This window comes from Barbatula barbatula (assembly GCF_947034865.1).
Source record: "Barbatula barbatula genome assembly, chromosome: 2".
NCBI classification, from domain to species: Eukaryota; Metazoa; Chordata; class Actinopteri; order Cypriniformes; family Nemacheilidae; genus Barbatula; species Barbatula barbatula.
The window spans coordinates 31070748-31214023 of NC_136767.1; the positions used below are offsets into that span (position 1 = coordinate 31070748).

The 143276-nt window shown below is 38.7% G+C and overlaps 10 protein-coding genes and 1 long non-coding RNA gene across 15 annotated transcripts; 9 read left to right on the forward strand and 2 right to left on the reverse strand.

Moving 5' to 3' along the window:
• Positions 1–4083: 4083 nt before the first annotated feature.
• LOC306891101 (carbonic anhydrase 4-like) lies at positions 4084–10358 on the forward strand. Its single transcript, XM_079451121.1, has 9 exons — positions 4084–4234; positions 6994–7026; positions 7126–7290; positions 7366–7511; positions 7691–7783; positions 7864–7930; positions 8303–8466; positions 9056–9786; positions 10340–10358. The coding sequence occupies exons 1-8, from the start codon at positions 4174–4176 to the stop codon at positions 9233–9235; spliced, it is 909 nt and encodes a 302-aa protein (XP_079307247.1). The 5' UTR covers positions 4084–4173; the 3' UTR covers positions 9236–9786; positions 10340–10358.
• An 11402-nt stretch (positions 10359–21760) lies between these two features.
• On the forward strand, positions 21761–23716 carry LOC306909338 (zona pellucida sperm-binding protein 4-like). 2 transcript variants are annotated; one of them, XM_079482921.1, is made up of 9 exons: positions 21764–21857; positions 21941–22157; positions 22230–22417; positions 22485–22582; positions 22655–22812; positions 22908–23100; positions 23167–23314; positions 23394–23466; positions 23537–23643. In XM_079482921.1, exons 2-9 carry the CDS (start codon positions 22151–22153, stop codon positions 23605–23607), a joined length of 936 nt encoding a protein of 311 aa, XP_079339047.1. In that variant the 5' UTR covers positions 21764–21857; positions 21941–22150; the 3' UTR covers positions 23608–23643. The 2 variants fall into 2 exon arrangements, with proteins under 2 accessions (XP_079339046.1, XP_079339047.1); XM_079482920.1 differs by having other exon boundaries at positions 21761–22157; positions 23537–23716.
• A 5725-nt stretch (positions 23717–29441) lies between these two features.
• On the forward strand, positions 29442–31343 carry LOC306909354 (zona pellucida sperm-binding protein 4-like). Of its 2 annotated transcripts, none has more exons than XM_079482956.1 (8): positions 29442–29835; positions 29908–30095; positions 30163–30260; positions 30333–30490; positions 30586–30778; positions 30845–30992; positions 31072–31144; positions 31217–31343. In XM_079482956.1, the coding sequence occupies exons 1-8, from the start codon at positions 29541–29543 to the stop codon at positions 31285–31287; spliced, it is 1224 nt and encodes a 407-aa protein (XP_079339082.1). In that variant the 5' UTR covers positions 29442–29540; the 3' UTR covers positions 31288–31343. The 2 variants fall into 2 exon arrangements, 1 of the variants encoding a protein (XP_079339082.1); XR_013788080.1 differs by having other exon boundaries at positions 29527–29835; positions 30845–30952; positions 31053–31144; positions 31217–31318.
• Positions 31344–36682: 5339 nt separating this feature from the next.
• On the forward strand, positions 36683–38566 carry LOC306909348 (zona pellucida sperm-binding protein 4-like). Its single transcript, XM_079482943.1, has 8 exons — positions 36683–37079; positions 37152–37339; positions 37407–37504; positions 37577–37734; positions 37830–38022; positions 38089–38236; positions 38316–38388; positions 38459–38566. The coding sequence occupies exons 1-8, from the start codon at positions 36785–36787 to the stop codon at positions 38527–38529; spliced, it is 1224 nt and encodes a 407-aa protein (XP_079339069.1). The 5' UTR covers positions 36683–36784; the 3' UTR covers positions 38530–38566.
• A 3798-nt stretch (positions 38567–42364) lies between these two features.
• On the forward strand, positions 42365–44288 carry LOC306891123 (zona pellucida sperm-binding protein 4-like). Of its 2 annotated transcripts, XM_079451153.1 has the most exons (9): positions 42366–42459; positions 42543–42759; positions 42832–43019; positions 43087–43184; positions 43257–43414; positions 43510–43702; positions 43769–43916; positions 43996–44068; positions 44139–44245. In XM_079451153.1, the coding sequence occupies exons 2-9, from the start codon at positions 42753–42755 to the stop codon at positions 44207–44209; spliced, it is 936 nt and encodes a 311-aa protein (XP_079307279.1). In that variant the 5' UTR covers positions 42366–42459; positions 42543–42752; the 3' UTR covers positions 44210–44245. The 2 variants fall into 2 exon arrangements, with proteins under 2 accessions (XP_079307278.1, XP_079307279.1); XM_079451152.1 differs by having other exon boundaries at positions 42365–42759; positions 44139–44288.
• Positions 44289–46558: 2270 nt separating this feature from the next.
• LOC306905572 (zona pellucida sperm-binding protein 4-like) lies at positions 46559–48518 on the forward strand. The gene is made up of 8 exons (XM_079476264.1): positions 46559–46961; positions 47034–47221; positions 47289–47386; positions 47459–47616; positions 47712–47904; positions 47971–48118; positions 48196–48268; positions 48341–48518. Exons 1-8 carry the CDS (start codon positions 46658–46660, stop codon positions 48409–48411), a joined length of 1233 nt encoding a protein of 410 aa, XP_079332390.1. The 5' UTR covers positions 46559–46657; the 3' UTR covers positions 48412–48518.
• A 21834-nt stretch (positions 48519–70352) lies between these two features.
• gusb (glucuronidase, beta) lies at positions 70353–81789 on the forward strand. 2 transcript variants are annotated; one of them, XM_079478152.1, is made up of 13 exons: positions 70594–70864; positions 71319–71504; positions 71916–72097; positions 72190–72332; positions 72418–72605; positions 74017–74160; positions 74396–74574; positions 74879–75025; positions 75308–75392; positions 75791–75967; positions 76169–76304; positions 77275–77419; positions 80267–81789. In XM_079478152.1, the coding sequence occupies exons 1-13, from the start codon at positions 70664–70666 to the stop codon at positions 80370–80372; spliced, it is 2019 nt and encodes a 672-aa protein (XP_079334278.1). In that variant the 5' UTR covers positions 70594–70663; the 3' UTR covers positions 80373–81789. The 2 variants fall into 2 exon arrangements, with proteins under 2 accessions (XP_079334279.1, XP_079334278.1); XM_079478153.1 differs by lacking the exon at positions 80267–81789 and having other exon boundaries at positions 70353–70864; positions 77275–78021.
• vkorc1l1 (vitamin K epoxide reductase complex, subunit 1-like 1) lies at positions 80197–87881 on the reverse strand. Its single transcript, XM_079478176.1, has 3 exons — positions 87573–87881; positions 84151–84260; positions 80197–80989 (listed from the first exon to the last, which is right to left on the reverse strand). Exons 1-3 carry the CDS (start codon positions 87872–87874, stop codon positions 80763–80765), a joined length of 639 nt encoding a protein of 212 aa, XP_079334302.1. The 5' UTR covers positions 87875–87881; the 3' UTR covers positions 80197–80762.
• A 3328-nt stretch (positions 87882–91209) lies between these two features.
• dhx33 (DEAH (Asp-Glu-Ala-His) box polypeptide 33) lies at positions 91210–97602 on the reverse strand. The gene is made up of 12 exons (XM_079475171.1): positions 97206–97602; positions 96715–96875; positions 96406–96633; positions 95852–96022; positions 95510–95695; positions 95305–95416; positions 95069–95228; positions 94898–94986; positions 93818–93945; positions 93343–93546; positions 93109–93195; positions 91210–93016 (listed from the first exon to the last, which is right to left on the reverse strand). The coding sequence occupies exons 1-12, from the start codon at positions 97411–97413 to the stop codon at positions 92708–92710; spliced, it is 2043 nt and encodes a 680-aa protein (XP_079331297.1). The 5' UTR covers positions 97414–97602; the 3' UTR covers positions 91210–92707.
• An 809-nt stretch (positions 97603–98411) lies between these two features.
• On the forward strand, positions 98412–101661 carry rplp0 (ribosomal protein, large, P0). Its single transcript, XM_079483451.1, has 8 exons — positions 98412–98450; positions 99049–99159; positions 99381–99556; positions 99956–100043; positions 100123–100269; positions 100649–100834; positions 101033–101173; positions 101447–101661. Exons 2-8 carry the CDS (start codon positions 99106–99108, stop codon positions 101603–101605), a joined length of 951 nt encoding a protein of 316 aa, XP_079339577.1. The 5' UTR covers positions 98412–98450; positions 99049–99105; the 3' UTR covers positions 101606–101661.
• Positions 101662–108751: 7090 nt separating this feature from the next.
• On the forward strand, positions 108752–111213 carry LOC306908957. The gene is made up of 3 exons (XR_013788048.1): positions 108752–109742; positions 110362–110431; positions 110694–111213. It is a non-coding gene; the product is annotated as an uncharacterized lncRNA (long non-coding RNA).
• Positions 111214–143276: the final 32063 nt, after the last annotated feature.

Here is a 143276-nt window from a genome sequence, read left to right on the forward strand (position 1 = left end):
ACAACCACTTTATACGGACCCCTCTATTAAACTGACTATCTATTTAAATGGTACTATAGGAACATTTCGAGCTATTGTATGGCAAATTATGCCTACAAGCAACATTTCTCAGTAACTCACTAAAACAAAAAAACGTACGCAAGTGATGAAATAAATGATTCCCTCATCTAAATGAACTTTTCCACACCATCTCAAAGACTTTTTTACATTCACAGCTGTTTAAAATTATGTATTTAAAATACTCTTCAGGCCACTAACATCTAAATCAACTCAAAACTGTTTCTCTGCATAATGGATTGTGCATCAGTGACTATCTGCATGCATGCTCATGCCCCATCATGGGATGGAGTTCTCAGTTGTGTTTCATTTAAGACCTGTAATATAAAGAATAAGTTCGATCATTTGTTTAAAAAGTGGTTTGGCAGTAGTGTTTGTCCACCATGTTAAGGGAACCTTACTAGTTAAACACAAACCTGGTAGGGACTTACACTAAAGTTGAACATTTGGCTGAAATCATCTTATGTAGTATCAGTGAAGCTGCAGTTGCACCTGACAACCGCCAAGAGCGCTGCAGCTCTGATGATGATGGCAATGTTGACTTGTGAAATATCAACACGAAATTGATAGATTCAAATAATTTCTTCCTTTAATTTCTTCTTCCTCTTTTGTATACGTGCGTGTATAGTTTTAAACAAAGTCAAATCATTTGTGTTTGTTATGATAAATGAAAGTTTGTCATGATTTGATAGAATGAGGAGAAACATGGTGTCTGTCTCCCACTGGCGGTGAAACTTTCTCTCTTGCTTCCGTGCTTACTAACTTAAAACAGTATGTATCTTAATACTTTTAGTTCTTTACTTACCTTTCAAACTGATAACTTTCGTTTAAATCCTGTTCTTTTTTAAATTATTGACAGAATTATAGTATCAAAACATATACATAAACAAACACTGGGGGACGTTTACAAAAATATATTAAAGAAATGACAAAGTTTTAAAGTTTCGAGTGCCATTTGTTTCAAAGAAAAGAAATAATTCTGTGTATATGACACTTACAAAAGGATCAAATGAACCGTATACATAGAATTGCTGGCACGGAAAATTCTTTGATGATTCTCAAACACCATGATATGTTTCCAAAATTAAACAAAATCTCTATCAACATTCTTTTATTAAAATCATAAAAGATCTCACAAATGATGGGCAGTGCCAGTATAAATGAACCACAGCTTCTAAGCAATTATTACAAAAAGTGCAATTCGTATCTATATCTTTTTTTTAAACAAGGAAATGTTTTTCTATGTATACATTTAAATTATACTTCCTTAATTTTGTTTGTGATTAAATATTGATTGGGAAGAAATGCTCAAACATCCGGTGGCCACTTGAAACATAAAGTGCTGAGCTATATGAGCTAAATAATACAAATAAATGAGCATGGCAACGCTTTAATGCAGCATCCCGAGCATACAGAAAACACAGCAGTAGTTTACTTAAAATGGAAAGACAAACGAGTATTTAGCCCAAAAATAGCAGGTTTATATTCTTATGTACAGCTGCGAGACGCAAGAACAGTTCTAACTGTGTCAATCATTAATGCGGTTCCCTACACACATGGACGATCGTGTAGTGAAGATTCATCCTGAACACCCATGAGCACTTATTTTAATATTTTTTTGGCATTTCGTATTTGGATATGCGTGTGCATATAATTGTAATCTGCTGGCGCCCCGATTAATCCTTTATCCTAAATTTCTTCTATACTATTGTAAAAACCGCACGAAGTATAAGAGAGGTAGAGATCAGCACACTCGGATGGCAGTTAACACAATTCAACTATAAATAGCATTACTCATTTAAAACACGTTACCCCCCCCCCCCCTTCTCTGGCACAGGCGAGATTAGGCAGCTGATTTGATTTGTTATTAAATAATAAATAATTGTTCTCTGTTTAAAAAAAAAGAAACATGTCCAATAATATAATTCTACTTGCTGCGATGCTATAATTATTGACATGCGCAATGCTATCCTAAAATATACTACCACAAAATATTACAACATATGTCACCAACATAAACAAACAACAACATTACATTTTCTTGTGTGTATAGGCTACTTGTTTTCCATTGCACACAATCACTTACACGTAAAAACAGCTGTGGATCCTCTGCTGTCAAAACCTCGCAACACAACCCGTTTTCCATTGCCAACAACAATGATAAAATGTCTTCGGAGCGCGCTAAGAGATAACGTTATCTGGAGACGCAGCCCTGAACATGACCCGAGCACGCGTTAACTAGATCTCACCTGACAAAAGAGATTCAATCACAAAACGGTTTCCGACAATTTTTGCATTTCCATGCATTATCACCACTATCATCGATTGTTTCACGGTCTGCAGGCCTACTTGTTTCTGTCATGGCGTGACCGAACATGCAATGTGTTATTACTTAAACTACTTAAAACACACCTCTTCTGAGAATACATGACAGACAAATGAATAAAAAAAGTAGCTACACCAACCCTCTTCTTTCAACAGTCTTGTTCTGGCTTTTGTTTAACATATTAGCACCTAATGTACTATGCTCCTGTATGTCGAATCACTCCCTGAACTCTTTGTAAGTCGCTTTGGATAAAACCGTCTGCTAAATGACTAAATGTCAATAATCAATCTTTTTAGCCTAATAAAAAAACACAGGCTGTCAATAAATAAATTATTACATTTGAATGAAAAGCGACTTTTACTGTCTGATGTCTTTGATCCAACGCAATAACACACATTTCTTTCACGTTGCTTTTCTGTACATCGGGTTTGGGTTCAAATCAGACATCTATCTTTCAAAATACTGGACTATAAAAAAACTGTTACTAGAATATATAGCTACACTTTAAAGACCCAAGAAATATACTATACTACCATCAAAAGAAGACTAAAAACACTAACTCACCTATACTTGTTCATATTTATTTCCACATAAATTGTTAACTCTTTAAAACTGTAATGAGACAAAGGGAACAATTATTCCCCTTCACTTCGTAAATCTACATCAAAAAATGTAACTTATATTTGACATCTTAATTTTTTTCCTAAAATGTGCAGAAATGTTCGTTTGACATTATCAAGCATCTTCTTGAGGTTTCAACCCGAGATGCTTTTCAAACGATATCAAAGGAGATGATGCTGCTCGTTTAATATCATTCAGTCAAAGTCATCTTATACATTTTTGCACAACTTTAGTTTGTTATGAAACTTGTCTTTGAAACTAATTTGATACATTGAAGCATAATTCTTATTTTTACTCAAAACGTGTGTGCGTTCAATAAAAGAGACGACAGACAGACATAAGGAAATAAATCTCACGATCAAATATCCCTCATGCAATAGCATATGGGTTCAATGAAACCGTATATATTATAAACCTTAGCATGTGTCACAAAACAATTCACGATTTCCACCATTTCCAGATTCTTTGAATTTCTTTGCATTATCACCACCGTCATCAACAATCTTTTGCCTCGTGATGTGAGACATGATCTTTGTTTCCATTTCTTTGTCACGAGGGCAAAACATTTCGATTGACTTAACATCTTGTAATGAATTAAATCTGAATTAAATAATAAATCTCTTTAGGTAATAAAAACACAGGCGATCAACACGCGACTGCTGATGTTTATCATGCTGTCTTTGCGTCATCCACCGCTAGATGTCACTGAAACGTCTCTCTTTTTTAAATGGACTATTAGCCTACTTTACATATTAAGGGTTATGGTTCAAGACAAATACATCTATCTTTCCATAAAATATTGGACTAGAATGAAGCCCCACATTAAAAAACATTAAAATAATATTTAGTTAAGAAAGACTTTGTCTGAACTGGTATATTATAGACACAACAAATGTAAGTACCTCAGAATGGGCTGGACGTCTTTTATGAATATGTTTAATAAAAGAGATGACAGACAGACAGCTGTTAGTAATGCCTTCATAATTATCTTACATGGATTTATATTTGCGTCATCGATACTGTGACTTAACAGGTGTGGTGATGCTTTCAATATTAGTGAGGGAGGAGCCGTCCTGTCTATAGACACATAGCCTATATATTAGAACACAAGAGGTGATCAGACTATCAAAGGGTCACATTGGGTTTGAGTCAAGGGACAGTCAGTCACAATGAAGAGTCTGATTTCACTTTGTCTTCTGTCATTCATTCTGCATTTGTCCAGCTGTGCAGGTGAGTCCAACGCCGATGCAAACGTGTTTGCATTGAATTCTATTCATTCTGAATGCACTCAAAATGCATTATATTTCATTTATATTAACATTTTTGATACTTTGTTTGCCACATTTTAATTGTTCACGTGGCATTGCAAAAAATGGCAAATGCATATATTTTTGATGTAGTAAGTAATAACAATACATTTAATAGCAAAAGTGCATTTAAAGGCCAGCAGTCAAAGCTATTGATCACTTATTGTAATTTAAAGAAAACTCACCCTCTTCAAATTCATATAATAATAATCATAATAATAATCATAATAATTAAACCTTTGAATTCCATGTTTGTGATTGTTTTAGCCATTTCATTGCAAACATTTTCAGTTCTGATTGATCCAGTGTCAATATCTGATAATACACACACTAAACAAACAAGTTCCTTCAATTCCATTCTTATACTTATTTCATCATGTTAATTGACTTACGTGATTCATTCGAAAGGAATACGCGAAAGACTTGTGTTGCGTTACTGCGGAAACTGGGCTGAGGATTTCCAGTTCCCAGTTACGTAATGAGAGTAAATGTAGAAATCAAGTTTTCTTTTATGCCTTTTCAATCAACGTGAGAACAGAAGGAAACTCTTTTGTCTCTGTTGTTGACAGTCTATTGTATTTCTCCATGACAACATTAAGCTTTTTTAACTGAGCCTTATCAAATTGCAGTTGTAAGTAATACCAACAAAAAAAGGAAGTTTTGTTCGTTTAGAAAGTTTAAACCGAACCAGGTGAACTGATACAATTGGAATGAAATGTGTGTGTGTGTGGGGGGCTGAAATCGTTTTTTAGTTAGATTTTGTTTAGTGAAAGCAGAAATTTTGGCGTGGTGTCTGGTTATGCAGGGTGTGCAGGTGCATGCGGGCGGGGACCCGCATCAACACAAATAACGGTGCTTGTTGAAAGGTTCTTCACAGCGATGTCATAGAAGAACCGCTTTGGGCTCCACAAAGAACCATTTAGTCAAAGGTTCTTCAAGAACCATCTCTTTATCTTACTTTATCATAATCTGAAGAATTTATTTTTGCCACAAAGAACCTTTTGTGAAACAGAAACCACCTTCTTTTACATCACGCACCGATGGCGTCTTGACTGCTCAGAGCGCCTAGTTTACCAAGCAGGCTCATCCACTTCTTTTTCAGTGTCGAATCTTGACTCACAAATTCAAATGTAAACATATTTATTGACTATAAGTGTGCAGTGTTGTTTCCTATGTAGGCTATTTCGTGTTTTTGCACCGCGTGTCTGCCATAGATATTTTCCACCTTGTTTTATTGACATGCGACGGCGTGGCCCGAATGAAAGAATAAGCATTGCGTGTAAGAGGTCAAATGAAAAAGAAAATAAAGAATGGACAGCAAAACTAAATTGACACTTTTCCAACTAAATAAGTAGGCCTAATGAGTCGCTTTTGGTTGTTTTTCTCCACCTAATGAAAAAGGAGGTGAAGGGCGCCGCGCTGATTCCCTCGACTGAAAGACTATAGAATTTTTCACATAGACTTTTGGAAGATGGCAAAAAAATAAGATTTGTGATTAACAAATGTTCATGATGTTTACACGTTTTGTCTATCAAGATAATCTTTACAGATTAACAAAAAAATGTGCTATTTTTAGAGCCTAAATACAATCGTCAGAAGTAAAAGCTAACACGAGGCTATACAGACTTTAAGGTCGTTCGATATAAACATCACCACCACAAAACTTTCTCACGTTTTATTAAAAATGTGTTCGTAAGTATTTACTCTGTGAATGAATCCCCAACAATGATTTTAGAGATTTCTGCCCATGTTGCATAATTTGTGAGATTTATATGCACGTTGACGTCTAACATCCCCACCAAAGGATCATACGCTTATAGCAACCGTCGTTTTTAAGAAACAAAAAAGGTTTAAACAATCACGAGCGGGTTATAACTAGTGTGTTTAATGTCAAAGATTAAAACGTGAAAATATTTATATAGTTTTGTTAACTTCAGACGATTTACCAAAAACCCATTTAAAACCAGAAGACTTTGGGGCGATGGAACGGGAAGTCCTAAAATGATAACTCGCTTCTGGTGTTTGCATACAAAAAACACGTCATCTCTGAGGCTCTCTATAAAGCGGAACGTTGCAGGTCATTGAAAGTAAAATACTTATAATTCCTTTCAAAAGAGAACCTTTAACATCACTTGTAACAGATGTGATGAAAAGAAGCTCTTGCTTGTGTAACAGTTAAAAATGCAGTGATATGAGATGGGTGCGTTCACACCATGTCGTAATTACAGCAGTTAAGCGATATCAAGATGTCAATTCCCGTTCACACCCTGACAAAGCTTTAAAATGACACCGTGTAGGCTGGGAACTAAACTTTACGTTGCATTTGTTGTTTGGGGCCATTATTTGTGTAGTGTTGTTTTTTTGCATAAGAGCCAAGAGCTGAATTGCAACGCCACTGTTAAAAATAAAAACCCTATCCTAACTGGATGTTTTTTCAAGCTAAACAAATGTTAAACATCCACTGATGGCATTAATTCGTACATATATTGAAATAGACTACGTTTGTTGGAGGAGAACACTATTTTCAAGCTAATGAAAAGTGAGAATGAGGATACATTTTTTTATATGTGAAAAAGGATTTGACGTGTGTGATGGATATTGTGGGAGCAGGAAGGACTGGCCTATAAATGAATTAAAAAGCATTTCTATTTTGGGATAATTTCTATTTCTGTTTCTGTTCAGATTGGTGCTACCAGACAAAAGGGGACTGCAAAGGTAAGTCAAACATATCAACATCTCAACACCTCCTGCAGCACATTAAACAAACAGTTTCCATCTTACTATTTAAATCTAACATCTCCATGTTGCCTTAAGGTGCAGAGAACTGGAAGGATATAAATGCAGAATGTGGAGGAAAAAGACAATCGCCCATTAACATAGTAACAAAGACAACTGAACTGGACAAGCGTCTGACGCCTTTCACTTTAAATGGCTACCAGACCGTATTCGACAGCACCGTCAAGAAAAACAATTACACTGGTAACGCAGACTGAATGCAGGCAGATGCTAAATAACAACTTTGCAAAAACTGACATGTCTTCTTTTCCATCCCAGTTGAGGTCGCTATAAATACCACAGCTACAATATCCGGCGGAAACCTGGAAGACACGTATAAGCCCCTTCAGTTTCACCTCCACTGGGGCACAAATGGAGTTCAAGGCTCTGAACACACCATTGATGGTGAACAGTATCCTATGGAGGTACGACCAACCCAATAACACATGAATTAGATGACAAATCTGTGTTCAAGAGGAACTTCTGTCTTCTTTAACAAATGCACGATATCAAATGCATCAAACAGAGTCTACAGATTGTTATGAATAGATGTCATTATTTGTGTATAGGTCTAATTATTTGAATATATGAACTCTCTCGTCAGCTTCACATTGTACATATTAAACAAAAATACAATACTCTACAAGAGGCTTTCACAGATCCATCTGGCCTTGCAGCGTTTGGATTCTTCTTGGAGGTTTGATATTAGCGCTCTTTTTCAAGAAGAAACATGAAATTCATAAACACGGATGATAATGCGTCATTTCTTTCTGACAGGAGTCAAACAGCAATAACACAAATTTCGACAGTCTCATAGATGCCCTGGGAAGCATGCAGAACAAGAGTCAGTCCATAACATTATGATTATTATTATTACAAATGACACCGTTCACATTCATGCTTCATAAACACCATTCTATTCAAATGAATGTTTTTTATTTGAGCTGTTAGGTGGTCAAATTATCTTTTGAGATTTCCATGTGAACTCATCTGTTATGTGTAACAGTAATTCCTCATAGCGTTGCTGTCTGTCTGAAGCCTTGTACGTCCAAAATTGTTGTTTTTATGCAAAAAATCTCTTGGAGGTTTTGGATGGACACCAACGATAGGCTATGTAAATATACTGTATCATATGGAACTAATGTTTTGAACAATTTCTGTCCTAGCTCACTTGTGAAGATAGATCTGACGATTCAATTGATTTTTCTTTCTGCAGGTGGAAGTGTGTCCATTCGTAACATCTCAGCCAGCCAATTCGTTCTGCCGGAGGTGAACCTGAGCAGCTATTACCGTTACAACGGCTCTCTGACCATACCCAACTGCGGTGAATCTGTAATCTGGACTGTCTTTGAAAAGCCTGTTCCTCTTAGCAAAACACAGGTAAATCCAAACCGTCCGGGAAGAAGCTTTGAGCTTTAGAACATATACATGTTTTATTATAATGTGCATTTCTAGATGTATTGTGTTCACTCCAGTCCAGTGTTTGTTGTATTTTAATAAAATCAAACCTCAGGAGTGACAAAGTCATCCAAAACAATGTGAAAGACTGACAAACACTGTGACACTGTGATAAAAATCAAGGTTATTACACATTTACTTTCTTTCCAAAATACATGAAGAAATATTACTGTTGTATTGCTTAAAATTGAATATGAACTTGTTTTCTTTGCAATATTTGAGGTCTGAAAGAAAAAAACGGAGCCTCCGTTCTGTTATTTTCATTTTCAGCAAATTAATCCAAATAGACATTTTATTAGAAATTTGGGAGAAATGTTGTGAGTAGTTTAGCGAATTAAACAAAAACGATTATTTACCTAAACACAAACCTAATACATTCAGAAAAACTGAGAACATTTTTTAAATGGTCTCTTAATTTTTTCCACAGGTTTCTAACAATCTGACTGTTGTGCTGCTTTATAACAACTGTTCATTCACACATGGCTCATTCTTTGTAATTTCTTTGTTTCAGCTTCAGTTTTTTTCTTCACTGAAACTAGACGACGGGACACCAATGGTTGGAACATTTCGACCCGTACAGCTTCGTTACGGACGTACAGTTTATCGGTCGAGCAGTCCGGCAGTCCTTGCCAGCGTGGTGCTTCTCTTTGTCTCCATCACTACAACATGGAGTCTGTCCCATCTATACTAAAGCAACCCAACGCAGACTGAACATGATGAGTTCTCAGCCAAACAACAGACCATCATGATATCAAACAGAATATATGTTCACATTTATGCTACATTAGTGTTATTTTAAATTCACGAGTCTTTCTAATACAATGTGGAAAATATCAATAATAAGTTATAAGTGACTGTAAACTTTAAAATGGTAGTGAATATAATGAACCTATAAAGGAAAATTCGCAGAAAAAAAACACTTACTCACCATCATGTCTTTTCGAAAGAAAGGGGAATCTTACAGTATTTTTCCAATTTAATTTTACTGATGTAAATGATAAACTGATGATAAATAAAATTTCTACTTACATATGATTTCTTTGTACACTTCATCTTAGTCAAACAAACAATGTTGCAAGTCTTTTTACATGATTTGTGTTTTTGAATGTCCCATGTGCATTAAACAAAAATCACACTGTAGCAGCATAGGAATATGTGATTGTAAGATGTATTTAATTTAATCAAATTAATACTATGCAAGTTTTCTTCACCATTTGGTTCTATTGTGAAAATAAAAAATAAGTTAAATTCAATTAAATTTTTATTTATATAGCGCCTTTCACAATTTGCATTGTTCCAAAGCAGCTTTACAGGGGAAAAACGAAAAACCCAAGAAAGGGTAAAACACACTACATGGTGTTTTATATAATAAATACAATTATTCTAGTAAATAATATCTAATGTCAGCATGTCCTGGCATTAAGTGAATGCTTGGCTGAAAAGATGCGTTTTTAATCTAGATTTAAATTGAGCGAGTGTGTCTGATCCTCGAATAATATCAGGAAGGTTGTTCCAGAGTTTAGGTGCTACGTATGAGAAAGCTCGACCCCCTTTGGTGGATTTAGATATTCTAGGTATTATCAAAAGTCCTGCGTTTTGAGATCTTAGAGAGCATGATGGGTTGTAGTGTGATAGAAGCTCTGTTAGGTAGGTAGGGGCTAAACCCTTTAAGGCTTTATAAGTGATTAAAAGAACTTTAAAGTCAATACGATACTTAATGTGTAGCCAGTGAAGGGTTGATAAAATTGGGGTTATTTTCTGGACCTGGTTAGAACTCTGGCAGTTCAACAAAAAGTTGAACCTTTTTATACTGGAATTGACCCTCCGCCCTTGTATTTCTTGTATGGCTTCCGTATTGCTTTTTTTAATAGTCATACAGTTTTGCAGGATTCACAAATTCATAAAGTTTGTCACAAATTCTTGTGAGATCAGGTTGAGACACACATCAACACTCCTTGCACGAACATCATTTTGATGTTCTACGGATTTGGTAGGCTAAAACTTCCAAGTAATTCAATTGAATGGCTCTATTCGTTGCTGCCTATGAAGCCTAGTGTTTAAAAATAGTCTAAATACATTTTCAGCATTAAGAGAACATTTACATTTAGTCATTTAGCAGACGATTTTATCCAAAGCGACTTACAAAAAGTTCAGGGAGAAATAAGTGATATGTCATAAAAGAGCAATAGTACATTAGGTGCTAATACAAAGTTACTAGTTTCAACAAAAGCCAGACCCCTACCTGTTGAGAGAAGAGAGAGGGTTAGTGTACTTTATGTTCATTTGTCTGTCAAGTATTTACAGAAGACTTGGGGTTTTAAGTCGTTTTTTGAAGGTTGTGAGAGTTGTGGTTCACCGGACCGCGTTAGGAAGAATGTTCCACCAGGAAGCAGTTGTCAAGGAGAATGAGCGGGAAAGTGATTTAATGCCCTTACGAGAATAAATACTCGGGTACATCGTCGTCGACAGAAAAAAAAAACATTTCAAAGCTTAAATTCAGCAAGACTGAGACTGAGCCGTATTCTATGAAATGCATAACTAGTTGTGCAAGAAGTCAAGTTGCTTTTTGGTTGCTGTTGTTGTTTTTGTCACCTGCCAAAGCTTCTTTGGCCTAATATTTTCTATTCATGAGATCAAACTCCAGAGCTTGCCTGACAGGCACCGTGAAAAGAGAAAATACTACTGTGACAGCACCTACTCCCAGTACATCACAAAACCTGCGTGTGTTCTATTACGGTTGTAAGAACAATTAAAACATACTGTACCACATGAGATCACTTATAGAAATGGGAGCTTGCATATTCCCGGTAGACCAATATAACCTGTTTAATGGCATTAGCATATGTAAAAGTCTGCACACCCAAATAATTTGGCAGGTTTATGTAATGTAAATAAAATGAAACTAAGATGAATCATGTCGAAACCTGTTCCACCTTAATGCATTGCAAAATTAAAATGGGATAACGTGACAATAATAAGTTTGCGTAATCATGCACATCCTTTATAATTTGGAATGTTTATGCTCAGAATCAACCAACCACTGTCACGCTTTTGGTCCAGACAGAAGAGCAGACTCAGAGTACCAGTGAAATAAGGGATTTAATCCACAATCATAAAACTCCACAAAAACACAAATCCCCAAAAAGGTGATCCAAACAGGAATCGGGTATCGAGAGCGAAACAATAACATTATCCGGAGAAACAGGTTAAGACTAACAACATCAATACTTGACGGAGAACTAAGGCAAAAGGCAGGGTATATATGGAGCCCGGTACCGAGGTTCAGGTGCGCGTGATCAATAATCCGGGGAGTGCGAATGCAATAGACCGTGAGTGAGTGACGATGCAGGGGGCGTGGTTGATGAGGGGAAATCCGGAATCGTTACAGTATCCCTCCTCCACGGTCCGCTCCAGTGGACCATACAGGGCAGCGAGGACGACCTCTGGACCGAGCAGCTGGGCATTCGGGATGGTTCTTGTGGAAGTCCAAAAGATCCAAAATATCCTCACAGGAGAACCATTACTGTTCCTCAGGACCGTAACCCTCCCAATCCACCAGATACTCCAGCCGGCCACCTCATCTTCGAGAGTTGAGAATTGGTCCCACCCTGTAGATCAGCTGGGCTTCGTCTAACGGAGGAGGTATGTCTATCGCTAAACCGGAATCTGTGGAGGAAGCAGAGATCGGGACATAGGGCTTCAAAAGGGAAACATGGAAGGACGGGGAGATCCAGTAGTGAGGGGGAAGCTGGAGACGGTAGGTGACTTGGTTTAACTGACGCGTGATAGTGAACGGTCCAACAAATCTGGGACTCAGCTTGCGGTAGGGCTTTCGCAGAGGCAAATCCCGGGTGGATAGCCATACCCCTTGTCCTGTGAGGCCGTCAGTACAGGCTTCTCAGAATGACCAACACTATGTGACAGAAAGATTACATCGCGCGGTAGCACTCTTGTGACTCGCTAGCCTAGTCAGGGTCGCTCCGCTAGAGGTCGTGATATCGGTGCAATCGCTGTGGCGTTTAAGATAGATCCCCAGTCAGTCTCTCACAACGTCGAGAGACCGACTGAAGGGGAACGTCTCGGTTACGTCTGTAACCTCCGTTCCCTGATGGAGGGAACGAGACATTGTGACTTCATGCCACAACTGCAGTGTACAGAGACATCGGGTATCGGCATAGGGTTTCTGTCTGTTGACAGCCTGCTGGAGGTGTTGATGGGCTCAGTCCCAAACCCTCTTGCTCTCCCGGAACCAATGGTCGACAGCTGGCACTGATGAGAGATCTCCCGACCAGGGGAACAGGGGAGGTTGATAGCCAGGTACGCACTGAAATGGCGTGAGTCCGGCAGACGCTTGGTGAAGGGAATTCTGTGCGTACTCGGTACTTGGTGCCAGCTGTGTTGATGGGCATGACAGTAGGATCTCAGGTATCTCCCCACATCTTGGATCTTCCGCTCAGCCTGGCCCCCGATCTGACACGATATCCTGTGAGGATCCAAAGTTCCGGGAACATGTGGCTGAACAGGGCTTCGGCGGTTTCCATCGCCGTGGGCAGACGAGGTAGGGGTATGAGTTTACAGGTGGTAATCCCACCTGGATTTGTCCCCCTAATCGGGCTGACACCTTTTTTGCGCATGTTGTTCTCCCCGCCGGTGAGACCATGTTAGTGTCTCCACATGTAACCTCCCCTCCGGGTAGGATGTGGCCTCCGTAACACACTCTTCTAAGAGGAGAGCAGTGTTTCCCCAGTGTTCGGCTCCGGACAGCTCCTCGCTACTAGAGGCGTACGCCACTGTCCGTGAGGCCGTCAGTACAGGCTTCTCAGAATGACCAACACTATGTGACAGAAAGATTACATCGCGCGGTAGCACTCTTGTGACTCGCTAGCCTAGTCAGGGTCGCTCCGCTAGAGGTCGTGATATCGGTGCAATCGCTGTGGCGTTTAAGATAGATCGCCAGTCAGTCTATCACAACGTCGAGAGACCGACTGAAGGGGAACATTTCGGTTACGTCTGTAACCTCCGTTCCCTGATGGAGGGAACGAGACGTTGTTACTTCATGCCACAACGCTGCACCGAATCACTGCAGTGACCGGGAGTGCCCTCTCAGGTTCCTCAGTACAAAGGGTGAGTGAATGACCGCCGCCATCTTCCTTTATACCCGTATGTACGGGGCGGAGACTGGCGTGCGCGTGCCATTCGCCAAGCCCATTGGCGTTTTATAATTAATTATCTCGGAGAAGGTAGGTTCTCAATATCAAACCCCAGTCGGTCTCTCACAACGTCTTAGGTTACAGACGTAACCGAGACGTTTTCTGGATTTCATCCATCAACTCTTATCAAGTCAATAAAGACATTACATTTTTTTAGTCATTTAGACATTACATTGCATTATCCTATACATACATTATCCTTAATGCCACGCTCTTATCATTGAGCTTCTTTAAAGAACCATCTTTCTCTTACATTATATAATCTAAAAAAATAACTTTTTCTTTAGGGAACCAAAAGATTCTTCTTTGGCATCAGAGAACTTTTTGAAGCACCTTTTTTTAAGAGTGTAAAGAGAGACAGCAGCTTCTGAAGATTCAAAAACTATAATTTTAAAACTATTCCCTATATGACATTTGAGTCCACAATATGGAAAAGATTGGAATGATGAAGAGTGAGCGATTTCGGACAACTGTAAAAATCCAACTTGCAAATTGTTCTCCCTACAAAGGTAAATAAGTAACTTGATTATAGAATTTTTGAAGGAGTCAAATTATTGTTTTGCATATACAGAACAAAATTAGCCTAACCATGTTTCTAACAAAGAATATTTTGTTGACTGGAGTTAGATTCTCAAGTTTTTTGCCAAAATGCGTCAGCAAGTTTGCACAACTTACACAACGACGGAGTATTCTGAACAAACAATATTGTGAGAGTTTGAAAGTTCATAAGATGCATTGCAGCATGTGAAAATTCTGTGTTTCTTGTTTGTTTTTCTTTTAAAGATTAGTGTTTTATTTTTTGCTGGCTTAATTTATGCAAAATATTATTGTTACTGTAAGTAATCTTTTGTGTTTAGAGTTTTTTCAATGAATGACGGTTCTTGATTGTTACGAGGATTGAGGTTTGTTTGTTTGACAACTTGTTTTATAAACAAAATATTTGGAGGTTTTTTTTACAGCGCATCAAAAACGTACTGTTGTGGACATTTGTCATGACCACAACGATGAGTTTCTACACCTGTGTGTGCCCTAAAGGATTACTTTGTAAAATGGGTTTATTTTTCCTGGCCCCAGGACATACCTCAAAGAATTTCAGCAATTTGGTACAAGTTGTGCTGGCTGCTCCCTAATCTCTGAATTATTCACATGTCTGGGCTATGGGAGAGGCTGGCAAGACGTAAGCCTAGAGCTTGCCAAAAAAACCCCAAATAAATAAATATGTCCAACTGTCCAATCTTCGAAAACCAGGTGGAATAATGTGTTATAGTTGATACCAAAAGAAATGTTCGGTGCAAAAAATAGAACATTACCAAAAGGAAACCTTCCCACAGTGTGGCATGGAGGTGTCAGCATCATGCTTAGGCCTTCTTATTTTCAGCTGATATTATGAAAAACAATTTTTTTTGGCCAAACCTTGAGGCCAGAACACTTCAGCTGAAAAAGCTAACACCTTTCAGATAAACAGATGACCTCTAAGGCAGCTAAGGAATGGCTTCACCAAAATAAGATAAAGAATTTGGAATGGCCCCGTCACGTTGCATTAACCTGTTTGAGATTTTCTTTGAGACTGGTATTTACTTTTTTATCTTTATCTTTTTAATCAAACCTCGGGTCACCCAAAACGCAGTCACGCCACGTGTCGGGAGGACTCTCCACACGGCCACAGGCGCCGACTGGTATTTAGTTTTTGAGTCAGTTGCATAACAGCATTTTTTTCTATCGCAAAATCTTTCCACTAAAGCCAAGAGAGCATCGAGACTTAACAAAAAAAGGCTTCAGCTGCAATGCACGCTGGAAGTCAATAAAATAATAAATACATTATGCAGCTAAACAGTCTAACTTTTTGTTTTTGTGGTTGTTTTGGTGGTGATACTTATATATTTTTGTTTTCTAATGTGCATAGTTGATCTGTTTGTCTAAATAGTTTGTTGTTGTTTGATAAGTGATTTTATATAGCACGCTTTATATGTATACTGTACACTCAAAGCACTTTACAGATATAACGTCTTGTTCAAAGCAGATTTTTCCTCAATGTATAACAATTTCCAGGTTTGCAAAGTGTTTGTGAACTTATGATTGTAACTGTTATATGTATACTGTACACATCCACAAAAGAAATGAAGAGGACACTCCAGTTTTGCATTTAATCATCCTTTGTGTCCAGTGTCTGTTCATTTGCAACAAAATCAAATGTCAGGAGTGACATACAGTATGTGAATCATACCCAGGGTGTCCAAAACCAGAGATAACTTTCAGTGTATGTAAGTAACCATAGCTGCGCACTCTCTGAAGAAAACCTGCTCTGGTTCACATTTACATTGTCATTTAGCAGACGCTTTTATCCAAAGCGACTTACAGATGAGGATTGTAAGCAATTATAACAACATAGGCAACAAAATGCATAATTGCATCAAAACTAGTACATTTACAAAATGTAAATGTAATTACATTTCCAATCTCACCCATTGCAATTCAGCATTCACAACTAATTGTATTATTTAACCTTAAAATGAAATAATCCTTAAATAAAATAATGTAAGTTATTGTTAAACTTTTTGTATTTACAGTATCTCACAGAAGTGAGTACACATTTTAAACATTTTTTTATATCGTTTCATGTGACAACACTGAAGAAATGGCACTTTGCTACAATGTAAAGTAGTGAGTGTACAGCTTGTATACAGTGTCAATTTGCCGTCCCCTGCAAATAAATCAACACACAGCCATTAATGTCTAAACCGCTGGCAACAAAAGTAAGTACACCCCTAAGTGAAAATGTCCAAATTTGGCCCAAAGTGTCATAATATTTTGTGTGGCCACCATTATTTTCCAGCACTGCCTTAACCCTCTTGGGCATGGAGTTCACCAGAGCTTCACTGGATGCCACTGGAGTCCTCTTCCTCCTCCAGCACGACATCACAGAGCTGGTGGATATTAGAAACATTGCGCTCCACCACCTTCTGTTTGTGGATACCCCACAGATGCTCAAATAGGGTTTAGGTCTGGAGACATGCTTGGCCAGTCCATCACCGTTACCCTCAGCTTGGTGTGTTTTGGGGTCGTTATCATTTTGGAATACTGCCCTGCGGCCCAGTCTTCGAAGGGAGGGGATCATGCTCTGCTTCAGTATCTCACAGTACATGTTGGCATTCACGGTTCCCTCAATTAACTGTAGCTCCCCAGTGCCGCCCCAGACCCACAAAGGAAAGACAAATTAGTTGATTTGGTTCGTTGTTCAAGGACAAAAGTACAGTCAAACCAACTTAAATTCCACTTTACAATACTGCATTAAACTTTTAATCATAAAGTAAATTTGCGAGTAAATCATAATCTGCAGTATTACAACACCATAGTTAATGCAAGCAGTAACATTACAAATAATCATGATCCAACAACTGTGGACACTTGAGCGCACAGTCTGTCCCTTGTGTGTGCTCCAATCCTTTCTTGCAGGCCTTCTCTGTCATCTGGAAGAGTTTGTTCACCATGACCAGCATCACAGGTATCTTCCTATGGCTGTATGATTGAACGGGCCTTATGTCAATGATAGTTGAATCTTCGCTGCACTCTCCCTTGTGTCATCTTGTATGGTGTGATTATTGCAACAGGTATTTCCAGACAGGTGTCAGGAACCTAAAAGAAAATACCCTTGAAGTGGATATTCTGCTTTTGGAAATCCTTGTGTAATGCACCGATCCAAGATAAGCAATGAAAACATTTATGAAACGCCCTTTATAATAACATAGGGCCTGCATTTGAATAAAAAAACAGTTTGTAACTTGGTGGTTTTATGTGAATGTGGCACCCATCAGTAGCACCAACTGCTTTGCAGAAGGCATCATGCTGTGCCAAACGGGTAAAGCCTTGACCATTTCATTCAAGGTGATCTCTCCGTGGGTGACTTAGGACTTTTGACTTTGTGTTTGAGCAGTGATCTTGTGGACTTGAAGAGAAACCGTTGCCATGGTCATGCAAATCAACATGTTCATCTCAAAACCGGGGGGTGTGACAGAGGGATGAAGAACCCAATTGCAGGCAGCGGAAGGTGGTGGGAAAACAGACTTTAATAACAAAACACAAAACAAACACTTCCCACAAGGGAGAGAAAACAAGAGCAGACTCAAGATGTAGCTAGAACCAAAATGGCAAACATGACACAACATCTTGGACACTACAGACAAGGTAGCATGCACAACGAACGAGCACAGGACAATAGACATGAGGGCATTAAATAGGGAGACTAACAAAGGAGATAACAATGGGCAGGTATGGGTATGTAATATAATGAGACACCCCAGATGGCATTTTAACATCGAGTCACTGTTGAATCAACGTCAGGTGCCAGAGTTGGATAACCATTGAATTTTGTTTAGATTTTGCAAATCTAATCAACATTGAAATAGCAACGTCATTCCAACGTCACGTTTCTCAACATAAGTGAATTCGCCAACATTGAATCAATATTGATTTGTGTTTAGATTTTGCAAATCCAATCAACGTTTAAATTTCAACGTCACTATAAAGTCCTGCTTTTCAACATAATTTTGTTAAACTGTTTTCACTAAAGTATTGATGTGTTCAACAGTAACACCGAACACCTTGAAATGGATACATAAACACACACACCGTCAGCTAGGAAGAAGCGAATTGGTCAAAGCAAGACCAGAAGGAAGATTAATAAAGACATTTCACTTACGTAAGAAACATGATTTATTGTGCATTTAACATTTCACACAAGTCAAACTTCAACCTATAGAAAAACGGCCCAAACATTGGGCAACATTGAACACAGCTGGTTAAATATTTTCGTTACTTGTTTCTGCCACTGCCACCCATCCTCTCTGGTGCATATTTCAAATATTTGGCCATGTATTCGTCTACTTTTGTTGTAGTGGTCTCAAACAAGCTCAAGACAGCATCTGATGAGGGAAAAAAACATCAGTATTAGCAAAGGCTAACCTCTCAATTTAAAGCAATTTTTAAATTAAAAAAGCAAAGCAAAATTAACAACCAAGTATATAAATTAGTATTTATCAACGTGCAAGATCATTGATAATCATGTGCTTGGGCAAGCAACAAAAGGTAGATGGTAGTAACCAGTGCTGCTGCTAAATATACTAAATATTTAAGCCTAAATGTTTTATAAAGAAAATCATTCAATCAAAATAGGTAAGCTGTACTCATCGGTTTTTTTTCCACATTAACCTGTATTTAAATTCAACAAAGGTAAATGATTTAAAGAAAATTAAGTTTTAATTACTATATCAGATTCAAATAGATGGTTGGGTTAGGTATGTGGACAACTCACCGTTGAAGGAGACTTTCAGGTCGTGTTCTTCCAAATCTCTGGAAAAGAGAAGGAAGAAGAATGAAATCTCAACTTTTTTTTAAAGTTTGTGAATGAAAAGTGTGTCATTGTGCCACATTCGACCAACAGAGACATCCCTAGGCCTAGCGCGCGCGCACACACACTCCCTAGCACACGCGGTTAAACTAGTCTGCCAATACACACAATATTGATTATCACAATACGTAATATGTGGGCCAGAGTCAGGCACACTAAAAACTTATTTAGGAATTTTCTAGTTACAAAATGTGTTCAAAAACGTTGCTTACCGTTTGAGCTGTAGATTCAGGCTGCACCGGTCCAGTCAGATTCTGATCAATGACAATGTTATGTAATAGCTGTTCATGAGTTTCTTGTATGTCCCGAGACTTTAAAATGTGCACTGCACATTTGACGCCTGTCCAGCTGTGGCTGTATGATGTCGATATTCAACTTTTCACACTGAACGCTCACCCTGATGCTCAAGAAAGCAACACCCGACATCTGAAAATGTGTAAATTGTTATTATTTGGTCTTCTGAGGAAACATGTATATATTTTATAGCTTTAAAAATAAAACATTTAAATACAAATATAACAATGTGCATCAATTCCCCTGTACCAATTATAGTGTTGACTTCTTGAGCATCAGTGAATATTTGTATATCAGTGTTATGTTTGTACGTGTGACTTGTTTTGACGTATGTCAATTACCTTATAGCTTGAATTGAAACTTTGGCCACAAGACGATGGCAGAGCAACCACAAAGTAGTTATTTTGATTCTTGCTGCCCCGGGTTGCCCTCAGACAAGCCCTGGAGTTTTATCTCCTGAATACAAGGCGTGCATTTCGCTTTGACAAATGGCATTATGAGGAAACTATTTGTCATACAATCATTTAAGCGCTGTAATAATTGCAAGACAAAAGGTGACGATTGAGCATCGCTGATGACACCTGCTGATACGAGCAGAAACTAAAACAAAGCAAAACACACCTGGAATTTAAATTGGCACTATTTTTAGAGTAATTCAAGTATGCGCTGGTGAGAGATTTAGAGGTTTATTGTGTCGTTTTTTGTTGTGCTGTCTGCTTGAAATAACACACGCTTCTGTTGCGGTTTGTCTTCAACAATATGTTGATTATCTTTGTAAAAGCATGAGTTTGTTTAGAAACTAAAATTGATAAAGGCATGCAAGGACAGCCTGAGAATCTTCCTGTCAGTTTGTCAAATATCAAAATGATGTTAATAGTACATTTACATTAACATTTAGGCATTTGGCAGACGCTTTTATCCATAGCGATTTGCTTTGCGTTATCCTATACATTTTACATAGGTATCTGCAATCCCCTGGGATCCAACCCATAACCTTGAGTTGTAAACGCAATGCTCTTACCACTGAGATACAGGAAAGCCAAAAGTTCTAAAGTAATATTTTCTCTCTCACCCGTTGCCAGCATGCCTGCGTCCATGCAGCCTGTGCTATACAGTGAACAGGAAAACAAATGCAACATATGTAAATAGATTATCAAAGAAGTTATTATAATAATTAAAGAAATCAATCAGTGTTTGTTTCTGAGTGACATACACTAATAAGCTACATACACTAGTGCAGCACACACCCTGCACAATACACCCAACACACACACACACACACACACACACACACACACACACACACACACACACATTATTGTAATAGTTGAAATAAAGTAAAGTGACATTTAGACATCTATGGTATTCCATACTCTGAAATTTTTTCATTTAAGTGCACGCACACTGTGAACACACCCCTGAAGCAGTTAACAACACTCTCACAAGTCTAATGTAACTATAAATGTCAAGTGTTAACAATAAAATAGTATACGCTTTGTAAATTCAATCCTATTCATTAATATTACTTACATATTATACATAAAACTCTTCAGCGCATCCTGGCACATGTGTAAAACAAGGCCAATGTATATTTACAGAAAGTATTTCTTTTGCACAAGCCCATTATCACTTTTTATATGTATTACACCTTGTCTTGCTGTTATAAGTGTATACTGGAAATGCTACTCTACTGAGAAATGATGGGTTAAAAAACCTCTCAAAACTATGAAAAAACCATAATACTTTACTTGTTATTTAATGTTTTAAATCCAGCTCTGAAAAACAGCTCCCCCCTGTTAAAAAGCAGAAGTACACGGTGTACAAGCATCAACGATTAAATTCCTTCCATCCTTGTGATTGTCACGGGACCATTTTAAACCTGTTTGACTTGCTTTTCTTCGAGAAACACAAACAGAAAAATCCAGAATTATTACAAAACACAGCAAAATGTTGATAGTAATATCAGTACATTGAGTATCCTACAGTAATTTCATGCAAAAATCAGTTCCAGCAATCCTACATTTTACTTTCTCAACAATCTGGAATGAGTTCCTCTCATTAAACATTCTATACATAAACAAATCCTCTTACTCCTTAAGTGCTTTTTATGACGTGCATTCTCATCCTCAGTATTCTAATCTAAAGGACTGTATTGAAAAAAGTATTTGTAAAATATATACTATAGTATATGAACAGCAAACAGATGCTGACAGCTTTTCATTTTTGAAAGTATGCTTTACTTTCATTGGCTTTGTAGAGATTGGTTAAAGCATGATCGTATAAAATCTTCAAGCAGGTCTGGAGAACAATCGGTGTTAATTGATCAATGAGGCGCTGAGACTTCTGACTGATGATTTACAGAATATATAAGACTAAACACACAACTCTTAGAGCATCTGCTTGTGGTAGGATGGCAGGAACTACAGGGATGTTTTGTCTTGTGGCCATTGGTGTGTGGTTTTGTGCTTTCTGTAATGCTGTTCCACAGTTTAGTCAGGAGCCTCAATCTCCAGTCATCCAGCAAACTGAACAGTTTTCTCAGAAGTCTCCTCTTCAGAAGCCAGTGGTGCAGTCTGAACCTCTTGACAAGTGTGCTGTAGCTGATTATGAGCAGATCCAGTGTGGACAACCTGGTATCAGTGGTGCCGAGTGTGAAGCTATAAACTGCTGCTTTAATGCACAGCAGTGTTATTATGGGATGTCAGGTAAGGGTGTTTGGCCAGTGACATGTTTCTTGCAAAGCTGATTCCCTGATAACTGCCTCTGTCTCATTATAGTGACTGTCCAGTGTATAAGAGATGGTCAGTTTGTGCTGGCGGTGGCTAGAGATGTTACTCTGCCTCGTCTGAGTCTGGACACGGTCCGTCTGCTGGGTGGAAATGAAGCATCTTGTGGTCCTGTTGGTTCCACGCCATCTTTTGCCATATACCAGTTTCCAGTCACTGCCTGTGGCACCAGCATGATGGTGAGTATGCTGTTCATGATTTGAATGTCTGGAACAGATTTGATGTCAATCGTGTTTTTGCTTACAGGAGGAAAACGGTTATGTTGTGTATGAGAACCGAATGATTTCATCCTATGAAGTGGGGATTGGACCTCTTGGCTCCATCACAAGGGACAGTCATTTTGAGTAGGTAATCTGTTTTCTCTCAGGACTGTGAATCCTTGAACCCATGTAAGGCGCTCACTGTTTGTTGTCTAGACTTCTCTTCCAGTGTAGATATTCTGCCACTGCTGTGGAAGCTCTGGTTGTGGAGGTCAACACCGTTGCACCACCTCCTCCTGTAGCTGCTTCTGGACCCCTCAGGGTGGAGCTTAGACTGGCAAATGGCCAGTGTTTCACTAAAGGCTGTGCAGAAGGTAATGTACTTTTCTTCAAATAAAATGCTTCCCACGAGGAGTGGTACTTGTAGCACTGGTCTCAAACTCTAGATGTAACGGTAAGTGTTCCTCAGGAGATGAGGCGTACACTTCCTACTACGGTGAGGATGAGTATCCAGTCACAAAAGTCCTGCGAGATCCTGTGTATGTTGAGGTCCGCATTATGGAGAGGACTGACCCCAATCTCTTCCTGATGTTGGGACACTGTTGGGCGACATCAACCCCTAGTCCTCTCAGTCTGCCCCAGTGGGATCTTCTAGTTGATGGGTGAGCAGAATCCCAAGCATTTGTCCAGATGCTTTGAACGAGTCCTGACTGTCACTTCTGTTTTAGATGTCCTTACCAGGATGACCGTTACCTGACCGCACTGGTTCCTGCAGTTGGCTCGTCTGGTCTTCAGTTCCCAACCCACTACAAGCGCTTTGTCGTGAAGATGTTCACGTTTGTTGATCCATCATCACTGGCCCCTCTGCAGGAGACCGTATGATTTTCCTTACAGCCTTTCGTATCATCTAAATTGCCTTTGTATTTGTTTCTTAAGCTGATCTCTTTTTGGTCAGATCTATATTCACTGTAGTACTGCAGTGTGCAACCCTGCTTCTGGTTCCTGTGAGCAGAGCTGTGCCAGGAAAAGTAGGTGTTTCACTTTGGTTTGTTAAACATCAAAAGACATCAGTTTTATCTTCTGACTCTTGTGTCCCAGGGAGAGCTGTTCCTGGAAAAAGGAGTGAAGAAACTGTGGTTTCCAGTGGAGCTGTTTTCCTTACGATTTAAATTGAATTGCTGATTTTAATAAACGTATTAGACTCTACCTGTTGTCAGCATTTGTTTACACTGTGGCATTTTCAGGAGTTTTCCCCAATGACAGTTGCAGTTTGAGAGCTGGTTTTAAAGAGAACTGCAGAAGGTTGACAGTTCAGAGATGTGCTCTTAAAACGCTTTATATCTGGTTGTTTTTAGCTACACGGACCAACGTAGTGTGACGGGAGCATGTGCAACATTCATTATCCGTCTTGATTCCCTGTGACTCTAAAACTCTGATGGCTTTGTGCCATTCATTTTGGTTTCTACCTTCGTACTCCATGTAGATTTGATAAGTGGAGTTTAGGGTATGTGGGATGTCTAAAGATGTAGCCGTTGAAGTTGTTCTGGGTCACAACCAATGCAAATGAATGGGTGCCAGTTAAAAACACTTCAAAATATCTTGTTCTGCAGAAGAGTCATACAGGTTTGAAATGGCGAGGGTGAGTAAATGATGACCGTTTTTGGGTGACTATCACAGTCTAAACTGACATCTAAATATGTTTGTAGCCACAAGTTCTAATATGGTCATGCCAATGGCCTACATTTTCTGTATTGAGAAACTTCATTTCACTGCATTGTCATCGTATTAAACACATTCACATACAATGTCAGCCTGGCAGCACCTCGGTTCAACAACCACTTAAATGTTGTCATTTTCTATTGGGTAAAAAACCTCCATTGGCAGTTTGTACAACTTTAATGTAAATCAGAAATATTTACTTTTGTAATTTCGTCAACTTTACCAAATTGATTATACTGCACTTGTGCATGGCTGTTAAAAATGACCTTATGTAGTTTTAATGTATAGCTTTTGTGTGATGAAATAGAATAATTTGTATTAGTTGCATAAAGAAAATACTGCGGGCTACTGCAGCTTTTAATATATTGTATTTTTAGCAGATTCGTTTTGAGAACTTTGTTTTGGGATATGCACACAAAAAGTTTACAAAGTCCTCTAGTCTAATTGTCATTGAATCTGATAACACGGTGTTTGTTTCCTACTGGTGGTGAAAATTTATCCTGCGCTTCTGCGCTCGTGTCTTGAGTAAAACAGCACATAGCCAACATCTTAAGAGTTTGATTTCTATTAAATGTATAAATTACTCGCCTTACCTGTTTATTTTGTTGTTTTTATCTTGTTTTAGTGTTGTGGCAAGCCAACTTGGCTTAAATTGTCCCCAGCGTTACTCGTTGTAATTGCATATTTACTAGTAACAATTACGATTAGAGGGTTCCATAATTCAATTTTTACAAGTAACAATTACGATTAGAGAGTTCTATAATTCAGTTTTTACTAGTAACAATTACGATTCGAGAGTTCTATAATAAAATTTTTACTAGTAACAATTACGATTAGAGAGTTCTATAATAAAATTTTTACTAGTAACAATTACGATTAGAGCGTTCTGTAATAAAATTTTTACTAGTAACAATTACGATTAGAGCGTTCTGTAATTCAGTTTTTACTAGTAACAATTACGATTAGAGGGTTCCATAATTCAGTTTTTACTAGTAACAATTACGATTAGAGGGTTCTGTAATTCAGTTTTTACTAGTAACAATTACGATTAGAGAGTACTATAATTCAGTTTTTACTAGAAACAATTACGATTAGAGGGTTCCATAATTCAGTTTTTACTAGTAACAATTATGATTAGAGAGTTCTATAATTCAGTTTTTACTAGTAACAATTATGATTAGAGAGTTCTATAATTCAGTTTTTACTAGTAACAATTACGATTAGAGAGTTCTATAATTCAGTTTTTACTAGAAACAATTACGATTAGGGGGTTCTATAATTCAGTTTTTACTAGTAACAATTACGATTAGAGAGTTCTATAATTCAGTTTTTACTAGTAACAATTACGATTCGAGAGTTCTATAATTCAGTTATTACTAGTAACAATTATATTAGAGAGTTCTATAATTCAGTTTTTACTAGTAACAATTACGATTCGAGAGTTCTATAATTCAATTTTTACTAGTAACAATTACGATTAGAGAGTTCTATAATAAAATTTTTACTAGTAACAATTACGATTAGAGAGTTCTATAATAAAAATTTTACTAGTAACAATTACGATTAGAGAGTTCTATAATTCAGTTTTTACTAGTAACAATTACGATTTGAGAGTTCTGTAATTCAGTTTTTACTAGTAACAATTACGATTCGAGAGTTCTGTAATTCAGTTTTTACTAGTAACAATTACGATTAGAGAGTTCTATAATTCAGTTTTTACTAGTAACAATTACGATTAGAGAGTTCTATAATTCAGTTTTTACTAGTAACAATTACGATTAGAGAGTTCTATAATTCAGTTTTTACTAGTAACAATTACGATCCGAGAGTTCTATAATTCAGTTTTTACTAGTAACAATTACGTTTCGAGAGTTCTATAATTCAGTTTTTACTAGAAACAATTACGATTAGAGAGTTCTGTAATTCAGTTTTTACTAGTAACAATTACGATTAGAGAGTTCTGTAATTCAGTTTTTACTAGTAACAATTACGATTCGAGAGTTCTATAATTCAGTTTTTACTAGTAACAATTACGATTAGAGAGTTCTATAATTCAGTTTTTACTAGTAACAATTACGATTAGAGAGTTCTATAATTCAGTTTTAACTAGTAACAATTACGATTCGAGAGTTCTATAATTCAGTTTTTACTAGTAACAATTACGATTAGAGAGTTCTATAATAATTCTTTTACTAGTAACAATTACGATTAGAGAGTTCTATAATAAAAATTTTACTAGTAACAATTACGATTAGAGAGTTCTATAATAAAAATTTTACTAGTAACAATTACGATTAGAGAGTTCTGTAATTCAGTTTTTACTAGTAACAATTACGATTAGAGGGTTCCATAATTCAATTTTTACTAGTAACAATTACGATTAGAGGGTTCCATAATTCAGTTTTTACTAGTAACAATTACGATTCGAGAGTTCTATAATTCAGTTTTTACTAGTAACTATTACGATTAGAGAGTTCTGTAATTCAGTTTTTACTAGTAACAATTACGATTCGAGAGTTCTATAATTCAGTTTTTACTAGTAACAATTACGATTCGAGAGTTCTGTAATTCAGTTTTTACTAGTAACAATTACGATTAGAGAGTTCTGTAATTCAGTTTTTACTAGTAACAATTGCGATTCGAGAGTTCTATAATTCAATTTTTACTAGTAACAATTACGATTCGAGAGTTCTATAATTCAGTTTTTACTAGTAACAATTACGATTAGAGAGTTCTGTAATTCAGTTTTTACTAGTAACAATTACGATTCGAGAGTTCTGTAATTCAGTTTTTACTAGTAACAATTACGATTAGAGAGTTCTGTAATTCAGTTTTTACTAGTAACAATTACGATTAGAGAGTTCTATAATTCAATTTTTACTAGTAACAATTACGATTAGAGAGTTCTATAATTCAATTTTTACTAGTAACAATTACGATTAGAGAGTTCTATAATTCAATTTTTACTAGTAACATACGATTAGAGAGTTCTATAATAAAATTTTTACGATTCGAGAGTTCTGTAATTCAGTTTTTACTAGTAACAATTACGATTCGAGAGTTCTGTAATTCAGTTTTTACTAGTAACAATTACGATTCGAGAGTTCTGTAATAACATTTTACTAGTAACAATTACGATTAGAGAGTTCTATAATAAAAATTTTACTAGTAACAATTATGATTAGAGAGTTCTATAATAAAATTTTTACTAGTAACAATTACGATTAGAGAGTTCTGTAATTCAGTTTTTACTAGTAACAATTACGATTAGAGAGTTCTATAATTCAGTTTTTACTAGTAACAATTACGATTAGACAGTTCTATAATTCAGTTTTTACTAGTAACAATTACGATTAGAGAGTTCTATAATTCAGTTTTTACTAGTAACAATTATGATTAGAGATCAGTAAGCAGTATAGCCTTATGTGACAGTCACGGGACCATTTTAAAGCTGTTTGACTTGATTTTCTTCGAGAAACACAAACAGAAACATTCAGAATTATTACAAAACGCAGCAAAATGTTGATATTATTGTAAAAGTTAAAAAAACCTCTTGAACTTGATGTAATAATATCAGCAGTGGCGGCCGGCCAATAGAGGGCGCTAGGGCGCCGCCCCCCTTAAGCCACAAAAAAAAAATTAAAACAATTAAAACAAAAATAGTAATAATAATGAGAAAAACATCAGTATGTCAATATTTGTGTGTTTTAAATATGGAATGCACCCAGTAATACATGTAAAATATGATACAAAATCATATTTGCAACCTTTCCTCTGCCTGTCTGACCGCTTCATCAGCTCTGGGGCGATAGAGAAAGCGCCCCAAGGAGGCGGGTCTATGTAGCAGTTAAGCCAATTGCTAATTTAAGATATGAATGTATGACATAAAATTTAGCCAATCAGCGTTCTTAAATAGAATCCAAGAAGGGCGATCATTTTATCGCCCCAAGCCCTGATAAAATAAGGACTGGGCTCTAGGGGCGCCATTTTTACTAAACGACAATGGCGAGCGCGGACGTTACTCCTCCAAGACCCAACCCTAACTCGGTGAAATCTCTCCTCCAAGATCCGTTTGAGAGGAGGACTTTGTCGGAGAAAGTTCGGGTGAAAGAGCTGGGCCCAGATCAACCTGACCTCTCAATCAAACAGCAGGCTAGCGAAAAAGGGAAGCAGTATATGCGCGGCTTCTCCCGTAGCTTCACACACACACACACACACACACGTTTCTTTGTATATAGTTGACCTTAGCATAAAAATCATTCAGTTATATATGGTACTCTAAAAAATGTTAATAGTGTGTTTGCTAATATTACTGTATATATGTTTTGTATCAATTAATTGTTGCAGTTCTGGAGCACATTAACAATTAGTTACATTTAGTTTGATCATAAAATACTTTATGCTATTCTTCCAGTCAAAGGTTTGAGTTCAGCCACTTGATATCCATTTCTATATTATACATCCTTTATACAGTGTAAGAATTCCTATAAACTTTATAATAATTTAATGTTATTGTCCACTTTCCACTCTGTTCTGACAGCATGCATATTGTGTTGCCTATTTACTACCAATGGCACCAACAGCCTTTCCAAAAGATGTTACTTATATGTAGAAATAGTCAATTGTTTACAAGTTCAGTTTAAATGCAAATAAAAGGCTTGTGTTTGTGCATCATGATGTTTATGTTTTTGTGTACGAATGCCTCAACTTTTTAATATTGGCATTAAATAATTACTGACTATTTCACTGAGCACTGCTGTCCTGCAGTTTGTGTTAAATTTTATTGCGATGGTTACGGAAACAAAAAAGTATGGCACAGCCCCACCGAGAATATTTTTCACCAGCCGCCACTGAATATCAGTACATTGAGTATCCTATAATTTCATGCAACAACCAGTTCTAGCATTATACGAGGGTGAATGGAGTTTTCCGCACTATTTTGCAAAAATGTACATCTAGACTACATTTTACTTGTACAGCTTAAAATTGTGGATACAAAAGGGCCAGGCTACTAACTTTTGAATCAATCTGGAATGAGTTCCTCTCATTAAACATTCTATACATAAACAAATCCTCTTACTCCTCAAGTGCTTTTTATGTCGTGCATTCTCATCCTCAGTATTCTAGTCTAAAGGACTGTATTGAAAAAAGTATTTAGTATATGAACAGCAAACAGATGCTGACAGCTTTTCATTTTTGAAAGTATGCTTTACTTTCATTGGCTTTGTAGAGATTGGTTAAAGCATGATCGTATAAAATCTTCAAGCAGGTCTGGAGAACAATCGGTGTTAATTGATCAATGAGGCGCTGAGACTTCTGACTGACGATTAACAGAATATATAAGACTAAACACACGACTCTTAGAGCATCTGCTTGTGGTAGGATGGCAGGAAGTACAGGGATGTTTTGTCTTGTGGCCATTGGTGTGTGGTTTTGTGCTTTCTGTAATGCTGTTCCACAGTTTAGTCAGGAGCCTCAATCTCCAGTCATCCAGCAAACTGAACAGTTTTCTCAGAAGTCTCCTTTTCAGAAGCCAGTGGTGCAGTCTGAACCTCTTGACAAGTGTGCTGTAGCTGATTATGAGCAGATCCAGTGTGGACAACCTGGTATCAGTGGTGCCGAGTGTGAAGCTATAAATTGCTGCTTTAATGCACAGCAGTGTTATTATGGGATGTCAGGTAAGGGTGTTCGGCCAGTGAAATATTTCTTGCAAAGCTGATTCCCTGATAACTGCCTCTGTCTCATTACAGTGACTGTCCAGTGTATAAGAGATGGTCAGTTTGTGCTGGTGGTGGCTAGAGATGTTACTCTGCCTCGTCTGAGTCTGGACACGGTCCGTCTGCTGGGTGGAAATGAAGCATCTTGTGGTCCTGTTGGTTCCACGCCATCTTTTGCCATATACCAGTTTCCAGTCACTGCCTGTGGCACCAGCATGATGGTGAGTATGCTGTTCATGATTTGAATGTCTGGAACAGATTTGATGTCAATCGTGTTTTTGCTTACAGGAGGAAAACGGTTATGTGGTGTATGAGAACCGAATGACTTCATCCTTTGAAGTGGGGATTGGACCTCTTGGCTCCATCACAAGGGACAGTCATTTTGAGTAGGTAATCTGTTTTCTCTCAGGACTGTGAATCCTTGAACCCATGTAAGGCGCTCACTGTTTGTTGTCTAGACTTCTCTTCCAGTGTAGATATTCTGCCACTGCTGTGGAAGCTCTGGTTGTGGAGGTCAACACCGTTCCACCACCTCCCCCTGTATCTGCTTCTGGACCCCTCAGGGTGGAGCTTAGACTGGCAAATGGCCAGTGTTTCACTAAAGGCTGTGCAGAAGGTAATGTGCTTTTCTTCAAATAAAATACTTCCCAAGAGGAGTGGTACTTGTAGCACTGGTCTCAAACTCTAGATGTAACGGTAAGTGTTCCTCAGGAGATGAGGCGTACACTTCCTACTACGGTGAGGATGAGTATCCAGTCACAAAAGTCCTGCGAGATCCTGTGTATGTTGAGGTGCGCATTTTGGAGAGGACTGACCCCGATCTTTTCCTGATGTTGGGACACTGTTGGGCGACATCAACCCCTAGTCCTCTCAGTCTGCCCCAGTGGGATCTTCTAGTTGATGGGTGAGCAGAATCCCAAGCATTTGTCCAGATGCTTTGAACGAGTCCTGACTGTCACTTCTGATTTAGATGTCCTTACCAGGATGACCGTTACCTGACCGCACTGGTTCCTGCAGTTGGCTCGTCTGGTCTTCAGTTCCCAACCCACTACAAGCGCTTTGTCGTGAAGATGTTCACGTTTGTTGATCCATCATCACTGGCCCCTCTGCAGGAGACCGTATGATTTTCCTTACAGCCGTTCGTATCATCTAAATTGCCTTTGTATTTGTTTCTTAAGCTGATCTCTTTTTGGTCAGATCTATATTCACTGTAGTACTGCAGTGTGCCACCCTGCTTCTGGTTCCTGTGAGCAGAGCTGTGCCAGGAAAAGTAGGTGTTTCACTTTGGTTTGTGTAGAACCTCAAAAGACATCAGTTTTATCTTCTGATTCTTGTGTGCCAGGGAGAGCTGTTGCTGGAAAAAGGAGTGAAGAAACTGTGGTTTCAAGTGGAGGTGTTTTCTTCACGATTTGAATTGCTGATTTTAATAAAGTTATTATACTCTACCTGTTGTCAGCATTTGTTTACACCGTGGCGTTTTCAGGAGTTTTCCCCAATGACAGTTGAAGTTTGAGAGCTGGTTTTAAAGAGAACTGCAGAAGGTTGATAGTTCATAGATGTGCTCTTAAAAACGCTTTATATCCGGTTGTTTTTAGCTACACGGACCAACGTAGTGTGACGGAAGCATGTTCAACATTCATTATCCGTCTTGATTCCCTGTGACGCTAAAACTCTGATGGCTTTGTGCCATTCATTTTGGTTTCTACCTTCGTACTCAATGTAGATTTGATAAGTGGAGTTTAGGGTAGTGGGATGTCTAAAGACGTAGCCGTTGAACTTGTTCTGGGTCACAACCAATGCAAATGAATGGGTGCCAGTTAAAAACACTTAAAAATATCTTGTTCTGCAGAAGAGTCATACAGGTTTGAAATGACGAGGGTGGGTAAATGATGACCGTTTTTGGGTGACTATCAGTCTACACTGACATCTAAATATGTTTGTAGCCACGTTCTAATATGGTCATGCTAATGGCCTACATTTTCTGTATTGAGAAACTTCTCTTCTCTTCGCTCTCTCAACGGAGGCAGTCGCATTTTTCTTGCTCCCGTCCTCCCCTTTTATTCCTGCTTGTCTTGTATCATCTATTGAGAGATTCTCTCTGCACTCCTCTACAACTGAAATTATGGATCTGATCAACTGGTCTCTCAACGCTATTGACACAATCTTCTCGACGAGAAGCTTGGGTTAGGGGGAACCTGTCTGCCCTGACAGAACGTTCGCAGCTGGCTACACGATGGATGCCTGGGAGAGATGGCGGATCGTGTGTCTGGCTACTCTTTCCGTGGAGGACATTGAAGATATCTACCTATTCGGAACCATGATAACGGGTATTATGCTGATTGGATTTGGCTGTGCCCTTAGTTATCGAGAAATTAAGAAAACTGTAACGGCTCTCAAAAGTCTCACAAGGCTGCCCGTTGTGATGGAAGTCGTGGGAAGAGCGGTCGGCTCTGGCAATGGGACTAATAACCCAATATGGATTCTATCACGGAGAAGCTCACGACTTTGCAAAGGAAAATTGATGTTGTTGGAGGCCAAAATGGACAAAGAGAGTAGCCGTGGAAATGGAATGCGGTTGCTCGCCCCAAGACTAAACAATCAATCTTATCTTTTTCGAGACCCTCGTATCAGCCTTGGCCAAGACTGCTGCTGGAATTCAACCCCTTTTGTTTATTTTTTACTTTTTAGGTTGGTTGGGGGCCCCCCGCTGGTAGGGGGCCCCAAGCAGCCGCCTTCCTATGCCTCTATGTTAAGACCGCCTCTGTGCAGACTCAAAAAACACGCATTTTTTGTAGGAGTCAATGCCAAAGAACTGCACTCAACAAACCAGTATTTTCTGCCACACTTTACAGTAAGGTTGTATTTGTTGACATTAGTTGATTTATCAGCTAACATTCACTAACAGTGAACATTATTTCTTCAGTATTTACTAATAGAATTATTTTAAATACAAATTGTAACCTAAAAGGTTTTAATGCGTATTAAACTACCATGAACAATTGTCTTTTAACAAATTAATAAATAATAAATGCTGAAAAACAATATTGCTTATTGATATTTCATGTTAGCTAATGCATTAACTAATGTTAACAAATACAAACTTGTTGTAAATTGTATATTTTCTTTTTTTTTGTCAGAAGGAGAGTGTAATGCAATCACCCTTCAGATGATAATGGAGTTCGCCACTGGAGCTTCATCAGTTCCGCCGCTGGGTTTTCCTAATTCTCCACAAATAGAGTTCCTTCATGATCATGAAAAAATCTTTCCAGAGGACAATACTTGCCTTGTTGTACTTCGGCTGCCAATACAGGCAGAATATGAAATGTTTAAAAGGTACATGACAGATGGAATTGTGCAAAGCCCAACTTTTGGTGTTGTCTAAAGTTAATTTTAGGTTTATTACTGACGGATCAAATCAGTTTTGGATCAGTGTTTTAAGACTCATCCAAAATGGTGTTATTGCTGTTGCAACATGCTGTATTTGTTAAAACAGTTAATTAAAAAATACATTTGTCATGATTTACTCATGTAATGTTTCACTGATGTATTTAAAGTTATATTGTTAGATTTTAAATATATAAAGAGGTTTTAGATCCAGTCTTACACTTGCTGCATTTACAGGTGACATGTGCATCTCAAAATAAAACTCATTGTTCCCCATTATGTGTATTCATGCTCATTGTTTGAACAATTTACAATTCTATAGATTGTCAGGACAAGTTCTTGAATGTTTCTACTTTTACATACAGGTGGTCCTGATTCACTGTCATTCTCCAACACCTTTATAGTTAGTATCACTGAGTGCTTTAAGTTTGTTACATCTGACATTTTTCAAAAAGGTGCATATAGACTTATAAATGCAAAGAAAGGTTTGGGAGCACAGCAAAGTTGTAGTAAAAAATACATCTTACAGTACAAAAGAATACCATCGACTCCACTACATCACATTAATTTGATAAAATATTAGCAATTTCTGCACAGCATGCCTGAAACTTCATCTGCATATCTGTTATGTGATCAATTGCATGTAAAACAGTCTCTAGTTGTTGCTGAGTGAGGTTTATTTGAGGTTGGTTTACTATTACAGCTGGGATCTCTTCATTTTCAGCTGTGGGCAATGATTCAATGCCATGCTGAGCAAGGAGTGCATTAAAATGTCCAGGTCTGTAGGGATTTTCTCCAAACACATTATTGATGGCTGTATTGTCAGTTTCCATCCTTGAACGCATTCCTTCTGTCCAGATTTGAGTTGGGGTTTTATTGTTTTCTGTGCGCAGAGAATGGTTATTCCATGCCTCTTTAAAATGCTGTAGTTAAGCTTGAATTTGTGGTAGAAAAACTATTCTGAGTGAAACTTTGTGAATGTCATTTCCTGGTTCTAGAAGTTCAGAATCCTCAAGAGTGTAGAAAGTGTTGTAGAATGGTTGTAACACATGTAAAAACACATCCCTCCACAAACGCTCTATTCTTTGATTGTGGACTGATTCCCCAGTGATGTGACTCCGGCGTTGCAGTACTAGGACAAGATTCATGAAAAGGGCGACTTGTAAATTCTCACCACCATGATCTGACCTGACCCTGGAGGGAATACCATAATGGCACGTTGCTTGAATAAACTGAGACAAGACAGTGCTGGAACAGTTGTCAGTTTTGCAGTTTAGATATGTGATGACCCTTGAATTTCCATCAATGGCGCCGTGAATAACAAATCCCCATCTAATAGGTGAACAAAAAGAAGTATAAGTTAATTGTTAAAAATAAAGTATTCTTGAGCACTACTTCATATTTCAAAATGAGCAATTGATGAATATAGGCATGCTCTAATCAAGAAATTATGAAGTGCTTGTGTAACAACCACAATATCCTGTACAGAGTATTATAGAAAGAACAGCCAACTTAAATTTAAATATCACTTGGTATTTAAAAATATACATTTCAATGTATTAGTAGTTAACTTGGGTTTGCACTTAGTTTATAACAACTAACCAGTCTGTGTGCTTATTTTTAATTGGTTAATTTATTAATTCACAAAACAAATAAACATTTGTACAGTCACAATAATGTTACATGTAAACCGTAAACTAACCTAACCTTCCAAATGATCATATGCAGGTGATAATGCAGGTTCCAGCTAAACGCCTTATCATACCATATTATGGTGCATTAGCAGAACTAAAGGCTACCACAACTATTCTTAAACTAACCTTATGAGGCGCATATTGCCATCAATGTGCCAAAGACTGTTGGGGTAGGGCACATGATACACTCTTCTGGCCACTGTGCTACTCCATCTCCTCGCAGCAACTGCTGGGTTGACACGGACCAACATCTCACGCACCCTTTGCCGTGAAGCCCTCAAACCTTCTGCAATAAGTAAGGCTCGCATAATCTTAAAGGGGTTTAATAAAAAGGTAATTCAGTCTCAAAAAACTAAAATAACAGATTTTATAGTGAGACCACCAAGGCTTACCTCGTTCCCAGAATTTGGAAACTCTACATGGAGTCGTCTAACTACATTTTCAAGCTCCTCCTCATCCACTACTGCCATTCTTCTCCTGATGGGAACACCAAGCAGCTTCGATCTCTTGTACAGAAATGAAGCAGACCACCCCAACATTCTGGCCATTCGTCTGACAGTGTGACCTTGCTTCATTAAAAATTCAATTTGGTCACGCATTATATGAATGGCTGGTCTACCTCGTCTACCTGAAATTGAAAAACTTAAGAACTTATTTGTCTTGCTGAATTTTAGCTCCTAATAATCACCAACAAATCATAAGAAAAACACAATTTATCATATGTATAATTAGACAATGTACTGCTGAAAATAATATCAACAACAGAGAATTTTGGGCTCTTGGAGTCACTCTTTGTGTTATTTTTAAAGGTGAAGTGTGATACAAAATATAGACCGTAAGGCTTCGAATTAATTTCTATTTAAAGTTACTGATGAACTTGATGTGTGTAATACATTTGGCTTTTTCTTATCTCAAATAAATTGTAGATCTCTTCAGGCTTTGTTCTATTGTGATAAAATAACATTATATAGACCCACAGCTACTCATAACATTAAAAGGCGCATTTAATTTTGATGTTTTATGTAAATATACAGTAAGCTACTGCAATTGAATCAAAACCATTTCAAAAGCCTAAAACTCACCTGAGCTATTTCGAGAGACAGAGAAAGCACCAGCTTGCCATAGCAGTATAGCCTTATGTGACAGTCACGGGACCATTTTAAACCTGTTTGACTTGCTTTTCTTCGAGAAACACAAACAGAAAAATTCAGAATTATTACAAAACGCAGCAAAATGTTGATATTATTGTAAAAGTTAAAAAAACCTCTTGAACTTGATATAATAATATCAGTACATTGAGTATCCTACTGTAATTTCATGCAACAACCAGTTCTAGCATTATACGAGGGTGAATGGAGTTTTCCGCACTATTTTGCAAAAATGTACATCTAGACTACATTTGACTTGTACAGCTTAAAATTGTGGATACAAAAGGGCCAGGCTACTAACTTTTGAATCAATCTGGAATGAGTTCCTCTCATTAAACATTCTATACATAAACAAATCCTCTTACTCCTCAAGTGCTTTTTATGACGTGCATTCTCATCCTCAGTATTCTAATCTAAAGGACTGTATTGAAAAAAGTATTTGTAAAATATATACTATAGTATATGAACAGCAAACAGATGCTGACAGCTTTTCATTTTTGAAAGTATGCTTTACTTTCATTGGCTTTGTAGAGATTGGTTAAAGCATGATCGTATAAAATCTTCAAGCAGGTCTGGAGAACAATCGGTGTTAATTGATCAATGAGGCGCTGAGACTTCTGACTGACGATTAACAGAATATATAAGACTAAACACACGACTCTTAGAGCATCTGCTTGTGGTAGGATGGCAGGAAGTACAGGGATGTTTTGTCTTGTGGCCATTGGTGTGTGGTTTTGTGCGCGCTGTAATGCTGTTCCACAGTTTAGTCAGGAGCCTCAATCTCCAGTCATCCAGCAAAATGAACAGTTTTCTCAGAAGTCTCCTCTTCAGAAGCCAGTGGTGCAGTCAGAACATCTTGACAAGTGTGCTGTAGCTGATTATGAGCAGATCCAGTGTGGACAACCTGGTATCAGTGGTGCCGAGTGTGAAGCTATAAACTGCTGCTTTAATGCACAGCAGTGTTATTATGGGATGTCAGGTAAGGGTATTCTGCCAGTGAAATGTTTCTTGCAAAGCTGATTCCCTGATAACTGCCTCGGTCTCATTACAGTGACTGTCCAGTGTATAAGAGATGGTCAGTTTGTGCTGGCGGTGGCTAGAGATGTTACTCTGCCTCGTCTGAGTCTGGACACGGTCCGTCTGCTGGGTGGAAATGAAGCATCTTGTGGTCCTGTTGGTTCCACGCCATCTTTTGCTATATACCAGTTTCCAGTCACCGCCTGTGGCACCAGCATGATGGTGAGTATGCTGTTCATGATTTGAATGTCTGGAACAGATTTGATGTCAATCGTGTTTTTGCTTACAGGAGGAAAACGGTTATGTGGTGTATGAGAACCGAATGACTTCATCCTATGAAGTGGGGATTGGACCTCTTGGCTCCATCACAAGGGACAGTCATTTCGAGTAGGTAGTCTGTTTTCTCTCAGGACTGTGAATCCTTGAACCCATGTAAGGCGCTCACTGTTTGTTGTCTAGACTTCTCTTCCAGTGTAGATATTCTGCCACTGCTGTGGAAGCTCTGGTTGTGGAGGTCAACACCGTTCCACCACCTCCTCCTGTAGCTGCTTCTGGACCCCTCAGGTTGGAGCTTAGACTGGCAAATGGCCAGTGTTTCACTAAAGGCTGTGCAGAAGGTAATGTACTTTTCTTCAAATAAAATGCTTCCCAAGAGGAGTGGTACTTGTAGCACTGGTCTCAAACTCTAGATGTAACGGTAAGTGTTCCTCAGGAGATGAGGCGTACACTTCCTACTACGGTGAGGATGAGTATCCAGTCACAAAAGTCCTGCGAGATCCTGTGTATGTTGAGGTCCGCATTATGGAGAGGACTGACCCCAATCTCTTCCTGATGTTGGGACACTGTTGGGCGACATCAACCCCTAGTCCTCTCAGTCTGCCCCAGTGGGATCTTCTAGTTGATGGGTGAGCAGAATCCCAAGCATTTGTCCAGATGCTTTGAACGAGTCCTGACTGTCACTTCTGTTTTAGATGTCCTTACCAGGATGACCGTTACCTGACCGCACTGGTTCCTGCAGTTGGCTCGTCTGGTCTTCAGTTCCCAACCCACTACAAGCGCTTTGTCGTGAAGATGTTCACGTTTGTTGATCCATCATCACTGGCCCCTCTGCAGGAGACCGTATGATTTTCCTTACAGCCTTTCGTATCATCTAAATTGCCTTTGTATTTGTTTCTTAAGCTGATCTCTTTTTGGTCAGATCTATATTCACTGTAGTACTGCAGTGTGTCACCCTGCTTCTGGTTCCTGTGAGCAGAGCTGTGCCAGGAAAAGTAGGTAATTCACTTTGGTTTGTTAAACATCAAAAGACATCAGTTTTATCTTCTGACTCTTGTGTCCCAGGGAGAGCTGTTCCTGGAAAAAGGAGTGAAGAAACTGTGGTTTCCAGTGGAGCTGTTTTCTTTACGATTTAAATTGAATTGCTGATTTTAATAAACGTATTAGACTCTACCTGTTGTCAGCATTTGTTTACATTGTTTTGCATCTTGATTCCCTGTGACGCTAAAACTCTGATGGCTTTGTGCCATTCATTTTGGTTTCTACCTTCGTACTCCATGTAGATTTGATAAGTGGAGTTTAGGGTATGTGGGATGTCTAAAGATGTAGTCGTTGAACTTGTTCTGGGTCACAACCAATGCAAATGAATGGGTGCCAGTTAAAACACTTCAAAATATCTTGTTCTGCAGAAGAGTCATACAGGTTTGAAATGACGAGGGTGAGTAAATGATGACCGTTTTTGGGTGACTATCACAGTCTAAACTGACATCTAAATATGTTTGTAGCCACAAGTTCTAATATGGTCATGCCAATGGCCTACATTTTCTGTATTGAGAAACTTAATTTCACTGCATTGTCATCGTATTAAACACATTCACATACAATGTCAGCCTGGCAGCACCTCAGATCAACAACCACTTAAATGTTGTCATTTTCTATGGGGAAAAAACCTCCATTGGCAGTTTGTACAACTTTAATGTAAATCAGAAATATTTACTTTTGTAATTTCGTCAACTTTACCAAATTGATTATACTGCACTTGTGCATGGCTGTTAAAAATGACCTTATGTAATTTTAATGTATAGCTTTTGTGTGATGAAATAGAATAATTTGTATTAGTTGCATAAAGAAAATACTGCGGGCTACTGCAGCTTTTAATATATTGTATTTTTAACAGATTCGTTTTGAGAACTTTGTTTTGGGATATGCACACAAAAAGTTTACAAAGTCCTCTAGTCTAATTGTCATTGAATCTGATAACACGGTGTTTGTTTCCTACTGGTGGTGAAAATTTATCCTGCGCCTCTGCGCTCGTGTCTTGAGTAAAACAGCACATAGCCAACATCTTAAGAGTTTGATTTCTATTAAATGTATAAATTACTCGCCTTACCTGTTTATTTTGTTGTTTTTATCTTGTTTTAGTGTTGTGGCAAGCCAACTTGGCTTAAATTGTCCCCAGCGTTACTCGTTGTAATTGCATATTTACTAGTAACAATTACGATTAGAGGGTTCCATAATTCAATTTTTACTAGTAACAATTACGATTAGAGAGTTCTATAATTCAGTTTTTACTAGTAACAATTACGATTAGAGAGTTCTATGATTCAGTTTGTACTAGTAACAATTACGATTAGAGAGTTCTATGATTCAGTTTGTACTAGTAACAATTACGATTAGAGAGTTCTGTAATTCAGTTTTTACTAGTAACAATTACGATTAGAGAGTTCTATAATTCAGTTTTTACTAGTAACAATTACGATTAGAGAGTTCTATAATAAAATTTTTACTAGTAACAATTACGATTAGAGAGTTCTATGATTCAGTTTGTACTAGTAACAATTACGATTAGAGAGTTCTATGATTCAGTTTGTACTAGTAACAATTACGATTAGAGAGTTCTGTAATTCAGTTTTTACTAGTAACAATTACGATTAGAGAGTTCTATAATTCAGTTTTTACTAGTAACAATTACGATTAGAGAGTTCTATAATTCAGTTTTTACTAGTAACAATTACGATTAGAGAGTTCTATAATTCAGTTTTTACTAGTAACAATTACGATTAGAGAGTTCTATAATAAAATTTTTACTAGTAACAATTACGATTAGAGCGTTCTGTAATAAAATTTTTACTAGTAACAATTACGATTAGAGAGTTCTATAATAAAATTTTTACTAGTAACAATTACGATTAGAGATTTCTATAATAAAATTTTTACTAGTAACAATTACGATTAGAGAGCTCTATAATAAAATTTTTACTAGTAACAATTGCGATTAGAGAGTTCTATAATAAGAATTTTACTAGTAACAACTACGATTAGAGCGTTCTGTAATAAAAATTTTACTAGTAACAATTACGATTAGAGAGTTCTGTAATTCATTTTTTACTAGTAACAATTACGATTAGAGGGTTCCATAATTCAGTTTTTACTAGTAACAATTACGATTAGAGGGTTCCATAATTCAGTTTTTACTAGTAACAATTACGATTTGAGAATTCCATAATTCAGTTTTTACTAGTAACAATTACGATTAGGGAGTTCTATAATTCAGTTTTTACTAGTAACAATTACGATTCGAGAGTTCTGTAATTCAGTTTTTACTAGTAACAATTACGATTAGAGAGTTCTGTAATTCAGTTTTTACTAGTAACAATTACGATTAGAGAGTTCTGTAATTCAGTTTTTACTAGTAACAATTACGATTAGAGAGTTCTGTAATTCAGTTTTTACTAGTAACAATTACGATTAGAGAGTTCTATAATTCAGTTTTTACTAGTAACAATTTCTAAAGTAATATTTTCTCTCTCACCCGTTGCCAGCATGCCTGCGTCCATGCAGCCTGTGCTATACAGTGAACAGGAAAACAAATGCAACATATGTAAATAGATTATCAAAGAAGTTATTATAATAATTAAATAAATCAATCAGTGTTTGTATCTGAGTGACATACACTAATAAGCTACATACACTAGTGCAGCACACACCCTGCACAATACACCCAACACACACACACACACACACACACACATTATTGTAATAGTTGAAATAAAGTAAAGTGACATTTAGACATCTATGGTATTACATACTCTGAAATTTTTTCATTTAAGTGCACGCACACTGTGAACACACCCCTGAAGCAGTGAACAACACTCTCACAAGTCTAATGTAACCATAAATGTCAAGTGTTAACAATAAAATAGTATACGCTTTGTAAATTCAATCCTATTCATTAATATTACTTATACATATTATACATAAAACTCTTCAGCGCATCCTGGCACATGTGTAAAACAAGGCCAATGTATATTTACAGAAAGTATTTCTTTTGCACAAGCCCATTATCACTTTTTATATGTATTACACCTTGTCTTGCTGTTATAAGTGTATACTGGAAATGCTACTCTACTGAGAAATGATGGGTTAAAAAACCTCTCAAAACTATGAAAAAACCATAATACTTTACTTGTTATTTAATGTTTTAAATCCAGCTCTGAAAAACAGCTCCCCCCTGTTAAAAAGCAGAAGTACACGGTGTACAAGCATCAACGATTAAATTCCTTCCATCCTTGTGATTGTCACGGGACCATTTTAAACCTGTTTGACTTGCTTTTCTTCGAGAAACACAAACAGAAAAATCCAGAATTATTTACATTTACATTTATTCATTTGGCAGACACTTTTATCCAAAGCGACTTACAAGTAGTTTTATACAGTGGCACATTACTGCAGAGCAATCAGGGGTAAGGTGTCTTGCTCAAGGGCCCTTCAGTCATGACCTGCTGGCACTGAGATTAGAACCGGCAACCTTCTCATCACAAGCCCAATGCTCTAACCATTAGGCCACAGCTGACCTCAGCTGTTCCAATTATTACAAAACACAGCAAAATGTTGATAGTAATATCAGTACATTGAGTATCCTACAGTAATTTCATGCAAAAATCAGTTCCAGCAATCCTACATTTTACTTTCTCAAAAATCTGGAATGAGTTCCTCTCATTAAACATTCTATACATAAACAAATCCTCTTACTCCTTAAGTGCTTTTTATGACGTGCATTCTCATCCTCAGTATTCTAATCTAAAGGACTGTATTGAAAAAAGTATTTGTAAAATATATACTATAGTATATGAACAGCAAACAGATGCTGACAGCTTTTCATTTTTGAAAGTATGCTTTACTTTCATTGGCTTTGTAGAGATTGGTTAAAGCATGATCGTATAAAATCTTCAAGCAGGTCTGGAGAACAATCAGTGTTAATTGATCAATGAGGCGCTGAGACTTCTGACTGACGATTAACAGAATATATAAGACTAAACACACGACTCTTAGAGCATCTGCTTGTGGTAGGATGGCAGGAACTACAGGGATGTTTTGTCTTGTGGCCATTGGTGTATGGTTTTGTGCTTTCTGTAATGCTGTTCCACAGTTTAGTCAGGAGCCTCAATCTCCAGTCATCCAGCAAACTGAACAGTTTATTCAGAAGTCTCCTCTTCAGAAGCCAGTGGTGCAGTCAGAACCTCTTGACAAGTGTGCTGTAGCTGATTATGAGCAGATCCAGTGTGGACAACCTGGTATCAGTGGTGCCGAGTGTGAAGCTATAAACTGCTGCTTTAATGCACAGCAGTGTTATTATGGGATGTCAGGTAAGGGTGTTTGGCCAGTGACATGTTTCTTGCAAAGCTGATTCCCTGATAACTGCCTCTGTCTCATTATAGTGACTGTCCAGTGTATAAGAGATGGTCAGTTTGTGCTGGTGGTGGCTAGAGATGTTACTCTGCCTCGTCTGAGTCTGGACACGGTCCGTCTGCTGGGTGGAAATGAAGCATCTTGTGGTCCTGTTGGTTCCACGCCATCTTTTGCCATATACCAGTTTCCAGTCACCGCCTGTGGCACCAGCATGATGGTGAGTATGCTGTTCATGATTTGAATGTCTGGAACAGATTTGATGTCAATCGTGTTTTTGCTTACAGGAGGAAAACGGTTATGTTGTGTATGAGAACCGAATGACTTCATCCTATGAAGTGGGGATTGGACCTCTTGGCTCCATCACAAGAGACAGTCATTTCGAGTAGGTAGTCTGTTTTCTCTCAGGACTGTGAATCCTTGAACCCATGTAAGGCGCTCACTGTTTGTTGTCTAGACTTCTCTTCCAGTGTAGATATTCTGCCACTGCTGTGGAAGCTCTGGTTGTGGAGGTCAACACCGTTCCACCACCTCCTCCTGTAGCTGCTTCTGGACCCCTCAGGGTGGAGCTTAGACTGGCAAATGGCCAGTGTTTCACTAAAGGCTGTGCAGAAGGTAATGTACTTTTCTTCAAATAAAATGCTTCCCACGAGGAGTGGTACTTGTAGCACTGGTGTCAAACTCTAGATGTAACGGTAAGTGTTCCTCAGGAGATGAGGCGTACACTTCCTACTACGGTGAGGATGAGTATCCAGTCACAAAAGTCCTGCGAGATCCTGTGTATGTTGAGGTCCGCATTATGGAGAGGACTGACCCCAATCTCTTCCTGATGTTGGGGCACTGTTGGGCGACATCAACCCCTAGTCCTCTCAGTCTGCCCCAGTGGGATCTTCTAGTTGATGGGTGAGCAGAATCCCAAGCATTTGTCCAGATGCTTTGAACGAGTCCTGACTGTCACTTCTGTTTTAGATGTCCTTACCAGGATGACCGTTACCTGACCGCACTGGTTCCTGCAGTTGGCTCGTCTGGTCTTCAGTTCCCAACCCACTACAAGCGCTTTGTCGTGAAGATGTTCACGTTTGTTGATCCATCATCACTGGCCCCTCTGCAGGAGACCGTATGATTTTCCTTACAGCCTTTCGTATCATCTAAATTGCCTTTGTATTTGTTTCTTAAGCTGATCTCTTTTTGGTCAGATCTATATTCACTGTAGTACTGCAGTGTGTCACCCTGCTTCTGGTTCCTGTGAGCAGAGCTGTGCCAGGAAAAGTAGGTGTTTCACTTTGGTTTGTTAAACATCAAAAGACATCAGTTTTATCTTCTGACTCTTGTGTCCCAGGGAGAGCTGTTCCTGGAAAAAGGAGTGAAGAAACTGTGGTTTCCAGTGGAGCTGTTTTCCTTACGATTTAAATTGAATTGCTGATTTTAATAAACGTATTAGACTCTACCTGTTGTCAGCATTTGTTTACACTGTGGCATTTTCAGGAGTTTTCCCCAATGACAGTTGCAGTTTGAGGGCTGGTTTTAAAGAGAACCGCAGAAGGTCGACAGTTCAGAGATGTGCTCTTAAAACGCTTCATATCTGGTTGTTTTTAGCTACACGGACCAACGTAGTGTGACGGGAGCATGTGCAACATTCATTATCCGTCTTGATTCCCTGTGACTCTAAAACTCTGATGGCTTTGTGCCATTCATTTTGGTTTCTACCTTCGTACTCCATGTAGATTTGATAAGTGGAGTTTAGGGTATGTGGGATGTCTAAAGATGTAGTCGTTGAACTTGTTCTAGGTCATAACCAATGCAAATGAATGGGTGCCAGTTAAAAACACGTCAAAATATCTTGTTCTGCAGAAGAGTCATACAGGTTTGAAATGACGAGGGTGAGTAAATGATGACCGTTTTTGGGTGACTATCACAGTCTAAACTGACATCTAAATATGTTTGTAGCCACAAGTTCTAATATGGTCATGCCAATGGCCTACATTTTCTGTATTGAGAAACTTCATTTCACTGCATTGTCATCGTATTAAACACATTCACATACAATGTCAGCCTGGCAGCACCTCAGATCAACAACCACTTAAATGTTGTCATTTTCTATGGGGAAAAAACCTCCATTGGCAGTTTGTACAACTTTAATGTAAATCAGAAATATTTACTTTTGTAATTTTGTCAACTTTACCAAACTGATTATACTGCACTTGTGCATGGCTGTTAAAAATGACCTTATGTAGTTTTAATGTATAGCTTTTGTGTGATGAAATAGAATAATTTGTATTAATTGCATAAAGAAAATACTGCGGGCTACTGCAGCTTTTAAGATATTGTATTTTTAGCAGATTCGTTTGGAGAACTTTGTTTTGGGATATGCACACAAAAAGTTTACAAAGTCCTCTAGTCTAATTGTCATTGAATCTGATAACACGGTGTTTGTTTCCTACTGGTGGTGAAAATTTATCCTGCGCTTCTGCGCTCGTGTCTTGAGTAAAACAGCACATAGCCAACATCTTAAGAGTTTGATTTCTATTAAATGTATAAATTACTCGCCTTATCTGTTTATTTTGTTGTTTTTATCTTGTTTTAGTGTTGTGGCAAGCCAACTTAGCTTAAATTGTCCCCAGCGTTACTCGTTGTAATTGCATATTTACTAGTAACAATTACGATTAGAGAGTTCTATAATTCAGTTTTTACTAGTAACAATTACGATTAGAGAGTTCTATAATTCAGTTTGGACTAGTAACAATTACGATTAGAGAGTTCTATAATTCAGTTTTTACTAGTAACAATTACGATTAGAGAGTTCTATAATTCAGTTTGGACTAGTAACAATTACGATTAGAGAGTTCTATAATACAATTTCTACTAGTAGCAATCACGATTAGAGAGTTCTATGATTCAGTTCTTACTAGTAACAATTACGATTAGAGAGTTCTATGATTCAATTTTTACTAGTAACAATTACGATTAGAGAGTTCTATGATTCAGTTTTTACTAGTAACAATCACGATTAGAGAGTTCTATGATTCAGTTTTTACTAGTACAATTACGATTAGAGAGTTCTATGATTCAGTTTTTACTAGTAACAATTACGATTAGAGAGTCATATGATTCAGTTTTTACTTGTAACAATTACGATTACAGAGTTCTATGATTCAGTTTTTACTAGTAGCAATTACGATTAGAGAGTACTATAATTACATTTTTACTAGTAACAATTACAATTAGAGAGTTCTATGATTAAATTTTTACTAGTAACAATTACGATTAGAGAGTTCTATGATTAAATTTTTACTAGTAACAATTACTATTAGAGAGTTCTATAATTACATTTTTACTAGTAACAATTACGATTCGAGAGCTCTATAATTACATTTTTACTAGTAACAATTACGATTAGAGAGCTCTATAATTACATTTTTACTAGTGACAATTACGATTCGAGAGTTCTATAATTCAGTTTTTACTAGTAACAATAATGATTAGAGATCAGTACGCAGTATAGCCTTATGTGACAGTCACGGGACCATTTTAAACCTGTTTGACTTGCTTTTCTTCGAGATTTTCTTCCTCATCCTCAGTATTCTAGTCTAAAGGACTGTATTGAAAAAAGTATTTGTAAAATATATACTATAGTATATGAACAGCAAACAGATGCTGACAGCTTTTCATTTTTGAAAGTATGCTTTACTTTCATTGCCTTTGTAGAGATTGGTTAAAGCATGATCGTATAAAATCTTCAAGCAGGTCTGGAGAACAATCAGAGTTAATTGATCAAGGAGGAGCTGAGACTTCTGACTGACGATTAACAGAATATATAAGACTAAACACACGACTCTTAGAGCATCTGCTTGTAGTAATATGGCAGGAACTACAGGGATGTTTTGTCTTGTGGCTATTGGTGTGTGGTTTTGTGCTTTCTGTAATGCTGTTCAACAGTTTAGTCAGTTTCCCCAGGAGCCTCAATCTCCAGTCTTCCAGCAAACTGCACAGTTTTCTCAGAAGTCTCCTCTTCAGAAGCCAGTGGTGCAGTCAGAACCTCTTGACAAGTGTGCTGTAGCTGATTATGAGCAGATCCAGTGTGGACAACCTGGTATCAGTGGTGCCGAGTGTGAAGCTATAAACTGCTGCTTTAATGCACAGCAGTGTTATTATGGGATGTCAGGTAAGGGTGTTCGGCCAGTGAAATATTTCTTGCAAAGCTGATTCCCTGATAACTGCCTCTGTCTCATTATAGTGACTGTCCAGTGTATAAGAGATGGTCAGTTTGTGCTGGTGGTGGCTAGAGATGTTACTCTGCCTCGTCTGAGTCTGGACACGGTCCGTCTACTGGGTGGAAATGAAGCACCTTGTGGTCCTGTTGGTTCCACGCCATCTTTTGCCATATACCAGTTTCCAGTCACCGCCTGTGGCACCAGCATGATGGTGAGTATGCTGTTCATGATTTGAATGTCTGGAACAGATTTGATGTCAATCGTGTTTTTGCTTACAGGAGGAAAACGGTTATGTTGTGTATGAGAACCGAATGATTTCATCCTATGAAGTGGGGATTGGACCTCTTGGCTCCATCACAAGGGACAGTCATTTTGAGTAGGTAGTCTGTTTTCTCTCAGGACTGTGAATCCTTGAACCCATGTAAGGCGCTCACTGTTTGTTGTCTAGACTTCTCTTCCAGTGTAGATATTCTGCCACTGCTGTGGAAGCTCTGGTTGTGGAGGTCAACACCGTTCCACCACCTCCTCCTGTAGCTGCTTCTGGACCCCTCAGGGTGGAGCTTAGACTGGCAAATGGCCAGTGTTTCACTAAAGGCTGTGCAGAAGGTAATGAGCTTTTCTTCAAATAAAATGCTTCCCAAGAGGAGTGGTACTCGTAGCACTGGTGTCAAACTCTAGATGTAACGGTAAGTGTTCCTCAGGAGATGAGGCGTACACTTCCTACTACGGTGAGGATGAGTATCCAGTCACAAAAATCCTGCGAGATCCCGTGTATGTTGAGGTCCGCATTTTGGAGAGGACTGACCCTGATCTTTTCCTGATGTTGGGACACTGTTGGGCGACATCAACCCCTAGTCCTCTCAGTCTGCCCCAGTGGGATCTTCTAGTTGATGGGTGAGCAGAATCCCAAGCATTTGTCCAGATGCTTTGAACGAGTCCTGACTGTCACTTCTGTTTTAGATGTCCTTACCAGGATGACCGTTACCTGACCGCACTGGTTCCTGCAGTTGGCTCGTCTGGTCTTCAGTTCCCAACCCACTACAAGCGCTTTGTCGTGAAGATGTTCACGTTTGTTGATCCATCATCACTGGCCCCTCTGCATGAGACCGTATGATTTTCCTTACAGCCTTTCATATCATCTAAATTGCCTTTGTATTTGTTTCTTAAGCTGATCTCTTTTGTCAGATCTATATTCACTGTAGTACTGCAGTGTGCCACCCTGCTTCTGGTTCCTGTGAGCAGAGCTGTGCCAGGAAAAGTAGGTGTTTCACTTTGGTTTGTGTAGAACCTCAAAAGACATCAGTTTTATCTTCTGATTCTTGTGTGCCAGGGAGAGCTGTTGCTGGAAAAAGGAGTGAAGAAACTGTGGTTTCCAGTGGAGGTGTTTTCTTTACGATTTAAATTGCATTGCTGATTTTAATAAAGTTATTAGACTCTACCTGTTGTCAGCATTTGTTTACACCGTGGCATTGTCAGGAGTTTTCCCCAATGACAGTTGACGTTTAGCTGGTTTTAAAGGGAACTGCAGAAGGTTGACAGTTCAGAGATTTGCTCTTAAAACGCTTTCTCTGGTTGAATTTAGCTACACGGACCAACGTAGTGTGAAGCATGTGCAACATTTCCTACAGCTCACCTGAAAACACTGCATTGGTTTAAAAGCGAACTGGCTATAATATGACGAGTCATTGTTTGTATCCATAAGTTCTAATATGGTCATGCTAATGGCCTACATTTTCTGTATTGATGCTTTTCATTTCACTGCATTATGGTATTAAACACATTCACATACAATGTCAGCTCGGATCAACACAACCACTGTGGGAATTAAGATCAATATAGATCGACATAGAAATGGATGAGTAATTTTGTTTTAATCAAATGTATTTTGCCACGGAACATGATTAAAGTTTAATAGTTTAAGGTTAATAAAGTTTAAGGTTTTAATCATAACCTTTGTTTTAACCATATTGTGTGCTATATAACCATTGAAATTGTCTAATTACATTGACGCAGAAGGCAATTATACTTGCAAACAAAGGCTGGTTTCAGAGATTTCCTGCCAGATTGTGGTCCGCAAGAGTTCAACAGGACCTGATTGGTTAAGGGAAGATGCAACCCGGAGACTGAGGGGGTAGCAGGAAGACATGAAACGACATCACATTTTCTGTATATATGTGTGTGTGTGAAACTTCCTGAGTTGTTGTTGACTTGACTCGTTTGGAGAAAGCAACAAACCAGCGCTGTGAAGACCTTTTCAATCTGATGAAGAAACTTACTTTTACAACAGTTTGTTCCCCTCATCCTTCCAAATGTTGAACACGCAGGACTAGTAAATATCGTAGTCCTACACCACTTTAATTTTTTGTGATTTTCTTTAGGGAAAAAAACATCCATTGGCAGTTTGTACAACTTAATGTAAATCAATAATATTTACTTTTGTAATTTCGTCAACTTTACCAAATTGATTATACTGCACTTGTGCATGGCTGTTAAAAATGACATTATGTAGTTTTAATGTATAGCTTTTGTGTGATTAAATAGAATAATTTGTAGAGAGTTCTATAATTCAGTTTTTTCTAGTAACAATTACGATTAGAGAGCTCTCTAAATGAAAAGGAGTGCTCTGCAATTGCATCTTTACTAGTAATAATTGAATTACATTTCAAACTAGTAATAATTCAGTTTACAGAGCTCTCCATTTCAATTCTTACTAGTAAAAATACAATTGCAGATTTGTCTAATTCCAACAGAGAGCTCTCTATTTCAAGTGTAGTTTTTAAAATACACAAACAGCTATGTGAGACCATTTAAAATGTTTATTTAACAAAATGTGTACATGTTAACTAATGTAAATGTAATGAATGAATGGAAGTAGTTTGTATTGTCTTATTAACATGAACAAACTCTTGTGAAATACTGCTTTTGTGTCAATGAAGAGTAAACATTGTTAAACATTGATTTAAACAAAGACATTTAAACATTATCAAATGACTTGTCGTATTTTATTACCAGTTCGCTTTTAAACGAATTCAGTGTTTTCAGGTGAGCTGTAGGAAATGTAATTGTGCGAGTACATGTGCTTACAGTTGGAAAGCACATAGTATGATGTGTGTCACAGTCGTGTTTGAACTTTACAGTGATGTTGAAGTCCTTCTGGTTGCTGGGAAGAATAGACTTATTTCGCTGGGCCGTCATCCATTGCACAACTTTACCAGCAGTCATTTGTTCACCTTCTTAAAAACTTTGTGGAATGAAAACAAGACTAACGGAACTAAGTACATTGTGCTATTATAATATAAATACCACAATCTTCAATTTCCTGTAGGAAGTCCTGGAGAAAGATCATTACATTGATGTCTTTGCTTTATTTCACAGAACTGTTCTTACTAAAGACACCCATCCGGGAATTCTCCAGAATGAAGGCTGCATCCACCTTTAAGAGATTGTGTTAGCTTATGCATGTCACACTTAACATGCCCCATTATGGAAACACCAGAACAAAAATGGCATACCCGGTCATCTTTTGTCACCTGTCACAAACAAAGGTAGACATAGGTCTGGATGCAGCATGACCTTGTGGAGATCATAGAGCTGTTGGACTTTTCGAAGCTGCTCTAGCATTGGAACAACTCTTATAGTGGAGTGTAGAACAATGACCCTAGAAGGAATATTTCTGGTTGTCATTTAAAAATTAACTCACATTTATTTTAATTAGTTTTCTTCTAAATTAATGATGATTGAACACCGTTTTTGTACTTTTCAGATAATTTGAAGTATAGTGCACCTGAGGATGTTGCTTTTCATGTCAACAGAAACTATTCCAGTGTATCCACAGCCTACAATCTCATCAGTAAGATCACTCATGTCATCTGATGAGTGACACGAGTTAACCTGAATACAGAAATGGAATATTTATTGGCATCCCTTATTTACTTTTAAGATCTAAACATTACTATATATAACTTGAATATTTCTGGTAATAATTCACCTTCTCAATAAGCAGTGGAAATTCCAAATCTGTGACATCACTTGTAGACCCGTGTATACTGTCTTAATACCCAAAAGCAAAGATATTGGAATCACCACTCGCGCAAAAACACAGGCGGTGGTCCACCTTGTGCTCGACTGACTCCCATGATATCTCCTGCACTCCTAATACCACAGTGGATGAACAAAACCTTAAAGGGTTAGTTCACCCAAAAATGAATATTCTGTCATCATTTGCTTACCCTCAGATCGTTACAAACCTGTTTATATTTCTTTGTTCAGCGAAACACAAAGGAAGATATTAAGAATGTTGGCAATCAAACAGATCTCAGCCCCATTGACCCACATAGTATTTATGTTGGCAGCAAATGGGGGACGATATCTATTTGGATACTGACATTCTTCCAAAATGTCTGTGTTCAGCAGAAAAAAAGAAATGTATACAGGTTTGGTACAACCTGAGGTTAAGTAAATGATGATGGAATTTAAATTTGGAGGTGAACTATCCATTTAAATCAACCTTAAATGTTTATTAATGTGTAAACTCATCAAGGCTTGCATTACTTTCCAAGCTGTTGAGACAATAGACAGCATTTTCCCATCTTTTATCTACACCACTTAGTTAAATTATATACATAATATAATTCCTAGCTCCTAAACAATGGTATAAAAGTGAAAATTCATATTATTTAAGATATATATTCTTCTAACCTTCTCTGTCCAGATTTCATTTATATATGAATCACAACTTTTTAATTCCTGCGACCACACAAACCCCAGCAAAATTGTGTTTTCATGGCTTATGAAATATAAACAAAAGATCAGTATGTGTCAAATATTTGGAGCAAAAAGATTATAAACACCCCTTTCAAAGTGTCAACAGAACTTGAATTGTCATCTTGCGGGGACTTCTTCATTGACTGAAATGAAATAGAATCTCATCAACCTTATGTTTTCAGAGCTCAGTTGTGACTAAAATAAACAGTTGGGGTACATAGATCCACCTGTTCCATCTCACAGCGCTTTATATGTATTGGAAGGCACTGAAGAGGAACCATGTGGCTGCACATTGTACACTGGGCTTTGGGCCTTTTTTCGAATTCTTTTGCATCAGGTGGTAATGGAGTTGGGCCAATTTGCTCTTGCAGGGGAACTATATACATTGCGCACTTCCCATTGCTGCTCACTGCTTTTAAATGCTGTCCATAATATCCATCTGGGTCAGGAGGGATGACGATCAATTTCCGCTGCCCACCTACAATTAAAAATATATAACGGAATCTACAAATTAACAATCCACCAAAAACTTCAACCGATAAAATCCATCCAATATCTATAAATACCTATGACTTCAATTCACATGAGTATTATTAAAGGGATACTTCACCCAAAAATTCTGTCATTAGATTATTCCAAACCTGTATACATTTGGAAATATTGTCCTGTGTGTTCAGTAAAACAGAGAAATGTATACAGGTTTGGAACAATCTATGGCCGTTGAGCAAATTTCATCCGACTGCAATAGGCCCTTTCACATGATGTCACGCATTTTCAGTTCTGCCGCAAAGCAGTGTATCGTTACTTCCACTATCGCCGTCTGCAAAACGGAAGTTGTGATACACTGCTTTGCGAAAAGGCGAAAGTTGAATGACGTAATTGTGAAAAGGGCCTATATCGGAGGGTGCACACGCACTTCTGGGGACGCACATCTAGGACCCTAATTGGTATTTAAAGTGCCACCTACCGAATCGGAGTTTGGAGAGAACCGTAATACAAAGGACCCTAGTTTTAAAGGACCGAAAAAGTGCAACTAAGACAGTATATCCACCCAATTCTACTGACTTCCTTAAATACCTAAATACTATAATTCATGCTATTAAACCTTATTGCTAACAGCTGAATGCTATTATTATTGTGACTCACTAGAAATTAAATAAAAATGATAAATAAACAAGAAGTCACGGTATAGCCTTTTCAGTCGCTAGATCGACCACATTTCAAGTACAGAGGGAAGACACAGTGATGACTCTGCGCGCAGATTTAACATTATGTTTATTTAAAATCACAACTGAACACACAAACGCGCACAAAAACAAAATGTTTAAACGAACCACATTCATGAATGTCTTCATTGAATCCTAAGAGAGATAAAGGCGTAGAGAGAAAGAGAAGTGAATTAAATAATGAACATTCAGTTGAACATTTTTAACTTTCTAATTTTAAATGTAATATTTAAATGTTTTTAGTAACCGCCGAGGCGGAGCACACACAATCTCTTTTTACTTTTCCTGACCTTTAAATATTTAAAGCTCAGATTCCAAGAACGCAGCAGTACCTACCAATTTGTTGTTCTCCCCTCTTTTCTCAATTTTTTTAGTATCCCTCTATTAAATTCTTCCACTTCACCGGAATAGAAAATGGAGAACATAACCACTGCTGGGTTAGCAGGAATACTGTTAACGCTTACAAAACATTGGACAATGCCTAAAAAAATTATACTCTTACCTGTGATGATTTTCTGGACCAGAGATGAATGCCTGCTCCCCATCCTGCAGTGACCAGGAAAGAGGCAGAAATGAACATTGTAAAGTCAACCTTTGTATATCGCTGATACGTGTATGTGAATAATAGTATCTCACACATAGTCACATACAGATACATTACCTGACACAGCCCAAATCTTTTGAAAGACCTTGTAATACGTCTGTCTTGACTTCATTTCATTGGACAATCTCAGGAGGAGGTCAGCTCGCGATCCTAAGGAATCCAATCCCTTCATAATTTCCAATACTGTGGTAGGAGGCAGTGGGACGGTTAAACTCACTCTGTCGATAGTTTCCATGTTTTTTGTGCGACCAACTTGTATTTCGTACGTCTGATTTCTATGTTCTTCACTCGTCTTCATCTCCAGTCTCTAGATGTCCAAAGCCTGAAGTTTGATGATGTTCGGCACACTGATGTCATCTACAAGAACATCATTGAAATATGTAACATAAATAATGCTTTACATCGCTAGTCCTGGTGCTTTACATATTTAGTGTGAATGTAAACATTAATACAAACAATGTTTGAAGAAAAGCAGCTCGACAAAATAACTAAAATGAGTCTTTTTTGAGCAGAATGGACATAAGAAAAACAAATGATATAAAACAGCAATAGATTCATCTGACCTGAAGAATCACATCTCTTAACATGTTGAAAGATGATGGTGAACATAAGTATGTTTGTCCAAGAGTAAATCATCTCGGTGGATGTACAAGACCTCATGTTGGATTCATCTCTGCTCTTCTGTTCCATGTGTCACTTTCTCCGCCTCCTGCTGTCTGCTCTTTACATTAAAGCCATAATGCCTGTGGAATCACATTGATATCACTTTGTATGAGTCAGAAAGTGTTTCAATGATGTTTATTGTTTGGTGTTGAATGTTATTATATTCTGGTGTCGATCATTGATATGCTTTTAAACTCAACGCTATTATATGGATCCTTTATATAAACGAAGAGCTCCATCCACCGGTCATTAATGGAAATGCGTTTGAAGAATATTAATACATCATCCATTAAACTCATGAAAATACCAACAAACAACCCACAGATCTCACGAATGAACAAAGTTAAAGGTTTACATTTTACCTTAATTATTAAATCAATTATTTGATCATTCATAATGTATCTAAATGTTTAAGTATACGTTTAAAATTGAAATGCGTAATTAAATATGTTTTAATAAAAAACATAGTTTATAAAACTAAATACATAAAACATGTATATAACTTATTAGGTCAGTAATAAAATCGCAAAGGCTAATAAATATGCTTATCCCATTCTTCTGTTATGTACTCGATACTGGTAACACAAACATTATAAATTGTTATTATTATTTTTGTTTGTCTGTATTGAATTTTTTAACTTAACTTTAAACGCTTTATTTTCTTTAACCTTTATTTTGATTTCGGAAGAAACGTCAATGGCGTCGGTCACGTGGTTTTCGGCGCCATGTTTGAATATGCGCATGCGCGACCAATTTGAGCTTCATCGCTTAACGTCAAAAGTAACATGACGTGAACTACTTTTACGATTCTTCAATGACAAATGGATGTTGATCTTTAAGACGTTGTAAAAGCGCAGACTTTGGGGTTTGGACGACATGACGGTGAGTAAATAATGACTTCGAGGGGAACAAGGACGATCAGTGGAACCAAAACACTCGTGTGATTCCGTGAAAACTCACTAGATGTCAGCAAATGAACCGAATCACGAGGCTTGTTTTGGAGGAGAGAGGTTTGTGAAGCCTTCGGTTGTTTGGACAGATCATCGATGCGGTCTTTGCTTTGTACCGGCCGATGATCACGTGATAAATAGGTCAGAATAACCAAAGTGGTGTGAATGGAGCAAGGTGGGCTTTACGAGCCTTTGCGCATGCCCAGTAGCTACAGCGAGCTGAAAGTGTGTTTAGTGTCTGGTTAAACTGAAAGTGGCCATTATAAGAGACATTACAGATACTTAGCCGATTGCAGAGACCTTCCCTAAGGGACTTTGGTATGACCCGGGTCAGATAACATCCTCCCAGAACACCTTAGCAACGCCTTAGCAACACTCTGACTGTGACTTCTGCAGTTATTGTAGGGGTTGCTATGAATAACACAATACCTGTTAATGATGATCATATTTATCATTAAACTTATTTTGTACCAAACCAGCGATTCTCTCCAGTTAACTAAAGCCTCACATCTTCCACCTGTTTTCTTTTATTCCGCTCTTTGAACTTCTTAGTGATGGACGGCTGGAGGAATTCAATGAAGTTCAGTAATAATGAAGACGAAGAGCCTGAAGTTGATGTTGTCATTTTTACGGTGATTTAGATAAAGAGAGAGGAAGAACAACAGTGACGTATTGATCAAGCCTATCGGCCTCTTGTTCTGGGAATTGATCGTTCTGAATGATAACAGTAACTTTATCAAATGTTTACAGAACAAGCGGGAATCCAGTGTGCCTGTATCTTTTTCTATTGCTGTGCTATCACACGACAGAAAGTCTAAGGCCTTCAATAGTCGTAGATCAAACCAGACTAATCTGGTGCCCACTGCACGTCAAACCAAGATTGCTATGGGGGCAAAAAGCAAGACTGTTAAGTTAGCACTTTTAAAAATCTGCTCACTTAAAAACAAATCACTTCTAGTCAACGACTTAATAACCACATACAACCTGGATTTTATGTTTCTAAATGAAACCTGGCTAGAAGACAGCTGCAATGCAACAGTCCTCAATGAAGCATCACCTCCTAACTTTACTATTATGAGTGTCTGCAGATCAGTTAGGAGAGGTGGGGGAGTAGCTGCTCTTTTTAAAGATGTCTATCAATGTAAGCAAATATCATTTGGAAATGACCCGTCTTTTGAATATCTGGGTATTGTGTTAAAAGGTGCTCCTCGCGTTTTACTAATCACTATTTGCAGGCCTCCAAAATACTCTTCGTCCTTTGCTGAGGATTTTATAGAACTGTTATCAACAATTTCCTCAGAGTTTGACTGTTTCTCTATTGCCGGAGATTTTAACATTCAATGCAGAAAACAACATGGCAAAAGAAATCAAAACATTTTAAAAACATTTGACCTGACTCAGCATGTACATGGACCCACACACAATCGTGGACACACTCTAGATTTACTTATCAGTAAGGGTCTAAACATTTCATCTATTGTTATTAAGGATGTAGCACTATCTGATCATTTCTGTATTTTCTTTGATATATTGATCTCCCCTCCCAAAGCTAGGCAGACTTTCTTCTCAAATATTATAAACAGCAACTTAATCAACACCCGGACTCTTTTCGCTACAGTAGACAGACTGACTAACCCCCCAAGCCAGATTCCCAGTGAAATGCTCTCAGACAGCAAGTGCAGTGAGTTTGCATCTTTCTTCTCTGATAAAATCAATAATATTAGAAAGGTGATCAGCACATCCTTGAGTAGCGCTGGGGTCAGGCAGATCACACCACAACCTGAGAAAGTAGTTACAATGTCTGATTTTGAAGAAATTGATGGCAAAAATTGATGGTGGATTATTGTAATGGACTCCTAACTGGCCTCCCCAAAAAGACCACAAGACAGATGCAGATCATACAGAACGCTGCGGCAGAACCAGAAAATATGATCATATCACACCAGTCCTCAGGTCCTTACACTGGCTACCAGTTACATATAGGATAGATTTTAAAGTTTTATTACTGGTATATAAATCGTTCAATGGCCTAGGACCTCAATACATTGCAGATATGCTCATTGAATACAGACCCAAAAGAACACTCAGGTCATTAGGATCACATCAGCTAGAAATACCAAGGGTTCTCTCCAAGCAAGGAGAGTCTGCATTTAGCTATTATGCGAGCCGCAGCTGGAAACAGCTTCCAGAAGAGATCAGATGTGCTCCTACAGTAGCCACATTCAAATCCAGACTCAAAACACATCTGTTTAACTTTACATTTGATTAATGTACACTGTGCCTCTGACTGTTTGTACTTTATTTTATTTATTATCTATTCTAAACTATATTTTATTTTATTTGAATTCTTAACTGGTTCATTTTTATTTTTCTTATTTCTTCTAAACTATGTTATTTAATTTTTTATTCTTAACTGGTTACTTTTATTTTTCTTATTTCTTAACTGTTTTATCAAATGGATATTTTTAATTTCTTCTATGTAAAGCACTTTGAATTGCCATTGTGTATGAAATATATACAATAATATATTTGCTATACAAATAAACTTGCCTTGCCTTGAATGAGAAGCTCTGGGAGATGACGGATGAGGACTGGAAGCTCTTGGCATGAGATGCTCCTGCCATCAAATTCAATAACTTCATAAGAGCACCAAACACAACAGACCTGTTGCTCTGGATAGAAGAGATACTAAAGCAATAAGCCTTAAGAAGCAGTGGGTTACAGTGTATTTTATAGCATTGGGGCGTTGGGAGGGCCTAAAACACTCTTAGCTGTTATAAATACACTTGTAACCCACTGCTTCTTAGGGCTTATTGCAAAGAAGCGGTTATTCCATATGCGCAGCAAGGTTTCATGAAATAAAGTAAATTTTAGTTAGGTCAGATTTTAAATTTTAAAATAAAGTGATATTTAGGCTATGTAATGCAGCCAGCACTTATTAATCTGGATATTTTATAACAGCTCATAACACTCTGCTCAGCCAATCAGAATAAAGGACCAGAACTGACCGTTTTATAATTTTTTTTAGAAGCCCCTAATGGACAAAACACTGGACACAGTTCCCCCCAAAATTTATCTCATATTGGGAATAGCCTTCGTTCAATCTAGACTGTTTTACAAAAACTTTTCAAGTGTGCATCTTGTAACAAATCAATGGCTCTGGTATATTTTAAGATATATTATTTTAAGGTAAGGTTTGTCATGTGTATCTATATGTGTGTTAGACTTTGGTTCTCTTGTTCTTTGTGTCAGAACACATTACATGTTTCCTAACCATGTGTTCACATCTATAACCATCAGCAGGGGTGTGAAGTCAACACACACACACACACACACACACACATACGACACACCTGACAATTCTGAAAATAGACTTAATGTCATGAAACCTGAGGAAAAACACCCCAAAAGAAATTATGTAAATATGTTTTTGTTTTACAGAAAACTGAATCAAATTGTATACGGTATACGACTTAATGATCTGTATGTGAAATAAAACAACTAAACAACGGAAACAGGAAGTGCTTTGGTACTAGTGTTGTTTACGTCTTGTGAAATGCTCTATAGGAATGAAGAAGCTGTTTTTTGCATCCTGGTCTGGTTGGAGGGGGCTTTGCGTTTTTAATGTTAAAGTATATTTCAAAACGGGAAAGAAAAAGTTGTTCTTTTAAAAGCAACTTCATCTCTTTAAGTGGAATGACCTTCGATCTTTAGTGGTAACACGTCATCTAAATGATTGTGGATTGAAGGAGAAATGCAGCTCATGTTTGTGTTCAGTCATTCTGTTTGTTCATCCATCATATTTAGAGAACAGATGTGACCCATTGATCCAAACACACACACGGCTCTGAGAGGATATTGATTTGTTGACCTCTTTTAGTGGATTTAGTTGCATTTTGGATTCTTTTCTCCCGCAGAAGTATTGTGGATGATGTACGATTGTAAATTAAACGTGTTTCTTTGACTGTAAACAACACTATTATCATGACCATCAGAGAGCATTTCAGGATTTATTGCTGTGAGACTGTCAGATTGTAAGTCAGCGTAGTATGACGTATCCAACACGAGGAAAGTGAATATGCCTTTATGGGAAAAGGACTCAAGTAACAGTTTTAAAGTTGCTGATGTACTTCATGTACAGTGTTATTTGAAGCACGGTGAAGTGAACAGTATAAATGATTATAGTGATGGTAATGGCAGGGTGCAGGTCTTTTAGCGTGGCGATATGACTACAGGTAGGAATTCTGGTCCATAGCCTTTGACTTCAATAATCAAATGTAATCTTTTAGCCTTTATCTTGTTCAGATGTCCTGTGTGGGATGGGTTCTCCTCCGCAGTAGATATTTCTCATTTGATAGGAAACATCTACTGGTTTAAACTTTTACTTTACCTTTTCAGGAGTGACATGCCAAGTCTGTTCGCCGTTGAACATGGTGAACCTCAGGACTTCTCGCCCGAGGCTTTATAATATCTGCTGTGAGAGTTTGAGACAGGAATGAGTTTGTCTAGTGTTGAATGAGATAAGAGACGGACAGAGATAACACTTTCATCAGGAGACAAGATGACTTTGAAGAAAAGAGTCTAATGTGGGCCAATCTGAATCTAGGAGTTGCTCTCAGTTCATGCACATCTCAGCTTCCATCGGAGTTATTTCTTTGTGATTTGATGACAGAACAGTGATATTGAGTATAGATTGTGAAAATCAGTGATGAATCAGATTCTGTGTGTTTTGATTGTCATGTCATGAGTGTTTGTAGGTAAAGCTGGTACAGAACACGCACTTGTGTCTCTTTTGCACTCTTCTGTGAAATAACCTCAAAAACTAGCGAGACGCTCGTAATGTTTCTAAACTCACACGCTATGTCTGGTCTCGTCTGCACCGGAAACAACAACTTTTTCTGCCACGATATGGCACGACACGGATATTTCACAACACTGCAACAATGAGAACACTGCTTTTCTGTCTGATGTAATCCACAGATATCTGTGTAATGATGTTTTATTGGAACAGCATTAAATGGTCAGAATGAATAAGTGTCATCATTTTTATGTCTATGTTTTCATTCAGACCTGCTTCCATAAAATGAGTCTAAGTCCTAAAAAAGTGAGCTATCATTTTCCTTTTTTACAGAATACACGGTTTCACTTTTTTGTAACTACGTCACATGTTCGATGGTACAATAGCTTGATCCTGAACATTGAGAAAGGGATTTGTTGAGATACAACATGGCTTTTGAAACCCGCTTTGCATTGCCTGATGGGTAATTTTTGTCATTTCCATGGTGTTGATGGAGAACTTTTATTAAAAGCCCATAAATGTGATCTATAGTTATTTGTTCTGTAACATAGCGGCTAAATTTAGCCATTTAGTGAATAACTGTTGTAAAGAAATCACACTGTATAAGTTCAATTAAATGAGTTAAATTAAAACAAATATGTGTTTGTCAGCCATCTGTGTCCGGGAGTGATAACATACATCCAAACTGTGTTTAAAGACATTTTCAATTTGATATATTCGTTTATTATATTGTTGCGAAGCAGATTTACAGGAAACATATTTGAGAGAACCGTATGCATATACGAAAATGTAACTAAATATGTTTAATATATGAAGAGTTTCATTAATAACTTTCATTCATAAATTTAAAAAAAAAAAAATTATTATTGTGCATTCCAATGAATATCAATCAAACTACAGTTGGTTTTTTAAGCCATAATAACTAAAGAACTTCAGCCAACTACACAATAAAACACAATAAAAACACAACAATAATGAAAAACATGATTTATAACTAATTTAAAAAACGGAGTTTTGTCATTATGAAACCAAACTCATCGTAGATACATATATTGCACATAAAACACATTTTTGCTCTCTAAGGATTTACCATAAACTAGTATATTATTAGCCGACCAACGTTACCATAGTTACCAACTGTTACCCGTTTGGCGCGTGATAAGCCTTCATGCGGGTAAAGTAATTCCACATCATAATAGCAAACGTGAACTAAAACATAACTTGAAAACCATAAACATAAACACTTAGTTTTACAGCGTCTATGAAAAAAACAACTCCTGTTACTTTAAGAGCTCGTTTGACGCGCTTGTAACATTTCGTTATGACGTCATCAGAGGCATTTATATAGACGCGCTGAGCTTCGACTCTTCTTCAGTTCTTAGCAGCGCTCGAGACGAGATCTCTACTGGTGACAAATGGCGAACATGCTTTATAAAAATGTCAAGTGTAACGTTAACTGCCGCGCATTTCACATTAGCGTTGTATGCTAACTTTATGTCGGTTACATTGAGAGTAAAACTGACATTTTAACGTGTGAAAGCAAAACTGCTTAAATCTGTCGTGTTGAGATATTTTGTTAAGAAATGCAGTTATCGCCATCGCCACAGTTTTATCCCAAACAAATGTAATGGGCGTGGCCTGTTTGTTACAACTCTTAAGTCCGTTTTAACTTGTTTATTGTTTGTAAAGCAAAAACACAAACATGCAGAAGCTTTATTTGCTTTGAATCCCTTCATGTGTGAATCAGCCGCATTAAGTTTTTCCATGTGTTGTTTATGCTCTTAAAACAAGAGTTTTGAACATGTTTTTCCAAATATATATGTTCATTTGAGTCAAGCTCATCTGTAATCAAATAATGACTCAATGCATTATAATCAACTGTTTACTTGTCAACATTAAGCTTGTTTGTTGAATTCAACGTTGTAAACTAAAGCTGTAAATGATTGTCATCCTTTATTTTGATGTTTAGTCATAAGGTGTTTTTCTCTCTCTTTCAGATGAGTATCCATCGATCAGAGAACTATTTTTCTGCTTCAGAAATCAGTGGTTTGCCTTTAAAGAAGCTGTGGGCATGGGAGAGAAGCCTCGGGTGTATGACCCACTGCCTGTCATGCCCGAGTTCGATTTGACTGGGCCAACTAAAGGTGAGTCCACTTTTAATGATACATTGTCATCATATGTATGGGATTCATTTTGGACAACTAGCATTGTGTATATTAACGTTTTTATTTTGTGTTTTTCAGTTCCATTCGATTCCATGTATGATTTATATGGGAAGCTGACAAATGGAGTTTTTGTGGCTCATCGGAGGTCAGATGGCCAAGAAGTAAGTGTCATTTCCATAAATAATATATTGGAATAAAACATTTGAAAAAACATTAGAGTTTTGATTAATATTGAAATACGACTTAAAACATATTTTCGCAGTTTTATTAAGAATTTCTTACATTTGTTGTAGTTGCTAATGCAGAGCACTGCTATGAATGTTTATATAGATGTCATGTGTGCGGTGTGAGCGCAAATTTGATCATTTTACAAATGCTTGATACCTTTTCTCTTTGCAGGTCTTCGTCGATGTTTTGTTCAGCTATGACGATTACGACGTTAGATGTGTAAGTTGAAAAGATTGTACAAGATTCAAAGTAATGTAATTTACAGTCCAAATGTCATAAAAAATCGGAGGAAAACCTGAACATGAAAGTGAAGCTTTTTGTTTGTGTAAATACATAGTAATGCTTTTCTTAATTATAAAGTACGAGTGTTTATTAGTAACACATTCAGATCAAAATATCTTGTAAATTAAAAATATTTGTATTCGTTTTGTCAGACTTTTGGACCCCACTGTATCTTAATACAAACACTACATAGAAATGAAAGATTGTCCTTAGACAGCTAACCATTTGTTTGTTTAACATTTTCTCTAGCCTGGCTTCTACAGGTTATTAGATGAAGAAGTGGTTATTAATGTGATGGTGTCAGGACGAGAGAGAAGCCCGCACGTTCAACCGTTGCATCGCTGGTTCGAGGAGAAAAGGAAAATCATCCTGGTGTATGAAAATCCATCCACAAGCTTGAAGAAACACATGAAGAACAGCGGGGGATTTCTGCCTGAAGCGGAAGCACGCGTCTTATTAAAGCAGGCAGTTGAAGGTGTAAAACACACCCTGGACCACGGCGTTTCTCACCAGCAAGTCGGGCCCAGGCATTTCTATATAGACAAGAGGACAAAGCTGCTCAAATTAAACCTCTTTGGCCGTAAGGAATTCCTCCCCTCCCTCGAAGAAATCCGCACATTCAAGGGTAAGTGTGAGCACTTGTGTGCTGTGATCCGTTCACAAAGTTTTGAACATTATGTACATCACATCCAAGCTTAGTGCTGCAACAATAACACTGTTGGAATTGACTGTGGGTTGGGTGCCATGACATATCCAATAGATATTCTCTAATCCAACAAGAGACTGATATCTCACTGTTGGCTGTCGGGCTAAACTGTGAAAATCTCTTAACTATGTTAACAGGTCGAGACATCGAGCTCGGCCACATGGAGGCTGAGAGACTCGATGCAGAAACATTATCAGTTTGGAGTCTTGGCAAACTGGCATATGAAATGATGCATGGGCACGAGCCCTATAAAACCAAGAAGGGGAAAAAGACCAAGACACTAGACCTGGACTCCAGTTTATCCAGAGGTGAGAAACATACATGACAACATTAATGTGCCACACGAAGAGAACATGAGACTCATAACTAATGATCTTTTGTTAATTCTTTCACAGAGTGCCGTCATTTCCTCACCAAGTGCCTGGAGAAAAATCCAATGCGCAGAATAGATCTGCAGGAGATGATGGCACACAAGTGGATGAATGAAGTACAGGAAGGTAAAGAAATATTGGCAGTGTAATATACAGTTTAACATTCAACATCTGGAACTATTAACATGAAACGGGACTGTCATTGGAATTCATTAAGGATCATTCGCATTGTGTATGTTGTGTAACGTTTCCTTTTGTATGTTTTGAAGCACCACTTGATTCCATGAACCATGAAGTCCATGAAGATTTGATTGATCAAGTAAAGGAAAAGCAGCGGTTCGAAGGAGCTTTTATGACTCGAAAAGCTGCTGGCAGAAAAGTAAGTGTTATTTTTGGATGCTAACATGGAGACTGATTAAAACAAGAAAGAAAATTGCGTTTTGATTAATATATTGAAAAGTGGCTTAAATGCAATGAGAGATGAAATAGTTGTTGTTTGTTTTGCTATATTTTCTATTTCTTGTATTTGTTGAGGTGCTGATTCAGAGCACTTTTATTAATGTTTATATATGGCGTATGTGGATTGAGTTGATGTACTAGAAGAGGTCCTGTTAAACACATTTTGTCATTCAGCTCAAATTTATACAAAAAACACAAGTGTAAGTTCAAGTTTTATCAATTTACAAATGCTTACGGACCTTTTCTCTTTGCAGGTCATTATAAAAGTTCTTATCCCGGATGGCAAAGGAGCGACGCATTCGTTGTGTAAGTTGAAAAGATTTGACTGATTTAAATAATGTATCTACAGTTGTCCAAATATCACACTGAACATCTAAAAAAACCTTGCCATGAAAATGAAGCTTTTTATTTGTAAAAAAAACGGATTTTGAAAATGTGTGTAATGTCGTAATTACAAAGGACAAGTGTTTATTAGTAACATAAATATTTCTGGAATAACACATTTAAAATAAGAAACATTTAGTAACCAATGCATTTTAACTCACACTTCTCAGCCTTCCCGGGAAAGTCTATGCCAGGGTACTGGAGAGGAGAATACGGCCGATAGTAGAACCTCGGATTCAGGAGGAACAGTGTGGTTTTCGTCCAGGCCGTGGAACGCTGGACCAGCTCTACACCCTCTACAGGGTGCTGGAGGGTTCATGGGAGTTTGCTCAACCAATCCACATGTGTTTTGTGGATTTGGAGAAGGCATTCGACTGTGTCCCTCGTGGCATCCTGTGGAGGGTGCTTGGGGAGTATGGGGTCTGTGGTCCTTTGCTAAGGGCTGTCAGGTCACTGTACGGCCGAAGCAGGAGCTTGGTTCGCATTGCCGGCAGTAAGTCGGACTTGTTCCCAGTGCATGTCGGACTCCGGCAGGGCTGCCCTTTGTCACCGGTTCTGTTCGTAATTTTTATGGACAGAATTTCTAGGCGCAGCCAGGGGCCGGAGGGTGTCAGGTTTGGGGACGACACGATCTCGTCTCTGCTATTTGCGGATGATGTTGTCGTGTTGGCCCCTTCAAACCAGGACCTTCAGCATGCACTGGGACGGTTTACAGCAGAGTGTGAAGCGGCTGGAATGAAAATCAGTACCTCCAAATCCGAGGCCATGGTCCTCAGTCGGAAAAGGGTGGCTTGCCCACTTCAGGTTGGTGGAGAGTTCCTTCCTCAAGTGGAGGAGTTTAAGTATCTCGGGGTCTTGTTCACGAGTGAGGGAAGGATGGAACGGGAGATTGACAGACGGATCGGTGCAGCTTCTGCAGTAATGCGGTCGATGTACCGGTCCGTCGTGGTGAAGAAAGAGCTGAACCACAAGGCGAAGCTCTCAATTTACCGGTCAATCTACGTTCCTACTCTCACCTATGGTCATGAGCTTTGGGTCATGACCGAAAGGACAAGATCCCGGATACAGGCGGCTGAAATGAGCTTCCTCCGCAGGGTGGCTGGGCGATCCCTTAGAGATAGGGTGAGAAGCTCGGTCACCCGGGAGGAGCTCGGAGTAGAGCCGCTGCTCCTCCACATCGAGAGGGGTCAGCTGAGGTGGGTTGGGCATCTGTTACGGATGCCTACTGGACGCCTTCCCCGGAAGGTGCTCCGGGCCCGTCCGACCGGGAGGAGACCCCGGGGAAGACCTAGGACACGCTGGTGGGACTATGTCTCCCGGCTGGCCTGGGAACGCCTCGGTGTCCCCCCGGAAGAGCTGGAGGAAGTGTCTAGGGTGAGGGATGTCTGGGCATCTCTGCTTAGACTGCTGCCCCCGCGACCCGGCCCCGGATAAGCGGTGGAAAATGAATGAATGAATGCATTTTAAGCTCAAAAATATATATAATAAATACAATTGATAATTTTTTTAGTATTTTTATTGCTTGTTTCAAGCTTTTGGACCCCACTGTATCTTAATACAAATGCTTCATAGATAAGGTTTTGTAGTCAGCTAAACATTTGTTGAATATTTCTCTAGCCTGGGTTCAGGACGACTGTCAGGACATTCAACAGATGGATCTGATTTGCCAGAAAGAGGCATCCTGAGAGAGTTTACCAACCCAGCAACCCAGTAAGATAAGGCACTCGTGCTGCCCAAGTCACGTTGCCGTCTTTTGATCATTTTCTTCTAAGATAAGAAACCTTAGAAATAGTATTTATGTAGCATGTGATATTTAGTATGTGATATATAGCATGTGATATTTAGTATGTGATATTTAGCATGTGATATTTAGTATGTGATATATAGCATGTGATATTTAGTATGTGATATATAGCATGTTATATGTAGAGAAGCAAACTGAATTTTGTAGTAGTAGTGCATAGCTGGTTTATTTATATGCATATCAAAGAAACCTGTTTTCACACATTTACAAGTTAAATTTAAATTTGTATCCAATTATTTTGTGCAGTAAATGCACTCATTGCGCTCTTCGGGCAAATTTCCTAATCAAGTTTAAATTTTCAACTTGCATGGATTGCCCAATTGAGACTAATATAAATCATTTGCGGCAATCGCACCACCCAATTTGCATAATTTCCGTCGCTGAAACAGTGGATATCAATGAGCTCTCCTTTGCTTGTGTGGAAGGCACTGTTAAAGCAAATATTGTATGTTCGGAACAATCGTACTACCAGATTTGCGCCATTGCTGTTGCCTGGCATGAGTTTGTGTCTTTGCATTGACTAGTTCCGTTCACTCTTGGTGTAAACAGCATTACGCTGTAGATTCACTCCTTAATTTAAATGCTGTTGTCTTACTGTGTGTTCACATAGAGCGCGAATGAGGCGTCAAAAACGCGCTATTCGCGAGTAGTTGGACGCTTGAACATTTTGTGTTTACTCGCTTCATTCGCGCATGATATTCGCGTCATTCGCGCGTGAAATTCGCTTCATGGAAATTCGTCATTCGCGCTATTCGCTTCAAATTCGCTTCATTTTCTTCCAAGCAAGATCCTTTTTTATTCCTGTTTTTATAAAAATATGAACACGTATCATATAACTGTGGTTAATAATAATGCACTTTCCATGTGAAATCATCAGCAAATCATCTCAAAAAAATAACATACGTGTGGATAAGCACCCTGTTAACGTACGCGTGGATAAGCGCCTGGTTAACGTACACGTGGAGAAGCGCCTCAAAATTATGACTATAGATAGTATTAGCCAGGGGCCTTGCTAGACCTAAAGCTCTGCTGGGGCAAAGGTCCCCATAACTTTTTTTATCACTTGCGCCACAATGCACCATACAAACTTCCCTAGTATTCTTAATCTTTACGAATAGTGGTTTAACCAAGGGTAGTTTGTATAGTGCATTGTGGCGCAAATGATAGAAACTGTAATAGGGGCCTGTGCCCCAGCAGAGCTTTGGGTCTAGCAAGGCCCCTGGCTAATAGTATCCATAGTAATAATTTCTAGGCGCTTATCCACGCGAACGTTGGCCGGGCGCTTATCCACACATACGTTAGTCTGGCGCTTATCCACACATACGTTATTCAGGCGCTTATCCACGTGTACGTTAGCCGGGTGCTTTTATCTCTTTCTTTCATTTAAGGGTCATTATAAACTAACACTGTAAACCGTGAAATACCCCGAGACGGTTATAATACAGTGAAGATCTCATTTCATTTACTTGCCGTCTGCTCTTGGCTAAATGCATTTGAATGCAGCTTTCATTGACAGGAACATGCTAATGCAGTACTATTTAAAAATTTAAATAATAACTTAACCCTTCCTTGTCTCTTAACCACTCGTTTAGTTCTTTTTTACTTTTTAGCATAATTTAGTTTTTTTGGCTGTTTAGAGGGGGGACACTTAGTTTTGGTTTAAGACTTAGTTTTAGACACTTAGTTTTGGTTTAAGACTTAGTTTTAGACACTTAGTTTTGGTTTAACACTTAGTTTTAGACACTTAGTTTTGGTTTAAGACTTAGTTTTAGACACTTAGTTTTAGACACTTAGTTTTGGTTTAAGACTTAGTTTTAGACAGACACTTAGTTTTAGACAGACACTTAGTTTTAGACAGACACTTAGTTTAGGTTTTAGACAGACACTTAGTTTTAGACAGACACTTAGTTTTAGACAGACACTTAGTTTTGGTTTAAGACTTAGTTTTAGACAGACACTTAGTTTTAGACAGACACTTAGTTTTAGACAGACACTTAGTTTTAGACAGAAACTTAGTTTTAGACAGACACTTAGTTTTAGACAGACACTTAGTTTTGGTTTTAGACACTTAGTTTTCGACACTTAGTTTTCGACACTTAGTTTTAGACACTTAGTTTTTTTGGACACTTATTTTTTTTTGGACACTTAGTTTTCGACACTTAGTTTTAGACAGACACTTAGTTTTAGACACTTAGTTTTAGACACTTAGTTTTAGACACTTAGTTTTGGTTTAAGACTTAGTTTTAGACACTTAGTTTTGGTTTAAGACTTAGTTTAGACACTTAGTTTTGGTTTAAGACTTAGTTTTAGACACTTAGTTTTAGACACTTAGTTTCTTTTGGACACTTAGTTTTGGTTGGACACTTAGTTTTAGACACTTGGTTGGTTTTAGACACTTGGTTGGTTTTAGACACTTGGTTGGTTTTTAGACACTTGGTTGGTTTTAGACACTTGGTTGGTTTTAGACACTTGGTTGGTTTTAGACACTTGGTTGGTTTTAGACACTTAGTTTTAGACACTTAGTTTTAGACACTTAGTTTTAGACACTTAGTTTTAGACACTTAGTTTTAGACACTTAGTTTTAGACACTTAGTTTTAGACACTTAGTTTTGGTTTAAGACTTGGTTTTAGACACATGGTTGGTTTTAGACACTTGGTTGGTTTTAGACACTTGGTTGGTTTTAGACACTTGGTTGGTTTTAGACACTTGGTTTTGGTTTAAGACCTAGTTTAGACACTTAGTTTTGGTTTTAGACACTTGGTTTTAGACCATTTGTTTTAGAAACTTGGTTTTGGTTTTAGACACTTGGTTTTGGTTTTAGACACTTAGTTTTAGACACTTGGTTGGTTTTAGACACTTGGTTGGTTTTAGACACTTAGTTTTGGTTTAAGACCTAGTTTAGACACTTAGTTTTGGTTTTAGACACTTGGTTTTGGTTTTAGACACTTAGTTAGTTTTAGACACTTGGTTTTAGACACTTGGTTGGTTTTAGACACTTGGTTGGTTTTAGACACTTGGTTGGTTTTAGACACTTGGTTGATTTTAGACACTTAGTTTTGGTTTAAGACCTAGTTTAGACACTTAGTTTTGGTTTTAGACACTTGGTTTTGGTTTTAGACACTTAGTTAGTTTTAGACACTTAGTTTTAGACACTTAGTTAGTTGAAAGTGTCCAAACCAACCAAACTCAAAAAGAAAGCGACTGTCTACAGTAGAGAGTGACATCTCCAGCGTTGCAGGTAAACCAAATCCTATAACTACGTTGGATTGGTGGAGAAGGTTGAGGGTGGAGACATGAGCAAAAAAAGGCAAAGTTGTAAGAAGTCTGTGGATGGAAACCCCATCTTTACATTTAAAAAGAATTATGAAGAAGTCATCCCTAGAGGTGATGTGCTCAAGGAACTACCCACACCCCATAAACCGGTACAGCCAGAAGGGAGCAGAAGTTTATATTCCCCTGCAGCATTGAGAAGTGGGATGTTAAGGAATAGACAAGATAGCTAGGCCTATTGTGTATGAAATTGTTTGTGTTTTCCCAAAAACTACAAAAGATGACTTATTCCAACAGTTTCATAAGGTGACAATATCTAAATAAACCTTAAATGATCAATTTTGTATTTCATTTGTCTTGCTTTCATATAGCACTACAGTTCACAACATTAGAATGTTCTGTTTTACTTCAGAAATCACTGGCACAATTTACCCCAGCGTATTCTCCCCAAAGGCACAACTCACCCCGCGTCAGGGTCAAGTTGTGCCACAAGACCACTTTTTTCCCAAAAGCTATATTTCTGAAACCATTGATTTCAGATCCAAAGTTATTGTTCTCAGGGATGCACATCCTGAAATATATGAACATTCTCAAGTTGAAGGCATTACAGTCATGGCCTTACTTTAAAGTCACTTTGAGTAAAAACTGGCACAACTCACCCCACTTTCCTCTAGATGTCACTGAGATCAAATGGAGAACAAACGTCTTTGAAGTGTCTCGGATATTTCTCTTGAAAAAAAGTGTCTCTGTCATTGGAGTTTGAGAAGAGATGTCAAACGTGTCGTATTTGCGGGTGAACTATCACTTCGAGAGTGTTTCTCTCGCCTCTTTAAGTGTTAAACATCTCTTTGAATGAATCGTTTTTACATTTGAACGCTTTACTACAGTGCGCGGTCGAGTGCGTCATCACGCTCGGTGACGTCGCGCACAAGGCGGAAGCGCTGATCGTGAGCGCCCCGGTACAGTCGGTGCAGCGTTATGAGCGCATCGGGATCAACGCGCGGCGCGATCATCGCGCTTCTGACCGCGGCGTGCGCCGTTTGCCAAGCGCTGTTTCCCCGGGAATCTCCCAGCAGAGAAGTGAAAGATGTGAGCGGCCTCTGGAGCTTCAGAGCGGATCTCTCTCCGGACCGGAACCGCGGCTTTGAGCACGAGTGGTTCAAGAGTCCACTGGCCGAGGTGACGACAAACTTTCACCGCTGGACTTATGACTTTAACATGCTGTCATTTATTGCTTTTGCGATTCTAAAATAAAAATGTCTGGTAGCAGTAAACAAGCATCTGTTTTTCATCTGTGTTTGTATTTATCTGTTGATTCTGCTGATGATGGCAACGTGCTTGAATATCGAAAAACGAAGTCATTTGTTCATTGAAGTGTATGGAAACAAACACGGGAGTGTTGGATTAAATGGAGAACTTGGTTCTTGCATAATCCACGGTTGTGTCACTCCATGTGTGAAGGAACTACCAAGCTTGCTTTGGTTTATTAAGCAGATCCGTTAATGATTTGGTCAAAACAAAAGGTTACTGGATAGCACTGCATTATAAGTCTTTGATAAATGTATTTATGTAAGTGAATGAATGCGCTAGAAAGGTTTATATTCATGATTTGTGTGTTTGTTTACACTTGCAGACAGGTCCTGTGATTGACATGCCTGTGCCCTCCAGCTACAATGACATCACACAAGATGCCAGAATCCGGGATTTTATTGGCTGGGTGTGGTACGAGAGGGAAGTGTGGGTGCCCGGCCGCTGGATCAAGGATCAGGGAACGCGGGTCGTGCTTCAAGTGGGAAGCGCACACTATTACTCCGTGCTTGTGCGTAAGCTATGACCGCGTTTCGTGCAGGTTCAAACATAACCCCCTTTCCCCCGTGAACCTGAAAAAATGAAACTTGGTCATTACTTTTGTTGTTCTGTTGTAAGTAGATTGTGTTTATGTCGCTGATCTCTAAAAAGCACAGTAAAGGTGTCATGAAAGTCCAAATGACTCGTGCACAAGTCACCCGAAGCCTTTTTATAGCGTTTTGGGTGGAATCAAATTTGACTCTTGAGCTTTTCAAAACGTTCACAATGAGTTTCGCGACTTGATTTCCATTATATATAAAATGTTGTTTCAGAAATACGTTTGTGATACTTGCAACTCGTTTTCATGCGGTTTTAAATGATATGTGAAACATTATTCATGTGACTTCTGACACTTTGATCTGTGATGTTTTCATCTGACAAGTGGATAAACGGGGTCAAGATGACAGAACACGAGGGCGGTCACCTTCCCTTCGAGGCCGACATCAGCAGTGTGCTCCGGCAGTCTTCCTCGAACCCGTGCCGAATCACCATCGCCGTGAACAACACTTTGACTTTACAGACTCTTCCACCAGGAACCATCCAATACATGACCGACCGCACCAGGTGATGTAGAAAGATGGAACTTGTCTGTCGTCATACAGTTTTGCAGTGCTTTCGGACATGCATTTCATTTCTTTAACATCTTTCTCTAACAGCTATCCTGCTGGCTACTTTGTTCAAAACACTAACTTTGATTTCTTCAACTACGCTGGAATACACCGATCCGTCCTGCTTTACACCACACCGCGGGTTTATATCGATGACATCACCGTGGAGACGTCATTCTCTGATAACATCGGTAAGTGAATCTAAAACCGACAACTTGAAGTACGAGATCATGTACGTTCTAACCATCCAGTGTGTGTGTTGTTTGTGTGTTGTAGGGCTGGTCAGCTATAATGTCTCTGTTCTGGGAAGTTCTAAGTCTACTGTGAAAGTTACACTGTCTGCGAAAGATGGACGATGTGTGGCCTCAGCCAGCGGGAGCAGAGGAGTTCTTAAAGTCACGGATGTCAATCTCTGGTGGCCGTATCTGATGCATGAAAACGCAGCTTATCTGTATTCAATGGAGGTTAGTGAAGAGGTTCATGATTGACTTCATCTACACACATGATAGAGAGCCTCAGAGAGGACACGTTGTTGTATGCAAACCCCGGAAGCGAGTTATCATTTTCAGACTTCTGGTTCCACCGCTCCAAAGTCCATTTTAATGGGTTTTTTAATGGGAAAATCACCTGAAATAATGTCTGTGGCTAATAAAACCTCTAAATATTTTCAAGTTTTAATCTATGACATAAAACACACTAGTTACAACCTGCTGGTGATTGTTTAAACCTTTACTGTGTCTTCAAAACAGCGGTGGCTAACAAGTTGCTAAAATCGTCTGATCCTTTGGTGGGGACGTTATCGCACATATAAATCTCACAAGCACAGACGGAGACGTCTGGGCGTCTGTAATACGTCTGCTGAACATCTGCTGCGTAAAAACATCTGCTAAACATCTTAGAAAGAGCTGTTGTTCATCCATTCGAAATTATAAACATCGTACAGACATCTTCTAAAGGTCTATATGACGTATAACAGCAGACGTCTCCGAGACGTATTGCAGATGAGCAAACTATGTATTGCAGATGTAAATGCAGACGTCAAATAGACGCAAGCCAGATGTTTGTGTGCTATCAGGGTTCTGACGATTGTATTTAGGCTTCAAAAGTAAGAAATGTTGTGGTAACCATCGAGGCGGTAACTTCAGGGATGGCCTACAAAAACACGTCATCTTTGAGGCACTCCATAAGGAGGATTAGGAGGACAGAAATGTTTCATATTATACAATTTCCACCAATGTCTTTATACACGAAACCTAAATCAGAATATGTCTGTTTTAAATCAGTTTCATTTAGCTTCCTAGACTAGACTGGACTAGACTAGAGTTGTTTCTAAAAATAAGTCGACAATTTGTTTCCATTAAATCGCTTCAAATATCCAAGATCATCTTACTTTGTTGCTTTAAGGTCAAGTGGCTTAAAACTCACTTGGTTGTACTTCACTTGACCAAACTAAGATCAGTTATGATTAGAGTATAAAGACAAGAGGACAGGACATGACACGGTTCATTTGTACATCATCCACATGTTCAATATTTGGTATTAAGCACTTTGTTTGTATGACATATTGCTTATTGCTCCCTGATCTCTTTGCAATTCGCTTTGGATAAAAGCATCTGCTAAATGTAAATGTAAACACTTAAGGCACCTTTTTCCAAGTCTTCATTTGTCTTTTTATTTTGCGCAATAAATATTGTACCACAGGCATTATCGTACCGTGAGATTTTGATATCGTCAGATCCCTAATGAATAATAATCATAATAAAAGTACATGAATATTGACGTTTTGGTTCAAATCTCATCAAAAGGGTGAGAAATGATCATTTTATCCCTGTCTGTCTGTCCGCCTGTGGTATCATTTGTTTTTGTTTTCTGTAGGTTCAGGTGACGGCTGAAGACGGACAGACAGATTTATACACTCTTTCAGTGGGGATTCGCACTGTAAAAGTCACCAGCACACAGTTTCTTATCAACAACAAGCCGTTTTACTTTCACGGAGTCAATAAGCACGAAGACGCAGATGTGAGTACCAGCAGAGGGCAGAATAAACAAAGAAAAACTCTCAAAACTCAAATGATTCTCTACGCGACACAAGTTGTTAATAAATAACAACACCATGGTTTACTTTTATAAAGTCTGTTCTAGAAAGTGTGAAGAGTTTCCCTGCAGAATCTCTTCAGAAGATTTCCTCGAACACTGAATCTCAAATGTTTTCGACGAAACTAAAGCCGTTGTTTGACTAATGCTGACGTCACAGATTCGGGGGAAAGGGTTCGACTGGCCGCTGCTGGTGAAGGACTTTAATCTGATGAAGTGGATGGGAGCAAACTCGTTCCGCACCAGTCACTACCCGTACGCTGAAGAGGTCCTGCAGATGGCCGACCGTCACGGTATCGTGGTTATAGATGAATGTCCTGGAGTCGGTATCAAAGATATGTGAGACATTCAACGCACACGCTCTCCTAACAAATACATCTTGTCAGAGCAGCATTACACAGAAGCACCCCATCCCATCACCACCTTTCTGTTTTTACTTTTGGATTCATCTTTTTACCATATTTACCGGTGTAAATATATGCCGCATTCATTTTCAGGATAATTTGAATACAACTTTGAAATATCTTCATACGTGAAGTGAGAATAGGTTTAAAAATGAAAACAAAGGCAGGTCAGAATGTCTCAAGACTGAATTGTTAATAATTATTATGAAAGATCAGAGTTTGTGGGTTTGTTTCTTCAGACGCAGTTTCGGGAACGTTTCTCTGGCTCATCACCTGACGGTCATGAAGGAGTTGGTCAGACGTGATAAGAATCATCCCTCTGTGGTCATGTGGTCCGTGGCCAATGAGCCGGCGGCTGAAATGCCACCCGCTGGATTTTATTTCAAGTGAGACACTGCACACGAATCATCCGTTCAAAGAAATGCTTATCCCAAAATAAATATGATGTCATCAAAACCTCAAGCTAAAATCTGTATACGAGTCGTTCTTCAGAAGAACACACAAGAAGATATTTTGAGAAATGTCTCGATGTGGTTTTGTGTTCACACAATGGAAGTCAGTGTGGTGCGGTGTTGCCAACATTCTTCAAAATATCTTCTTTTGTGTTCTGCAGAAGCAAGAGAGTCATGCGTGCTTTGAAGTCTTTTAACCTCAGTTGTTTTCTTTAGGGAGCTTGTGTCTTACACTAAATCTTTGGACTCAACCCGACCCGTAACCTACATCACCGACAGCAACTACGCCAGAGATAAAGGGGTGAAGACCGTTAATTCTACATCATTTTCTCTGCATCGTCGTCTATTTTCAACAATCATTTTGAGCACCGTTTCACAACCTTGTGCCGTTTGTCTGTTCATTTCAGCTGCGCAAACGTTATGTAGCTTTATAAATCTCACAAAGATACATAACAGCATGTTATGTTGAACGAGTGAAGGTTTGATATTGAGCCGCCATGCAAATCATATTAATCTAAAACACTGCCTTTATACTGTCTACAGTTTATCCCGACACAACTGTCACCTTTTCCAAGTTCGATAAAACAGCAGCATGTCAGTGGTCTGACAGACTCGGTTTCAATCGTTTTATACAGAGAAGCTCAGTGGCCATTAGATTAATGGGAAACATGTGAATAAATGCTGTATTTTCTGCCGCAGGCCCCGTACGTGGACGTTATCTGTGTGAACAGCTACTTCTCGTGGTATCATGACCCCGGTCACACAGAGGTCATCAGCATACAGCTTAACACTCAGTTTGATAACTGGTATGGAAAATACCAGAAACCCATAATACAGAGCGAGTACGGAGCAGACGCCGTGTCTGGCCTGCACAGCGTAAGTCGACATGTATTCTTTTGTACTGCAAGATACATTTTCATGACCAATTGTTGTTCTTTAGCTTGAATGGTGCAGCACAGAGGTCACGGGTTTGATTCTCAGAAAACACATACAGATAAATCTACTTTTGGATTGGAGGCCCTGGAACATGAATACATGTGACTGTATCGACGTCTGTGGCAATTTGTTGTTGTGCAGGATCCGCCCATGATGTTTACAGAGGAATATCAGAAATCAGTCCTGCAGAACTACCACGACGTGTTCGACCAGAAGAGGAAAGAGTTTGTGATTGGAGAACTCATCTGGAACTTCGCTGACTTCATGACGTCTCAGAGTAAGAAATACAACTTTTTAAAATACACAACCGGGCTCTTCAGGACACAGAATCTGCAGCGTAGAGATGTTATTACTTTGAATCAGGGCTGAGAAGCGATTACATTTTTATCTCATTAACTTCATGATTTTGAGATTAATAAATCGAATTAATCACACCATCACATTTGGGGCCATAATATCATTTGAAGTCAGAAAAAACAATCCTCAAAAGTATCTTCGGATGTTCAGAAACTAATTATAATAATTTCGCTTCTGAAAAAACTAACTACCAACACAGTTTGGTTACTAACATTCATAAGAAATATCTAGTCATTCAAGTTAAATGGTTAGTATATGTAAATAAGCAGATATTTTTGGGGGGTCATACTATCACCAACTTATTAGTATTGTTATAATTCAACTTTTTTATAGTAAAGGGGTCACGTGACACTGCTAAAATGAATATTAGCGTTTGTTTAAGATGTAATGCGACGTGTATACATGATTTAAGGCTAAAAAACGCTGTATTTTCCACATACCGTGCATGTTTTTATCTCTTTGCTCCGCCTCTCTGAAACGCACAGATTTTATACAAAGCGCATCGCTCTGATTATCGCTCTATAACATCAACATGACATGCACTCATAGTCTTCAGGAGGAAAATAGTACTTCGCTTGTGTGAAAAAAGCTCATACATGGTCATCACATAAATCTTTTAGCATTTTGTTGTGTTTGTTTATTTCCATTTTAGTTTGTTTGTCCAGTTTTTGTGCCTTCACGTTGTTTATTGCGAATGCAATACTTGGTTTGATTTCAATGACATTAATGCTATTTTAGTTTTTATTAACAATGAACCTGCTCCAGCATAAACTTTCAGTTTTCCTGTACTTGTTTTATATTCTGCACTGAATGTCTGTGTTTCTGTACAGTTAAGTGTACTACACTTGATAGTAAAGATGACTCCTGATGATCATTGCGTTTCTCTCCAGACATTATGCGGGTGGTTGGGAATAAGAAGGGAGTCTTGACCCGTCAGCGGCAGCCCAAAGCCGCAGCTTTTCTCCTGAGAGAGCGTTACTGGAGCATCGCCAATGAGACGGGTGTGTTGCCCACCTGGACCAGATACCCCTGCCAGTGAGTTCTTCTTGTACCATGAGAAAGATAAATGGTGAAGTGACTGAATCTGAAGTGAGAGATGTGCCTTGTTTTTCCTGCGAGTTGTGTTCTAAAGTATTAAAATGTTCTGTATTTGTGCGATTGTATAATGAATCCATATGCTGCTCATCTCGTGTTAAGACTCCCTGAAAGGCACAACCACTACCAGAACAGGAAAATCTTTCCATTAGGAGACATTTCCAGATTACCATTGCTTGTTTTCCTTTTCCATTGGATTAAAATGGGTGAAATGCAGAGGTCACAAAATGAAGAGAAAAACATTTGCTCAGGCTATTACAACGCTTTTCATTTCCACTGATTTAAATGAATTAATTGTAAAACATTACCGTCCGTCTCTCTGTATGATTGACTTTCACGTTATAAATGTTCATGACAAAGTACCAGTAACAAAATATGTGAAATGGGACCCAGAGGAGTTTTCTGTTATTCAGGCCTTGATACTGTTTATCTGTGATCAATGCTTTGTCCATTAAGAGAGAGAGGTCCTTGTTTTGTTGTTTAAAGTTGAATCCTTAATACTTCAAACATTCTCAGTCATGACTTTTCCACAACAAAATAAATTCTGTTACACAAAAGCACAATAAGTGTTCTTGTCTCGTTCACTTTAATACAAACTAAATGTTTATCATCTTCGACACAAAGTTATGTATAATTATGTGTTGTGTTCCTGAAGAGCAGAAAGGGGTCAGAGACTCGACGTGTGGAGGAATGTTTTAATGACAGCGCAGATCACACAACAATGACACGCTTTCAAAGCCGATTCCCGTGTTTTTCTGTTCCTAACACGTACGAAAAATACAGCAGTTTTTACGTCAACTCAGATCTGGCACATACAGAAGTGAACCTAAACACGTTTTTCCAACAAAAATACCACGAAAAGGTGCATTTCCAAATGAAAAACCCCATGGCAACACATGGAATCTCCAATCCTGTACATCGTTTTCTTTATCTACTAAAATAAGATATCACATTAACAGTCTGTACATCTGAAGGGGCTTGTGCCATCGCCGACCGCCCAGCACTTGCATCAGAAAAGAAAACGCCATCACATTCTCTGATGTGGATAATGTGACGCTAAGCTAAATAAACATAAATGAATACAAACACGAGTCGGAAGAATGATCATAATAAGAATGACTTCAGTTGGGTTTACTGAGTTTTTCCTTTCACACATGAGACGACACACTGCAAATATTTAAAGATCTCCAATCGATTTGAATCAAAGCTGCAGTTGCTCCAAACTCCAGGACTCGGTGGACATACAGAAGGCACTTTACTTGACATCTGAACATGTGAAGGCAACTCATTTTTGGGGACGTCTGTGGGGTTCAGAGTTGTTCGGTTATCAATGATGTTCAAAATATATTTCGTGTTCTGCAGAAGAAAGTCACACAGGTTTGGAATGACACGAGGGTGAGTAAATGATGAAAGAACTCTGTTGTGTGAACTCTCACTAACAATAATAAAGCAACTTGCACAATCTCACATTTCCTCACCAACACCGAGTGTCTTGGTCTTGTGTAATACTGGGTCGTATAGATAAAAACTCAATGCATTGAGTTGTATGAACTCAAAATCTCACAAATGACAAAGTAATGATCATTTTATAATCAAGGGCCAATCCGCAGCACATGGTGGGATTGTGAGTCCACACAAACAAGATACACAAGTACTTTTACAGCAATTACAACAGGCGTAATTTACACATGAGAAGAACACGAAAGGAATTGATCATGCTGGCATTGTTAGTGACCGACCATTCCAACAAATCTGGCACAATACTGAGAATTGTGGGTAACTGAAGCTTCATGTGAGGGTGAAGAAAACTGTAGTAGAGTAAAATTCTTCAGAGTGGCCCAGTACATGAAATATGTGATGTGACCGGCGCACAAGACGAGAAATAAACCGGTAAGCCTTTGTAGCTTTAAATGTTATTAACTGATAAAATTCATAAACTCTGGAGAAGATGAAAATGTGTCTGTATGGGATATTACAGTACAGAAAGGAATGCATTAAATTAAATGAAAACATAAAAAGCTGAAATTCGCCTTCAATAAGACCATACACCAGGAACTCGTCTTAAAACTGATTTGCAGCATTGATGTGATATTAATAGAATCATTTACACTGACAATTAAACAAAGTATAAACTGAAAATTGCATTTTATGGAATCCGACATTTTCTTTCACAGTTATTTGGCTCATCACATTTCTAAATCGTACGTCATATTATAGACAATGTTCGCTTTTCGAGATTTTCACTCAATTATTTAACCGTTATCAATAGCAAAGCTGCACAAGGATCAATTTGGCATTAGAAGCATTGCCAGAGTTGCGAGTTGCTCTGTGCAAAATGTCACTTTTAGAAAACATCTCTGACGTTTAGTGAATGCAGAATTTGGTTCAAGACTAGACTTAGTTTTAATGGCAGAAAGTAAATGCTGTTATACTTACACAAAGTTTTGCAATAACATATTCCCACAGTTGTTTTTTGAAAACACTCGCTGGAAGTGACTGACATGCTGTGGCTCGGGACATCTGTCGTTCTTTTCCACTGTAATGTTTAAACAGTAAAACACAATCTAGTTGGGAATGTCGCTTTGCGGCGGCTATTTACCGAACTGCGAAGAAAAATAAAAAAAGTGGTCACAGACAAATCTGATCTACACACATACAGCTCGCATTCTTCCATGTTTTACGAGTGGTCCTTTTCTGAAACGATAAAAAAATCTGTAAACATAAAAAATTACACTTTTATTGTTTTCAATAATATTAATAATAATAATAATAATCCTTTCTTTTCAGGGAATCAACATCAGGATCATTCATGTTTACCCTTTATAAACCCTTAAAGTCTTGCTGGAATCTGCTGGGCTCAAGGAGCAAAGACTCGAACGGTGGATTCAAGTAAACAGAATCTCCAAGTCTCACATTTATCCATGCTTTCTCCATTATTTTATTCCTCATAGAAAGGACGCCCTCTTCCACGTGTACTGACTGGTAATTTTGTAAGCGCCTACTGTTTTCTCGTCATCGAACCTCATTCTCAGGGAAACAAACAAAACCGACAAGAACTAAAACTAGAAAGAGATTTCTGTTTCTGTTGTCAAATCCGTCCTCGCAATGCAAGAAACCTGTGATCTGTGGCCCCTTAAAATGACATTTTTCTTTCCTTGTTTAATTTTTTCGTTTGTTACACACACACAAAAGATTGAACATTTGTTTGGAAGCAAGGTCTTCTGGTGGCAAGTCACAATTTTCAGAGGTTAAAGGATCTTCCCTCCGCCTCCTGTTTTTTTGTCTAGTCCATCTTGGCTTGAAGCTGTTGTTTCCAGGCTTCGTTCAAGTAAACCAGTCGCTTGTAGTTCAGCACAAACAGGATGAAGTTCAGTGCGTATGTGGTCACACAGATGATGCAGAAGTCCTTCAGGACGAAGTAAAGAATGTAGCCCAGGTAGACAGAGCCCATTACTGATGCGATGGATGTGGTCATCAAAATCAAAGCGGCCATAGCGCTCGCCGTCAAACCTGCGCATACACACACATCGGTTAGTGATGGTCAACAACAACACTACATGATGATAGCAAACCACCACAATACACACATCACTTAAAGTTTAGACATGGGTTTAAAAAGGCACACATAACAATAAAACATCAATGTACAGATTACATTTAATAATTCATAAATGACAACTATTCAACTATAATTATATCTACAGAAATGTTTTGCATTTCTTAAACAAAACTGAATACTAGAACTTCCTAGTTGAAGAATAACAAAATGACAGATTTTAAGATGCATCAGATTATTGGTTAAAGTTTGTAACCGTAATCAATCAGAGTTACAATAATGTTGAGACATTGAGTTTTTTCAAAATATCGCATTTAAGATATATTGCCCAGCCCTAGGTTTAACCAAAGATCAATGAAGATAAATATCCATGGAATGAATGGTCCAGATTGCTACGTCGCAAATATTTGACTATTTTGTGAAAAGTCAAAATAAGACTAATGCAAAAATGATCACTTATTCACAAGTTTTATTCCCGTTTACATTCGAAAAACCTTACAAACAAACTGCAGTCAACCTGTTTGTATTTTTATTTCCTGTAAACCACACATCAACACAATGAATATCATAGAATAACTGTTATATGAAATGACCCACTCAAATGATCAAATCAATCTTGACTTTTTCTATGTGTTTGGGTGTCATGGCATTTTTAATTTGATCTTTAATAGATTTTTATGTATAACTTATTTGAGTCTTTAAAGAACATTTTATCCAATTAAGTTATTATAACATATTATAATCCTTTAATGCCAAAATAAAGAAACAGACAAAATAAAGTAAAATTATAACATTAACAAGACTATAAGTAATCAAAAAAGAGAATACTGATAAGTAAAATGGTAATGGTAGTATAATAATAATAAATAATAAGCATTGTTAAATCTTTACGATGTTATACACATTTACAAATACAATATCATATAGGAAATCTGTTACATATTCATAATTGTCATTACATTGTAGAACCAAACGGCAATGGTGAATGGTGTTTAAACAAGTTTCCACGAATATATAAATAATTTCCTTCAAGGGGGAGTCTTCATGTTCTCAAAATATGTGTTCATAGGTTGATTCATTTAGTCTACTCAGAGCCTCCTCCCATTATTCGTCAGGTCTTTTGTCAACTCCCCTCTGATTCGCTCGATTAAACATCATTTGGGTACATAATGATCAGTTACTGTATACAGCAGCGATTTGAACTTTAAAGTGTTAACACCTTAAAATAATGTCTTTACATTTTTTTGAGGTAGGACAACTTTTAACTGGACGAATTTTACTGGCGTTGCGGTTAGGGCTCCTATCGGCTGAAGTTGCACTTGTACCGTCCTGAACACCAAAGTTACCAGTCCCGACTATCCCCTCCTTAACAGCATATGTCACGTTTTACTCGTAGCCTGGGAGAAGTTAGCCAACAGCAAGACGAAACGAACCAAAACATCAGAGCCAGTGAAAAACAAGCAAAGAAAGCGAGAGAGTAATCGACACACGACCAGTCACGAATCAATACCGGACGGGCTGCAAGAGGCCACGGGTTGGAAAACCGATGGAGACCTAGCGGTTCTGCTCCTGGATTTTTAAGTGTTATTTGTAAATTGCTTGTAACTGTCCTGTACTTAAGAACGTATTTGTTATTAGTCTGTGTCATTTAATTCAATTGACAGAATTTTAAACAAGTTACACCGTTTCTTGACATCAAAGCTGCCAAGTTGTTCTTATATACTATGATCTTTTCACATATTAAGTATTGTTTTATAAATTGGTCATTAACTAGTATGAATCTCTATTTAAGAAAGCCATAAACCCTTTTGATAAAAAGGCATTGTCATTCCACCATTGCGATATCTTAAGGGAGATCATTGATCATTTCAAACGTCTCAAGAATGCTTGTTTGGTATATAAAGTGTTACATAATTTATGTTACCTGCCTAGGGACTGCAGATGAAAAGTAGTTATTGTTACTAATTCTGGCATGCTAACATGGTGTATTTTTATACAACAATGTTCATGAATATGCATGGTCCCTATTAAATAAACCAATAAATAAATTAAAATGTGTATTGTACCAAGAAAAACTATTTTGGATGTTAGTGGCCCAGTAGAAGTAGCCCGTAAAATTAGCAAGAGCTAGACCTCCCTGGGACCTTGGTCTTTAGAGAAACTCCTCACGAATTCTAGGATTTCCCCCTCCACGACAACGATAAAATAGGTTTATTTATTGTAAGGAAAAAAAGATTTTGGGAGAAAAACTGGGAGGGACTGAAATAAGTTTAAGAATCAAGGTAAACATTCATTTTTACACAATTCACTTTGCCTGCTAAAGATAAGTGTAGCTCGTTGCATCTCTGAAGCTCAAGTTTATTTTGAATATAGACCTGAAAAACTTAGTATGAACTCCCAAGTATTTAAATCCAGAAAGAGACATCCGAAATGGAAGGGATGTTACATTCATTTGTAAAGCAAGAGAGTTCATCTGAAAACATTCACTATTTTATATCCTGAAACATTTTCTAAATCTTCTTAACTATCTCTGGGACAATGTCAACTGGATTTGAAATGTATACAGGTTATCCGCATTTAAAGACACCCTGTGTTCAATCCCCATTGAATAGATTTTACTGAGCTTTCTGGGAGGCGACACATGCGATTCTGTCTTAAAGCCCGGCCAGAACAAGTCATTTTAGAAAACACCATAAAAATCCTGCATACTTTCTTAACAACTTCTACATTGAGAGCGTGTTTACAATATCTTAAACCCATGCCTACGTGGACGCTCAATTTTGAAACAAAACCCATCAGTTCTTTCAAACAAGAGAGCAGTAAGTTCATCCATTCACTGACAGGGAAATATAGAAAGAAGCTGTGCAGGAAAATGTAAAACAGGTTGCAGGAAGTGCAAAGCGTCCGCGTCTATAACCGTTAATCCCTGGAGAGAGAGAACGGCACACGAGCTTCATTTTAGCGATATTTAACTTATTTTAAACAAATAGTTGGTTCTTGCTTGTCTTAGAGCTTTATTGTTTGTGTGACTGAAGTATGTGTACTGTTGTATGAAGTATGTGTACTCCTACATGTGTCATTATATTAAACACGACGAGGCCGGTCATGATCTTACCTAGTAACAGTTGAACGACATAGAATAATATTCCATAGAGACTGTTTGGCTGGTTTACTGCGCTGTCGTTCCCAAAGATGCTTCCCAACAGTCCAAATCCCCGACCCCATCTGAGGAGAAAGACAGAAATCAAAACAAGGCCATGAAGAATGAGACGTACAAATCAATTTAAAGATTACATTTACATTTAGTCGTTTAGCAGACGCTTTTATCCAAAGCGACTTACAGATGAGGAAACATAGGAAGCAATTATAACAACATAGGCAACAAAATACATAAGTGCATCAAACTAGTCCATTAAAGCCCAGCACAGTATACAAAGCTAAGAATAGTGAGGTTAGTAAGGTTTTTTTTTTAAAGAAGGAAAGGGAAGAGAATTAGGATAAATCAATCAGCGACGTGTTGACGGAAGAGATGCGTTTTATAGATTAGATCTATAAATATATATTAATAATGCTCCGAGCGACATGGGCATCCCGGGAAATATGAGCACATTCAAGCATCATTTTTGGCCTCGATCAAAATGATCCAACCATCAAAACATGAGCATATAAAGAACAACGTTCGCCTTTAGCCATTTCTGTCCCAATATCTTTAGCCCTTTTCATACAGAGAATAATACACAGAAAATGTGTCCAGGAATTCGTTTGATTTTTGACTTTCACAATGTCAGTGATTTCCTTTAATCTGTGCGTGCGTTGACACACATCCCGTGAAGATCCTGTTAAGACACGTGATGTTATATACTGCAATGTCGTATTATGGGCATTTTTTGTGAAAATAGGGTTGATCACGGTGAAAGATATTTCTTTGCGGTGTTTTAGGTGGCTAAATAGCGCAAAGACGTCAGTTTTAAAACAAACTTTATTTTTATTGTTCAATGTAGAACAATGAAGAGCATTGAGGCACAAAAACGCAAGATAGGCTAAAGCCCGAGGAGATCCCAGCCAACAATTTTTGGTTCCCAGACTGCTCTGGGAACGTTAGCCTTTGGTTAGGAAAACATTTTCCAAGTGCGAACATAAGGAGAATGTTCTGTGTTTGCTGGGATTACGCTAAATATAAGATAGGCCTACATCTAAAATGTCATATGAAAATAAAGCAAATTGTTTGGGCTTGTTCGTTGCAAATTTACACACCCTTAATGAAAAAATACAATGCAATGCTGCGAAATAAAAGTTAGCCAGTGTTTTTGCAACATTGCATTATTCAATACAAAAGGGACGGTATATTATTTTTCCAGTATTCTGATGTACAAAAAAGTGAATTTAAAATAAGTTTATCTATTTAGATTTTGTAACCATTTCGGAATAGATCGAATGAAAAACCCCATTAATACAGCATATTGCACATACATCATGCTAAAAAATCCATAAATAAACACTTAGCTCGGTATATTATCATCACGTTTATATGTTTTTGTTGAGAAAAACAATCTTGTTCGGGTGAAAGTCGAGCCGGTGTCTACACGGAAACATGGAGGCTTCTCCGCAGTGCAGCACGAGCACGGCAGGTGCACACAGCCCGGTGTGAAAGGTTGGTAAGAGATCAAGTTTAGTGAAACGCGGTGTATTTGCGTTTTAACAGTTTTGCTTAAAGTAATTAAACATTTAAAGTCATTAAATGTATGACATATCGCTTATTGCTCCCTGAACTCTTTGTAAGTCGCTTTGGATAAGCGCGTCTGCTAAATGAATAAATGTTAAAAGTGTAAACTGCTGTATTTGTGCTCTCTAAATGAACCTCGCTGCACAATTTACTTAAAATAATAGTGAAGCGTCTCAAATTGACAACCTTGTGGGGCATTTGGGGTCAGCTGTGGCCTGGTGGTTAGAGCGTTGGGCTTGTGAGGTTGCTGGTTCTAATCTCAGTGCCAGCAGGTCATGACTGAAGGGCCCTTGAGCAAGGCACCTTACCCCTGATTGCTCTGCAGTAATGTGCCACTGTATAAAACTACATGTAAGTCACTTTGGATAAAAGTGTCTGCCAAATGAATAAATGTAAATGTATACTTTCCATCAACTCTTCCTCCGCAAGTAATGCTAACACACATAAAACGCTGGTTCACATTCAGAGAGAGAGAGAGAGATAGAGAGAGATAGAGATAGCCCTAAAGCCGGATTGTGTAACATTCCTGTAAACCTTCACCCAGCTGAAGTTTGTTTAGTTGTTTTCCCCACAGACTTCCCGCAAAGCACCATGAACTGCAAAGTCCCACTGCGAGCAAATACAGCGCAATCGCCTGCATGTCTGAACTAGCGATGCATAACTATTGCTATCTATCTATAATGCAATATACACAACACACTGCCCCACTTCTCATTGTGATAAGTTTGCATATCTGAGCAGATAACGTGAGAGACACTGTGTCGGTGTATCGCCTTGCTTGAACCGTTAATAAAATCCTACATAACTGTTTAATACGTTTTCTTATCTGTGTTACTTCTCCTGAAAAAAGATAAGTATGAATGACTGTCCTTGCCAGCATATCCACATGTTTGTTTCCCAAAGCAACTGATTGTGGTCGTCTTGTTACTAAATGACACAAAACTTTGTTTTGAAACTATTATAGTATAGATCACATGATATGAAACTATACACATGTATATTTTTGTATCTATAAAGCACAATGTCTTAATTCCCATTGCTGGAGAAACACTTGATTTTAAGTAAATGATTAATTCTTGTGTAACATAAATGCTGTATAATCCAATGGCAGGGCTGGTCGTCCTCTCAAAACATCTGCCAGACCATCACTCCATCGGCCACACGAATAACACGTACAGTAAACACGATTGAAGTACACTATGAAGTGATCGATCATGTCTGAGGGTGTATCCTCCAGCTGTGCATTGATGGCGTGTCATGATTCAATCAGATCGATTTCAAAGGTTACAAAAGCCAAAGTTGAATCCCGACTAATGTAACTCGCTGAATTCTCACCCTAAACATACAAACCCTAACAAGAGATCGCTATTATATCTAACATGACTGCATATATGCGTTAAACGACGTTTAGTACCGTTCATGTTATTATAAATAAGAGATTCAGGCTAGTGATGCGTTACTCATTCACTCACTAGCGCTGTTAGCATTAGCCGCCATTGCTCTATTTCTGCCCATTCAACAAAAAACACGTACAAATATAACTATTAAAATAACAACGTCCAGTTTCTATACATTTATCTTTGCGTTTAAAGTACACTGCGCCAAAGAAGACCGTAAATAATACAAGCCCGTAATTTTATAAGATTTAGAGTCAGTCAGTCAGCGGCCCGGCGCGTCTCAAAACCTAACGAGCTCCCTACATAGACAGCACCGCGGGTCCATTTCAACGCCCCAGAGCGTCCAAATCGAACCCGTCTACGACGCCCTCTAGATAGGGAACCCACTAGGTTTTGAAACGCGACTCTCTTTCTCACCTGGACGTGAAGACTTTGGAGCAGCTAACCCAGCTGGCCACGTCACACGCCGCGCGGTAACCGTCGTCTCGGGATTTTTCTCTCTCCACGTGGAACGCGTACATGGACAGCAGAATTCCTAAAAGACACACGAGCAGCCGGACTGTCCTCTCCCAGCGAGGGGTGGACACTCGCAAGACGGGCTCCGCCATTTTTTCCCCGGCCTTTGCTCGAGCGCGCGCAGCCTCCACAGGCTCGACCGTTGGGCGCGCGGCAGGAACAGGGCTGGGCGGGCGACGTGGATAAGCGTCGGGACGTGTCATACCGACAATGGGCGTGACCGGGGAGCCGAGGCCCGTTTTGTTTTCCGGGGGGCGTGGTCTATGCGCCGGGGGCGTGGTCTGCGGACGTCTCGCCATTCTTGGGTCAGCGGGGGCCGTTCGGGGTTCGTTGTGGGGCATTTGAGATTATTCGTGTGGGATGTTTCGTTATCTGTCTTCCCTTCTCATAAGGCCAGTGAATTAATGAACCTCAAGTACAAAGGCTGAATGCACTTTTAAACATCTTGATGCGAGATGTTTTATGGAGGCCTTGATGTTGAATTATGACCCTTTAATTACCTGTGGATTAATAATTATACTAACAGATAATACAGTGGCTTTTATTAACGCTTAGATCAAATGTACAATGCACAGCGTAGGTTATCCTGCTGTCCATGCACACGTTGATTCTCTTTCAAGAACGTCGATCGAACTGATAGTTCACCCAAACATTTATATTCTGTCACCATTTAATCACCCTTTAAACCTGTACGGCTTTCTATCTTACGCAGAACACAAAAGAGGATATTTCGAAGAATGTTGGTAGCTGGCCACCATTTGTTTGCATTGGTTTTGTGTCCGTAGCCTACTATAGAAGGGAGTGGGGCCTGTGCTGTTCGGTTACCAACTTTCTTCTAAATATCTTCTTTTGTGTTCTACGGAAGACGTCATAAAGGTATGAAATGACAAGAGGGGGGATGAATTATGACAGAATTTGCATATTTGGGTGAATTATCACTTTAAAAACAACTCCTTCCTGGTGGAACATTCTTACTAATGTGATGTCAACCACTCTCACAAACTTCAAACACATCGTCAACACTTCTCTTCTGTGAATACTTGACAGACAAGTAAAAAGAAAAAAAGTACACAATTCCTCTTCTCTCAACGGGTAGTGGTCTAGCTTGAAACTAGTAACTTTGTATTAGCACCTATCGTACTGTTGCTCTTTTGTGACATATCGCTTATTGCTCCCTGAACTCTTTGTAAGTCGCTTTGGATAAAAGCGTCTGCTAAATGACTAAATGTAAATGTTAAAAGGTTATTGAATTAACCTTCATGTAAGGGAATGGCGTTGGGAAAGCTTATTGAAGATTTCTTATTCACACAGCAAACCAAATCAGATTCGTTTTTGCAAAATAAACAAACTGCAAAATAAAAATATAAATGTGATTGTGTATATAACAATTGCGAATATTTCATATTCCTGTAACGCACAAAATTAAAGTCCACGTGTCGCGAAATTAACCAATCACAGGAATCAAACTTGATCCACGACCAATCACAAACAACCACAACAAAGCAGTCACACGGTAGACGGCGCATCGCAAGACCAATCGGGATTTGATACCAATTTACCGCGAGACCCGCGATAGTGATGTCATAAACCAATCAATCTGCGCAGCGCCACTCGAGGTCCAAGAAAAACGCTTGGCCTGGCAACAACAACCCTCCACCAATCACACGAAGATCTCGATTAACCACGTGACCAAGAGGTACCAAAACCACGCGTGTTTCACTCCGTGTTGTTTACTCACAGAGAAGCTCGTGCTGGAAACATTATACACAGTTGTAGTCTGATCAACATGGCCACTGACATCGACCGATTCGTGTCATTTGAAGAGGCGCATTACGATCAATATGATTATTATAATCTAGAGGAATATCCCTGTCATGCTGGAGGAAAAGGCAGAAGTAAGAGGGAAATAGGGATGAACACTAATCGCCATATCCCTGCTGGACACGAACGAAAGATCACGGTCAAATTGCACAACAGTGAAATAAAACGCAGGAGAACAAAGAGCTCGTCCTCTTGAGAAAAAAGTAAACATTGCGGTACGTGTAATATTTGTGTGTTTTCATTATATTTGCATTTATTGCACTGCGTTGGCTTTGTAACATGCCAGTCCTTCACCCTCTTGGTGAAAGCAATTCTATTTTGAACTAGATTACATCATATCATATATTAAATCTAATAGCGATTCATTTCTAATCTGCTTTTCACAATTTTGCATTGTTGCAAAGAAGCTTAAACCAATTTTAGACGTACAATAAGGAAAAGGGATTATTAGTTATAAAAAAACAGGTTGTTTACATGTTGTATTTTAAGCAGTTGCATCGTTTTCTGTCCCTGAGATGTGTATTAGCACTAATTGTTAAAATATTTGTCTTCGGGTTTGTGTACATTACGTAAAACAACGAAAAAAAAGCATATTTATTGGCGTAAGAACATTTCTACGTGCGTTTTTGTGCATTACAGGATCGGACTGCTCGGATTGGTGATGGATGGGAGATTTTGCCATTTCTTGACCCTTTAAACGAAAGACGATGCTGAACATAGATAGATATAGATATATGCCGCATTCAAGCTCTCCAGGCACGTAGACGAGTCCGCCATCTTGGAACGGTCCACTGACGTCACTCACAGTTCGCTAGAATGCCACAACACCGCAGAGGCTTTTCTTTTAAACAAAAGGCACTGAAAGCTTTTAAACTTTGTTATTTATTTCATATATTTCTGTAAACTCACCCTAGTGTGTGTTTATGTCTATGTTTTGTTACTATATTACTGTCAATAAATAAATATAAATCAATTAGCAAGGCACCTTACACCTGATTGCTCTGCAGTAATGTGCCACTGTAAAAAATGGATAAAAGCGTCTGCCAAATGAATAAATGTAAATTAAAGAATACTGCGCAGCATGGCTGTGTAATTCAATTCCCGAAAAATTGGATGCCCTTTCGTTGTTGTCGTGTGTAAGTGTAGGAAATATAATGTTTGAGGATACAAAACAACAAATATGTTTTCCTAATCGTACACACAGTCAGCTCGCTCTTGGGGGTCAATGGACCAGCTTGGCAGGGTTGCAAGACCTGTGAAACAAAATCCTTCATCACGAGTCTAACGTCCCTAGTCCAAATAACTGATCTGCCTGTTGATGTGAAAAGCTTGTGTGTTTGTTATGGTGTTTGACTCTCGAGATGTGCTGTCACTTCTAAAACGCGTTGAACTGAAGAAAAGATGCGTCATTATTATAAGTATCCAAAGACATACATTCATATATAAGTAGAAGAAATCAAAATTGTTGACATTATTATCTTTCGCCTTCATTTTAGTAGTTCACATTCAAAATGTAAATTCTGTCATCATTAACAAGGCCTCTTGTCATTTCGAACCTTTGACTTTCTTCTGCAAAACACAAAAGAAGATATTTTGAAAAATGTTGCAGCACAGCCCTTCATTCACCTCTATGGACGCAAAGTCCGCAGGTGCACATCCAATAATATAATATCCCTAGACCACACATGCCAATTTACAGACCGAGACAAATAACCTTAATTTATAAGAATGTTTATTTCACTGTACTTCTTTGATATCTACAAAATTTTAATGTGTAGGTTTGGTCAATTACGTTTTTAAAAGCACTATGATGTCATTTCTTTGGCTTTTTTATTAAGCTAGAGGAAACACACAAGAATATAATTGCAATACATAAAAATAAAATAATTATTTATTGCAAAAAGCACAAACATTCACACTTCAGTTCACCTTCAGATGATTTGATAACAATGAGATCAAGCAAACAATTCCTTTTGAATTCTGACTATTGTGTTATTTCTGGGAATTTGTTACATTCACAAACACATGATGCCTTCTTGCTCATGCTGTAATGGAAAAGAATCGTACTAATATTAAACATCTGTACTACTGGTACGTTCTGTGTACCATAAAAACCTGAGCGCACAGATTCCGTCCGATTTCATGCACAGCGTATATAAATGATAAATGATCTGATCCATAGATCTATAAATACATGTGGTATCAGATATAATTTGCAAAGGGAATCAAACAAGGCAGTTTTTGATCAAACTTGTATGCATATGACATGTTTTAACCTCGTAATTAAAAAAGTGGCATGCATTATATTAATGTAATCTATGGTTTATCTAACTATGGTATTTTCAATATTATATTGGATGATAAGTCCATCCTATCTAGACCAGAAGGCAATAATATGACTAAACTCGGTACAGATATTTAGAACAGGGCATAAAACAAGACTCAAGATGAGTGTTTACAATAGAATAGTTTCAACGTTGTTTCCACATGCTGTGTTTATAATATAATAACTTCTATAACACTTCTAAGAGATGTTTTTTATTCAGGATCTTACAGCTATATTAAACTATTAAGTGACTTAAAATATCCTGCATTTCATAACAGAAACACAAAACCTCATTGTGTACACTCATGGACTTGACATCGGTCAATTTAGCTGAATCATGCATTGAAATATCCACTCTCTATGTCATATCATATGGAACAAATCTTGTTATGAACGTGGCCCAAATTCACAAAACTTTGCTATAGTCTCCATCAAACCAAATTAAACCGCATCCTGATGTTTTTCTAATGTATTATTCTTATACTAACGTGGTTATAAAAAAACATGCAAACACTCTTTAACTGTCATCAATAAAAGCTTCTCAACGGTTTATAAAAGTACTGCCGAAACTGTCATGACATCTTCAGATGTAAAGCAAGTAGAAAGAACTCATTCACTTGTAGAAAAGTTTTGGTTAATAAAGCTCTCGATTACCCAAACTAGCGAAACTCTTTAGCAAAACTGCCAGACATGTTGCATATTTGCACAAAACAGTGCCGTCTTTAAAGATCCAACACCAAATGCATTCAATCCATATCATCTGTGTAGGAATAAACGTGTTAACAAAATACACACATGTGAAAAAACTCCTCAAATGGCTAGAATGATCTTTTATCATGCAGTCCGTTATAAATATCTAGGAATAATAAATGGCATATTTAACGGAGGGTTAACTCTTGGTGGCGCGAAGCTTCCGGCGGAAATACTCCGGCGCGGCTTCCTGCAGCCAATCAGCATCCACCAGGCACAGATCCCTCATGTAACAGCGTGACGTGTGCAGAAGCTCATTAAACACCACGTATGCTGGTTTGGCCTGGAACAGTACGGAGGAAGGATGGATCGCCACGGCCTGCTGTGTGTCCAGAGCGACGTAACCGCCGTCCAGCTGCAGCTGCGCTGCGTTCATGAACATGCCGTGAGCCAGACAGCGACGGATATTCGCAATGTCTGACTGAGACGATTCCAGCTTCATGTTCATCTGAAGAAAGAGAGACTAAAGTTTATGATCTGAAATAAATCCAAATTTTTATTTTGTACATTCTCTCGACATCAGATTGAGTTTGTGTGTACCTTGATGCAGATATCTCTGAGCTGGCCACGGACTTCAGACACGAGCCCCATGTTCCTACTGTTGACAAAGTTCTCTCGACACCACTCCTGTCACAAAGTAAGAAAATCAACACATGATAAGACAACACGCTTCCATTTTATTACAAGGCAAATGTACATTAAATAAATGCAAGAATAAAAGACAATTTTCCGTTCAGACCACATATTATAAATAGGTCACAACATGGCTCGTACCTTGTTGCCGTTGACTTTCTTGAAAGCCCTGTAGATGCTGAGAAGGGTTATGTGATCACCCTCGCTGGAGATGAATTTCTTGCGCACGGCGAGGACGTCGTCCCTGCGAGCGGGTGGATTGTAAAGAACCGAGTCCACAGAGAGCAGAGAGATGATGGTCAGAATCTCTTCAGTGCAGCTGAAGTCAGGAGAGATCAGGAGCGTCTACAGATACACACAAGAGCACAAATCAATAACCTTTATTATCGTTGTCTGAGTCCGAAAGTATGCATACAGAAGAAACACATTTCTGCTCAATGTATGTTAATAAGATGTATGCTTGTACAATTGTGACTGTGTATAAACACATTTTGCAAGCTAAGCTAGTGTACGAGACACACTTTTGATCTTTTCTGAACTGATCGGACTATTCCACACACCTGCACGCATCCCTTCCAGGTGTTATCAGTTTTTTAAATTAAGAAATGTTTCTTACTTTAGAGAAGCGGGGCTCTAGAGGGAAGGAGGCCATTTTTTTGCCCAGAGGGGTTAATAACACCTTCTCATCTTTTCTGTCGACGGCCCCCAGGATGTTGAGCTGCTCCACTGCCGTCCGCATCGATTCTGCCCGAATGCAAAAACACGTCTGTGTTATGTAAGACTTATTACACAGCTCGTTGGAATGCTTGATTCTGATTGGCCAGTTGCGACATTTGCAGGTACGTTATTCCCAGATAACAACCTCTCAAAACATAAAACACAAACTGTAAACCGGATGAAACAAATCCTTATTACAGTTCTTTTTGCAAATATTTATTTTGATAACATTATATTTACTAAAGTTTAAACCATATAGCCTGTTTGAACGGCGTTTCTTACCTTAAAAGCAAAAGTAAACGGCTTTTCCTCGCGGAAGGTCAGCCTTCGGTAAGAATTTGCTAATAAAATATTTTAAATTCACATTTCATGTCCAGTTTTTTCTCATGTGGCAAGTATCTGCGTTTCTTAGTGGGATAATGTACAAACAGCCGGCTGTTATCGTGAAATAATTTAATTATTATTAAATTACTTAATGTTGCAGGTATTAAATAAATACTTTAAACACCTTTAAACAATTCCATATTAATTCGTTGAAGAGAATATATCTTCAGGAAAAGTGAATATTCTGTAAATAATAGAAACGATCTCTATAAAGTGATCGCAACAGAAAAGACTGTAAAGCTCTAGGCATGCAAACTAAAGTTTTAAAATACAGAAAAACGACTGAGAAACGTCCCAACAGCCCTATAAGTAATATTTCAAGGTATTAAAGGGATAGTTCACCCAAAAATAAAAATTCTGAATCTTTTGAATAATGCTTGTTACCCAACACATTTTGCCCCATTGACTCCCATAGTAGGAAAAATTACTTTTTAATATTTTTTGTTCTGTTGAACACAAAAGATGATATTTTAAAGAATGTAGGACAGTTTTGGGGCACTTTTGACTACCATTGTCATTTCCTACTATTATTCTATTATTTTTGTGTGAACTATCCCTTTAAAACCACGTTGGTATGTGCATTAGTCAAACTTACCTGGTGACGGCTTGGACATGAAGTCAAAATTCAAGACATCAGAAACTCCTAAAGCCAAAAGTTGCAGTACGACGCTGGCCAAATTGCACCTGTGATCACACAGAATATCAGAATATTTAATCAGTTTTTAGCTTCACAGATCATCTGTGGATTACACAAGTTCTCCTGTACCTCTGTATCTCAGGCACGGTCATGTTTGCAAAGTTGTCGAACTCCTCTTCGGTGTAAAGGCGGTAACAGGAACCAGCGTCCTCTCTTCCGGCGCGACCCGCGCGCTGCCACGCCTGCGCTTTAGACACCCGCTGCACGGCCAGGACCTCCAGACCGCTGTCTGAGAAACACAACCATCACATTGCATCACATCTGAACAAATATCCACGAATAGTGTAAAGCTCTGAGAGTTTTACCTGGATTGAAGCGCTTGGCTTTCACCATCCCAGTGTCAATGATGTATTTGATCCCGGAGATGGTGATGGAGGTCTCTGCAATATTTGTTGACAGAATAACTTTTCTTGAACCCTAGAATGTACAAAAAGGGACCGTATTTTCACTTTTTGCTTTAAAACTGCATCACGTGTCTATCACATCTGTTGATGAGATGTCTGTAGTGACCTTTGGCGCGGGCTGAAAGACCCTGAACTGTTGAGCTTGAGGGAGAGAAGCATAGAGTGGAATGACGGTCATTGGTCCGCAGGTATCAGGCAGGTGTTTGGCGATGTCTCGACAGGTGCGTGCCAGCGCTTCGATCTCCTCCTGCCCCGTCAGAAACACCAGGATGTCATGTGAAGCTGGAGCTTCCTTTAATTCAAATGCAAACACACAAAACTTCACTCTAGATTTCCAGTCTCTTTTATGGTGTCTTTTATAATCGTGGTTTCCAAATTCCTGTAAGTCGATCAATGCATCGAAATTGTGTAATAAAGTTGTGTTTCACAAATCAGAGAATGGACAGACCTGATGTATCTGAAAAACAGACACCAGCGCTGCTTGCAGATAGTCGGACTGACGCTGTTTGGTGTAGTAGATCTGAATGGCATGTTGTCTGCCCTCCAGATACAGTACAGGTGAATTATTGAAGTACTGAGAGAACAGGTCCACATCCATGGTGGCTGACATCACTAAAACCTAAAGACAATTTATAGTTTAAAAATCACACTTGCAAAGAAAGCAGCCATTGAAAATGGAGCATCAGCACCACATGAAACATTGTTGTTAGCAAATAATACGACAGCATCAAAATGAAACACAATTTAAAAAAAGATAACTCAATGAAAACAGGATCATATCAAAGAAAATGCAGATAATATTATACAGTATACCATTCAGTCTTTTGTATTCAATGCATTTCTTTTGAGCACGAATTAACTAAAAAATGTAAACAGGTTACACATCTAAAGCTAAAATAAGACATAACAAAGAAGAGAAATGTTAAGGAATATCTTGCAACGCAAGTTATCATCTAGAATAAATCATTTTGTATGCTCATGAAAATAACTTCCGATTCAAACCTTCAGAGGTACTTTGTTCTGCTCCGCACGTTTGCGCTGGGCACTTTTCACCACACCGAACAGAACGTCCGTGTGTACGGTCCGCTCGTGAGCTTCATCCAGAATCACCACAGTATACCGCAGTAATAACGGATCACCTATAGCTTCTCTTAACAACATCCCATCTGTCATAAACTTCAGCTTGGTCTCAGACGACGTGACATCTTCAAACCTCACTGTGTAGCCCACCTGAGAAATAACATTAATATAAACATAAAAAGCTTGAATAAACTATTACACAATTCATAGATTTGAAAACGGTGAACACACAATTTTCCCCAGCTGAACTCTCTTTTCTTCTGCCACTCGACTAGAAAGAGAGATGGCAGCCACCCGGCGAGGTTGTGTTACTGCAATGATACCCTGTCGCCCGATGCCGGCCTCGTACAGATACTGAGGTATCTGTGTGGTTTTGCCTGACCCGGTCTCACCTGAAACAGAAAACTGTTTATTACTGGCGTCTAATAATGAAGAGACACTTGATAAACAACTTCACACACATATCTGACAGCTATTTATGTTATACTCAGTAATGTAAATTGTACTACTAAAGCATTCTGGAATTGCATTCATGATATTGCCAATATCATACCAACAGTATTAAGTGCATGCACAAACATATAAATGATACGTTACTCTATTTAACTACGAAGAAACGCCATAGTATTACCATAGTGCAATTGGAAAAACACCCTAATGTAACTTTCTCGGCTCTATCAGCTGAGATATTACACCCACAGATGTATTGTCATGTGTCCTACCGATTATCACGGCATTATGCAGCTGTCTGAGTTGATTGATCAGTTGTGTCTTCGCCTGGTATATGGGCAGCTGTCTTCTCTGCGCGTCCACGCTGACCGGCGCCTGACCCGTGCGGGGCAGCAGCATGCCGGGCTTCTTGTCGAGGCGGAAGAAAGGAGACCCCGGCTTGAATCTCTTGGCCGGAGGAGGATCGGGGTCTTGGGGCATGGTGCGCCGAAAACGCGCAGCGGTGTGCACTCGTCTCGCTCACTTTGAAGGGATGATCGCGTTCATGAGAACATACGGTGGAGGAGACTCGCGTTCAGGGTGTTTACATCACCTCCCCACGTGGCTCGGGAATTGCGGTCGCGCTGGGATGACGTCACTGTTAAAAACGTATTCAAATTCAAGCTTACTAACACGATTTGCACTGATTATAAGCTTTTCAACCTATTTAATTTCTAATTTTTTATTTATTTATATTATTTGTGCTCCCTCCCTCTCATGTATTGGTTTTTGATCTGTTTTATTGTTATTCTTTATTTTTGTCTTGTCTTTTTCGAGCCATGGAAATGTTTTTTTTTCTCTCTCTTTTCATTAATCTAAGTGTTTCTTTGTTTAGTTTCTGTTGTAACATTGTTTTGGTATAGCAAAAGGTTCAATAAAGCATTAAAAAAAGCTTACTAACACGTGAAAAAAATAACGTTATTAAAAACATGATTTTTAATTTTAAGAATCCTGTTAATTTAATCCGGTTAAACAAACTCCCGATATGTTTAGCTCCTTTTACGTGGTTGGATCGTTCGTAATTATACTGCCAAACCAAAAATTTATCTAAAATTATCTCAATTTATATAATTTTTCCCGGATATGTTTTTTAAATAAAAATGCAATCTTATTTATTTTAGATGCTTCATACATGAGATGCTTAAATTTAACTTTAAACCATATTTTATTGCTCTCCGAATAATTATGAACAAGCGTTTTACACTCTGGCTTAACACCTCAATTTTCAATATTAAAGATCTAAATAGAGCATTTTCTATAAACAAAAAGTAAAATATATTAAACTAAATATAATACATAAAATTATTTCACATAAAATACTTTTCTAACCTACGTTAGCTCCAGAGTTACCGACATGCGTTTCGACCAATTAGCGCACAGCCCGCCTCTTCAGCGCTATTCTGATTGGACGTTTGTCTGATATAATGTTTAGCCGCTTCCTCTACCGCTCTCTTTCTTTCACGCGTCCCTACAGTGAGGTGAGGCCTGCGCAGCTCAGCGCTGTTTTTGCACTATTAAATGTTTAAAGTGTGCCCATACGGTTATAGTAATACAATAAACGTACGTAGTCATTAACTAATATAGCGTCAACGAAAATTGCGCAGAGTAATTGACGTTTTAAATAGAAGTAGCCTCTTCTCACAGTTAGCACGCTAGCATTAGCAGTTGTGCTTCGCCATGTGTTGAGGAACGAGTACTATTGTTAACTGTTGTATTTCGGTGTTTTCTCTTCGCTGTCTTTGATCAAACGTTTTAGCTTTTTAATGCAATGCCGCCCGTGCTGAATGAGGGGGGGACATAATGCCTCTTATAACAATGAAAAGTTAAAGGGATGATTTCAAGCCAGAAGAATAAGGCCTGTCCTAATAGTACATTTACTACTACCACTACTATAATACTTATCAAATACATTCTCTTACATTATAGTAATATATAAAGTGTCTATTAATGGCCTTATTTTATATGAAGTTGGATTATGATTGGAACGTGTTTATTAATATTTGTGAGCTATATAACGTTAATGGAGCAGACCTGTTATACACAAACACATCTAAATAAAGTTTGTCATTTCTGCAGATATTTCAACCTTGTCTTTAAATCGGCTGTTCACCGATCCTTGGAAGCACTAACAAGATGCCCAGGGAAGACAGGGCCACGTGGAAGTCCAACTACTTTTTAAAAATAATCGTAAGTCCTTTTCACTTGTTTTCTTTACATAAATGCAGGATAATCTACAGATCAGCTGTGTCAGTACTGATTGGTCGTTCCCCCTGCGCAAATAAACTTGATTCCTGCTGTGCTTGTGAGTTTTCTGCCCGTAGCTCACAGGGACGATTGGTCTCAGACATTCTGAACTAGCTATACGTTTGTGACAGGCATGAAGTCACCTTTCTTTTCTTTGTGTATAGCAACTGCTGGATGACTTCCCCAAATGCTTCATCGTGGGTGCAGACAATGTCGGCTCCAAGCAGATGCAGACGATCCGTCTGTCCTTGAGGGGCAAGGCTGTCGTGCTCATGGGCAAGAACACCATGATGCGCAAGGCCATCCGTGGCCACCTGGAGAATAACCCGGCTTTGGAGAGGTGCGTGTCCATTGATGCGCTGAAAATATATTAAGGGGATTCATTCAAATGACCAGAGTAGAAAGGTGACATCACTATATCTTGTGTTTTGCACTTAAATTGTTAGTCTCAAATGTAAATCTGGCATTGTAATGCAGGATAAGTTACTGACCAGCTGTTGTCGTGCTGGTTCGTCGTTCCCCCTGCACAAATTGACTTGTTTCCTGCTGTGCCTGTGAGTTTGCTGCCCATAGCTCACAGGGACGTATGGTCTCAGACATTCTTTATTCGCTAAAGCATAATTGAAACAAATGTGGACATTTTGTTAATGGAGTAATGTTAGCTTTGTGTGACAAGTGGATTGAATTTATGTGAGTTTTGGTTTTTGTGAACCTCAGGTTTGTTTTCCTATTCTGATAGGCTGCTTCCCCACATCCGTGGTAATGTCGGCTTTGTTTTCACAAAGGAAGATCTGCCAGAGGTCAGGGATCTGCTGTTGGCAAACAAAGTGAGTTTACACTTTTTTTTTTTTGCTCCTTTCTCAAGTGAAAGCAAATTGTTAAAATCTAACAATCGTATTCCCTTAGGTGCCAGCTGCTGCCCGTGCAGGTGCCATCGCCCCGTGTAATGTGACTGTGCCAGCGCAAAACACTGGGCTCGGTCCTGAAAAGACCTCCTTCTTCCAGGCTCTGGGTATCACCACAAAGATCTCCAGAGGAACCATTGAAATCCTGGTGAGGGAACAGCTATTTATTTAATGACAATCTCAGTTTGTGTTTGATATGTGCACAAGCAGGTTAAGTTACAGATCAGCTGTCTCTGTGCTGGCTTGTCGTTCCCCCTGCTGAAATCAAACTGTTTCATACTGTCCCTGTCTGTCACTACCCCAGACTTGCAGGGACGCTTGGTTTCAGACATTATCTTTGACTTTCATTGGGTCAGGTTTTATTTACTTTGTCTTGTATATACAAATTATTTCTGGGTGTGGATGATCCGTCAAATCCATTTTGTCACAGTGCTTGTCACTATGAATGAGACAACGAAGCACCTCAATCCAAATTAAATGGTCTTAAACGCACTCTTAATTGATGTTAATGTGTTTTCTGTTCAAAGAGCGATGTCCAACTGATCAAAACTGGAGATAAGGTGGGCGCCAGCGAGGCCACGCTGCTAAACATGCTGAACATCTCGCCCTTCTCTTACGGGCTGATCATCCAGCAGGTGTATGATAATGGCAGCGTGTACAGCCCAGAGGTGCTGGACATCACTGAAGATGCCCTGCACCAGAGATTCCTGGAGGTAAGCTGCCTCAAGCCATTGAAAACACTTCGACTGTTACACCTTAACGTTTGTTGATATAATGGTCTAATTCATTAGTGTAACAGTTTCTGAAAGATTTATTAGTGGATCTAGGGAGTGTCTAGTAATGAATCATTGGTCGAAAGATCTCCTGATGTATCCAGTTTGTCATGTATTATCCTTCTCGCCCCCTCTCAGGGTGTGAGGAACATTGCCAGTGTCTGTCTGCAGATCGGCTACCCCACTCTTGCCTCCATCCCTCACACCATCATCAATGGCTACAAGAGGGTTCTGGCTGTTGCTGTGGAGACGGACTACTCCTTCCCCTTGGCCGAAAAGGTAAAACTCCAGTTCCATTTTTTGGTCTTCCTTTTGAGTCTGAAAAGAGGGTTTTGTTGCCATCTGCAGGATAAGTTACAAAACGGCTGCTCAGTGTCGTGATGTCGTTCCCCCTGCACACAGTGACCTGTTTCTCAAATCCCCTGTCTGCCCGCACCCCACGGCAGACAGGGACGCTTAGTTTCAGACAATCCTAACGAATATTCTATGTATTACAACTTTAGTTTATCGAACTGTAAAATGCAGCCTGATGACTTGCGCTTTTCTTCACAGGTGAAGTCATTCCTGGCTGACCCCACAGCTTTCGCTGTTGCAACTCCTGCTGCCGCAGCCCCTGTGGAGAAATCTGCAGCTCCTGCTGCCAAAGTGGAAGCGCCCAAAGAGGAGTCTGAGGAGTCTGACGAAGACATGGGCTTCGGCCTGTTCGATTAAACTGTCAGATGGATGTTCAGTCTGCAGGTTAACATCAATAAAACATCTAAAATAAACCATCATTGTGACTGAATTCATTTGGTTTTGTTTGAAAAATAAAAATCATTTTTGTAGCATGTTGTGGTCTCTGTACATAGAACAGAGAGTCTACACTAGAGTCAGGAGTGTCAAATACCATATAAAACAGCCAAGAGACTCTAGCAACCAGTTAATACGCTCGTAGCAACCAACCTAGCAAAATGCAGTTACCACCAAAACACCCTAATAAGCTTCAACTTAGCAACACTAGTTAAGAGAGCCTATTAACCACTTAAATCACTACAGCTTAGGTTGAAGTCATTATGCTAAAGAACTATAAACCATGCTAGCATTGTTAAACATTAAAACACTCATGTAAGCGTAATCTATTATAGTGACCGACCACATCGAAGTTATGAGAGCTATTCAAGAGCTTTGTATAAAAGCGTCTGCCAAATGAAAGCTGTTACCTCCTAGACTCCATCCAACCTGATGTGAAAGTCGATCAGTTGTCAGAGGACGCCCGTGTTGGGATAGATGCCACTTAAGTCATGATCGCTGTCATCAGGCCCATGTTGTGTTCCAGTATCAGATAAGCCAGAACCAGGGGCCTCATTTATAAAGGTGGCATACGCAATAATTGGTGTTTATAAAAAGCAAACTTGACGGGAAAATGTGCGGTCCTTCACGCAAGCTCTGATGGCAGATGGAAGAAACACGTGAAACTGTAGACCGTTGTGTAAAAGAAATGTCAATACTGCCTCTCATAAATAACATGAAGACTTCACAAAGCAAGTCTTACAGTTAACAGTCTACACGAACACCCGTTTGATTGATCCGCAGTATAAAACAAACGAAATCAAACGAAAATTACAACAGAAATGCAAATTAACACATATTTGCAAAAAGAAAAGTGAAATATGTTCTTCAATAATCTTGGCATGTTATGCAATTCATCCTCATAAATAATATGGTAAACAGAACGAAATAATGTACAAAACTGATATTCTCCTCAATGTGTCCGTCTGGCGGAGCAGATAGGCAAGGCAAGTTTATTTGTATAGCACATTTCATACACAATGGCAATTCAAAGTGCTTTACATAGAAGAAATTAAAAATATCCATTTGATAAAACAGTTAAGAAATAATAAAAATAAAAGTAACCAGTTAAGAATAAAAAATAAAATAACATAGTTTAGAAGAAATAGGAAAAATAAAAATTAACCAGTTAAGAATAAAAATAAAATATAGTTTAGAATACATAATAAATAAAATAAAGTACAAACAGTCAGAGGCACAGTGTACATTAATCAAATGCAAAGTTAAACAGATGTGTTTTCAGTCTGGATTTGAATGTGGCTACTGTGGGAGCACATCTGATCTCTTCTGGAAGCTGGTTCCAGCTGCGGCTCACATAATAGCTAAATGCAGACTCTCCTTGCTTGGAGAGAACCCTTGGTATTTCTAGCTGATGCGATCCTAATGACCTGAGTGTTCTTTTGGGTCTGTATTCAATGAGCATATCTGCAATGTATTGAGGTCCTAGGCCATTGAACGATTTATATACCAGTAATAAAACTTTAAAATCTATCCTATATGTAACTGGTAGCCAGTGTAAGGACCTGAGGACTGGTGTGATATGATCATATTTTCTGGTTCTGCTCAGAATCCTTGCCGCAGCGTTCTGTATGAGCTGCATCTGTCTTATGGTCTTTTTGGGGAGGCCAGTTAGGAGTCCATTACAATAATCCACCCTGCTGGTGATGAAAGCATGCACTAGTTTCTCTAAGTCTTGACTGGAAACAAAGCATCTAATTCTTGCAATATTTTTCAGATGATAGTATGCTGATTTAGTTATTGCTTTGGCATGACTACTGAAGCTAAGGTCTGACTCTAGAGACACACCGAGATTCCTGACTTGATTTTTTGTTGTTTGACCTTTAGAGTGAAGGTACGCGTTCACCTTGAGAACTTCATCTTTATTTTCAAACGCAATGACTTCAGTTTTGTCTTTGTTTAACTGAAGAAAGTTTTGGCACATCGAACAATTTATTTCATCAATGCATTTGAGCAGGGAGTCAATGGGGCTGTAATCGTTAGGCGATAGGGCTAATTATATCTGTGTGTCGTCTGCATAGCTGTGGTAAGCAATTTGGTTATTTCTCATTATTGGGCGCATGTACAGGTTGAATAGGAGAGGCGCAAGAATTGAGCCTTGGGGGACTCCGCATCTCATGGATGTCCACTCAGACTTATGGTCACCTATACTCACATAATAACCTCTTGCTTCTAGGTATGACCTGAACCATTTTAGGACTATCCCAGAAAGCCCCACCCAGTTTTTCAGCCTGTCTATAAGTATGTTGTGATCGACCGCGTCAAATGCAGCACTGAGGTCGAGTAGGACCAGCACGGATAATTTGCCTGAATCAGTACTTAAGCTGATAAATAGATAGATAGATGTATTTATTGTCCACTGGGGAAAGTTGTTTTCATAGTAACATTTTCTTCATCAGTGAATCATGGTATTCATGCATATGCCTTTAGTTTGTTTATTTTTGATCAAATAACGAATGACGTATGTCTCAACCATTCAGAAAGCTGCCAGAAATTACATTTGCACTGAACTATTTCCCATTTCCACGTATATTATCAGTATCTGTAGCTTGTCAAATACAATTAAATGGATGGAAATAAAATGCCCCATCACAATGAGTAATGACGCACAATGGCTGATCTTGCGCTCTTAGAAGATGTGGCATGTGAACGCATCTTCAGACAGCAAGATGACTTCCTGGCAAACGAGGACGAGTCGCTTTTTGGCCTCGACTTCGATTGTTTATGCTTTTTTATTTCGATCACGGCCCGAGGTTGTGAGGCTACAGCATTTACGGCATCTGCAACCTTTTGCCACTCACTTAGTAACGCCCACACTGTGCCCTCCAAACAACATTATCTCCTCTTTTCCACCTCGCCAACGATAACTTCTACTTCACTTTGAATGATGTTAAGTTTTTTGATTTCCTCTCTGTGTTTGCCATGATTTCGATGAATATTAACTTGTGGGCGTTTCATGGACTATATATGGGCAACTATGGGCGTGACATGAACCCGCAAAATCTGCGCTACATTTAGAATTGATTGTGATTTATTAAGGGAAAACTGCGTAGGATGTGCGTTATGATAAATCTGAATATTTCTGTGCGTAAATCACACAAATCTTTCGCAGTATTACTGAAGTCTATGAATGAAAACTGCTTAGCCTACCTCCTTGCGTTTGTGCTGAATGAATAAACTCTGCTGCAGAAGGGCCCTTGTGTCATATGAAGGTCGATCTTCTGCTGCTATGCCCATGTATGTGATGCCCGTACCATCACAGATCGTATTGTGTTGTGAGAACAGTTCAGAACATGGCTGAATAGATGAATGTGGATCTCTCCAATATTTTCAGCTGTATACCTATCCGGAGCAAATGCAACATCGAGTTATTATTGCAGTTGTAAACAAATTGAAACTCAAAGTTTCCCCATGTTTTAATCCAGTTTATCTAGTCCAGTAATGTCACCGACATTTATTTTCATCACGTCCTGTGGTTAAGTTACTGCACTTATTTACTTGTTGGAAAGCTGCAGGTATTTCTTGCACAGCCTTATCAGTAAAATGTTGGTATTTAGTTTGAACTAAATTAGAATATTTAAGTCGTTTTTACAAATAAAACGTCACTGTGGGCATCTTTACGTAAAACATGCGTTTTGCGTGATTTACATTTTGCTGTGAATGACTAGATGCACAACGTTGATTAAATTAAACCAGAAGTAGTTCCATAAATCCAAAGTGGATTTGTTAAAAGCGTCACAGAGTGAAGAAAAATAGAAATAGATGAATGAATGAGGTTCTTGTAAACATCTTACATGTCGCCGATGTACAGGTCGTGCCAGACTTCATCTGCCCCCCTGGTGGGAGTCATTAGATTATCCACGAACTGAGCTCCACGTGAGCTCTGCCCTCGCCCAAATCTCCACCTGTAAAACATTTAAAGATCTTTATTGGCCTTTAATGGTAATTGCGTAAATTCTTTTACCTAAGCACATATTCAGCAAAATTATTGATGACAGCCCGTTGAGGAGCATATGGAGTTGGATATATCTTTAATAACTTTTTAATTATTTAATAACGTATTAAGTTGGACCTGCGCATTTCAATCAGATCACTTATTGAACAATAAAGAACAATACATGCATTATTTTTTTATATTACCAAAGAGGCCTTTAAATATGGTAGACACGACACCTTACAAAGATGCATATCGTATAACATAGAAATATCAACGATGATATAAGTGAAATAAACTGAAAGCAACATACATTTTTTTCCCCTAATAAAGGCATTTGTTGTCCGGGGAAACGTGTGCAATCACAGCGGACATCAGCAAACACTTACTTCTTTTGACTTAGCTCAGAGAAACCATAGTCTCCAACACGATACATTTAAATTAATTTACTTCAGACTCCGATATATTATACATTCTCAAATAACACATTATACAAAACACAACTTTGGTAGACACGTTATGATAACAGTAACAAGCAGATTTAAGTCTTCAGGAAAAACCACCGCTGATTTATAAATCAAAAACATTGAGCTTCCCGGTTGTTTCTTTGGTGGTTCGTGAAATCTGTGATCCATTGAAATGTCTTCATGTTGTTTCTGTGAGAGTATGTTTACTCTGGGTAACTTTTTCGTGAGGTTGATTCAACTAAATCTTCAAATGTGTTCAGGAACCGACATATCCAGATTAAGCAAGGTTTGGGTTAACTAACCCAGAGTTCAGCGTTTAGCTGACGGTAAATTAACCCTGCTAATAAACTGTAAGAAGAGGCTGAGGATCAGAAAGACATCTTTTAGGAATACAGTCAGTGAAAAACATAAGTTTTCAATGTATTTTTAATAGAATATATAATTTATAAAGCCTTGGAAACCTGAGTAATGATATGCAATTGCTCTGCAGTTAAAATACTTCACTATGAAAATCCTTTAACTGTTGGAAATTGTAAGGTGTGCACATTCAGAGATGTTTTAATAAACCTAATTCAAACTTTATACAGTATAGAATGTAAATACATGTTTAACTTGCGTTATTTTATTTAAAGAGTATTTAATTTTAAAAGTTTAAATAATAAAGTTGATTTTCATTCTTTGGGAGAACAATCACTTTAATAACACTACTTTTAATGACATTATGGTAAATACAATCATGAGCTCTGCACTCTTTCATTGAGGCGATATATGAAAGTATAATGACGGTTATAAACGATCATGTGATATGTCCGCAGTTTAAATGAGATCGATACGAACCATTGATCAAACTTGTGTGGAGCTTTATCAAAACCAATCCGGACAGAAAGACTCACAAGTTTTTGATTTGGCGTGAAATTTATTTGGACCGAGTGAGATCTGTTTTTAACTTCACGTTAATGTAGTGGTGATACGAACTCTACCAAAAGTATGTATTTAACTTATTTTTGTATCTGTGCAAAGAATCACGGGGGCGCAAAGTGTTCATCAGTTGAACACTTCAAAATCCTTCATTCCAAAGGGCCCTTTGAAGTGGCCAGTTATGAGCAATTGGGTTTGGAACGACCTTTCAATATGGCGGCCATGATTGTTTTCACTCCTAAGTGCACTTTAGAGGGCGATATATCCCATTTGGAACACACCTACAGTATCTGTGCTGGGTCATCTGCTTCTGTGAGAGGCCTTTGATAGGAAACTTTTGTTTCTGTTGCAATCGTGAGTATTGTAATTATTGTAATAATGTGATGAATTCATTGTCTGTAAAAAAGTTATGGTCATGATCTCTCTATCATCCTCATCGTGTCTCAGCCGGTATGTAAAGGAGTGACAAAACAATGACATATTCATAGAGAAATACCGTACAACACGCGTGTTCAATATATCTGACTCTGTCTTTTTATACCCATTAAAAGTTTGGGACCAAATGTGAAGTGATCTTCAGCAGATCCAGCGGCTGAAACGCATCTGAGAACAAACACGAACTACAGTCTTACTTAAATGTTTTATTGTTACACTCAAATGTTTTATTGTTCTGAGACTACATGTTCTGACTCTTAAGTAAGTAAGTAAGTAAGTAAGTAAGTAAATTTTATTTCTATAGCACATTTCACAGATAAAAATCACAAAGTGCTTCACAACAAAAGGAAGAATACGCAACATTTATGAAAAACATTACAGTACAGTGCCTAATCAAAAGGACAGAAGTACACATTAGACCGGCCTAGCCACCCTACAGCCTAGTTAAAAGCCTCTTTAAAAAGAAGGGTTTTTAACTGGTTTTTAAAATTTTCCACACAGTCCAAACAGCGTGTGTTTTCCTACAGCTTTGGAACCACAGTCATCAAACTTCACACAGATCTTCACACTTGTCTGAGGGAACTTGCAACGTGTTTTCTGAGGGATCGGACTTATGGTTTCCCGAAAACAGCCGACCAAACGTCCCCCAAATCCCATAGACTTACATTGATAGAATGTTCAGCTGATGATGTTTACTTTGAAACTATCAAGTCCCAAACATTTACATTTAGTCATTTAGCAGACGCTTTTATCCAAAGCGACTTACAGATGAGGAAACATTGGAAGCAATTATAACAACATAGACAACAAAATACATACAAACATAAACACTCTTCAACAGTACAGGGGGGCAAAAAAGTGTTTATTCAGCCACCAATTGAGCAAAGTTCTCCCACTTAAAGAGACGAGAGACGCCTGTATTGTCCATCATAGCTTCATCTGTTAAAACACGTGAGAAACGTGAAGAGAGGTCAAGAATAAAGTGACATGATGTCAGTCCAGGGTCACACAGACCTCAGAACACAAGGATCGGTGACCGGAAGTGAAGCGGACATGACAGTAAATATGATGGAGATCTCACGAGAGTTAATTGTCTTTGACCATATAAGGGGTGGCGCCGCCCGGCAGCCGTCTCGCTCCCGGAGGTGACCTGTTCGAAAACAAACACACTGCCCCTTTAGCGCCAATCAAAAGCGACGCTAGTAAGTATGACACACGTCAAACCCGCACTAACTCCGCCGCCTTTAAGCAACACGTGACTTAGAAAAGGCGACGAAGCGTGCGGGCGAAGCCATTCCTTACCAGGAGGCGGAGCCTGCTGAACGCTAAAACCTCACGCGCAAAAAAACCCGCGTATATACTTCATAGAAACGGTAATCTGGTCGACGGTAGATTTAAAATCCTGCAAAACGGATCCCAAAATCGTTAAACGTGTTCATTACTAAACGACACGGATAATGAAACGTAATTATATTGATAATAAACTATTCAAAACAGCCTCAAAACAGCATTCCACCCTTACGCCCTCATTAGTTATGCAAAGCTACAGCCAATAGAAACTCTCCAAAAGCAAACCCTTCAATAGTGTTATATTTATGCTTTTTTAATGACTCCGCTTGTTATAATTCTAACAACCACTTACGAGGTACAGCATCCATTAACTGTCTAAGATGGAGATGCGTGTATGTGGGCAATTTTTTGTTTCGACGCGTTAAATTTAAGCGGTTTAAGGAAGACTCGACTATTTCGGGTTCGACCGACACAAGTGGAGAAATTTAAAGACATTATTGACACGATTAGGAGACGGACATCGACACAAGTGGAGAAGTTTAAAGACATTATTGACACGATGGGAGACGGACACCGACACAAGTGGAGAAGTTTAAAGACATTATTGACACGATAGGAGACGGACACCGACACAAGTGGAGAAGTTTAAAGACATTATTGACACTATAGGAGACGGACACCGACACAAGTGGAGAAGTTTAAAGACATTATTGACACGATAGGAGACGGACACCGACACAAGTGGAGAAGTTTAAAGACATTATTGACACGATAGGAGACGGACACCGACACAAGTGGAGAAGTTTAAAGACATTATTGACACGATAGGAGACGGACACCGACACAAGTGGAGAAGTTTAGACACTATAGGAGACGGACACCGGCATACGACGAGAAAGACAAGATGGCCGCGGCGCGTAAATTACAGCAAACGGGGAACTAAGTTATTCTAAACGAGGTGACGTTTTAAAATAATAATATAATGAAAATGATTTCTGTGTGAAGAGCTTCGTTCATGATTATGGGAATCTTGTAGGATTCAATGTGCACGCGGTTTGATGTGCACGCGCCAGTTACACTGACATGGACATCAAAGAGAAATTTGTGAGGAAAACAAAAGTCGTAAATGTTGTAAAATATCGTTTACTTACCACAGAAGCACATTGAGTCTTGAATATTAAAACGAATCGCATAATCCACGAAGATAAAAAAACGGATAGTGTTTCCTTCAGAATAAAAGTTCCGGAAGCAGTAATTGATCTACAGACGTGAACTGATAATGGCGTTGATCTCTTCATGAACATTCTGATGGCGATACACGGTCAATTGATGACGTGATCTTTATAGTTTTGCAGAAATCCAACAATAATGTGTTGTTTTGACAACGGTAATGCACAAAGTATTAGCTCGTTTTTAATAATTTGTGGATTATTACAGGTCATATATTATAGATATATTATCTGTCGATTTTACAGTCCCTTATAAAGTTTGCGATGGTGTTTATATAGTAAAAGTGTAGTAACCATGTTTTGGAATATTGACTACTATTGTCAAAACCATAGTTTTACTTTTCACAGTGTCATCGTGTTGAAATAGAAGAATAGACCTGGTGATGAAGCAAAGTCACATTTTCTGATAATAACAAAGGTATGGAACAGCATATGACTACATGTCTCAGTTCTATAACATAATACTAACAAATATATCTTCGTTGTTTGAACATTATACATTTGTCAGTGTTTTCAAAGTTTTATGAAAGTGGGCAAATTGTGTTATTACTCTGAATCCTTTGCTCCTGTAGATTATAAAGGCAGTAAACTTTAGCATCGGTGATCATTTTGTATGTAAATGGTTTAGGCAACAACTTTTTCTTCCAATTTATCGAATTTCTAAATATTTGTCTTCATAGGTAGAGGAGAGTTTGCCACCCAACCTGCTAAAGCTGCAGGAGATTTTGTGTTGCAGTTCAGGGGAGAACTTCTTGCAGAAGATGAATGCCGGCCGAGAAATTACAGTTAAAAGCCACATTTCTGTTTGATTTTGACTGGCAGGGACGTCACTGATGTATTTTTATAGACATATGGGCATTTCTAATAAGGAGTAGTATATGAGTGAACAAAAACAAGACATTTAAATAACATTTTATTTGTACAATGCAGATGGACGGCTGTAGGTAGCTCAGTTTTCCTGTATCCAATAAACCGTTTCAACAACAACAGAAACACTGGCTCAAACTTATCTTCCAGCAGACTTCTGAAAAGAATAAAAAAACTGAAATACACTCGAGAGTACATTATGTCTGATAACAAGCAATAGTTTCCCTACATAACTGTCTGATCTGATCTGTCGAGAAGGAATATGTAAATACTGTACAAGGGGGTCTGGACTTCACAGTTTCAAGGGGAAAATACTACAGCAGTGGATGACTGAATTTGCACATGGTTTGTCATAAAGCATATGTGATGCGATCTGCGAAAACCCATCACATGTGACATATTACAGGTTATAAAATCATATAAAAGCTAAAAACAAAACAGCATTGAAACTAAAAGGATTCTTAAACATTTTATACTGCGCACTTTATTTGGATTTTCTGCTGTAACGCCATACAGATACAGTGGATGGACTATGTCATTTTTTTCAACGGGTACTTTTCTTATAACTTTTAGTATTGATGTGTGTATTGAAGAATGAAGGTCAAACTCTTGGAAGACACCTGTGCAATGACAACCATGATTGAAAAGGGAAACAACATTGAATATAACTATTGAGATGCACTATTTCCATGGTGTTATAAGAGTTGATTTGACTGTCTGTCTGATCCTTTACAGTTTTTGTGTGTTTTCCACTGGCTAAAGAAGCTTCTGTAACACATCACTCATGATGTCGTCATCACACAGGTAAGAGAGTAACGCCGGCTACTCACGTCTGTGTGCAGTACGTATGCGGTTCTGAAGCGATACACGCGGTTGTGCTTTCAAATATCATGTGTGTTTGCTGTGCGCTGCAGATCCACAGCGTCTGTGTGCCACAAAATCAGCAAAATTCACATGATTATCACTTTCTGGGGAGAAGCCTCTCTCCCAACACTCAATATACTATACTGTGTGGTGTGCACATAGAATATGTTTATTAATAGGATATTGAAGGGATTGGTACGTTTTGCAACTCCCGGTAAGTGTTTTGCTCCGGCTTGCTTTATCCCAGTATTAAAGTAATAAGTTAACTGTAAAAAATGAGTTGTGTAAGTTAATCATATGTATTAATGATGAAATCTTTACGTTTTCATGTCAGTTCTACATCAGTAACATCATCAGACAAAACTCATAATAAGATCGATCTATAATCGGATCCGCTTAATTGTGCGTATCTTGTGTGTGAGCGCAAAACAAGTAGATTTGTTAGAATTATTCGGGTTTAGGAGAGTTTTAGTATCAATGTCTGTCATTGTTACCGGTTTAAGAATAATTCTAGAGTTTCTTTGTTTGACTGGGGAGAGAGAGGGGTTTGTACACCAGAGGAAAATGAAAGCAAAGAGGGATATAAATTTGAACGGGTCTGAGCATGAGTTTGGACAGAAATCACGGCTGTATCATAAGGTGGCGGTGCCTGTACTGTTGACGGCGTATCGATCGATATTTTGTTCAGTTTATTAACACGCTCTGGACCTTGGTCCCATATTTTATTCCAAATTTCAAACGATTCGCACATATATTTATCCAACCTTAACCATTGATTTCATTAGCGACATATCTTTCTTAAAAGAACCCAATCTGGGATATTCGTCAATTTGCTGTCCGGCGTATTCAGACCATCCAGCCAAATTATCAAGAAATGGTTGTGTCCAATAACCCTTGTTATTTCTGAACATAAAATCTACCGGCGTTTCAGCTGGTAGATGTTTAGATATGTCTTGTCCCATACTCAACGAATGAACAAAGGAAATGTTAGAAAAGGAAATAAAAAGACGAAAACTTCCCCACAAAATCCAACTCTTTTTTTTTTCCCCCCCTTCGTTACTTATCAAGTTTAAGTTAGTCAATATATCAAAATACAAGTGTCGTGTGCCTTTCGACTACTAGGACATAATCTGGCCCTCGATTAACGTCACGGAGTGTCACATGCAAATGCAAAAACCCATCACAAACGTGCCATCAACGTGGAAACTGCCATCAACAGTATATCACAGGAAGGTTTTATAAACCTGTGCGATACTGCTGGAACCCGTCTTTCAGTCTAGCGCGTTCTTCAAAACAAAGAGTTATCAAGTAGGGTCTGATGAACATTACAGCAATGTTCGTCGCATTCAAAATTGGAGAGAGGCCAGTTCAGAAAATGTTGAAGTTTATTGATCAGAAGTCTCAAACAATACAGCTGCTGGGTGGGTCCTCACCACACACGTCTCACAAAGGACCGACCCAGAAAAACAAATTCACAGCCTTTTTATAATATTTCACGACGTGTCTCTGGTTTCAGATGGGGGGTTGGGGAAGCCTGGGACTCGTCCAATCCGCTTTCTCTCCTTTGTTCTGCCTCGGCCAACCAGCTCACACTCCTTTGCTCTCGGACCTTCTGCAAAACATCACATGGAAACAGCCCACACCCCACCAAATTCCAACGAGCTCCCTGTGTAATGTGATCTTTACACACAAACATACAATTTCCTGTGGAAAATACACTCAATATCACCTCCCTATCTCTTGGTTAACTCAACTCACACACTGGTTATATTTTCAACATATTATGCACGGTTAGTAATCAATAATGAAATCATAAAGCATATTAAATGTAAAGGCATGTTTAAACCACAATAAAAATCCTTCAGTCCCTCTCTTGACCACTGAAAGTGGTCACACATCATCACAATCATCATTGTCATCGTCATCCAGGAATTGGTCGCCAGACAATAGAGGAATGATATATTTGCTATGGGTTCTTTCAGGGTCCAACCACCGGTATATGCTATTACCTTATTCCATGATGGACACTATTCACCCCTATGGGTTCAGGATCAATGTCAGATTGAGTCTGCTGAGAGAAATGTTTAATCAAAACAGTCAGTTTGTCAAAATATACACAATCTGAAAGTGGTACACAGGTGTCCGGCTTCACCGACGTCAATGGTCCTGGAAAAGATCTACCTGTGAGCAATTCAAAAGGTTTAAAGCCAATGATTCTTTTGACAGAGGAACGTACAGACATCAAGGCTTATCGGAGCGCTGATAACCACAGTAATTTGGTCTGTGCACAGATTTTTGCCAATTTGAGTTTCAAAGTTAAGTTCATACGTTATATATAGGGACTGTCTCATTATGACACGAGATACTGGCCCCTGCACTTCCTGACTCTCTCATCAGTTCTTTCTCTGACTTCTCCGACTGCACATGTTCTGTGCTCTTCTTAGGGGAACTCAAAGCAGTGCCAGTCAGCGCAATGCGTGTCCACAGTCGTAATTCTTCTCGCAATTTCTCTTCCTCCTTTTTATGCTTATTCTTCTCTAACCACTTCACATCTTCCTTCTACATGTTTGTTTAAACTTGCATGCGCTTTTTTCTCCATTTCCCTGATTTTTGGTGTTATCTTAATCAATACCTTCTCTGATTCCTTCCATACATTTTCCATACATATCTGACTCCATTTACGTTCCCAAATCTTTCTTTCCTTTTTATGATTTTTCGGCTCTGACTGAGCCATTAACATATCCACAATTTTTTCCCACTGCATAGCTACCGGGGAACACCCATACTCCGCACACTTCCTCTCAAATTCAGACATGTTACAAACTGATATTCAGTGCACAATACACAATAAATATATACAATGTAATTATCTTTCACTATACTTTTAAAATAACATTAAATACACTTTATTGTGTTAAATACACAATCAATTATCTCACTTTTATCATGCCGTACGACTTTATACGTGCAGGTGTTTGAAAAGGATTTCACAATTCTCACTTTTATCATGCCGCACGACTTTATACGTGCAGGTGTTTTAAAAGGATTTCACAATTATCTCACTTTTATCATGCCGCACGACTTTATACGTGCAGGTGTTTTAAAAGGATTTCACAATTATCTCACTTTTATCATGCCGCACGACTTTATACGTGCAGGTGTTTTAAAAGGATTTCACAATTATCTCACTTTTATCATGCCGTACGACTTTATACGTGCAGGTGTTTGAAAAGGATTTCACAATTATCTCACTTTTATCATGCCGTACGACTTTATACGTGCAGGTGTTTGAAAAGGATTTCACAATTATCTCACTTTTATCATGCCGTACGACTTTATACGTGCAGGTGTTTTAAAAGGATTTCACAATTATCTCACTTTTATCATGCCGTACGACTTTATACGTGCAGGTGTTTGAAAAGGATTTCACAATGATCTCACTTTTATCATGCCGTACGACTTTATACGTGCAGGTGTTTTAAAAGGATTTCACAATGATCTCACTTTAATCATGCCGTACGACTTTATACGTGCAGGTGTGTTAAAAGGATTTCACAATTTGTTCTGATCAACAAATACCAACGACAGATTACCGATGAGTACATTTACATTTAGTCATTTAGCAGACGCTTTTATCCAAAGCGACTTACAGATGAGGAAACATTGGAAGCAATTATAACAACATAGACAACAAAATACATACAAACATAAACACTCTTCAACAGTACAGGGGGGCAAAAAAGTGTTTATTCAGCCACCAATTGAGCAAAGTTCTCCCACTTAAAGAGACGAGAGACGCCTGTAATGTCCATCATAGGTTCATCTGTTAAAACACGTGAGAAACGTGAAGAGAGGTCAAGAATAAAGTGACATGTCAGTCCAGGGTCACACAGACCTCACAACACAAGGATCGGTGACCGGAAGTGAAGCGGACATGACAGTAAATATGATGGAGATCTCACGAGAGTTAATTGTCTTTGACCATATAAGGGGTGGCGCCGCCCGGCAGCCGTCTCGCTCCCGGAGGTGACCTGTTCGAAAACAAACACACTGCCCCTTTAGCGCCAATCAAAAGCGACGCTAGTAAGTATGACACACGTCAAACCCGCACTAACTCCGCCGCCTTTAAGCAACACGTGACTTAGAAAAGGCGACAGAGCGTGCGGGCGAAGCCATTCCTTACCAGGAGGCGGAGCCTGCTGAACGCTAAAACCTCACGCGCAAATACCCGCGTATATACTTCATAGAAACGGTAATCTGGTCGACGGTAGATTTGAAATCCTGCAAAACGGATCCCAAAATCGTTAAACGTGTTCATTACTAAACGACACGGATAATGAAACGTAATTATATTGATAATAAACTATTCAAAACAGCCTCAAAACAGCATTCCACCCTTACGCCCTCATTAGTTATGCAAAGCTACAGCCAATAGAAACTCTCCAAAAGCAAACCCTTCAATAGTGTTATATTTATGCTTTTTTAATGACTCCGCTTGTTATAATTCTAACAACCACTTACGAGGTACAGCATCCATTAACTGTCTAAGATGGAGATGCGTGTATGTGGGCAATTTTTTGTTTCGACGCGTTAAATTTAAGCGGTTTAAGGAAGACTCGACTATTTCGGGTTCGACTGACACAAGTGGAGAAATTTAAAGACATTATTGACACGATTAGGAGACGGACATCGACACAAGTGGAGAAGTTTAAAGACATTATTGACACGATAGGAGACGGACACCGACACAAGTGGAGAAGTTTAAAGACATTATTGACACGATAGGAGACGGACACCGACACAAGTGGAGAAGTTTAAAGACATTATTGACACGATAGGAGACGGACACCGACACAAGTGGAGAAGTTTAAAGACATTATTGACACGATAGGAGACGGACACCGACACAAGTGGAGAAGTTTAAAGACATTATTGACACGATAGGAGACGGACACCGACACAAGTGGAGAAGTTTAAAGACATTATTGACACGATAGGAGACGGACACCGACACAAGTGGAGAAGTTTAGACACTATAGGAGACGGACACCGGCATACGACGAGAAAGACAAGATGGCCGCGGCGCGTAAATTACAGCAAACGGGGAACTAAGTTCTTCTAAACGAGGTGACGTTTTAAAATAATAATATAATGAAAATGATTTCTGTGTGAAGAGCTTCGTTCATGATTATGGGAATCTTGTAGGATTCATTGTGCACGCGGTTTGATGTGCACGCGCCAGTTACACTGACATGGACATCAAAGAGAAATTTGTGAGGAAAACAAAAGTCGTAAATGTTGTAAAATATCGTTTACTTACCACAGAAGCACATTGAGTCTTGAATATTAAAACGAATCGCATAATCCACGAAGATAAAAAAACGGATAGTGTTTCTGTTAGCAGAGTAATTCACACGGACAACCAGGAATACTGTTACACATCCACCAGCCTCTTTCTGACTGGCGGCGCTTTTATTTAAACATAATCAGGTGCATTCATTTAGTCACTAATCAGTCATTGATTGGGTCACATGACATACACCCCGCAATGTGACTGCCAGGTTCAAAAACATAAATAAAGATTAAACAAATCAAATATAAATGAGAGCACAATACTAATAAATCTCAACACCCCCACTTGCTCTCACATTTCTATTTCTCCATTTCAACATAAGTACAAAATTCATACACCAAACATAAATGAGTTAAATTTCATTAACTTTAGCTTTGTTGCTGGTTTTGTTAGTACATCTGCAACCATATCATCAGTTGGACAGTATTCCAGACTAATCCTGCCCTGCTTTATCACAGATCTCACAAAATGATATTTAATGTCCACATGTTTACACCTCTGTCGATACACAGGATTTTTAGCTAAAGCTATGGCACCCTGATTGTCTTCATACACTCTGGTTTCATATTTCAAACCATCAATGTTTTCTAACAATTGCTGTAGGAATAAACACTCCTGTACAGTCGCGGCTAATGCCATATACTCAGCCTCACAAGTCGACAGTGCAACAGTAGGCTGTCTTTTGGTCTTCCATGAGACCAATGGACCGTTTTTGTTTAGGCTAATGCAGTAACCCGTAGTACTCCGTCTATCAGTTACATCAGCTGCCCAATTCGCATCGCTATATGCATGCATCAAGTTCTCATTTTCACCTTTTCTGTAACACAGTTCTTTGTCTTGTGTCCCTTTTAAATATCTCAAAACATGCTTGACAGTATTCCACTGCTCTGTGGTTGGCCTAGTAAAATACTGTGACAGTTTACTTACAACAAAACTTAGGTCTGGTCTTGTACATGTTGCCAGGTAGATTAAACTACCTACTACTTCCCTGTACCTTCTTACATCATGCATTTCCTCAGCATCATCAGCGTAGTTTAGTTTCTGCTCACAGGGAGTAGCTCTGGACTTACAATTTTGCATGTCAAATCTCTCAAGTATTTTCTCAATATACTTATGTTGTGACATTTTAACACAATCAAAATCCTGCTCATAATCAATACCAAGAAAATGTGTTAATTTTCCTAAGTCCTTCATTCTAAATTTTGCACTGAGCACCTCTTTTACATGATTAAGCACATCCATATTGTTGGCTGCAATAATCAAGTCATCAACCCATATGATTATGAAAACTTTCTCAGTTTCTGTAACCTTTGTGTAAACACAATGATCTGCGGGATTCTGAACAAACTTGATTTCACATAAATAATCATGCAACATTTGGTTCCAGTTCCTGCCCGACTGTTTCAGTCCATACAGTGATTTTTCCAGCTTATACACCAGCTTTGAATTCACTTGAGATTTTACCTCGTAACCCTCTGGCTGTTTCATATAAATGTCACACTCTATTGGCGCATGCAAGTATGCCGTCTTTACATCCATCTGATGCACAATCAAGTCTTCTTGTACAGCTTTCTGTATCAACACTCTGACACTTGTCATACTGGCAGTTGGAGAAAAAGTCTCATCATAGTTCACGCCTTTCTCTTGGCTATAACCTTTAGCAACATATCGTGCTTTGTGCTTGTCCGTTCCATCACTATTCCTCTTGATTGCATAAACCCATTTACCCCCCACTAATTCTTTCCCTTCAGGTAGACTGGTCAGGGTAAAAGTTACACTTTCCTTTAATGACTTCATCTCTTCATCCATAGCCTTAACCCATTCATCTGCATTCACTGATGTTACAGCTTCTCTGTATGTTTGGGGTACATTGCATACAAGTCTGTAACAATAATCAATGTCTGCTCTGTCACCTTCAAAACCACAAACATAATCACTTAAATAACCTGGCCTTTTTCTCTCTCTGGCAGGATTTCTCCTTTCTTCAGGTTCATCTTTTTGCGTTTGGTTTTCGCACACTTCTGGCTCTGTGACCTGTTCCTGAGAACTTTGCAGATTAACTTTGGGACCTTTTTCTGATTCTCTACGCTTATTCTCAACCCCAAAACCATCATCATCATCAATCGGTATCTTGTCTACCTCAGCACTCATTCCAGGAACAAACTCAACTAGTCTGCGTTTCTGTATTTTCCTGGTATCAGGATAGTAGATCATGTATGCTGGACTATTCTTGTCATATCCAACAAAAATGCCTCTCTCACACCTTGAGTCCAGCTTCCCTTTGTCATGCTGATAAGCATAACATGAACTACCAAACTTCTGCATCCTAGAAATGTTTGGTTGCCTGCCTGTTAACATGAAGTAAGCTGTCTGTTTAGTGCGATTATTAAAACATCTGTTTCTCACTACAGCGGCTGTCTGAACTGCATATGTCCACAACGTTTTAGGTAACCTACTTTCAATTAACATGCACCTAGCCATGTCGAATAAGGTTCTCCAATTTCGTTCAGCAGTGCCATTTTGGTGTGGCGAGTACGGTGCAGATGTCTCATGTCTAATACCCCTTCTACTCAGTAATGCCTGATACTCCTTTCCTGTGAACTCTGTCCCATTGTCAGACCTGATGCATTTAACACTACCATATGGAGATATATCTACAAGGAATTTTTCTGTGGCAGTTGTTGTGTCACTCTTGTTTTTCAAAAAATAAACAAAAATAGCACTAGAATAGTCATCTGTGAAAGATAAAGCATATTTATGGCCGTCTCTGGACATTGGGTCTATCGGCCCTGCTAGATCAGTGTGCACCATTTCTAGTGCTTCTTTGGCTCTCGCATCTGGCTCTCTGTTTCTAGTCTCAGTAAACTTCCCTTGTGTGCAAATCTCACAACGTGGGGTAGGTTGGTCTGCTTTATTCTTAATTTTCATGCCATCAACAACATTCTCAAGCTTTATTACATCCCTATAGTTGCAATGACCCAATATTTCATGCCATGTCTTCAAGTCACAACATTTGTTACATTGGTCATCACGTTCATTGTCTATTGTGTGCAAATAGTACAATTTGTTGTGCACGTATATGGGGAATTCTGTACCTTCTTTATGTAGCAGAACGTTCTTCCCTTCCCTGAAGATTACTGTCGCTCCGTTCGAGGTTGCTGCCTTCACAGAGAAGATGTCCTGTGGATATGTTGGGATGTACAGCGCGTTTCTAAGTGTTGTTTTGCACCGTCGTCCTCTGCTGTCCACCAACCATACTGCAGCGTCTCCTCTTTGCTTGGCGACTCCGTTGCACCTCGTGCCATCGGCTAATTCCACGCAGTGTGTATCAGCCTGGAAACTGCTGTCAATCCTCTGGAACTTTGCGATGTCTGGGATGATGTGTGAAGTTGCACCTGCGTCCACCATTAGGCCTCTTCTCTTTTCCTCACGCCTCCACATCTCAGCGTCGCTTGCCCGGAAAACATACTCCTTATCACCCGGCTCCTCGGATACTTTCCTCGCGTTATCCCGCTGCTTTCTCCGCCTGCAGGTTGCATCGCGGTGAGTGGTACTTTTGCAGTGATTGCACCACTGTTTACGCTGGCATGTTCTTGCTTTATGGCCTTTTATGCCACATCTGTAACACACAATGTCAGCACTTGCAGCACCACAGTCAGCTAAAGTGAATCTTGTTCCAGTCTGTGCTCTTGCTTTCATTACGTTGTCTCCGGAATCAGCTGTCCTCATATTTTCAATGTCCTCATAACTTCGAAGCTTTGTCTTAAATTCGGCAAAAGTCATTTTAACATCACTCTGAGTAACATGGATAGTAAACGGCTTAAATGTCTCTGGAAGTCCTTTCAAAACCATTGCTGTCAAAAGTTCATCACTCAGGTCCTCACCTGCATTTCTCAAAGCAGTGATTGTAGTCTCAGCTCTGATGGCTTAATCCGTAACACTCTCACTTGGCGATTTTTGCAGTGAAGTTAGCTCTGTGTACAAGCTTATTACCCGGGGCTTCCCCTTTCCAGCATAATATCCACGCAAAATCCCCAGCGCCGCACGTCCGTCATCAGCTGCTTCTCTCATGACCAACGACAGACTCTTGTCATCCAGAAACTGTATCAGCTCTGCATAGGCTTCGGCATTTTTCGCCTCGTCTTCCTCATCTTCTTCAGAAGGCTCATTTAAAATAGTCTCTTTCAGTCCTTGCAAGCAAAGGTGGCCCAAAAATTTCGTCTCCCATAACTCATAATTTTTCTCATCTCCGTCAAAGACCAGTCTCGACCAGCGACTTGTTGATTCCGCTGCCTTTGTCTTCCTGCTCATGTTGCAGGTTACTCTCAAACTTGCAGTCAGGTACACACAGTTTTCTTTGCGACTTTTACCCGACGGCTTAAATCAAATCCTCTGGGCCCATAACCTGTTAGCAGAGTAATTCACACGGACAACCAGGAATACTGTTACACATCCACCAGCCTCTTTCTGACTGGCGGCGCTTTTATTTAAACATAATCAGGTGCATTCATTTAGTCACTAATCAGTCATTGATTGGGTCACATGACATACACCCCGCAATGTGACTGCCAGGTTCAAAAACATAAATAAAGATTAAACAAATCAAATATAAATGAGAGCACAATACTAATAAATCTCAAATCTTCAGAATAAAAGTTCCGGAAGCAGTAATTGATCTACAGACGTGAACTGATAATGGCGTTGATCTCTTCATGAACATTCTGATGGCGATACACGGTCAATTGATGACGTGATCTTTATAGTTTTGCAGAAATCCAACAATAATGTGTTGTTTTGACAACGGTATCTCACAAAGTATTAGCTCGTTTTTAATAATTCGTGGATTATTACAGGTCATATATTATAGATATATTATCTGTCAATTTTACAGTCCCTTATAAAGTTTGCGATGGTGTTTATATAGTAAAAGTGTAGTAACCATGTTTTGGAATATTGACTACTATTGTCAAAACCATAGTTTTACTTTTCACAGTGTCATCGTGTTGAAATAGAAGAATAGACCTGGTGATGAAGCAAAGGGGAAAATACTACAGCAGTGGTTGACTGAATTTGCACATGGTTTGTCATAAAGCATATGTGATGCGATCTGCGAAAACCCATCACATGTGACATATTACAGGTTATAAGATCATATGAAAGCTAAAAACAAAACCGCATTGAAACTAAAAGGATTCTTAAACATTTTATACTGCGCACTTTATTTGGATTTTCTGCTGTAACGCCATACAGATACAGTGGATGTACTATGTCATTTTTTTCAACGGGTACTTTTCTTATAACTTTTAGTATTTTGCTGTGTGTATTGAAGAATGAAGGTGAAACACTTGGAAGACACCTGTGCAATGACAACCATGATTGAAAGGGGAAACAACATTGAATATAACTATTGAGATGCACTATTTCCATGGTGTTATAAGAGTTGATTTGACTGTCTGTCTGATCCTTTACAGTTTTTGTGTGTTTTCCACTGGCTAAAGAAGCTTCTGTAACACATCACTCATGATGTCGTCATCACACAGGTAAGAGAGTAACGCCGGCTACTCACGTCTGTGTGCAGTACGTATGCGGTTCTGAAGCGATACACGCGGTTGTGCTTTCAAATATCATGTGTGTTTGCTGTGCGCTGCAGATCCACAGCGTCTGTGTGCCACAAAATCAGCAAAATTCACATGATTATCACTTTCTGGGGAGAAGCCTCTCTCCCAACACTCAATATACTATACTGTGTGGTGTGCACATAGAATATGTTTATTAATAGGATATTGAAGGGATTGGTACGTTTTGCAACTCCTGGTAAGTGTTTTGCTCCGGCTTGCTTTATCCCAGTATTAAAGTAATAAGTTAACTGTAAAAAATGAGTTGTGTAAGTTAATCATATGTATTAATGATGAAATCTTTACGTTTTCATGTCAGTTCTACATCAGTAACATCATCAGACAAAACTCATAATAAGATCGATCTATAATCGGATCCGCTTAATTGTGCGTATCTTGTGTGTGAGCGCAAAACAAGTAGATTTGTTAGAATTATTCGGGTTTAGGAGAGTTTTACATATAGTATCAATGTCTGTCATTGTTACCGGTTTAAGAATAATTCTAGAGTTTCTTTGTTTCACTGGGGAGAGAGAGGGGTTTGTACACCAGAGGAAAATGAAAGCAAAGAGGGATATAAATTTGAACGGGTCTGAGCATGAGTTTGGACAGAAATCACGGCTGTATCATAAGGTGGCGGTGCCTGTACTGTTGACGGCGTATCGATCGATATTTTGTTCAGTTTATTAACACGCTCTGGACCTTGGTCCCATATTTTATTCCAAATTTCAAACGATTCGCACATATATTTATCCAACCTTAACTATTGATTTCATTAGCGACATATCTTTCTTAAAAGAACCCAATCCGGGATATTCGTCAATTTGCTGTCCGGCGCATTCAGACCATCCAGCCAAATTATCAAGAAATGGTTGTGTCCAATAACCCTTGTTATTTCTGAACATAAAATCTACCGGCGTTTCAGCTGGTAGATGTTTAGATATGTCTTGTCCCATACTCAACGAATGAACAAAGGACATGTTAGAAAAGGAAATAAAAAGACGAAAACTTCCCCACAAAATCCAACTCTTTTTTTTCCCCCCCTTCGTTACTTATCAAGTTTAAGTTAGTCAATATATCAAAATACAAGTGTCGTGTGCCTTTCGACTACTAGGACATAATCTGGCCCTCGATTAACGTCACGGAGTGTCACATGCAAATGCAAAAACCCATCACAAACGTGCCATCAACGTGGAAACTGCCATCAACAGTATATCACAGGAAGGTTTTATAAACCTGTGCGATACTGCTGGAACCCGTCTTTCAGTCTAGCGCGTTCTTCAAAACAAAGAGTTATCAAGTAGGGTCTGATGAACATTACAGCAATGTTCGTCGCATTCAAAATTGGAGAGAGGCCAGTTCAGAAAATGTTGAAGTTTATTGATCAGAAGTCTCAAACAATACAGCTGCTGGTCCTCAGACGCACACGTCTCACAAAGGACCGACCCAGAAAAACAAATTCACAGCCTTTTTACAATATTTCACGACGTGTCTCTGGTTTCAGATGGGGGGGTTGGGGAAGCCTGGGACTCGTCCAATCCGCTTTCTCTCCTTTGTTCTGCCTCGGCCAACCAGCTCACACTCCTTTGCTCTCGGACCTTCTGCAAAACATCACATGGAAACAGCCCACACCCCACCAAATTCCAACGAGCTCCCTGTGTAATGTGATCTTTACACACACACATACCATTTCCTGTGGAAAATACACTCAATATCACCTCCCTATCTCTTGGTTAACTCAACTCACACACTGGTTATATTTTCAACATATTATGCACGGTTAGTAATCAATAATGAAATCATAAAGCATATTAAATGTAAAGGCATGTTTAAACCACAATAAAAATCCTTCAGTCCCTCTCTTGACCACTGAAAGTGGTCACACATCATCACAATCATCATTGTCATCGTCATCCAGGAATTGGTCGCCAGACAATAGAGGAATGATATATTTGCTATGGGTTCTTTCAGGGTCCAACCACCGGTATATGCTATTACCTTATTCCATGATGGACACTATTCACCCCTATGGGTTCAGGATCAATGTCAGATTGAGTCTGCTGAGAGAAATGTTTAATCAAAACAGTCAGTTTGTCAAAATATACACAATCTGAAAGTGGTACACAGGTGTCCGGCTTCACCGACGTCAATGGTCCTGGAAAAGATCTACCTGTAAGCAATTCAAAAGGTTTAAAGCCAATGATTCTTTTGACAGACGAACGTACAGACATCAAGGCTTATCGGAGCGCTGATAACCACAGTAATTTGGTCTGTGCACAGATTTTTGCCAATTTGAGTTTCAAAGTTAAGTTCATACGTTATATATAGGGACTGTCTCATTATGACACGAGATACTGGCCCCTGCACTTCCTGACTCTCTCATCAGTTCTTTCTCTGACTTCTCCGACTGCACATGTTCTGTGCTCTTCTTAGGGGAACTCAAAGCAGTGCCAGTCAGCGCAATGCGTGTCCACAGTCGTAATTCTTCTCGCAATTTCTCTTCCTCCTTTTTATGCTTATTCTTCTCTAACCACTTCACATCTTCCTTCTACATGTTTGTTTAAACTTGCATGCGCTTTTTTCTCCATTTCCCTGATTTTTGGTGTTATCTTAATCAATACCTTCTCTGATTCCTTCCATACATTTTCCATACATATCTGACTCCATTTACGTTCCCAAATCTTTCTTTCCTTTTTATGATTTTTCGGCTCTGACTGAGCCATTAACATATCCACAATTTTTTCCCACTGCATAGCTACCGGGGAACACCCATACTCCGCACACTTCCTCTCAAATTCAGACATGTTACAAACTGATATTCAGGGCACAATACACAATCAATATATACAATGTAATTATCTTTCACTATACTTTTAAAATAACATTAAATACACTTTATTGTGTTAAATACACAATCAATTATCTCACTTTTATCATGCCGTACGACTTTATACTTGCAGGTGTTTGAAAAGGATTTCACAATTATCTCACTTTTATCATGCCGTACGACTTTATACGTACAGGTGTTTAAAAAGGATTTCACAATTTGTTCTGATCAACAAATACCAACGACAGATTACCGATGAGTACATTTACATTTAGTCATTTAGCAGACGCTTTTATCCAAAGCGACTTACAGATGAGGAAACATTGGAAGCAATTATAACAACATAGACAACAAAATACATACAAACATAAACACTCTTCAACAGTACAGGGGGGCAAAAAAGTGTTTATTCAGCCACCAATTGAGCAAAGTTCTCCCACTTAAAGAGACGAGAGACGCCTGTAATGTCCATCATAGGTTCATCTGTTAAAACACGTGAGAAACGTGAAGAGAGGTCAAGAATAAAGTGACATGATGTCAGTCCAGGGTCTCACAGACCTCAGAACACAAGGATCGGTGACCGGAAGTGAAGCGGACATGACAGTAAATATGATGGACATCTCGCGAGAGTTAATTGTCATTGACCATATAAGGGGTGGCGCCGCCCGGCAGCCGTCTCGCTCCCGGAGGTGACCTGTTCGAAAACAAACACACTGCCCCTTTAGCGCCAATCAAAAGCGACGCTAGTAAGTATGACACACGTCAAACCCGCACTAACTCCGCCGCCTTTAAGCAACACGTGACTTAGAAAAGGCGACAGAGCGTGCGGGCGAAGCCATTCCTTACCAGGAGGCGGAGCCTGCTGAACGCTAAAACCTCACGCGCAAAAAAACCCGCGTATATACTTCATAGAAACGGTAATCTGGTCGACGGTAGATTTAAAATCCTGCAAAACGGATCCCAAAATCGTTAAACGTGTTCACTACTAAACGACACGGATAATGAAACGTAATTATATTGATAATAAACTATTCAAAACAGCCTCAAAACAGCATTCCACCCTTACGCTATGCAAAGCTACAGCCAATAGAAACTCTCCAAAAGCAAACCCTTCAATAGTGTTATATTTATGCTTTTTTAATGACTCCGCTTGTTATAATTCTAACAACCACTTACGAGGTACAGCATCCATTAACTGTCTAAGATGGAGATGCGTGTATGTGGGCAATTTTTTGTTTCGACGCGTTAAATTTAAGCGGTTTAAGGAAGACTCGACTATTTCGGGTTCGACCGACACAAGTGGAGAAATTTAAAGACATTATTGACACTATTAGGAGACGGACACCGACACAAGTGGAGAAGTTTAAAGACATTATTGACACGATAGGAGACGGACACCGACACAAGTGGAGAAGTTTAGATACTATAGGAGACGGACACCGGCATACGACGAGAAAGACAAGATGGCCGCGGCGCGTAAATTACAGCAAACGGGGAACGAAGTTATTCTAAACGAGGTGACGTTTTAAAATAATAATATAATGAAAATGATTTCTGTGTGAAGAGCTTCGTTCATGATTATGGGAATCTTGTAGGATTCAATGTGCACGCGGTTTGATGTGCACGCGCCAGTTACACTGACATGGACATCAAAGAGAAATTTGTGAGGAAAACAAAAGTCGTAAATGTTGTAAAATATCGTTTACTTACCACAGAAGCACATTGAGTCTTGAATATTAAAACGAATCGCATAATCCACGAAGATAAAAAAACGGATAGTGTTTCCTTCAGAATAAAAGTTCCGGAAGCAGTAATTGATCTACAGACGTGAACTGATAATGGCGTTGATCTCTTCATGAACATTCTGATGGCGATACACGGTCAATTGATGACGTGATCGATATAGTTTTGCAGAAATCCAACAATAATGTGTTGTTTTGACAACGGTATCTCACAAAGTATTAGCTCGTTTTTAATAATTCGTGGATTATTACAGGTCATATATTATAGATATATTATCTGTCGATTTTACAGTCCCTTATAAAGTTTGCGATGGTGTTTATATAGTAAAAGTGTAGTAACCATGTTTTGGAATATTGACTACTATTGTCAAAACCATAGTTTTACTTTTCACAGTGTCATCGTGTTGAAATAGAAGAATAGACCTGGTGATGAAGCAAAGGGGAAAATACTACAGCAGTGGTTGACTGAATTTGCACATGGTTTGTCATAAAGCATATGTGATGCGATCTGCGAAAACCCATCACATGTGACATATTACAGGTTATAAGATCATATGAAAGCTAAAAACAAAACCGCATTGAAACTAAAAGGATTCTTAAACATTTTATACTGCGCACTTTATTTGGATTTTCTGCTGTAACGCCATACAGATACAGTGGATGTACTATGTCATTTTTTTCAACGGGTACTTTTCTTATAACTTTTAGTATTTTGCTGTGTGTATTGAAGAATGAAGGTGAAACACTTGGAAGACACCTGTGCAATGACAACCATGATTGAAAGGGGAAACAACATTGAATATAACTATTGAGATGCACTATTTCCATGGTGTTATAAGAGTTGATTTGACTGTCTGTCTGATCCTTTACAGTTTTTGTGTGTTTTCCACTGGCTAAAGAAGCTTCTGTAACACATCACTCATGATGTCGTCATCACACAGGTAAGAGAGTAACGCCGGCTACTCACGTCTGTGTGCAGTACGTATGCGGTTCTGAAGCGATACACGCGGTTGTGCTTTCAAATATCATGTGTGTTTGCTGTGCGCTGCAGATCCACAGCGTCTGTGTGCCACAAAATCAGCAAAATTCACATGATTATCACTTTCTGGGGAGAAGCCTCTCTCCCAACACTCAATATACTATACTGTGTGGTGTGCACATAGAATATGTTTATTAATAGGATATTGAAGGGATTGGTACGTTTTGCAACTCCTGGTAAGTGTTTTGCTCCGGCTTGCTTTATCCCAGTATTAAAGTAATAAGTTAACTGTAAAAAATGAGTTGTGTAAGTTAATCATATGTATTAATGATGAAATCTTTACGTTTTCATGTCAGTTCTACATCAGTAACATCATCAGACAAAACTCATAATAAGATCGATCTATAATCGGATCCGCTTAATTGTGCGTATCTTGTGTGTGAGCGCAAAACAAGTAGATTTGTTAGAATTATTCGGGTTTAGGAGAGTTTTACATATAGTATCAATGTCTGTCATTGTTACCGGTTTAAGAATAATTCTAGAGTTTCTTTGTTTCACTGGGGAGAGAGAGGGGTTTGTACACCAGAGGAAAATGAAAGCAAAGAGGGATATAAATTTGAACGGGTCTGAGCATGAGTTTGGACAGAAATCACGGCTGTATCATAAGGTGGCGGTGCCTGTACTGTTGACGGCGTATCGATCGATATTTTGTTCAGTTTATTAACACGCTCTGGACCTTGGTCCCATATTTTATTCCAAATTTCAAACGATTCGCACATATATTTATCCAACCTTAACTATTGATTTCATTAGCGACATATCTTTCTTAAAAGAACCCAATCCGGGATATTCGTCAATTTGCTGTCCGGCGCATTCAGACCATCCAGCCAAATTATCAAGAAATGGTTGTGTCCAATAACCCTTGTTATTTCTGAACATAAAATCTACCGGCGTTTCAGCTGGTAGATGTTTAGATATGTCTTGTCCCATACTCAACGAATGAACAAAGGACATGTTAGAAAAGGAAATAAAAAGACGAAAACTTCCCCACAAAATCCAACTCTTTTTTTTCCCCCCCTTCGTTACTTATCAAGTTTAAGTTAGTCAATATATCAAAATACAAGTGTCGTGTGCCTTTCGACTACTAGGACATAATCTGGCCCTCGATTAACGTCACGGAGTGTCACATGCAAATGCAAAAACCCATCACAAACGTGCCATCAACGTGGAAACTGCCATCAACAGTATATCACAGGAAGGTTTTATAAACCTGTGCGATACTGCTGGAACCCGTCTTTCAGTCTAGCGCGTTCTTCAAAACAAAGAGTTATCAAGTAGGGTCTGATGAACATTACAGCAATGTTCGTCGCATTCAAAATTGGAGAGAGGCCAGTTCAGAAAATGTTGAAGTTTATTGATCAGAAGTCTCAAACAATACAGCTGCTGGTCCTCAGACGCACACGTCTCACAAAGGACCGACCCAGAAAAACAAATTCACAGCCTTTTTACAATATTTCACGACGTGTCTCTGGTTTCAGATGGGGGGTTGGGGAAGCCTGGGACTCGTCCAATCCGCTTTCTCTCCTTTGTTCTGCCTCGGCCAACCAGCTCACACTCCTTTGCTCTCGGACCTTCTGCAAAACATCACATGGAAACAGCCCACACCCCACCAAATTCCAACGAGCTCCCTGTGTAATGTGATCTTTACACACACACATACCATTTCCTGTGGAAAATACACTCAATATCACCTCCCTATCTCTTGGTTAACTCAACTCACACACTGGTTATATTTTCAACATATTATGCACGGTTAGTAATCAATAATGAAATCATAAAGCATATTAAATGTAAAGGCATGTTTAAACCACAATAAAAATCCTTCAGTCCCTCTCTTGACCACTGAAAGTGGTCACACATCATCACAATCATCATTGTCATCGTCATCCAGGAATTGGTCGCCAGACAATAGAGGAATGATATATTTGCTATGGGTTCTTTCAGGGTCCAACCACCGGTATATGCTATTACCTTATTCCATGATGGACACTATTCACCCCTATGGGTTCAGGATCAATGTCAGATTGAGTCTGCTGAGAGAAATGTTTAATCAAAACAGTCAGTTTGTCAAAATATACACAATCTGAAAGTGGTACACAGGTGTCCGGCTTCACCGACGTCAATGGTCCTGGAAAAGATCTACCTGTAAGCAATTCAAAAGGTTTAAAGCCAATGATTCTTTTGACAGACGAACGTACAGACATCAAGGCTTATCGGAGCGCTGATAACCACAGTAATTTGGTCTGTGCACAGATTTTTGCCAATTTGAGTTTCAAAGTTAAGTTCATACGTTATATATAGGGACTGTCTCATTATGACACGAGATACTGGCCCCTGCACTTCCTGACTCTCTCATCAGTTCTTTCTCTGACTTCTCCGACTGCACATGTTCTGTGCTCTTCTTAGGGGAACTCAAAGCAGTGCCAGTCAGCGCAATGCGTGTCCACAGTCGTAATTCTTCTCGCAATTTCTCTTCCTCCTTTTTATGCTTATTCTTCTCTAACCACTTCACATCTTCCTTCTACATGTTTGTTTAAACTTGCATGCGCTTTTTTCTCCATTTCCCTGATTTTTGGTGTTATCTTAATCAATACCTTCTCTGATTCCTTCCATACATTTTCCATACATATCTGACTCCATTTACGTTCCCAAATCTTTCTTTCCTTTTTATGATTTTTCGGCTCTGACTGAGCCATTAACATATCCACAATTTTTTCCCACTGCATAGCTACCGGGGAACACCCATACTCCGCACACTTCCTCTCAAATTCAGACATGTTACAAACTGATATTCAGGGCACAATACACAATCAATATATACAATGTAATTATCTTTCACTATACTTTTAAAATAACATTAAATACACTTTATTGTGTTAAATACACAATCAATTATCTCACTTTTATCATGCCGTACGACTTTATACTTGCAGGTGTTTGAAAAGGATTTCACAATTATCTCACTTTTATCATGCCGTACGACTTTATACGTACAGGTGTTTAAAAAGGATTTCACAATTTGTTCTGATCAACAAATACCAACGACAGATTACCGATGAGTACATTTACATTTAGTCATTTAGCAGACGCTTTTATCCAAAGCGACTTACAGATGAGGAAACATTGGAAGCAATTATAACAACATAGACAACAAAATACATACAAACATAAACACTCTTCAACAGTACAGGGGGGCAAAAAAGTGTTTATTCAGCCACCAATTGAGCAAAGTTCTCCCACTTAAAGAGACGAGAGACGCCTGTAATGTCCATCATAGGTTCATCTGTTAAAACACGTGAGAAACGTGAAGAGAGGTCAAGAATAAAGTGACATGATGTCAGTCCAGGGTCTCACAGACCTCAGAACACAAGGATCGGTGACCGGAAGTGAAGCGGACATGACAGTAAATATGATGGACATCTCGCGAGAGTTAATTGTCATTGACCATATAAGGGGTGGCGCCGCCCGGCAGCCGTCTCGCTCCCGGAGGTGACCTGTTCGAAAACAAACACACTGCCCCTTTAGCGCCAATCAAAAGCGACGCTAGTAAGTATGACACACGTCAAACCCGCACTAACTCCGCCGCCTTTAAGCAACACGTGACTTAGAAAAGGCGACAGAGCGTGCGGGCGAAGCCATTCCTTACCAGGAGGCGGAGCCTGCTGAACGCTAAAACCTCACGCGCAAAAAAACCCGCGTATATACTTCATAGAAACGGTAATCTGGTCGACGGTAGATTTAAAATCCTGCAAAACGGATCCCAAAATCGTTAAACGTGTTCACTACTAAACGACACGGATAATGAAACGTAATTATATTGATAATAAACTATTCAAAACAGCCTCAAAACAGCATTCCACCCTTACGCTATGCAAAGCTACAGCCAATAGAAACTCTCCAAAAGCAAACCCTTCAATAGTGTTATATTTATGCTTTTTTAATGACTCCGCTTGTTATAATTCTAACAACCACTTACGAGGTACAGCATCCATTAACTGTCTAAGATGGAGATGCGTGTATGTGGGCAATTTTTTGTTTCGACGCGTTAAATTTAAGCGGTTTAAGGAAGACTCGACTATTTCGGGTTCGACCGACACAAGTGGAGAAATTTAAAGACATTATTGACACTATTAGGAGACGGACACCGACACAAGTGGAGAAGTTTAAAGACATTATTGACACGATAGGAGACGGACACCGACACAAGTGGAGAAGTTTAGATACTATAGGAGACGGACACCGGCATACGACGAGAAAGACAAGATGGCCGCGGCGCGTAAATTACAGCAAACGGGGAACGAAGTTATTCTAAACGAGGTGACGTTTTAAAATAATAATATAATGAAAATGATTTCTGTGTGAAGAGCTTCGTTCATGATTATGGGAATCTTGTAGGATTCAATGTGCACGCGGTTTGATGTGCACGCGCCAGTTACACTGACATGGACATCAAAGAGAAATTTGTGAGGAAAACAAAAGTCGTAAATGTTGTAAAATATCGTTTACTTACCACAGAAGCACATTGAGTCTTGAATATTAAAACGAATCGCATAATCCACGAAGATAAAAAAACGGATAGTGTTTCCTTCAGAATAAAAGTTCCGGAAGCAGTAATTGATCTACAGACGTGAACTGATAATGGCGTTGATCTCTTCATGAACATTCTGATGGCGATACACGGTCAATTGATGACGTGATCGATATAGTTTTGCAGAAATCCAACAATAATGTGTTGTTTTGACAACGGTATCTCACAAAGTATTAGCTCGTTTTTAATAATTCGTGGATTATTACAGGTCATATATTATAGATATATTATCTGTCGATTTTACAGTCCCTTATAAAGTTTGCGATGGTGTTTATATAGTAAAAGTGTAGTAACCATGTTTTGGAATATTGACTACTATTGTCAAAACCATAGTTTTACTTTTCACAGTGTCATCGTGTTGAAATAGAAGAATAGACCTGGTGATGAAGCAAAGGGGAAAATACTACAGCAGTGGTTGACTGAATTTGCACATGGTTTGTCATAAAGCATATGTGATGCGATCTGCGAAAACCCATCACATGTGACATATTACAGGTTAAAAAATCATATGAAAGCTAAAAACAAAACAGCATTGAAACTAAAAGGATTCTTAAACATTTTATACTGCGCACTTTATTTGGATTTTCTGCTGTAACGCCATACAGATATAGTGGATGTACTATGTCATTTTTTTCAACGGGTACTTTTCTTATAACTTTTAGTATTTTGCTGTGTGTATTGAAGAATGAAGGTGAAACACTTGGAAGACACCTGTGCAATGACAACCATGATTGAAAAGGGAAACAACATTGAATATAACTATTGAGATGCACTATTTTCATGGTGTTATAAGAGTTGATTTGACTGTCTGTCTGATCCTTTACAGTTTTTGTGTGTTTTCCACTGGCTAAAGAAGCTTCTGTAACACATCACTCATGATGTCGTCATCACACAGGTAAGAGAGTAACGCCGGCTACTCACGTCTGTGTGCAGTACGTATGCGGTTCTGAAGCGATACACGCGGTTGTGCTTTCAAATATCATGTGTGTTTGCTGTGCGCTGCAGATCCACAGCGTCTGTGTGCCACAAAATCAGCAAAATTCACATGATTATCACTTTCTGGGGAGAAGCCTCTCTCCCAACACTCAATATACTATACTGTGTGGTGTGCACATAGAATATGTTTATTAATAGGATATTGAAGGGATTGGTACGTTTTGCAACTCCCGGTAAGTGTTTTGCTCCGGCTTGCTTTATCCCAGTATTAAAGTAATAAGTTAACTGTAAAAAATGAGTTGTGTAAGTTAATCATATGTATTAATGATGAAATCTTTACGTTTTCATGTCAGTTCTACATCAGTAACATCATCAGACAAAACTCATAAGAAGATCGATCTATAATCGGATCCGCTTAATTGTGCGTATCTTGTGTGTGAGCGCAAAACAAGTAGATTTGTTAGAATTATTCGGGTTTAGGAGAGTTTTACATATAGTATCAATGTCTGTCATTGTTACCGGTTTAAGAATAATTCTAGAGTTTCTTTGTTTCACTGGGGAGAGAGAGGGGTTTGTACACCAGAGGAAAATGAAAGCAAAGAGGGATATAAATTTGAACGGGTCTGAGCATGAGTTTGGACAGAAATCACGGCTGTATCATAAGGTGGCGGTGTCTGTACTGTTGACGGCGTATCGATCGATATTTTGTTCAGTTTATTAACACGCTCTGGACCTTGGTCCCATATTTTATTCCAAATTTCAAACGATTCGCACATATATTTATCCAACCTTAACCATTGATTTCATTAGCGACATATCTTTCTTAAAAGAACCCAATCCGGGATATTCGTCAATTTGCTGTCCGGCGTATTCAGACCATCCAGCCAAATTATCAAGAAATGGTTGTGTCCAATAACCCTTGTTATTTCTGAACATAAAATCTACCGGCGTTTCAGCTGGTAGATGTTTAGATATGTCTTGTCCCATTACTCAACGAATGAACAAAGGAAATGTTAGAAAAGGAAATAAAAAGACGAAAACTTCCCCACAAAATCCAACTCTTTTTTTTCCCCCCCTTCGTTACTTATCAAGTTTAAGTTAGTCAATATATCAAAATACAAGTGTCGTGTGCCTTTCGACTACTAGGACATAATCTGGCCCTCGATTAACGTCACGGAGTGTCACATGCAAATGCAAAAACCCATCACAAACGTGCCATCAACGTGGAAACTGCCATCAACAGTATATCACAGGAAGGTTTTATAAACTGTGCGATACTGCTGGAACCCGTCTTTCAGTCTAGCGCGTTCTTCAAAACAAAGAGTTATCAAGTAGGGTCTGATGAACATTACAGCAATGTTCGTCGCATTCAAAATTGGAGAGAGGCCAGTTCAGAAAATGTTGAAGTTTATTGATCAGAAGTCTCAAACAATACAGCTGCTGGGTGGGTCCTCACCACACACGTCTCACAAAGGACCGACCCAGAAAAACAAATTCACAGCCTTTTTATAATATTTCACGACGTGTCTCTGGTTTCAGATGGGGGGTTGGGGAAGCCTGGGACTCGTCCAATCCGCTTTCTCTCCTTTGTTCTGCCTCGGCCAACCAGCTCACACTCCTTTGCTCTCGGACCTTCTGCAAAACATCACATGGAAACAGCCCACACCCCACCAAATTCCAACGAGCTCCCTGTGTAATGTGATCTTTACACACACACATACCATTTCCTGTGGAAAATACACTCAATATCACCTCCCTATCTCTTGGTTAACTCAACTCACACACTGGTTATATTTTCAACATATTATGCACGGTTAGTAATCAATAATGAAATCATAAAGCATATTAAATGTAAAGGCATGTTTAAACAACAATAAAAATCCTTCAGAAAATGTGACTTTGCTTCATCACCAGGGGCCTCATTTATAAAACTGTGCGTAGGAACCTTACTAAAAGTGTACGTACGCACAAAAGCCAAAAATGGCGTACGCAAAAAAAAATCTGATTTATAAAACCGTGCGTACGCACACATGCACGCAATTTTCACTTTATAAATCACAGCCTACCTGATAATTTGCGCACTTAAAAAAAATCATTTACCGCCCTTTCTCCGCCCACATTCAACCATATATAGACAATGCAAATTACCTCATTAGCCATGGATATATTAAAGGAGCAAGGAAATTTGTGTTTTTTAAAAACAAAATCATGGCAGCAATGGAGAGCAAGGACAAGAAGCGAAATTATATATACATATAATTTGCACATTTATTGAATGCACATGTTTGCGATTCACGTAAATGAATTCATCTACATATGGATCCCTTTACATATGGAGCAATATGAGTGCAGTCGATTGCCCCGATTACATTTGGGAAACCGGACATTGCTGCAAATTGCCCTTTGATATTGGCCTGTCCTCCAACAGTGTAAGGAAACTTTATGTATCGATTGGTCATTTGAATAATCCCTTTCAAAACTGCAGGCATTAATGAGTTTAGGAATGGCTGTGAAATCCAAGACCTATGACAAAGTAATTTACACCTTAAAAATTACTTTAACATTCATTTACACCTTATCACATTAATCACATAATGAGTGATAGGCCTACATCCATTCAAGAATGGAAGTGAAAGAAATAAAATTTACGTACTTTCAGCATATAGTTCCTTTTATGTCTTTAAACTAAACATGCATGTATGTATCTTTAGGACCCATAATGGTGATTTAATGTTATTAAGTTGGCTTGAGAAAGCCAACTTACTGAAATCCTATGTAAACTTCTTCTTCTTCTTCTTTTTCTTATTCTTCTGACCCAAAATTTTTCAACTGTAAATCCTCCTAGAGCTTTAACTCTACAAACTCCAAACTCGGGTCAGACCTTCAGACTGTTCTGACTTGGTGTGCTATATCTTTTCAAACTGATTTGATTAAAAATTAATATTAAAAATCATAAAAATCCCATAGACTTACATTGCAGAGTGCTCAAATTGAGCCAAAACTACGGTGGGCCATTAGTGTACAAGCCAAAAACTAAAATCTAAAAACTCCCTGAAGCCCTAGACTCAATTAAACTACCATTCTATCTATCTATCTATCTATCTATCTATCTATCTATCTATCTATCTATCTATCTATCTATCTATCTATCTATCTATCTATCTTTCTAACTAACTAACTAACTTATCTATCTATCTTTCTTTCTTACTAATCCATCTATCTATCAAACTTTAACCTACTTTAAACATCAAACTACTTTAAACTTCTTCAAACTCTCTTGTCCGGCTTTCTCAAGCCAACTTAAAGTTTGTCTCAACAAACTTTTTTTCTAGTTTGTATTTTTTGTTGTAACCGGGACCTATGAGCAACTTGTAAATATTGTAAATATAGAAATATGTCAAACTTAATTTTGCCATTTTGCAAAGGGTTAATTCCCTTTATCCACAGTCAGTTCCTCAACTCACCATCAGTGTCGCCAAACTGCTTTGTCTTCAAAATGTGCGTACGCATGGGTCAGAGTTTGCGTGGAGGTGCGCATATTTTCACGTCAAGTTTTTCTTTATAAATCCCACCTTTTGCGCAGGAACTGGTGTACGCATGTTTTCAGCCCCGTTTTGTGCGTACGCAAGCTTTATAAATGAGGCCCCAGGTCTATTCTTCTATTTGAACACGATGACACTGTGAAAAGTAAAACTATGGTTTTGAAAATAGTAGTCAATATTCCAAAACATGGTTACTAGACTTTTACTATATAAACACCATCGCAAACTTTATAAGGGACTGTAAAATCGACAGATAATATATCTATAATATATGACCTGTAATAATCCACGAATTATTAAAAACGAGCTAATACTTTGTGTGATACCGTTGTCAAAACAACACATTATTGTTGGATTTCTGCAAAACTATAAAGATCACGTCATCAATTGACCGTGTATCGCCATCAGAATGTTCATGAAGAGATCAACGCCATTATCAGTTCACGTCTGTAGATCAATACGCTTCATGCCGAGCGTCAGATGACCAAACCGGAAAACAGGTCTCCTGACTTCCGGTTTGCTTCCGCTTGTCTGAAAAGCCGGCAGCAACCCAACGGTATGTACTGACGGCGACGTGGCCTAGCTAACCTAGCTAGCCATTTCTTACTGTTGGCGTTTTATTTGATTTTAACATCTGAATGTTAGTGACAAGAAGAAAATGTTAAAGCCAGTAAAGTACCAGAATATGCTCATTTTGGGTAATTCCTGAAGGCATCTTGAGTAAAACAGCGCCATATCCAACGTAGCGCGGATATAGCGCGGTACAGCCGTACAGCGGACCTGAACCGGATGTGATGACACCTGTTTCGCAGAATGCGGAAGTACGTTGCGCATAACCCGCATTGCTGCTTCCGGAACTTTTATTCTGAAGGAAACACTATCCGTTTTTTTATCTTCGTGGATTATGCGATTCGTTTTAATATTCAAGACTCAATGTGCTTCTGTGGTAAGTAAACGATATTTTACAACATTTACGACTTTTGTTTTCCTCACAAATTTCTCTTTGATGTCCATGTCAGTGTAACTGGCGCGTGCACATCAAACCGCGTGCACAATGAATCCTACAAGATTCCCATAATCATGAACGAAGTTCTTCACACAGAAATCATTTTCATTATATTATTATTTTAAAACGTCACCTCGTTTAGAATAACTTAGTTCCCCGTTTGCTGTAATTTACGCGCCGCGGCCATCTTGTCTTTCTCGTCATATGCCGGTGTCCGTCACCTATAGTGTCTAAACTTCTCCACTTGTGTCGGTGTCCGTCTCCTATAGTGTCAATAATGTCTTTAAACTTCTCCACTTGTGTCGGTGTCCGTCTCCTATCGTGTCTAAACTTCTCCACTTGTGTCGGTGTCCGTCTCCCATCGTGTCAATAATGTCTTTAAACTTCTCCACTTGTGTCGGTGTCCGTCTCCTATCGTGTCAATAATGTCTTTAAACTTCTCCACTTGTGTCGGTGTCCGTCTCCTATCGTGTCAATAATGTCTTTAAACTTCTCCACTTGTGTCGATCGAACTCGAAATAGTCGAATCTTCCTGCGCTTAAATCTAACGCGTCGTAACTGAAAATTGCCAACATACACGCATCTCCATCTTAGACAGTTAATGGATGCTGTACCTCGTAAGCGGTTGTTAGAATTATAACAAGCGGAGTCATTAAAAAAGCATAAATATAACACTATTGAAGGGTTTGCTTTTGGAGAGTTTCTATTGGCTGTGGCTTTGCATAACTAATGAGGGCGTAAGGGTGGAATGCTGTTTTGAGGCTGTTTTGAATAGTTTATTATCAATATAATCACGTTTCATTATCCGTGTCGTTTAGTAATGAACACGTTTAACGATTTTGGGATCCGTTTTGCAGGATTTCAAATCTACCGTCGACCAGATTACCGTTTCTATGAAGTATATACGCGGGTTTTTGCGCGTGAGGTTTTAGCGTTCAGCAGGCTCCGCCTCCTGGTAAGGAATGGCTTCGCCCGCACGCTCTGTCGCCTTTTGTAAGTCACGTGTTGCTTAAAGGCGGCGGAGTTAGTGCGGGTTTGACGTGTGTCATACTTACTAGCGTCGCTTTTGATTGGCGCTAAAGGGGCAGTGTGTTTGTTTTCGAACAGGTCACCTCCGGGAGCGAGACGGCTGCCGGACGGCGCCACTCCTTATATGGTCAAAGACAATTAACTCTCGAGAGATCTCCATTATATTTACTGTCATGTCCGCTTCACTTCCGGTCACCGATCCTTGTGTTCTGAGGTCTGTGTGACCCTGGACTGACATCATGTCACTTTATTCTTGACCTCTCTTCACGTTTCTCACGTGTTTAACAGATGAACCTATGATGGACATTACAGGCGTCTCTCGTCTCTTTAAGTGGGAGAACTTTGCTCAATTGGTGGCTGAATAAACACTTTTTTGCCCCCCTGTACTGTTGAAGAGTGTTTATGTTTCTATGTATTTTGTTGCCTATGTTGTTATAATTGCTTCCAATGTTTCCTCATCTGTAAGTCGCTTTGGATAAAAGCGTCTGCTAAATGACTAAATGTAAATGTACTCATCGGTAATCTGTCGTTGGTATTTGTTGATCAGAACAAATTGTGAAATCCTTTAAAACACCTGTACGTATAAAGTCGTGCGGCATGATAAAAGTGAGATAATTGTGAAATCCTTTTAAAACACCTGCACGTATAAAGTCGTGCGGCATGATAAAAGTGAGATAATTGTGAAATCCTTTTCAAACACTTGCACGTATAAAGTCGTACGGCATGATAAAAGTGAGATAATTGTGAAATCCTTTTAAAACACCTGCACGTATAAAGTCGTACGGCATGATAAAAGTGAGATAATTGTGAAATCCTTTTAAAACACCTGCACGTATAAAGTCGTACGGCATGATAAAAGTGAGATAATTTATTGTGTATTTAACACAATAAAGTGTATTTAATGTTATTTTAAAAGTATAGTGAAAGATAATTACATTGTATATATTGATTGTGTATTGTGCACTGAATATCAGTTTGTAACATGTCTGAATTTGAGAGGAAGTGTGCGGAGTATGGGTGTTCCCCGGTAGCTATGCAGTGGGAAAAAATTGTGGATATGTTAATGGCTCAGTCAGAGCCGAAAAATCATAAAAAGGAAAGAAAGATTTGGGAACGTAAATGGAGTCAGATATGTATGGAAAATGTATGGAAGGAATCAGAGAAGGTATTGATTAAGATAACACCAAAAATCAGGGAAATGGAGAAAAAAGCATGCAAGTTTAAACAAACATGTAGAAGGAAGATGTGAAGTGGTTAGAGAAGAATAAGCATAAAAAGGAGGAAGAGAAATTGCAAAAAGAATTACGACTGTGGATACGCATTGCGCTGACTGGCACTGCTTTGAGTTCCCCTAAGAAGAGCACAGAACATGTGCAGTCGGAGAAGTCAGAGAAAGAACTGATGAGAGAGTCAGGAAGTGCAGGGGCCAGTATCTCGTGTCATAATGAGACAGTCCCTATATATAACGTATGAACTTAACTTTGAAACTCAAATTGGCAAAAATCTGTGCACAGACCAAATTACTGTGGTTATCAGCGCTCCGATAAGCCTTGATGTCTGTACGTTCGTCTGTCAAAAGAATCATTGGCTTTAAACCTTTTGAATTGCTTACAGGTAGATCTTTTCCAGGACCATTGACGTCGGTGAAGCCGGACACCTGTGTACCACTTTCAGATTGTGTATATTTTGACAAACTGACTGTTTTGATTAAACATTTCTCTCAGCAGACTCAATCTGACATTGATCCTGAACCCATAGGGGTGAATAGTGTCCATCATGGAATAAGGTAATAGCATATACCGGTGGTTGGACCCTGAAAGAACCCATAGCAAATATATCATTCCTCTATTGTCTGGCGACCAATTCCTGGATGACGATGAGGATTGTGATGATGTGTGACCACTTTCAGTGGTCAAGAGAGGGACTGAAGGATTTTTATTGTGGTTTAAACATGCCTTTACATTTAATATGCTTTATGATTTCATTATTGATTACTAACCGTGCATAATATGTTGAAAATATAACCAGTGTGTGAGTTGAGTTAACCAAGAGATAGGGAGGTGATATTGAGTGTTTTTTCTACAGGAAATGGTATGTGTGTGTGTAAAGATCACATTACACAGGGAGCTCGTTGGAATTTGGTGGGGTGTGGGCTGTTTCCATGTGATGTTTTGCAGAAGGTCCGAGAGCAAAGGAGTGTGAGCTGGTTGGCCGAGGCAGAACAAAGGAGAGAAAGCGGATTGGACGAGTCCCAGGCTTCCCCAACCCCCCATCTGAAACCAGAGACACGTCGTGAAATATTATAAAAAGGCTGTGAATTTGTTTTTCTGGGTCGGTCCTTTGTGAGACGTGTGTGGTGAGGACCCACCCAGCAGCTGTATTGTTTGAGACTTCTGATCAATAAACTTCAACATTTTCTTAACTGGCCTCTCTCCAATTTTGAATGCGACGAACATTGCTGTAATGTTCATCAGACCCTACTTGATAACTCTTTGTTTTGAAGAACGCGCTAGACTGAAAGACGGGTTCCAGCAGTATCGCACAGGTTTATAAAACCTTCCTGTGATATACTGTTGATGGCAGTTTCCACGTTGATGGCACGTTTGTGATGGGTTTTTGCATTTGCATGTGACACTCCGTGACGTTAATCGAGGGCCAGATTATGTCCTAGTAGTCGAAAGGCACACGACACTTGTATTTTGATATATTGACTAACTTAAACTTGATAAGTAACGAAGGGGGGGAAAAAGAGTTGGATTTTGTGGGGAAGTTTTCGTCTTTTTATTTCCTTTTCTAACATTTCCTTTGTTCATTCGTTGAGTATGGGACAAGACATATCTAAACATCTACCAGCTGAAACGCCGGCAGATTTTATGTTCAGAAATAACAAGGGTTATTGGACACAACCATTTCTTGATAATTTGGCTGGATGGTCTGAATGCGCCGGACTGCAAATTGACGAATATCCCAGATTGGGTTCTTTTAAGAAAGATATGTCGCTAATGAAATCAATGGTTAAGGTTGGATAAATATATGTGCGAATCGTTTGAAATTTGGAATAAAATATGGGACCAAGGTCCAGAGCGTGTTAATAAACTGAACAAAATATCGATCGATACGCCGTCAACAGTACAGGCACCGCCACCTTATGATACAGCCGTGATTTCTGTCCAAACTCATGCTCAGACCCGTTCAAATTTATATCCCTCTTTGCTTTCATTTTCCTCTGGTGTACAAACCCCTCTCTCTCCCCAGTGAAACAAAGAAACTCTAGAATTATTCTTAAACCGGTAACAATGACAGACATTGATACTATATGTAAAACTCTCCTAAACCCGAATAATTCTAACAAATCTACTTGTTTTGCGCTCACACACAAGATACGCACAATTAAGCGGATCCGATTATAGATCGATCTTATTATGAGTTTTGTCTGATGATGTTACTGATGTAGAACTGACATGAAAACGTAAAGATTTCATCATTAATACATATGATTAACTTACACAACTCATTTTTTACAGTTAACTTATTACTTTAATACTGGGATAAAGCAAGCCGGAGCAAAACACTTACCGGGAGTCGCAAAACGTACTAATCCCTTCAATATCCTATTAATAAACATATTCTATGTGCACACCACACAGTATAGTATATTGAGTGTTGGGAGAGAGGCTTCTCCCCAGAAAGTGATAATCATGTGATTTTTGCTGATTTAGTGGCACACAGACGCTGTGGATCTGCAGCGCACAGCAAACACACATGATATTTGAAAGCACAACCGCGTGTATCGCTTCAGAACCGCATACGTACTGCACACAGACGTGAGTAGCCGGCGTTACTCTCTTACCTGTGTGA

Bases quoted from the DNA above. Each gene is read 5' to 3' on its own strand.
- LOC306891101 (XM_079451121.1), top strand. From the start codon at position 4,174: ATGAAGAGTCTGATTTCACTTTGTCTTCTGTCATTCATTCTGCATTTG. The intron at 4,235-6,993 runs GTGAGTCCAACG...GTTTCTGTTCAG, and splicing joins GCATTTGTCCAGCTGTGCAG to ATTGGTGCTACCAGACAAAA. The intron at 7,512-7,690 runs GTACGACCAACC...CTCTCTCGTCAG, and splicing joins GTGAACAGTATCCTATGGAG to CTTCACATTGTACATATTAA.
- LOC306909338 (XM_079482920.1), top strand. From the start codon at position 21,803: ATGATTTACAGAATATATAAGACTAAACACACAACTCTTAGAGCATCT. The intron at 22,813-22,907 runs GTAATGTACTTT...AGTGTTCCTCAG, and splicing joins CACTAAAGGCTGTGCAGAAG to GAGATGAGGCGTACACTTCC. The intron at 23,467-23,536 runs GTAGGTGTTTCA...CTTGTGTCCCAG, and splicing joins GCAGAGCTGTGCCAGGAAAA to GGAGAGCTGTTCCTGGAAAA.
- LOC306909354 (XM_079482956.1), top strand. From the start codon at position 29,541: ATGGCAGGAAGTACAGGGATGTTTTGTCTTGTGGCCATTGGTGTGTGG. The intron at 29,836-29,907 runs GTAAGGGTGTTC...GTCTCATTACAG, and splicing joins GTGTTATTATGGGATGTCAG to TGACTGTCCAGTGTATAAGA. The intron at 30,261-30,332 runs GTAGGTAATCTG...TTTGTTGTCTAG, and splicing joins ACAAGGGACAGTCATTTTGA to ACTTCTCTTCCAGTGTAGAT.
- LOC306909348 (XM_079482943.1), top strand. From the start codon at position 36,785: ATGGCAGGAAGTACAGGGATGTTTTGTCTTGTGGCCATTGGTGTGTGG. The intron at 37,735-37,829 runs GTAATGTACTTT...AGTGTTCCTCAG, and splicing joins CACTAAAGGCTGTGCAGAAG to GAGATGAGGCGTACACTTCC. The intron at 38,023-38,088 runs GTGAGCAGAATC...CTTCTGTTTTAG, and splicing joins TGGGATCTTCTAGTTGATGG to ATGTCCTTACCAGGATGACC.
- LOC306891123 (XM_079451152.1), top strand. From the start codon at position 42,465: ATGGCAGGAACTACAGGGATGTTTTGTCTTGTGGCCATTGGTGTATGG. The intron at 43,917-43,995 runs GTATGATTTTCC...CTTTTTGGTCAG, and splicing joins TGGCCCCTCTGCAGGAGACC to ATCTATATTCACTGTAGTAC. The intron at 44,069-44,138 runs GTAGGTGTTTCA...CTTGTGTCCCAG, and splicing joins GCAGAGCTGTGCCAGGAAAA to GGAGAGCTGTTCCTGGAAAA.
- LOC306905572 (XM_079476264.1), top strand. From the start codon at position 46,658: ATGGCAGGAACTACAGGGATGTTTTGTCTTGTGGCTATTGGTGTGTGG. The intron at 46,962-47,033 runs GTAAGGGTGTTC...GTCTCATTATAG, and splicing joins GTGTTATTATGGGATGTCAG to TGACTGTCCAGTGTATAAGA. The intron at 47,905-47,970 runs GTGAGCAGAATC...CTTCTGTTTTAG, and splicing joins TGGGATCTTCTAGTTGATGG to ATGTCCTTACCAGGATGACC.
- gusb (XM_079478152.1), top strand. From the start codon at position 70,664: ATGAGCGCATCGGGATCAACGCGCGGCGCGATCATCGCGCTTCTGACC. The intron at 72,606-74,016 runs GTTAGTGAAGAG...TGTTTTCTGTAG, and splicing joins CTTATCTGTATTCAATGGAG to GTTCAGGTGACGGCTGAAGA. The intron at 75,026-75,307 runs GTGAGACACTGC...TGTTTTCTTTAG, and splicing joins CCCGCTGGATTTTATTTCAA to GGAGCTTGTGTCTTACACTA.
- vkorc1l1 (XM_079478176.1), bottom strand. From the start codon at position 87,874: ATGACACGTCCCGACGCTTATCCACGTCGCCCGCCCAGCCCTGTTCCT. The intron at 84,261-87,572 runs GTGAGAAAGAGA...CTTTCTCCTCAG, and splicing joins TCCAAAGTCTTCACGTCCAG to ATGGGGTCGGGGATTTGGAC. The intron at 80,990-84,150 runs GTAAGATCATGA...GTGTATGCGCAG, and splicing joins TGTCGTTCAACTGTTACTAG to GTTTGACGGCGAGCGCTATG.
- dhx33 (XM_079475171.1), bottom strand. From the start codon at position 97,413: ATGCCCCAAGACCCCGATCCTCCTCCGGCCAAGAGATTCAAGCCGGGG. The intron at 96,023-96,405 runs GTTTGAATCGGA...AATTGTCTTTAG, and splicing joins AGAACAAAGTACCTCTGAAG to GTTTTAGTGATGTCAGCCAC. The intron at 95,417-95,509 runs GTCACTACAGAC...TGTACATTCTAG, and splicing joins TCTTTCAGCCCGCGCCAAAG to GGTTCAAGAAAAGTTATTCT.
- rplp0 (XM_079483451.1), top strand. From the start codon at position 99,106: ATGCCCAGGGAAGACAGGGCCACGTGGAAGTCCAACTACTTTTTAAAA. The intron at 100,044-100,122 runs GTGAGTTTACAC...GTATTCCCTTAG, and splicing joins ATCTGCTGTTGGCAAACAAA to GTGCCAGCTGCTGCCCGTGC. The intron at 100,835-101,032 runs GTAAGCTGCCTC...GCCCCCTCTCAG, and splicing joins TGCACCAGAGATTCCTGGAG to GGTGTGAGGAACATTGCCAG.